This window comes from Brassica napus, chromosome A6 (genome assembly GCF_020379485.1).
Source record: "Brassica napus cultivar Da-Ae chromosome A6, Da-Ae, whole genome shotgun sequence".
Lineage (NCBI taxonomy): Eukaryota > Viridiplantae > Streptophyta > Magnoliopsida > Brassicales > Brassicaceae > Brassica > Brassica napus.
Genome location: NC_063439.1, coordinates 6,233,575 through 6,352,536, shown reverse-complemented (window position 1 = coordinate 6,352,536; position 118,962 = coordinate 6,233,575). Strand labels below are relative to the sequence as shown.

At 34.4% G+C, this 118,962-nt stretch overlaps 12 protein-coding genes, 1 long non-coding RNA gene, 1 other non-coding gene and 5 pseudogenes across 20 annotated transcripts; 8 read left to right on the top strand and 11 right to left on the bottom strand.

Annotated features, from left to right (window-relative positions):
* Positions 1 to 4,457: 4,457 nt before the first annotated feature.
* On the top strand, positions 4,458 to 8,985 carry LOC106346637 (mediator of RNA polymerase II transcription subunit 15a). 2 transcript variants are annotated; one of them, XM_022687195.2, is made up of 11 exons: positions 4,458 to 4,711; positions 5,225 to 5,349; positions 5,457 to 5,568; positions 5,700 to 5,817; positions 5,919 to 7,082; positions 7,186 to 7,256; positions 7,340 to 7,414; positions 7,670 to 7,925; positions 8,096 to 8,171; positions 8,337 to 8,448; positions 8,542 to 8,985. In XM_022687195.2, the coding sequence occupies exons 2-11, from the start codon at positions 5,234 to 5,236 to the stop codon at positions 8,596 to 8,598; spliced, it is 2,157 nt and encodes a 718-aa protein (XP_022542916.2). In that variant the 5' UTR covers positions 4,458 to 4,711; positions 5,225 to 5,233; the 3' UTR covers positions 8,599 to 8,985. The 2 variants fall into 2 exon arrangements, with proteins under 2 accessions (XP_022542916.2, XP_048638309.1); XM_048782352.1 differs by having other exon boundaries at positions 4,464 to 4,822.
* Positions 8,986 to 19,170: 10,185 nt separating this feature from the next.
* On the top strand, positions 19,171 to 26,264 carry LOC106346636 (mediator of RNA polymerase II transcription subunit 15a). Of its 2 annotated transcripts, XM_013786012.3 has the most exons (12): positions 20,333 to 20,672; positions 20,962 to 21,086; positions 21,193 to 21,304; positions 21,425 to 21,542; positions 21,638 to 22,915; positions 23,017 to 23,087; positions 23,171 to 23,245; positions 23,496 to 24,770; positions 24,853 to 25,197; positions 25,289 to 25,495; positions 25,590 to 25,678; positions 25,864 to 26,264. In XM_013786012.3, exons 2-12 carry the CDS (start codon positions 20,971 to 20,973, stop codon positions 26,069 to 26,071), a joined length of 3,894 nt encoding a protein of 1,297 aa, XP_013641466.2. In that variant the 5' UTR covers positions 20,333 to 20,672; positions 20,962 to 20,970; the 3' UTR covers positions 26,072 to 26,264. The 2 variants fall into 2 exon arrangements, with proteins under 2 accessions (XP_022542915.2, XP_013641466.2); XM_022687194.2 differs by lacking the exons at positions 20,333 to 20,672; positions 20,962 to 21,086; positions 21,193 to 21,304 and adding an exon at positions 19,171 to 19,204.
* BNAA06G10410D lies at positions 19,233 to 20,017 on the top strand. Its single transcript, XM_048782359.1, has 2 exons — positions 19,233 to 19,347; positions 19,457 to 20,017. Exon 2 carries the CDS (start codon positions 19,508 to 19,510, stop codon positions 19,796 to 19,798), a length of 291 nt encoding a protein of 96 aa, XP_048638316.1. The 5' UTR covers positions 19,233 to 19,347; positions 19,457 to 19,507; the 3' UTR covers positions 19,799 to 20,017.
* A 2,035-nt stretch (positions 26,265 to 28,299) lies between the features above and the next one.
* LOC106364103 lies at positions 28,300 to 31,069 on the top strand (annotated as a pseudogene).
* Positions 31,070 to 36,123: 5,054 nt separating this feature from the next.
* LOC125575846 lies at positions 36,124 to 37,330 on the bottom strand (annotated as a pseudogene).
* A 13-nt stretch (positions 37,331 to 37,343) lies between these two features.
* LOC125575845 lies at positions 37,344 to 39,283 on the top strand (annotated as a pseudogene).
* A 7,597-nt stretch (positions 39,284 to 46,880) lies between these two features.
* LOC125610221 lies at positions 46,881 to 48,286 on the bottom strand (annotated as a pseudogene).
* LOC106349832 lies at positions 48,101 to 49,881 on the top strand (annotated as a pseudogene).
* Positions 49,882 to 50,078: 197 nt separating this feature from the next.
* On the bottom strand, positions 50,079 to 51,163 carry BNAA06G10390D. The gene has a single exon (XM_013791129.3). The coding sequence runs from the start codon at positions 50,958 to 50,960 to the stop codon at positions 50,352 to 50,354; it is 609 nt and encodes a 202-aa protein (XP_013646583.1). The 5' UTR covers positions 50,961 to 51,163; the 3' UTR covers positions 50,079 to 50,351.
* Positions 51,164 to 55,841: 4,678 nt separating this feature from the next.
* LOC125610220 lies at positions 55,842 to 58,536 on the bottom strand. The gene is made up of 2 exons (XR_007340243.1): positions 56,125 to 58,536; positions 55,842 to 56,009 (listed from the first exon to the last, which is right to left on the bottom strand). It is a non-coding gene; the product is annotated as an uncharacterized LOC125610220 (long non-coding RNA).
* Positions 58,537 to 63,282: 4,746 nt separating this feature from the next.
* Positions 63,283 to 69,259, top strand: LOC106349833 (protein TOPLESS). 2 transcript variants are annotated; one of them, XM_048782350.1, is made up of 21 exons: positions 63,283 to 63,517; positions 63,871 to 64,008; positions 64,128 to 64,307; positions 64,391 to 64,504; positions 64,597 to 64,755; positions 64,824 to 65,001; positions 65,081 to 65,204; positions 65,291 to 65,566; positions 65,644 to 65,823; positions 65,902 to 65,975; positions 66,057 to 66,248; positions 66,334 to 66,837; positions 66,923 to 67,024; positions 67,252 to 67,398; positions 67,470 to 67,580; positions 67,660 to 67,839; positions 67,923 to 68,051; positions 68,160 to 68,255; positions 68,351 to 68,539; positions 68,630 to 68,796; positions 68,887 to 69,259. In XM_048782350.1, the coding sequence occupies exons 2-21, from the start codon at positions 63,929 to 63,931 to the stop codon at positions 69,098 to 69,100; spliced, it is 3,396 nt and encodes a 1,131-aa protein (XP_048638307.1). In that variant the 5' UTR covers positions 63,283 to 63,517; positions 63,871 to 63,928; the 3' UTR covers positions 69,101 to 69,259. The 2 variants fall into 2 exon arrangements, with proteins under 2 accessions (XP_048638307.1, XP_048638308.1); XM_048782351.1 differs by lacking the exon at positions 63,283 to 63,517 and adding an exon at positions 63,631 to 63,758.
* A 50-nt stretch (positions 69,260 to 69,309) lies between these two features.
* On the bottom strand, positions 69,310 to 73,156 carry LOC106346642 (F-box/LRR-repeat protein 14). Its single transcript, XM_013786025.3, has 16 exons — positions 72,957 to 73,156; positions 72,460 to 72,682; positions 72,239 to 72,367; positions 71,956 to 72,163; positions 71,693 to 71,839; positions 71,447 to 71,521; positions 71,302 to 71,373; positions 71,105 to 71,179; positions 70,946 to 71,017; positions 70,787 to 70,858; positions 70,609 to 70,680; positions 70,464 to 70,535; positions 70,242 to 70,385; positions 70,059 to 70,130; positions 69,833 to 69,979; positions 69,310 to 69,744 (listed from the first exon to the last, which is right to left on the bottom strand). The coding sequence occupies exons 2-16, from the start codon at positions 72,652 to 72,654 to the stop codon at positions 69,560 to 69,562; spliced, it is 1,737 nt and encodes a 578-aa protein (XP_013641479.2). The 5' UTR covers positions 72,655 to 72,682; positions 72,957 to 73,156; the 3' UTR covers positions 69,310 to 69,559.
* A 1,009-nt stretch (positions 73,157 to 74,165) lies between these two features.
* Positions 74,166 to 76,616, top strand: LOC106346645 (COBW domain-containing protein 1). Its single transcript, XM_013786027.3, has 10 exons — positions 74,166 to 74,549; positions 74,621 to 74,686; positions 74,786 to 74,966; positions 75,055 to 75,251; positions 75,433 to 75,483; positions 75,583 to 75,674; positions 75,798 to 75,904; positions 75,986 to 76,071; positions 76,155 to 76,259; positions 76,349 to 76,616. The coding sequence occupies exons 1-10, from the start codon at positions 74,232 to 74,234 to the stop codon at positions 76,484 to 76,486; spliced, it is 1,341 nt and encodes a 446-aa protein (XP_013641481.2). The 5' UTR covers positions 74,166 to 74,231; the 3' UTR covers positions 76,487 to 76,616.
* A 349-nt stretch (positions 76,617 to 76,965) lies between these two features.
* Positions 76,966 to 80,238, bottom strand: LOC106346644 (pyrophosphate-energized vacuolar membrane proton pump 1). The gene is made up of 8 exons (XM_013786026.3): positions 79,832 to 80,238; positions 79,079 to 79,653; positions 78,628 to 79,007; positions 78,460 to 78,546; positions 78,055 to 78,385; positions 77,575 to 77,985; positions 77,435 to 77,494; positions 76,966 to 77,359 (listed from the first exon to the last, which is right to left on the bottom strand). The coding sequence occupies exons 1-8, from the start codon at positions 80,094 to 80,096 to the stop codon at positions 77,153 to 77,155; spliced, it is 2,316 nt and encodes a 771-aa protein (XP_013641480.1). The 5' UTR covers positions 80,097 to 80,238; the 3' UTR covers positions 76,966 to 77,152.
* Positions 80,239 to 84,392: 4,154 nt separating this feature from the next.
* On the bottom strand, positions 84,393 to 85,695 carry LOC125610219 (F-box/kelch-repeat protein At1g15670-like). The gene has a single exon (XM_048782349.1). The coding sequence runs from the start codon at positions 85,640 to 85,642 to the stop codon at positions 84,566 to 84,568; it is 1,077 nt and encodes a 358-aa protein (XP_048638306.1). The 5' UTR covers positions 85,643 to 85,695; the 3' UTR covers positions 84,393 to 84,565.
* A 5,720-nt stretch (positions 85,696 to 91,415) lies between these two features.
* BNAA06G10310D (centromere protein C) lies at positions 91,416 to 95,364 on the bottom strand. Of its 4 annotated transcripts, none has more exons than XM_048782347.1 (11): positions 95,093 to 95,364; positions 94,535 to 94,743; positions 94,372 to 94,457; positions 94,172 to 94,262; positions 93,938 to 94,086; positions 93,106 to 93,827; positions 92,940 to 93,015; positions 92,631 to 92,776; positions 92,091 to 92,343; positions 91,866 to 91,973; positions 91,416 to 91,774 (listed from the first exon to the last, which is right to left on the bottom strand). In XM_048782347.1, the coding sequence occupies exons 1-11, from the start codon at positions 95,249 to 95,251 to the stop codon at positions 91,641 to 91,643; spliced, it is 2,133 nt and encodes a 710-aa protein (XP_048638304.1). In that variant the 5' UTR covers positions 95,252 to 95,364; the 3' UTR covers positions 91,416 to 91,640. The 4 variants fall into 4 exon arrangements, with proteins under 4 accessions (XP_048638304.1, XP_048638305.1, XP_048638302.1 ...); XM_048782348.1 differs by having other exon boundaries at positions 92,091 to 92,340; XM_048782345.1 differs by having other exon boundaries at positions 92,631 to 92,779; positions 95,093 to 95,363.
* Positions 95,365 to 95,450: 86 nt separating this feature from the next.
* Positions 95,451 to 95,532, bottom strand: TRNAS-AGA. The gene has a single exon. It is a non-coding gene; the product is annotated as a tRNA-Ser (tRNA).
* Positions 95,533 to 101,365: 5,833 nt separating this feature from the next.
* Positions 101,366 to 102,181, bottom strand: LOC106349834. Its single transcript, XM_013789803.3, has 3 exons — positions 101,823 to 102,181; positions 101,623 to 101,751; positions 101,366 to 101,537 (listed from the first exon to the last, which is right to left on the bottom strand). The coding sequence occupies exons 1-3, from the start codon at positions 102,179 to 102,181 to the stop codon at positions 101,366 to 101,368; spliced, it is 660 nt and encodes a 219-aa protein (XP_013645257.2).
* Positions 102,182 to 103,674: 1,493 nt separating this feature from the next.
* LOC106346648 (cyclin-A2-3) lies at positions 103,675 to 107,182 on the bottom strand. Its single transcript, XM_013786036.3, has 11 exons — positions 106,962 to 107,182; positions 105,932 to 106,226; positions 105,639 to 105,840; positions 105,398 to 105,534; positions 105,209 to 105,301; positions 105,001 to 105,134; positions 104,839 to 104,914; positions 104,654 to 104,764; positions 104,408 to 104,557; positions 104,173 to 104,307; positions 103,675 to 104,081 (listed from the first exon to the last, which is right to left on the bottom strand). Exons 2-11 carry the CDS (start codon positions 106,148 to 106,150, stop codon positions 104,028 to 104,030), a joined length of 1,311 nt encoding a protein of 436 aa, XP_013641490.2. The 5' UTR covers positions 106,151 to 106,226; positions 106,962 to 107,182; the 3' UTR covers positions 103,675 to 104,027.
* Positions 107,183 to 118,962: the final 11,780 nt, after the last annotated feature.

Here is a 118,962-nt window from a genome sequence, read left to right as displayed (position 1 = left end):
ATAAAATATAGACATTAACTAAATATAAAGTATAAGAAAGAGAAATACTCAATCTATATAAAAATAAATAATAAGTAAATATTATAAATATACGAATTATATATACAATAATAAGTAAATGCACAATTTTAAAAAAATGGAAAGAGTACATTAAATATTAAACATCTATCTTAAATGTAAAATATAGATATTAAGTAAATAGAAAGTATAAGAAAAAGAAATACACAACTTAAAAACAATGGAAAAAGTATATTAAGATTTAAACTTCTCATAAAAATGGAAAAACTACATTAAACATATGTAAGATTACCATTTTTCACTAAAAAAAAAAGACGGCTTATCTCCATAATGTAACATTACTATTTTGTAAAAAACAAATTATATATAATTTCGAAAATAATAAATAATATGTAAACCTACAACATAAAAATGGAAATACTACATTAAACATATGTAAAATTACCATTTTACATCTAAAAATAACAATAATATGTAAACATACAATATAAAAAAATGGAAAAACTACATTAAATATATGTAAGATTACCATTGTTCACTAAAAAATGGTTTATCTTCATAATGTAACATTACCATTTTATAAAAAAAAAAAGACAAAAAACATAAATATAACTATTTGACTATTTGTCCAAGTTCTTCTATTAAACATTGCCATTTTACATTAAAAATAGAAAAATACGTAAAGATTTAAACATCTATCTTAAAATATAAAATATAGACATTAACTAAATATAAAGTATAAGAAAGAGAAATACTCAATATAAAAAAAAATAAATAATAAGTAAATATTATAAATATATAAATATACGAATTATATATACAATAATAAGTAAATGCACAATTTTTAAAAAATGGAAAGAGTACATTAAATATTAAACATCTATCTTAAAATGTAAAATATAGATATTAAGTAAATAGAAAATATAAGAAAAAAAAATACACAACTTAAAAACAATGGAAAAAGTATATTAAGATTTAAACATCTATATTAAAATGTAAAATATAGATATTATGCAAATAGAAAGTATAAAAAAGGGAAATACACAATTTAAAAAAATGGAAAAAGTACATTAGTATTTAAACATGTATCTTAAAATGTAAATCAATATTAAAATATAAAATTATTAGTAAATAGAAAGTATAAGAAATAGAAATACACAATATATAGAAAAATAAATAATAAGTAAATATATAATATAATCTCGAAAAATGACACGTGGCATAAAATATAGTTTTACATTTAATATTATTATTTTCGAAAATTATAAAAAAATATGTAAACATACAGCATAAAAAAATAGAAAAACTACATTAAACATATGTAAGATTACTATTTTTAACTTAAAAAAAAAAGACAGCTTATCTCCATAATGTAACATTACCGTTTTATAAAAAAACAAAAACATTATATATAATTTCGAAAATAATAAATATATGTAAAACATACAACATAAAAATGGAAATACTACATTAAACATATGTAAGATTACAATTTTACATTTTTATTTTAAGAAAATAATATGTAAACATACAACATAAAAATGGAAAAACTACATTAAACATATGTAAGATTACTATTTTTCACTAAAAAAACGGCTTATCTCCATAATGTAACATTACTATTTTGTAAAAAAAAAATTATATATAATTTCGAAAATAATAAATAATATGTAAACGTACAACATAAAAAATGGAAATATTACATTAAACATATGCAAAATTACCATTTTACATTTAAAAATAACAATAATATGTAAACATACAACATAAAAAATGGAAAAACTACATTAAACATATGTAAGATTACCATTGTTCACTAAAAAACGGGTTATCTTCATAATGTAACATTACCATTTTATAAAAAAAAGAAAAAAAAATAAATATAACTATTTGACTATTTTTCCAAGTTCTTCTATTAAACATTGCCGTTTTACATTAAAAATGGAAAAATACGTAAAAATTTAAACATTTATCTTAAAATATAAAATGTAGACATTAACTAAATATAAAGTATAAGAAAGAGAAATACTCAATATATAGAAAAATAAATAATAAGTAAATATTATAAATATATATATATACGAATTATATATACAATAATAAGTAAATGCACAATTTTTAAAAAATGGAAATAATACATTAAATATTAAACATCTATCTTAAAATGAAAAATATAGATATTAAGTAAATAGAAAGTATAAGAAAAGGAAATACACAATTTAAAAAAATGGAAAAAGTACATTAGTATTTAAACATCTATCTTAAAATGTAAATCAATCTTAAAATATAAAATTATTAGTAAATAGAAAGTATAAGAAATAGAAATACACAATATAAAGAAAAGTAAATAATAAGTAAATATATAATATAAGTAAATACCAAATTTTAAAAATGGGAAATTACATTAAGATTTAAAAATATATTTAAAATTTTAAAATATAGATATTATGTAAATAGAAAGTATAACAAATGGAAATATACAATTTAAAAAAAATGGAAAACGTACATTAAGATTTAAACATCTATCTTAAAATGTAAAATATAGATATTAAGTAAATGAAAAGTACAAGAAATGGAAATACATATACACGAAAATAAATAATAAGTAAATAATGTAAATATATAATATATGAATTATATATGTAATAATAAGTAAATACACAATTTTTTTAAAAATGGAAAAATATCATCAAGCATTAAACATCTATCTTAAAATGTAAAATATATAATATAAGTAAATACACAATTTAAAAATAGAAAAAGTACATTAATATTTAAATATCTATTTTAAAATATAAAATATTGATATTACGTAAATAAAAATATATGAAATGGAAATAAACATTTTAAAAAATGAAAAAAGTACATTAAGATTTAAGCATATATCTTAAAATGTACTTCTATCTTAAAATGGTAGTAAATCATATAAAAATGGAAATACCACATTAAACAAAAAAAAAATGTATAGTTTTTCATCAAGAAAGTCGCTATAAATCTCATTATTCTATCCACATCAACCTCACACAATTAAGGAAAATTTCAAAGCACTCGAGCAAAAAATGGTTAATAACTCTTTCATGATCAAACCATTTCAGTTAATAACCATTCAAGCGTTTATCCCTAAACACTTCTTTCCATGCCGAATCAGGTATTGGTTCATGTTGGTTTAGTATTGTTTTTGGTTTACTAACCGGTTTAGGATGGTCCTATTGTAAATATAATTTAAGTTGGTTTAGCATATATTATGTTTAAAATAACTTAAATTAAATAATAATAATATTATGCTTAAAATATAATTTTAGAGAGCTTTCAAATATAGTTTACAGAACATTATAGGTGATGAATTTAATTTATTAAATTCGTTTATTACTTAAAACTAAGTTTTTTTAAAAACATATTGAGTTATAAATATCAATGATGGATTGGTGAGTATAACATTAAGACAAAAATATAAATATCTGATTTTCAAGATAAGAAATTCAACTTTTATTCAGATACTCAATATATAATATTTTAAATTATTTTTTTAAAAATATACATAATTTATATATATAGATTAATCTTCCAAACTTAAACTATTATATTATATATGAATAATTGTTTTAAATAAAAATAATTTCTGATTTAAAATAAAAATAAAAACAACAAATTGTTATTTTCAAATAATGAATGTAATTTACATTATACTATCATTTAACAAGTATTAGATACGTTTTGATATATCATTATTTTCTATTTCCAGAACACAATAAATTGTTAAACATCAATATCATCTACGTTAAGTATACGAACAACACAAATTCAAACATCACAAAAAATATTTACATAACCATTATAATACAATAATTTAATCAAAAAATACAATTAAAAAATTAAAAAGAATAGTTATATACTTAATATTTGAAAATAAAAGATATTTTTGCTAAAATTGTACTTACCTGGCCAAGGAGATCGACCATCTTTTTACGGATCGATCGAATGTTGAGCATGTGGTTGATCCGAAAATACACTGCAGTTTAATAAAATCTCTAAAACATTTATTCCAACACTCAAAAGATAGTTTTGCTAAATATGATAATTAGATAGCCAATAAAATTATAAAAAAATATTTAAATAGTAAAAAATATGTTAATTTAACGTGTTAAAATTTAAAAATAAATTTTAATTATGACATTCATTTAACATTTATATAAATATATATCATAGCCTAAATATAAATAATTTAACAACTTAAATTAGAAAAAAATAAAAATCCCGGGCGTAGCCCGTGTTAATCCCTAGTATTTATACAAAGTGAACTAGTTATGCGGTTTAATTGGAGGGGCTTCTAGTAATTTAAAAAGCAGCTCAACACATTGAAAACTTTGGTCATAGAATATAAAAACCCATCTATTAATATTTTAACTAAAAATAGGTATTTAAAAGCTAAGAAATGAATTCTTATAGCTGAAAACCCCACAAGAACCCTGTCAAACATGCTCTCGTAAGCAAAGTTGAGGGGACACAGTTGTCAGCTTAAGACGCATGAAGTTTCCTTCCTCTGCGTTTGCCCAGAAACATTCTTTTATATATTCTTCAATTTCATTTCGCGATTAACCTAAACCTTAATTTAACTTCTATTTTTTTCCTAAAGTCAGACTCTAATCGTTTGTAGCAACCGCGAAATCGCCTCGACACGCTTTGAAAAGTTTAGGTGAAATTTTCGAATCTCGTTTTTGTTTTGGTGTCATTCTGTTGCTTTTGGAGTTTTATCTTGTAGTCGGAGTCTCGGGAAGCTATACTATATAGCCATCGCCCTCTAGAGGTTGTGATTCTCGGTTCTTACTAATTAGGAGAATTGATTAACTTTGTTTGTGTCATGTCATAAAGTATGTTTATTCGTTTCGTATGTGGCTTTCTGCTACGGACAGGAGACAAAGCTGGTAATAAAAAAAAAAAGAACAATTTGTCTGATCAGTGAACACAACTTGTTTTGATTTTCTTCAGGGTTGGTGATTCCTTATTTAATTTCTGATGTCTCAAACTTGCTATTATTATTATCCTGGCTGGTCTGATTATTTGGCATAAATGGAAAAAAAGGAAAGCAACATATATTGAGAAATTATGAGTGTGAATAATAATAATCCATCTTCTGTCTGCTTCTTGTAGTTTTTTTTTCCTTGCGATATGCGCATCATGTTTTGGTTATCATGGTTTGCAAACTTAGGGACACTTGATGGATAACAACAACTGGAGACTTTCCATTCCAAATGGAGAATCTGCAGCCATTAACAATGGTGAGTGGAGAAAACAGTTGCCACCTGATTCACGCCAGAAGATCGTTAACAAGATGTAAGTTTATTTAATATTTAATATTAACTGGTTTTGTTGTAATGTTATGTCTCCAAAATGTTACACTTTTTTGACCTTTACTTCTGTTTTTCTTACTCTATGCGCAGAATGGAAATACTAAGCAGGCACCTTCCTCAATCTGGACCAGAAGGAATTAATGAGCTCATGAGAATTGCTGCCAGGTTCGAGGAGAAAATTTTCAGCGGTGCTGTTAACCAGGTACTTAATCAGCTGCTGAACATTCATGTTTTTCTTAACAGCCTGATGAAGAACGAGTTTTGGTACTAGTAAAGCTATGGGGTATCAAATCCATTTACACCTCCCTGATTTTCTTTTATTTCGGCTTTCAGACTGATTACCTTCGGAAGATATCCATGAAGATGCTGGCTATGGAGACTAAATCTCAAAATGCAGCTGGCCCTTCAGCAACTACCCCTGCTGCTAATAATACCACATCAATGGATTCAAGTAATCATGATTCTCAACCATGTGTTACTTAACTCTTCTTATCTGGCTCTTTTGGATGACTGTTTCTTTAATTTGGTGCGGTTTAACTTTTCCTTGAATAGTACCCGCCAATCGAGGGCAACTTCTTCCAGGAACGTTACCGAACAATCAATCTCAAGCACCTCAGCCGTTGATGTCCCAAACCATTCAGAGTAATACAGCCTTTGGAATGGCGGGCTCTACTGGTTTACCATCTTCCATACCGCCTGTTTCTTCCATAGGCAATGATAATGTTACAAGCGTTGTAAATCAGAATTCCAATATGCAAAATGTAGCTGGAGTGTTGCAAGATTCATCTGGGCAGCATGGCCTTTCATCCAACATGCTTTCAGGATCCCATAGGCAGATGTTGCGCAGGCCGCATACTATGTCTTCTCAGCAGCAGCAACTTCTCAGGCAGAATTTTCGGTCAGGGAACTTTTCCAATCCCAATTCGCTTTTGCCGTCGCAGATACAGCCTGGTAGTACGACATCTGCGACGCAGCCCTCAGCTGTGAGCTCAGCTCCCCTCCAAGGTCTCCACACAAATCAACAATCAAGTCCTCAAGTGTCTGCTCAATCATCGCTGCTAAGGCAGCATCCGCAATCACAACAAGCCTCTGTGATCCATCAGCAACAAACTTCATTGCCGCAGCAGTCTATTTCTCCCCAGCGGCAACAAGCTTCAAATAGCTCTGTCATCCAACAGAGGCAGATGATGGGGCAGCATGTTGTTGGGGCTATGCAGCAGCAACATCAGCAAAGGTTACTGAACCAACAAAATAATACTATGAACATGCAACAGCAGCAGAATCAACACCCACCGGCCCAGCAGCAATTCATATCTCAACAAAACAGCCTTCATCAGCAGCAACCACTGGGCATTCAAAGCAATGTTGCAGGACTGCAGCAACCACAACAACAGTTGCTCAGTTCCCAGACTAACCAGCAGTCGGTGCACATGTTATCACAGCCAACCGCTGCGCTGCAACGAACACACCAGGCTGGCCATGGCTTATTTCCTTCTCAGGGACAACAGTCACAAAATCAGCCATCCCAGCAGCAGATGATGCCCCTTCAGTCGCATCATCAGCAGTTACAACAACCTAATCTGTTACAACAGGATGTGCAACAAAGGCTACAATCTTCAGGCCAAGTGACAGGTTCCCTGCTTCCACCTCAAAATGTAGTGGACCAACAGAGACAACTGTATCAATCCCAAAGAACCCTTCCGGAGATGCCATCATGTATGCTTTTTCTACATCCTTGTGAATACTTTAGTTTCTGATACTTTACATAATCCCTCGGCAAGATCTGATGCTGAGCAAACCCACTTTTTATAAATGTTAGCATCGGTAGACTCAACGGCACAGACGGAAAATGCAAATGGTGTTGATTGGCAAGAGGAGGTTTACCAAAAGGTAGTTTTTTCTTTCTATTTTGAGTAATGCTTCCGGCCTCCCGTAATGAGTAATCGTGTTCCCTCGGTGCTTTGTCTTTGCAGATCAAAATTATGAAAGATGCGTACTTACCAGATGTTACCGAAATCTACCAGAGAGTTATAGCCAAGTTGCAGCAAGTAAGTTGCGATATTTTTTTCTAGGAGAGTTGGAGTGTATGTTCTCTGAAACAGTAGAATATCTGAGTGAGAATCTCTATGAATTCAATGCAAAACTGGTTCGACATTGCAAAAGAAAGGCGTACAACTTTGGTGTCTTGAAAACCATTTCACCAAAAGATGCTCTTGAGGCTCGTGTAATTACTGTCCAGTAGAAAGTAAACATCGGATGTGGTTGTCTCTTTTCTTATTGAGCACAATTCTTTTTCTCCCCAGATGGATTCTCTTTCGCAGCAACAAAGATCAGAGCAGTTTAATAAATTGAAACAATTCAAGATAATGGTGGAGCGAATGATACAATTCCTGTCGGTTTCAAAGAGAAATATCGTGCCTGCATTAAGGGATAGGGTGGCTTATTATGAGAAGCAGATTGTAGATTTCTTAAATATGCACAGGCCGAGGAAGCTAGTACAGCAAGGGAAGCTTCCGCAACCTCAGATGCAGCCTGTGAAGCAACAGTCATCTCAGAACGGTAATCATTCTCATGATGGTCAAGCAAATCCGCAGATGCAATCCATTTTCTTGGTTTTATAAATGGATGTTGGAGATCAGTTGTATCCATTTTCCCACTTGATTCGTTTCTCTTGAAGGTTTTAAATGGAGCTAGAATCCTGATGTTAATGCTTTGCTTTGTCCACATAGGTAATCTTGCCATAAACACAGTTGACTGGAGAACTCTACATCCACCAGCTTCACGCCAAAAGAATGCCAACACGCTGTGAGTTTGTTCCTCCTCCAAATTTGTCATATTTATCAACTCTTGCTCCTTTTTTGCTTCCCCAAAGCCAATTTGATGATAAAACTCTGTTGAAGTAGAATGTTTTACAACGTTTTGCCATGCATATGTTTATAAATAGAGAAGTGAGTTTTGTCATTTGAGCAGATTGGAAACACTGAAGAAACATGTTCCATATTCTGGGGAAGAAGGAATCGAAGAGCTCAAGAGAATTGCTGTCAGCTTCGAGGAGTTGATTTTCAACACCGCGAAAAATCAGGTTTCACTATTTTTGATTAAGCTCAATGTGTAGTTCCTTTGATATCATCCCCTCCTTTGTTTCTTGATGTTGTGTGTTGATTTCGAGTTTCAGATGGACTACTTTTGCAAAATATCCTTGAAGATGCAGAGTATGGAAGAGGGAAGCTAAAGCCAAATAAGGGGGAAGGCAACTGCATGTACATATTTGTATATAAAGAAGTGGTTTCTCGTTTTTCTAGTATCTGTAGCAATGCAAGATTCTGTTTGTTATGTGTATTTTTGTCGGATTTCTTAAATGTCGGAACGGTTCATTGGTGAGGAGAAAGCGGAGACTATGTTCTCCCCTCCCGATTAACCGGGACAAGCCGGTGATCATAGAAATCGGATTCAGGATTATGATGAGCCGTCTGGCTGTGTCATTTGTTAGAATTGAGTCCGAGCTTGCGAAGTAACTCGACTGTGTGTTTCGGAGAAAGACTGTCTTAAGAGCATCTCCAATGTATATCGTTCCTCTATTTTAGAGGAAAATATAGAGAAATCCTACTTTTTACCTCTATACTAGGGATTAACCCGGGCTACGCCCGGGATTTTTATTTTTTTCTAATTTAAGTTGTTAAATTATTTATATTTAGGTTATGATATATATTTATATAAATGTTAAGATGCATGTCATAATTAAAATTTATTTTTAAATTTTAACACGTTAAATTAACATATTTTTTACTATTTAAATATTTTTTGTAATTTTGTTGGCTATCTAGTTATCATATTTAGCAAAACTATCTGTTGAGTGTTAACATAAATGTTTTAGATATTAAATTAAACTGTAGAGTATTTTCGGATCGACCACATGCTCAACAATCAATCGATCCGTAAAAAGATGGTCGATCTCCGTGGCCAGGTAAGTACAATTTTAGCAAAAATATCTTTGATTTTCAGATATTAAGTATATAACTATTCTTTTAAATATTATTTTTTAATTGTATTTTTTGATTAAATTATTGTATTATAATGTTTATGTAAATATTTTTTGTGATGTTTGAATTTGTGTTGTTCGTATACTTAACCTAGATGATATTGATGTTTAACAATTTATTGTTTTCTGGAAATAGAAAATAATGATATATCAAAACGTATCTAATACTTGTTAAATGATAGTATAATGTAAATTATATCCATTATTTGAAAATAACCATTTGTTGTTTTTTATTTTTTTTTTTTAAATCAGAAATTATTTTTATTTAAAAACATTATTCATATGTAATATAATAGTTTAAGTTTGGAAGATTAATCTATATATATAAATTATGTATATTTTAAAAAAAATAATTTAAGATATTATATATTGAGTAACTGAATAAAAGCTGAATTTCTTATCTTGAAAATAAAATATTTATATTTTTGTCTTCATGTTATACTCACCAATCCATCATTGATATTTATAACTCAGTATGTTCTTAAAATAACTTAGTTTTAAGCAATAAACGAATTTAATAATTAAATTCATCACCTATAATGTTATATAAACTATATTTGAAAACTCTTTAAAATTATATTTTAAGCATAATATTACTATTATTTAATTTAAGTTATTTTAAGCATAATATATGCTAAACCAACTTAAATTATATTTACAATAGGACCATCCTAAACCTGTTAATAAACCAAAAACAATACTAAACCAACATGAACCAATACCTGATTCGGCGTGGAAGGAAGTGTTTCGGGATAAATGCTTGAATGGTTATTAACTGTAATAGTTTGATCATGAAATAGTTAGTATGAATATTAACAATAAAATGATGGATTAGATTAATTTAAATTTGTAAGAATACCTTTGAGTCTATGAAAAGTAATTCAATTCCCATGAATAAGTTTGTCTTTTGGAAGTTGCGGGTTTCCCAACAATGAATCCACCTAACAAAAAGTTCGTTGTTATAAAAAATCTCCTTCAAAGTCATTAAAGGTTTTTGGGACGGCAATAGTTGATGGTGGAACCATTTTTTTGCTCGAGTGCTTTGAAGTTTTCCTTGATAGTGTGAGGTTGATGTTGATGGAATAATGAGTTTTATATGGACTTTTTTGACTCCCTCTCTTTCAAAATACATGAAGTTTTAGGTTGGAACACAAATATTAAAACACTTGTTTTTTATCTAAAAGGTATCACTAAAATATAAATTAAAAATTATTCAACCAATCACAAAACATACTACAAAATATAATTGGTTACACAGTTTTTGATAAAGTTAAAAAATACCTTGAAATATGAAAACATCATCTATTTTGAAACATCAAAAACTCTCTAAAACATCATCTATTTTAAAACGGAGGGAGTACATTTTTTTTTTGTTTAATGTGGTATTTTCATTTTTATATAATTTACTACCATTTTAAGATATATGTACCTTTAAGATAGATGTTTAAATCTTAATGTACTTTTTCCATTTTTTAATGTTTATTTCCATTTTTTATATTTTTTATTTACGTAATATCTATATTTGATATTTTAAAATAGATATTTAAACTTTTTCCTTTTTTTTTTAAATTGTGTATTTACTTATATTATATATTTTACATTTTAAGATAGATGTTTAATGCTTAATGAACTTTTTCCATTTTTTTAAAAAAATTGTGTATTTACTTATTATTATATATATAATTCATATATTATAGATTTACATATTTACTTATTATTTATTTTCCTGTATATTTATTTCCATTTCTTGTACTTTTATTTACTTAATATCTCTATTTTACTTTTTAAGATAGATGTTTAAATCTTAATGTATGTTTTCCATTTTTTTTAAATTGTATATTTTTATTTGTTATACTTTCTATTTACGTAATATCTATATTTTAAATTTTAAGATATATTTTAAAATCTTAATGTAATTTTCCATTTTTTAAATTGGGTATTTACTTATATTATATATTTACTTATTATTTATTTTTATTTATATTGTGTATTTCAATTTCTTATACTTTCTATTTACTAATAATTTTATATTTTAAGATAGATTTACATTTTAAGATAGATTTTTAAATACTAATGTACTTTTTCTATATTTTTTAAATTGTGTATTTCCTTTTCTTATACTTTCTATTTGCGTAATATCTATATTTTATATTTTAAGATAGATGTTTAAATCTTAATATAATTTTTTCCATTGTTTTTAAGTTGTGTATTTCTTTTTCTTATACTTTCTATTTACTTAATATCTATATTTTACATTTTAAGATAGATGTTTAATATTTAATGTACTCTTTCCATTTTTTTTAAAATTGTGCATTTACTTATTATTGTATATATAATTCGTATATTTACATATTTATAATATTTACTTATTATTTATTTTTCTATATATTGTGTATTTCTCTTTCTTACACTTTATATTTTATTAATATCTATTTTTTATATTTTAAGATAGATGTTTAAATCTTAATGTATTTTTTCATTTTTAATGTAAAACGGCAATGTTTTATAGAAGAACTTGGACAAATAGTCAAATAGTTATATTTATGTTTTTTTTTTCTTTTTTTATAAAATGGTAATGTTATATTATGGAGATAAACTGTTTTTTTTTAGTGAAAAATAGTAATTTTACATATGTTTAATGTAGTTTTTCCATTTTTTTCATGTTGTATGTTTACATATTATTGTTATTTTTAAATGTAAAATGGTAATCTTACATATGTTTAATGTAGTATTTCCATTTTTTATGTTGTATGTTTACATATTATTTATTATTTTCAAAATTATATATAATATTTTTTTTTACAAAATAGTAATGTTACATTATGGAGATAAGATGTCTTTTTTTTAGTGAAAAATGGTAGTCTTACATATGTTTAATGTAGTTTTTCTATTTCTTATGTTGTATGTTTACATATTATTTATTTAAAATAAAAATGTAAAATGGTAATCGTACATATGTTTAATGTAGTATTTCCATTTTTTATGTTGTATGTTTACATATATTTATTATTTTCCAAATTATATATAATGTTTTTTGTTTTTTTTATAAAATGGTAATGTTACATTATGGAGATAAGCCGTATCTTACATATGTTTGATGTAGTATTTTCATTTGTTATGTTGTATGTTTACATATTATTTATTATTTTCAAAATTATATATAATGTTTTTTTACAAAATAGTAATGTTACATTATGGAGATAAGATGTCTTTTTTTTAGTGAAAAATGGTAGTCTTACATATGTTTAATGTAGTTTTTCCATTTTTATGTTGTATGTTTACATATTATTTATTTAAAATAAAAATGTAAAATGGTAATCGTACATATGTTTAATGTAGTATTTCCATTTTTTATGTTGTATGTTTACATATATTTATTATTTTCCAAATTATATATAATGTTTTTTGTTTTTTTTATAAAACGGTAATGTTACATTATGCAGATAAGCCGTCTTTTTTTCAAGTGAAAAATGATAATCTTACATATGTTTAATGTAGTTTTTCCATTTTTTTATGCTGTATGTTTACATATTATTTATAATTTTCGAAAATTAGTAATATTAAAATGTAAAACTATATTTTATGCCACGTATCATCTTTCAGGAGAAGTTTTTTTTTGCTGATGTGGACGCTCTATGTAGCCTCAAAAGGTCCCTTTTATTAGTAAGGACTAGGGATTAACCCGGGCTACGCCCGGGATTTTTTATTTTTTTTCTAATTTAAGTTGTTAAATTATTTATATTTAGGTTATGATATATATTTATATAAATGTTAAGATGCATGTCATAATTAAAATTTATTTTTAAATTTTAGCACGTTAAATTAACATATTTTTACTATTTAAATATTTTTTTATAATTGTGTTGGCTATCTAGTTATCATATTTAGCAAAACTATATGTTGAGTGTTGGAATAAATGTTTTAGATATTTAATTAAATTGCAGAGTATTTTCGGATCGACCACATGCTCAACAATCGATCCATCCGTAAAAAGATGGTCGATCTCCTTGGCCATGTAAGTACAATTTTAGCAAAAATATCTTTGATTTTCAAATATTAAGTATATAACTATTCTTTTGAATATTGTTTTTTTGAATTGTATTATTTGATTAAATTATTGTATTATAATGTTTATGTAAATATTTTTTGTGATGTTTGAATTTGTGTTGTTCGTATACTTAACCTAGATGATATTGATGTTTAACAATTTATTGTTTTCTGGAAATAGAAAATAATTATATATCAAAATGTATTTAATACTTGTTAAATGATAGTATAATGTAAATTACATCCATTATTTGAAAATAACCATTTGTTGTTTTTATTTGTTTTTAAATCAGAAATTATTTTTATTTAAAAAACATTATTCATATATAATATAATAGTTTAAGTTTGGAAGATTAATCTATATATATAAATTATGTATATTTAAAAAATAATAATTTAAGATATTATATATTGAGTAACTGAATAAAAGCTGAATTTCTTATCTTGAAAATCAAATATTTATATTTTTGTCTTCATGTTATACTCACCAATCCATCATTGATATTTATAACTCAGTATGTTTTTAAAAAAACTTAGTTTTAAGTAATAAACGAATTTAATAAATTAAATTCATCACCTATAATGTTCTGTAAACTATATTTGAAAACTCTCTTAAATTATATTTTAAGCATAATATTACTATTATTTAATTTAAGTTATTTTAAGCATAATATATGCTAAACCAACTTAAATTATATTTACAATAGGACTATTCTAAACCGATTAATAAACCAAAAGCAATACTAAACTAATATGAACCAATACCTGATTCGGCGAGAAAGGAAGTGTTTCAGGATAAACGCTTGAATGGTGATTAACTGTAATGGTTTGATCATGAAAGAGTTAGTATGAATATTAACAATAAAATTATGGATTAGATTAATTTAAATTTGTAAGAATACCTTTGAGTCTATGAAAAGCAATTCAATTCCCATGAATAAGTTTGGCTTTTGGAAGTTGCAGGTTTCTCAACAATGAATCCACCTAACAAAAAGTTCGTTGTTATAAAAAATCTCCTTCAAGGTCATTAAAGGTTTCTGGGACAGCAAGAGTTGATGGTGGAACCATTTTTTTGCTCGAGTGCTTTGAAGTTTTCCTTGATAGTGTGAGGTTGATGTTGATGGAATAATGAGTTTTATAGGGATTTTCTTGATGCAAAACTATACATTTTTTTTGTTTAATGTGGTATTTCTATTTTTATATAATTTATTACCATTTTAAGATATATGTACATTTTAAGATAGATGTTTAAATCTTAATGTACTTTTTCCATTTTTTAAAATGTTTATTTCCATTTATTATATTTTTTAACGTAATATCTATATTTTATATTTTAAAATAGATATTTAAATCTTAATGTATTTTTCCATTTTTTTATTGTGTATTTACTTATATTATATATTTTACAATTTAAGATAACTTTTTTATAAAAAAAATTTAGAATTTTTTTTTTCAAATTTCTTTTTGAAAAAAGAAAATTATGCTTGAAACTATTTTTTAAAAATTTTTATATATTTTTTAAGTATTTATATATTTATAAGAAATATAAATTTCACATTCCAAAAACCCTACCCCACCCCTCAACTCTAAACCCTAAGTCTAGATTAGTTACCCTAAGGGTATAATTGTATTTTACTCTTCATTAAAAGTGAGGGTAAAAGTGGTTAGTATAAACATGAAAAGTGGTACTATGAATGTGGTATTTGTGGCAATTTCCCAATGAACTTTTTCCATTTTTTTAAAAAATTGTGTATTTACTTATTATTATATATATAATTCATATATTATATATTTACATTATTTACTTATTATTTATTTTCCTGTATATGTATTTCCATTTCTTGTACTTTTTATTTACTTAATATCTCTATTTTACATTTTAAGATAGATGTTTAAATCTTAATGTATATTTTCTATTTTTTTAAATTGTATATTTCCATTTGTTATACTTTTTATTTACGTAATATCTATATTTTAAATTTTAAGATATATTTTTAAATCTTATTGTAATTTTTCATTTTTTAAATTGGGTATTTACTTATATTATATATTTACTTATTATTTATTTTTATTTATATTGTGTATTTGCATTTCTTATACTTTCTATTTACTAATAATTTTATATTTTAAGATAGATTTATATTTTAAGATAGATATTTAAATACTAATGTACTTTTTCATTTTTTTTTAAATTGTGTATTTCCTTTTCTTATACTTTCTATTTTCGTAATATCTATATTTTACATTTTAAGATTGATGTTTAAATCTTAATTTACTTTTTCCATTGTTTTTAAGTTGTTTATTTATTTTTCTTATACTTTCTATTTACTTAATATCTATATTTTACATTTTAAGATAGATGTTTAATATTTAATGTACTCTTTCCATTTTTTTTTTTAAATTGTGCATTTACTTATTATTGTATATATAATTCATATATTTATAATATTTACTTATTATTTATTTTTTCTATATATTGAGTATTTTTCTTTCTTATACTTTATATTTAGTTAATATCTATATTTATATTTTAAGATAGATGTTTAAATCTTAATGTATTTTTCTATTTTTAGTGTAAAACGACAATGTTTAATAGAAAAACTTGGACAAATAGTTAAATAGTTATATTTATGTTTCTTTTTTCTTTTTTTATAAAATGGTAATGTTACATTATGGATATAAGCCGTTTTCTTTAGTGAAAAATGGTAATCTTACATATGTTTAATATAGTTTTTCCATTTTTTTTTTATGTTGTATGTTTACATATTATTGTTATTTTTAAATGTAAAATGGTAATCTTATATATGTTTAATGTAGTATTTCCATTTTTTTGTTGTATGTTTACATATTATTTATTATTTTCGAAATTATATATAATGTTTTTTTTTTACAAAATAGTAATGTTACATTATGGAGATAAGCCGTCTTTTTTTTAGTGAAAATTAATAATCTTACATATGTTTAATGTAGTTTTTCCATTTTTTATGTTGTATGTTTACATATATTTTTTAAAATAAAAATGTAAAATGGTAATCTTACATATGTTTAATGTAGTATTTCAATTTTTAGGTTGTATGTTTACATATATTTGTTATTTTCGAAATTATATATAATTTTTTTGGTTTTTTTTATAAAACGGTAATGTTACATTATGGAGATAAACCGTTTTTTATTAAGTTAAAAATAGTAATCTTACATATGTTTAATATAGTTTTTCTATTTTTTATATTGTATGTTTACATATTATTTATAATTTTCGAAAATTAGTAATATTAAAATGTAAAACTATATTTTATGCCACGTGTCATCTTTCGGAATTTTCGAAAATTAGTAATATTAAAATGTAAAACTATATTTTACGCCACGTGTCATCTTTCGGAATAAAAGTTTTTTGCTGATGTGGACGCTCTATGGAGCCTCAAAAGCTCCCTTTTATTAGTTTTTTTCTATTTTTTATATTGTATGTTTACATATTATTTATAATTTTCGAAAATTAGTAATATTAAAATATAAAACTATATTTTATGCCACGTGTCATCTTTCGGAATTTTCGAAAATTAGTAATATTAAAATGTAAAACTATATTTTATGCCACGTGTCATCTTTCGGAATAAAAGTTTTTTGCTGATGTGGACGCTCTATGGAGCCTCAAAAGCTCCCTTTTATTAGTATAGAAGTATGTTTACATATTATTTATAATTTTCGAAAATTAGTAATATTAAAATGTAAAACTATATTTTATGCCACGTGTCATCTTTCGGAATTTTCGAAAATTAGTAATATTAAAATGTAAAACTATATTTTATGCCACGTGTCATCTTTCGGAATAAAAGTTTTTTGCTGATGTGGACGCTCTATGGAGCCTCAAAAGCTCCCTTTTATTAGTATAGATTTAGAGATGAAAATATCAAATTTCTATATTTTTCCTTATAAATAGAGGACCTCTATTATAGAGGCATACATTGGAGCAAATCCACCTCTATAATAGAGTTTCTCTATTTTAGAAAAAAATATAGAGATAAAAATAGAGGTGGGTAGGAGATGGTCTAAGTCGTTGGGGTTTTATCACTGTTGTAACTATTGTTTCTGTTCCTTAGGTGGAATTTCAAATTGGAAAAAAAAAAAACATATGTTGTTTTTGGTGAAAGGAAAAACTATTAGAGTTATCACTTATTAAAATAGGTTTATGTTGACTCTAATATTCAATTATTTCGTTCTTACTAATTCTAATTGGTCGTTCGGGGCGGGTATTTCAGATTTTTAGAACCCGTTTGGGTATTTTTGTATTTCGGATCGGCTTTGAATATTTTTAATTCAGATTCGGTTATTTTGGGTTGGGTTCGGATATTTAGATTTTAAAATAAAAAATTATTTTTTTCATTGTTTTAAGTTTCTTGTATTTAAAAATATAATTTTCACTCAACTGATTTTTTTTTAATAGATTGAGTGATTAATAGATTTGGAGATAACATTGCAAAAATAAATAATTTGGTCATTAAAAAAAAAAAAAAGGATGTAACTTTTGTTAATACATAAAATAAAAAGTTTGACATGCATTTAAAGTGACTATCAAACCATTTTTTTATGAAATGTGAAATTTATTGATCAATGTAGAAAGAATATGGCTTTACACAAGAAACCTATAGAGTATCATATCATTTTATATGTACTTATATTATATGATTTTAAAGTAGTGTAACATCAATATAAATATTTTAAATAAAATAAATGATTTATATTAAAAATATAAGGTTATATATATACTTATGTTTGGTTATTTTCAGATATTCATTCGGGTTTGAATATTATCTGTTTGGGTTCGGATATCCAATCTCTCTTAATTCAATACATGCAGTGCCGACCCTGGGATAAAGCACAAGAAGCAGGTGCTTCAGGCGCCACAATCTATTATATTTTTATGGGCGCCAAAACCATGTAAGTTCCTTTGGTAAGGTGGTTGTGTGTTTGAAAATTTTAACTGCAGATGGCAGGTTCGATTGTCAGCTTCTCTAATCTTACTTTCATTTATGCCCTTTGAATAATTTAAAAGATTTTAAACATTTACATTTACGATTAAATAATATATCACAAATACCTAATTAAATAAATTTTTGTTTTAAATAAAATCAATTACATTTACGAATGAGACATTGATAACTTGATAACTCGTTTTAGGGAAAACCATATTATTTTCTTTTCAATTTGCTACGGCCATTAAATTATCTTTTGTTATTAATCTTTAAAGTTTTGAATTTTCTTATACATGTTTTCTCTTGCTTTTTTTTCGCTATATCTTTTGTAAAACCTTATAGTTTTTTTTTTTAATTTCTAAAACCATATAAAATTTTATTATAAATTTGATTTTAATGGGTGATAAGAATTTTATTATTATGATTAATGGGACAGTATTTTTCAATTCGCTTTAGGCGCCAAATGCACCCGGACCGGCACCGAATACATGTTTGGGTATCTTGCTACTTCCGGTTCAGGATCAACCTGCAATGTAGCTACTCTGATGAGTGAATATACTCATATACCCTAGAATTCAGCTGCATAACATCTTCACCTAGGAACGAGAGATTGTGATTCTCAAGCTTCTTTGACCTTTACTTCTATTTTTCTTACTCTATGCGCAAAATGGAAACACTAAGCAGGCACCTTCCTCACTCTGGACCAGAAGGAATTAACGAGCTCAGGAGAATTGCTGCCAGGTTCGAGGAGAAAATTTAATTTCAGCGGTGCTGTTAACCAGGAACTTAATCATCTGCTGATCATCCATGTATTCTATTAGATGTTGGCCAAACCAAAAAAGACAAAAAAAAAAAAAAAATCGGAAACCAAGACTTTGTTTCTTACAAGGGCTGGAAACACCTAGAACATCTCAAAATCAAAAACGTATGTTCTTATCTTACCTCTGCTAGAAACAACTAGAAGATATACTAAATTATATCTTCCCCTTAATCTGAAATCTTAACAAGTTTTTCTTGTGAACCCTGCACAAGAGTCTGAAGAGCTAAAAAAAAAAGGAGATCTCAGGTAATTCTGAAGAAAGAGGATGTTCTTTTTCTTCGCTGGTGGATTAGGGCAACAGGTGAGGCAGGTGCTCAAATCCGGCGCCGGAAAGTGCATAAGATGTGGCTCTGAGGCCGATTTGGTGGATTACGACAAAGTCTTGAAGCTGTTCTTTGTTCCTGTCTGGAGATGGCCCGGGAAAGATCAAGTACTCCATTGTAGAGACTGCGATCTGTTTTTCCCTCCGCCGATATCTCTAGCTACGTGCCGTTTCTGCGATCGAGTCGTGGAGCCTGAGTTCCGTTTCTGCCCCTTTTGTGGCTCTTCTCTGTGAATTTTGGTCTGTCTAGAAAGTTGTTCTTTTAAGTCTACAAAGTTGATTTCATCTCCCTCTAAAAGTTGTCTGTATTTTACTGAAACTTTGAGTTGTGGTCTTTCTTGCAAAATCTTTAAGACTTCCTGTGTGTGTTGCTTGCTCATTGACTTTTTATAGTCGCATGTTTTTCTAGTCGATCGAATGAAAAAGATGAGAAGTCCATTACTTTGTTTATTATGTACATAAGTACATTAAGCTCTGCTAATGATCACCAAAATCAGTATTTACTCAGAGAATTAGATTCTAAAAACTTGCAAAGCTAAAGGAAACGGTTTATGTTAACTCTAATATTCAAATGGTTTCGTTCTTAGTAATTGGTTGATACGCGGCAACGCGCTAACAGCTTTAACCGATATTGAAACGCCGTCGTAAGGAACTTTCTTAACATATTTATTATACACAGTGGACCATGTAATTTATGTTTAATTGGAGGGGGTTAGTGGTAATTTAAAAAGCAGCGCGACGACATTGAAAACTTTGGTCATAACTTATAAGCGAAGTTGAGGGGACACAGTTGTCAGCTTAAGACGCATGAAGTTTCCTTCCTCTGCGTTTGCCCAGAAACATTCTTCTATATATTCTTCAATTTCATTTCGCGATTAACCTAAATCCCTAATTTAACTCCTTTTTTTCCCTAAATCCAGAGTCTAATCGTTTGTAGCAACCGCGAAATCGCCTCGACACACTTTGAAAATTGTAGGGGAAATTTTCGAATCTCGTTTTTCTTTTTTTTTTTGGTTTCCATCTGTTGCTTTCGAGTTTTATCTTGTGGTCGGAGTCTCGGGAAGCTGTACTGTATGTGACTTTCTGCTACGGACAGGAGACAAAGCTGGTAATTAAAAAAAAATGAAAATTTTGGCTGATCAGTGAACACAACTTGTTTTGATTTTCTTCAGGGTTGGTGATTCCTTATTTAATTTCTGATGTCTCAAACTTGCTATTATTATTATTATCCTGTCTGGTCTGATTATTTGGCATAAATGGAAAAAGGAAAGAGACATATATTGAGAAATTATGAGTGTTAATAATAATAATCCATCTTCTGTCTGCTTCTTGTAGTTTTTTTTTGGGATATGCGCATCATGTTTTGTTTATCTTCTTATCATGGTTTGCAAACGTAGGAACACTTGATGGATAGCAACAATTGGAGACTTTCCATTCCAAATGGAGAATCTGCAGCCATAAACAATGGTGAGTGGAGAAAGCAGTTGCCACCTGATTCACGCCAGAAGATCGTTAACAAGATGTAAGTTTATTTAATATTAATATTAACTGGTTTTGTTGTAATGTTATGTCTCCAAAATGTTACACTTTTTTGACCTTTACTTCTGTTTTTCTTACTCTATGCGCAGAATGGAAACACTAAGCAGGCACCTTCCGAGTTCTGGACCAGAAGGAATTAACGATCTCAGGAGAATTGCTGCCAGATTTGAGGAGAAAACTTTCAGCGGTGCTGTTAACCAGGTACTGAACATCCACTTTTTTTAACAAGCTGGAAAATAACAGACTTTGGTAGCCGTAAAGCTATATAGGGGTATCAAATCCATGTATACCTCCCTGATTTTTTTTTTATTGAATTTTCAGACTGATTACCTTCGGAAGATATCCATGAAGATGCTGACTATGGAGACTAAATCTCAAAATGCTGCTGGCTCTTCCTCAACTACCACTGATGCTAATAATACCACATCAATGGATTCAAGTAATCATGATTCTCAACCATGTATTGCTTAACTCTGCTTATCTGGCTCTTTTGGATGACTGTTTCTTTAATTTGGTGCTGTTTAACTTTGCTAGTACCCAACAATCAAGGGCAACTTCTTCCAAACAATCAATCTCAAGCACCTCAGCCGTTGATGTCCCAAACCATGCAGAGTAATACAGCCTCTGGAATGGCGGGTTCTACTGGTTTACCATCTTCCATGCAGCCTGTTTCTTCCATAGCCAATAATAACGTCACAAGCGTTGTAAACCAGAATTCCAGTATGCAAAATGTTGCCGGAGTGTTGCAAGATTCATCTGGGCAGCATGGCCTTTCATCCAACATGATATCAGGATCCCAATGGCAGATGTTGGGCAGGCCGCATATTATGTCTTCTCAGCAGCAGCAGCAGCCACAGGGTGGACAATATCTTTATCAGCAGCAACTTCTCAGGCAGAATTTTCAGTCAGGGAATGTTCCCAATCCCATACAACAACAGCAACAAAATGTATTGCAGCCCAATCAAATGCATTCGTCTCAACAGCCTGGTAGTACGACATCTGCAACGCAGCCTTCAGCTGTGAACTCAGCTCCCATCCAGGGTCTCCACACAAATCAGCAGTCAAGTCCTCAATTCTCTTCTCAGCAGACTACGTCACAGACTATTCTTCGTCAGCAGCAATCATCGCTGCTAAGGCAACATCCGCAATCACAACAAGCCTCTGGGATCCATCAGCAACAAACTTCATTGCCGCAGCAGTCTATTTCTCCCCAGCAGCAAGCACAAATGATGCGGCAACAAGCTGCAAGTGGCTCCGGCATCCAACAGAAGCAGATGATGGGGCAGCATGTTGTTGGGGATATGCAGCATCAACATCAGCAAAGTTTACTGAACCAACAAAATAATATTATGAACATGCAACAGCAGCAGAAGCAACACCCACCGGCCCAACAGCAATTGATGTCTCAACAAAACAGCCTTCAGGCTACGACTCAGCAACCACTGGGCACTCAAAGCAATGTTGCAGGACTCCAGCAACCACAACAACAGTTTCTCAGTTCCCAGACTAACCAGCAGTCGGTGCACATGTTATCACAGCCAACCGCTGCGCTGCAACGAACACACCAGGCTGGCCATGGCTTGTTTCCTTCTCAGGGCCAACAGTCACAAAATCAGCCATCCCAGCAGCAGATGATGCCCCTTCAGTCTCACCATCAGCAGTTACAACAACCTAATCTGCTACAACAGGATGTGCAACAAAGGCTACAATCTTCAGGCCAAGTGACAGGTTCCCTGCTTCCACCTCAAAATGTAGTGGACCAACAGAGACAACTGTATCAGTCCCAAAGAACCCTTCCGGAGATTCCATCATGTATGCTTTTACATCCTTGTGAATACTTTAGGTTCTGATACCTTACATAATCCCTCAGCAGGATCTGTTCCTGAACAAAACCTTTTGTTTATTAATTGTAGCATCGCTAGACTCCACGGCACAGAAGGAAAGTGTAAATGCGGTTGATTGGCAAGAGGAGGTTTTCCAAAAGGTAGTTTTCTCTTTTTAATTTGGGTAATGCTTCCGGCCTCCCGTAATGAGTAATCGTGTTCCCACGGTGCTTTGTCTTTGCAGATCAAAATTATGAAAGATGCGTACTTACCAGATGTTACCGAAATCTACCAGAGAGTTATAGCCAAGTTGCAGCAAGTAAGTTGCCATATTTTTTTCTAGGAGAGTTAGAGTGTATGTTCTCTGAAACAGTAGTACCTGAGTGAAAATTTGTATGAATTCAATGCAAAACCATTTCACTAAAAGATCCTCTTGAGGCTGTATTTTTACTGTCCTCTGGAAAGTAAACATTGGATATTTATGTTCCTTCCCAAACACACAAAAGTTGTAGCTTGCATCTATGTGCTTTGTCTCTTTTCCTACTGAACACAATTCTTTTTCTCCCCAGATGGATTCTCTTCCGCAGCAACAAAGATCAGAGCAGTTTGAGAAATTGAAACAATTCAAGACAATGTTGGAGCGGATGATGCAATTCCTATCGGTTTCAAAGAGCAGTATCATGCCTCCTTTAAAGAATAAGGTGGCTATTTATGAGAAGCAGATTATAGATTTCGTAACTGCGCACAGGCCGAGGAAGCCAGTACAGCAAGGGCAGCTTCCGCAATCTCAAATGCAGCCTATGCAGCAACAGTCATCTCAGAACGGTAATCATTCTCATGATAGTCAAGCAAATCCGCAGATGCAATCAATGAGCATGCCTAGGGCACAACAGAGTAGTCTGGAAAATGCGCAGTACAATGTTTTATCATCTCGTCCCCTAGCTTCAGCACCGCAGCAGAATATTCCCTGTTCTGTACCGGGTTCTAGTTTAGAGTTAGGCCAAGGAAATGCACTGAATAATAGCCAGCAGGTTGCCATGAGATCCATGCAACAAAATAATTATCAAGAAGTAAATAACAGTTCTGCCTCTGCTCAAAGTGGGTTAAGTACACTGCAGTCTAATGTTAACCAAACCCAGTTAAGTTCCAGTCTGCTTCAGCAACAGCACCTCAAGCAACAGAAAGACCAACAAATGACTCAGCAGCAGCAGCTCAAACCGCAATTTCAACAGCGCCAGATGCAGCAGCAGCAGCAGCAACTGCTTCAGAAGCAGCAATTAATTCAGCAGCACCAGCAACAGTTGCAAGCAAGACAGCAAGTGGCACAAAATGATGTCAGTCGTGGGATGTTTCAGCAACATTCTCTGCAGAGTCAGCGTACTAGTTCCCCCCTTCAACATTTAAAACCAGGATCCCAGCTTCCTGTTACGTCGCCTCAGCTTCTGCCAGGTGGATCTCCTCAGATGACACAACAACATTTGTCTCCCCAGGTCGACCAGAAAAATGTGATCTCATCTGTCAACAAGAATGGAACTCCAGTGCAACCTGCAAACTCCCCTTTCGTTGTCCCATCCCCTTCAACCCCCTTGGCACCGTCCCCTATGCAAGTTGCCTCTGAGAAACCATCTGGAGCTTCTTCGTTGTCAATGGGGAATACTGCACGCCAACAAGCAACTGGAACGCAAGGTGTAGTTCAATCCATTGCATTTGGCACTCCGGGGATCTCTGCCTCTCCTCTCCTTCAGGAGTTTATTAGTCCTGAAGGAAATAATTTAAATCCTTTGACAAGTACATTTGGGAAACCAAATGCTACTGAGCTGCCTATTGAACGCCTAATCAGAGCCGTAAGTAACATTACATCTTTTGTAGTTGAAATATATTGTTCTAAATATTCTGATCTTGATGTATGCTTTTTCTTGCTTTCAGGTGAAGTCCATCTCACCACAATCACTCTCTTCTGCACTAAGTGACATCGGATCTGTTGTAAGCATGGTTGATAGGATAGCTGGTTCAGCCCCAGGAAACGGTTCAAGAGCTTCAGTTGGAGAGGACTTCGTTGCAAAGACTAAGTGTCGTCTCCAAGCAAGAAACTTCATGGCGCAAGAGGGGATGACGCCGACCAAGAAGATGAAGCGTGGCACAACTGCGATGCCGTTAAGCGTTTATTCATTAGAAGGAAGCGTTGGTGATAACTGCAAGCAGTTTGCATGTTCGGAAACATCAGATCTGGAATCTACTGCGACTTCTGTTGGCAAGAAGGCAAGAACTGAGGTATGTTGTTCAGTTAGACTCCCTTTAGGATCTCACACAACAAAGAAGGTTTCAGTTTTTGTAATATTGAGGACTCAATCTTGGACTGCAGACCGAGCATGCTCTTTTGGAGGAAATCAAGGAAATAAACCAGCGGCTGGTAGATACGGTTGTTGAGATTAGTGATGATGAAGATGCCGCTGATTCTAGTGAGGGAGCAACAGCAAGCAAAGGCTGTGAAGGAACAACAGTGAGACTTTCGTTTATAGCTGTTTCTCTCAGCCCAGCCTTGAAGGCTCATCTCTCATCAACCCAAATGGTAAGCATGGTCATATCGGTAATATTTTGTGGAAATGAAACCGTATCATTTCATTTTATCCCCCCTTAAGATATGTTTTGTACTTTTGTTACAGTCTCCTATTCAATCATTGCGTCTACTGGTACCTTGTAGCTACCCCAACGTCTCTCCATCTCTCCTGTATAAACTGCCGGTGGAAACCAGGTACAAGACAGGACTTCAACCTCAAGAAAATTGAAACATAGATCTTTCATACTTGGTCAAGCAAAACTTCTGCTATATAGTTTTAATCTTCTCTGAAATCATCTGGCTCATGTCTTCTAGAAACCTTCCATAAGAAACTGGATCATTTTCCTACCTTAATTAACATGGTCTGGTGTCTTGAACAGCAAAGAGAACGGGGACCTCTCGTCCAAAGCTATGGCAAGGTTCAATAAATTGCTAAGAAGCTTGTCACAGCCGATGTCGCTCAAAGACATTGCCAATACATGGGACGCTTGCGCTCGGACTGTGATATGTGAATACGCACAGCAATTTGGTGGTGGAACTTTTAGCTCAAAATACGGTACTTGGGAGAAATTTGTAGCTGCTTCCTGAATCTGATATGTATCTCTCATCATGTCGTGATTGTAACTCTATGGTTCACAGTTCGTCATGAGACATGATTCAAGAGTTGTTCTCGACAGCCATGAGAACCAATCCATTACTTGTTGTTCTGTTGGGAGTTGTTGTGTGTCGGAGGGCGAGGAGGGTGTAGTATATTAAAGAATGAATAAACTGTTGCCAACCACTGTATATATAAAGGAAAGTGAGTAAGTGAGGGCTTCGTCGTTAAGTTAGTCGAGGCGTAAAGAAGAGTGGAGTAGAAATAGTAGGGTCAAAAGTGAAACTCAAGTTAAAGAATGAATAAACTGTTGCCAACAAAAAACAGCTTTTTAGAAAGTGAAATAAAAAAGATGCGAGTGGTTTTGTAGAATATCGACAGCTTGTGGTGGTGAGAGTGTGGACAATGGAGTGTGACCATCAATCACGGTGTGGGTAAAGGAGCAAACCCAATGGGAATGGGATTTTTTTTTTTTTGGACAACAATATGGGATCTTTCTTTCTTTTTGGTTTTGTGAGTATCACTGTCTAGTGTTTTGGTTTGAATCTACTTTGCTTTGCTTTTACAGAATAAAATATAGAGAAATTAGGCCTACTAACTTAGAGAACCATAAATTTACTAACTAACCAAAATTTTTCTCTTTTTCCTACTTTTTCTTCCTATCTCTCTTTCTTTTTCTTACAAATCTAATTTCTATTTTTTTTAGTTATTTGGCAAGTAAGCCCTAAAGTATATTAAAAAGTAGAACTAAATCGGAGAACTTTTTTTGTTTTGAGCAACTCGAGGGACTATAACACTTTTTATACCAGATATGCAAAGGGAAATGCTGCAAGAAATCTAGGAATGTACCAGGTGATTCTAATTAAGTCATTTACAAGAGACTTATAACATACTCCCTCTGTTTTTTTAAAGAATGTTTAGATTTTTTTCTGTTACAAAAGAAATGTCGTCTAAGATTTCTAATGCAATTTTTTTTTTTTGAAAAAATTTGCCCAAAAAAAAAAAAGATTTCTAATGCAATTTTTACTTTTACTTTTAGTTGAATATTAATTGTAAGATGCATTGATCTAATAAATAAATTTATTTATCTCAAATATTATTGGCCAATTAGATATAATTAAAGGCAATTTTCCTAAATATATTATTTTCAAGTTTTGATCACAAAAATAGACCAATAGGAGGAAAATGATCAAAATATTTTATTTAATAGGTAAAAAGACTCTAATACCCTATATATATAAACTATATAAAAAATAAAAAATAAACTACAAAATAATTATTTTTATAGTTTTAGATTATATGTTTTCAAATTCGAACTTTTTATAATGTTTATATGACCTAAATGTTTCATTTAAATTTTGTTTTTTCAAAAAAAATATTCAAATTTTCTGTTTGTAGTTCGAAAATACTTTTTGAAACTATTTTTAAAATTTTATTTTAAAATTTTTAATATTTATTTTTTATTTTATAAAATTTTAAATCTCAATCCTAAATCATTGCTCCTTAACTCTAAACCCTAAGGTTTGGATTAGTTAACCCTAGAAGTATCAATGTATATTTATCTATTTAATGAAACATTTTTATCCTTAGAATCTATATTTGTAACATAAACTTTTTTATTGCTATCCTAGAGTATTTTTCTATAATTAATGAAAACATAAATACATTTCAATCATTTTTGAATGTGTGAAAAGTGTCTAGGGGGTGTATTGAACTTGGACTTTTAGGAGATTTTGATTTTTTTATTAAAATCCTCTCTTATTCAACTAATGATTTCTAAATACTTTTCCAAATCATGTGTTATTGAACATGAGATTTATGTAAAATTATTAAAATCATTTGAAATGTCATGTTATTCAATCAACAATTTACACAACCCATATCAAATCCAGTGTTATTGGACTCAAAACAGTTTTTTGAAAAAAAAGGTTATGAAAAGGATTTTGGAGAGAGTTGACATCAATTTGTAGTTAAAAGTAGTGAAGAGGAAATTCCACCTCTAGCGTAGATATTCAGAGAGAGTTCAGAGAACTGAAGAAAAAAAACTATCTTTAAGAACTTGACAAATATTTCAGAAAATCAATTAAAGAACTTGACAAATATTTCAGAAAATCAATTTTGCTATTCTTATTCTTTGAATTTTTTGATCTCTGCATTTATCTTCTTCGTCTTGTTCAAGAAATACACATTGGAATCCATCGAGAAGACATTGTTCAAATATATGAGTTTGTTGTCTCTACCTTTTACAAAAATCCTTGATTTCTTATCCCCCCATATTCTCAAGCTCTTTAAACCCTGTGCGCCTGCTTCTGGAGAGGATTCGTCTGAGCATGTTCATTTCGTTTTCACTCAATCCATGGCTGTATTAGCCGCTGTCGTTGTTCTGGCAATCACTGTGGTTAGCAATGTGGTCTCGGTAAGGAGCAGCGTTATGTATGCACTGGTGGGTTTAGTGGTGGTTCTTCTTGTGTCTCCTCTTGCCATTCCTGTGAAGATGACGTTTTTTTCCGCAAGAAGAAACCAAACCCTCTTACACCCTCCTCGTCTCTTGGGAGTTTCATTGAGATGGAGGAGGATGATGATGCGTCAGATGTGCAAACCCTTTTAGCTGAGGGAGGAGGGGCGTTTGAGAGGAAGAGACCACCGAGGAGAGGAGAAGATTTTAGACTGAGAGAAGCTTTCATCAAAGCTGACTTTTGGCTTCTGTGGCTTCTCTACTTCCTCGGTGTTGGCTCTGGAGTGACGGTTTTAAACAACTTGGCTCAGGTTGGGATTGCTGTCGGCATTGAGAACACAACAGTCCTCTTATGCCTCTTCAGTTTCTTTAACTTTATCGGCCAGCTTATCTCAGGAGCCATCTCAGAGCACTTTGTCAAGTCAAGAGCAATGCCAAGAACCGTGTGGATGACGTTAGCGCAGATTCTCATGGTGCTTGCTTTCATCCTCTACGCGCTCTCTGCATCCGCCACTCTCTATCCCGCAACCGCGCTTCTAGGCACTTGCTACGGGTTTCAGTACTCCCTCATGGTTCCGACAGCGTCTGAGCTCTTTGGACTAGAACATTTCGGCATTATCTACACTTTCATGATCCTAGGAAACCCAATTGGTGCAGTTTTCTTCTCCGGTTTGGTAGCTGGTCGTTTGTATGATGCCGAGGCTACTAGGCAGGGAAGCTCGACTTGTTATGACAGCAAGCATAGGATGTTTTCATGTTTAGTGTAATATATTGAACTTGCTGGGCTTGTAGAATCACTGTGTTATAGACTCAAACCCAGTGAACTATAGGGTTTTTTTCATCTTCTCACTTTCGACTTTCTTTCGCATCTCACAGTCAAGTTTTCTAGAAAACAAAACGCCTACCAACTCACAGTAACGCCTTCACCTTGCATTAATATGTTCTTTAATCAGAGCTTTAACGTGATTAACCCATTGCTTCCATTCTGAAGCATTGAATCAATCTCACCAGCTTCTTCCAAGGTAACCGAAGGACGCTCCGCTTATAAATGTGTATGCTCGCAGCGATGAACAGAGTATCTTTTCCGAAATCAAAAAGAATGATCTCTGTTAGTAACCATCTCCAACAATGGCGAGTTCCTCCATCTTGCTTGCTGATTTAAAAGTTGACCTCTGCTTGAACACCGTAAGATTAGAAACATTTTAGCTTCTTTATCACCTTGATTGCATGTTTTAGAGTTATCCGATGAGATTCTTGTCTGGAATCTGCAAGTTTTCGATGATCAATACTTAATGATAGATTTACTTTATTATTATGGATTTTTGTTAATTTCAGATTCCGCGATTGACAGTGATGAATGGCGGGAGCCAACATTGAAAGCATTTACAAACCTTGTGTGCTCATGTTTGTCAGGAATCTCCAGATGAGAAAGTTTATGTCCAACAAATAGTAAGTTTTGCTTTTAAAAAATAGTTAATTGCGCCTATGTCTAAAGACTAAATCGTATAGTTAGCATGGTAAATACTTTAATGGTTGGTGCAGATCTTGAAGCCTGCTTTGGAGAATGATTGTGGCATACTCAGGATGATCTGCACGTTGAACTCTAAACGTACAAGACTTTCTTTGTAACAACAAGTGAATTCTTACCAGGATATTTAATCGATATGGTAAATGTGAGCACTTACTTCCCTTTTGCTTGTGGTGTCCTATAATGTTTTATGTTTTAATCTTTTGGGATTTGACACATCTTTCTTCTTCCCAGATATAACAGAAGACAAGGACAAGCCTTTTTACCATTACATGCAAACATGTTTCTACTATTTAGTTCTTTGCTTTTCCTGTTTGACCGGAGCTCCAAACTCACAGAAGAGGTTCAGAAAAATACTGTGATTGGTGGTTAGTGAAAATACTAAAGCGATGCTGGAACAATCGGTCCAGCAAGACTGGGAGAGCAGTCAAACTCATTGAATTTGGTACAATGCATTGTCTCTGTACAACGTTATCACGTTGCAGGTGATCATTTGTCTTTTTCCTACTCTCTTGTCGTTATATATTGCAAATCCATGTTGCTGATTGTGTTTTTACCTCCTTAATTTTCTTTGCAGTCCTCCGATCTTGACTGTAGAAGGAAAACATATGATGAAAACCACAGAAGAGAAAATTAGGATTGCATCTAATAGCTTAGTAAGCTGTGCAACTTTGACCGTATAAGATTTGTGCTCCGGTTGTAAAGATACGACTTTTTCTTTGCTTACTTGGGAAAGTACCAACTTAAGTACACAACTTTGATACACAATACAAAAGCTTTGATTCATGCCTCGAACATGTTCCATCACTTTAGCAAGTCCACACTATGTGTGCTTCCAAATGGCCATGAGTTCAGACATTATTTTTGCTGTTGCCACACAAGATTCTAATTCATATACATGAAAAAAAAGAGGCATCTGTTGGAAAATCAAAAACTAATTAGAAACAACAAAAATTTGACCAAAATAAAATAGATATAACAAAATAAAATAATAAATATTTAGTGAAAATACTTAACTAGCTTCAACTTGGTAAAAACTATTTAGCAAATAGTAAATTAGTTAATTGTATAGATAATCTAAAATACATAAATTTCAAAGATGAATAGAAAATATCACAAAAAATATTTATAATATAGTTCTTCAAATTTCATCAAACCTAGAACCATGAAAAATAATAAAAGGGAATCTCACATATATTTCTTTTGTTACCAATTTCAAGCATAGACAAATTAACCAGAAAATGATAGAAGCACAATAAATTATTAATATGTAATCAAAATAAATATTTTACAAAAAATCAGTTTAAAAATAATAATATAACAAATAAAATCATAAAGTTAACAAAATTACTTAATAGAACTTGTGCTTGGTAAAACAATTCGTCAACAAATATTAATTTAGTGAAAATATATAATATAATTTAAAAATATTACTTCAAAATAAATAGAAAAAAAACTATACGACTTAATAATATTACGAAGGGAAGAGTTCAAGATCGGTAAAGCTTACATGGACAAATTTGAGAACTAAGCAAAATAAAAGCGAACAAATAATGAAAGCTCATCAAGAGATCTTTCCACAAATTAAAATAATCAAACTATCATGTTATTTAACAACATATAAGAATACAAAACAACAATTACATTTCACAACATGAACATCAAAATAGGTGTGACACCTACTATTGCAGTAAACACATGAAAAACATTTGTTTTTAAGCTAAAGATGTAAGTTTACGACACTCTTTTTTATCCTCGACGCACCGTCTGTAGCTCCTCCACAAACCTCTAAGTATTTCAGGAACACTTCAAGAAGCTCATCCATCAAGCCACTGTTTAGAATAGTTTGTTGAGTTTCAGGAGAAAACTTGAAGAGATCTTCGCTTACACATGTATAAAGATCAGTGAGACCAGAGAGACCGTCACGGACCATGGTCTCCGACTCTAGCGAAGACGACCCCAGAGCTCTAACCTTGGAGACCACTTCTTGAATTCTCCTAACACTCGAGTGAGACCGAACTGGTAAGTTAACACATCTCGGTTTGTATGCTCTGTGGAGTCTTGGAGATAATGAAGAACATATACACTCAAGTAATGATGATAAAAATTGAGGTTTTCGAGTTATGCTTTGTTTGGTCTTTTAGCTCTAGGGTTAATATAAACATACATAATGATAACAAATGTCAATGAGTAGGGCCTATAGCTAGCACTAGACGTGAAGACCATGTGAAGTGAGTGTGGGTGCTTCACGAAGCAGAAGCAGAAGCACAAGACTTAAGCTTGTGGGAAAGTAAAAATAAATAAACAAATAAATAAATTCATATTAAAAATTAACATAATCTAATTACAACTATGTACATTAATGTAAAAAGTTGCAAAGTCCGGACAAGTACATGTACATTAATGTAAAAAGTTGCAACTGGACAAGCATGACAATACATAACATAGGTCTGAAATTATTGTCCGGGATCCGGATCTGATCCGAGATCCACTCCAAATCCGCTCCATAAATAGGATATCTGGAGTGCCCGAATATGAATCTGGATAGTAAAATCACGGTCCGTCAAAATCGAATCCAGATTCGGATATCTTAATTTTTTAGATATGGATATCCGGATCTGTATTTTAAAAATATATTAAATTTTTAAATATCATTAATATTAATATTTGATATATTAATATTTATACATAAATTAATATTATAATATTTTATTTAAATATTATACACACATATATATAAATCAGTTTAAAAATAATAATATAACAAATAAAATCATAAAGTTAACAAAATTACTTAATAGAACTTGTGCTTGGTAAAACAATTCGTCAACAAATATTAATTTAGTGAAAATATATAATATAATTTAAAAATATTACTTCAAAATAAATAGAAAAAAAACTATACGACTTAATAATATTACGAAGGGAAGAGTTCAAGATCGGTAAAGCTTACATGGACAAATTTGAGAACTAAGCAAAATAAAAGCGAACAAATAATGAAAGCTCATCAAGAGATCTTTCCACAAATTAAAATAATTAAACTATCATGTTATTTAACAACATATAAGAATACAAAACAACAATTACATTTCACAACATGAACATCAAAATAGGTGTGACACCTACTATTGCAGTAAACACATGAAAAACATTTGTTTTTAAGCTAAAGATGTAAGTTGACGACACTCTTTTTTATCCTCGACGCACCGTCTGTAGCTCCTCCACAAACCTCTAAGTATTTCAGGAACACTTCAAGAAGCTCATCCATCAAGCCACTGTTTAGAATAGTTTGTTGAGTTTCAGGAGAAAACTTGAAGAGATCTTCGCTTACACATGTATAAAGATCAGTGAGACCAGAGAGACCGTCACGGACCATGGTCTCCGACTCTAGCGAAGACGACCCCAGAGCTCTAACCTTGGAGACCACTTCTTGAATTCTCCTAACACTCGAGTGAGACCGAACTGGTAAGTTAACACATCTCGGTTTGTATGCTCTGTGGAGTCTTGGAGATAATGAAGAACATATACACTCAAGTAATGATGATAAAAATTGAGGTTTTCGAGTTATGCTTTGTTTGGTCTTTTAGCTCTAGGGTTAATATAAACATACATAATGATAACAAATGTCAATGAGTAGGGCCTATAGCTAGCACTAGACGTGAAGACCATGTGAAGTGAGTGTGGGTGCTTCACGAAGCAGAAGCAGAAGCACAAGACTTAAGCTTGTGGGAAAGTAAAAATAAATAAACAAATAAATAAATTCATATTAAAAATTAACATAATCTAATTACAACTATGTACATTAATGTAAAAAGTTGCAAAGTCCGGACAAGTACATGTACATTAATGTAAAAAGTTGCAACTGGACAAGCATGACAATACATAACATAGGTCTGAAATTATTGTCCGGGATCCGGATCTGATCCGAGATCCACTCCAAATCCGCTCCATAAATAGGATATCTGGAGTGCCCGAATATGAATCTGGATAGTAAAATCACGGTCCGTCAAAATCGAATCCAGATTCGGATATCTTAATTTTTTAGATATGGATATCCGGATCTGTATTTTAAAAATATATTAAATTTTTAAATATCATTAATATTAATATTTGATATATTAATATTTATACATAAATTAATATTATAATATTTTATTTAAATATTATACACACATATATATATATGTATAAATCTAAAATTAATAATTGATTTAAGTATTATTTAAAATTTTAGTAATTAAAAAAAAATTTTTTAATTATTTTTACAGATCCGAATCGAGCAGCGGCTGCATCAAACACTCCTTAACAAAACGCAAAGAAAAAAGATGATGATTCATGAGGTGACCCTAGACGAAGACTTTCTCACTGCCCGGGAATATGGAATGCCTCCTCCTGCTTCTGGAATGGTACTATATCTTATTTTCTTTCTTGTATACGAGTAGATTAATAGTATTGACGTTGCTTAATTTTCATAGTCAAAAACATTACCAAGCTTTGTATGCTCAAGTACTTATATAAGTTCTCTTATTGTTTTTCCGTCTTTCCTAGAGGCCTGGTATTGACAGGCAGGTGATGCTGTTGACAAACTCTGCGCGTATAAGAGACGTCATTACCTTTCCTGTTCTGAAGGTTCAACAGTAATAATTGCGCCTAACGTGGTAATACATGTTGTAGCTTTAGCATTCCTTGTGTATCTTCTTTTTGGCTATTTCTCGAGCTGAGGAAGTTGGAAGAAGCTTGTGTAACATACGCAACTGGATAGTAAAAAACAAATCCAATGATCTTTTGCTTGATACGTGCTTGAGAATGAAATAGACGTACAATAATACATACGAAAATAGTTCCATCATGTTTCAGAGCTTTGGGATCAAATCCAATATCAGAACATTCAACATCCTCCTTGATTCATATGGGGAAAGAGGAAACTACAAGAAGATGAGTGCCGTGATGGAATTCATGAACATAGTCACCTACAATATGGTCATTGACGCCTTCGAGAGAGGAGACTTGAAACAAATGGATTTTGCTCTACTTTGTCATTTTATAGGATTTTGAAAGGTAGTTTTCAAAACTTATAGAATAGTATGAATCTCGGATTAGTTGATAAATGATTTATAAGCATTGTAAAATTTTATATGTTCTTATCAAACTTTTTGAACTCTTCTAATTTCTTAATATGCGACTACTACTATTACTGTACGCAAATGAAAAAATTTAAAATTGTCTATTTCATTTGAAATGCGTCCTATAACTTTACATCATCAAATAATGCTTAACGTAGGGATAAACAACCCCGTTTATTTTCTCAACCAATAAAATATTGTATCTGAGTATTTGTTTTCTTTGTCAAACAAGTAGCATTTTGTAATATGCTCATAAACACCGGACATTATTAACATTATGTGAACTATAAAATCGACACCTACCCAGAATAAGATCATCTCTATGACTTCCTTGATGCAATAACATGTCACATTTTTAAAAGGAAACTGCCTCGACACAAATAGCAACTACAAAAGTAGATTTTCAAATTAGACAACGATAGCCACAAACAAATTTTTATCGTTACATAACACGAACAGTGATTGTTGATTGTTGATCGTATATGTAGATTCGTATATATAAATTTAAGTAGATTCAAAAATATCATTTTTTTCAACATATTTTCATTTTCATATTTTAGAACATATTTTCTTTACGAAATCTACAAAATGAATTTACAAATTCATGTAATGATAAAACATACAAACCCGGCGCGTAGCGCCGGAATACCACTAGTTAATAATATTGAAATTTAACATAATTAACCATCTAACCTAAACAATTAAAAATATGACTTCTATATTATCATCAAAATCGTAAAACTACACATGATACTTATACTATGTTAGAAGATAATGCTTTTAAAAAATTGGGTTACTTATTCTACAATATTTATTATGATGGTTTTGATACTGAAACTAAAAATTTAATGATTAAATTATTAATTGATTTATGTACAATAAATTATATTTTATTAAACGGACTTAAACAAAATTAAAAATCAATTGATCGAACTAATCCACAACAAACAAAAACAATAAACTGAACCGAACACAAACCAAACCAAGTAATTTCAGATGGTTTTGATTGAAGTTTTATTAGAACCAAACCGGATCAAACTCAAACAAAACCCGAATTTAAACCAAAATGCACACTTATACCCACATCACTCGCGTACTTAGAGACACAATATTAATTCTATGTCCATACAGACAAAACGACGTGAAGAGAACATAAACTAAAGAACTAACACTAGAAGATTACTTATATCATTCACCTCCTGAATCTTTTTCTGGTCTGTGTTCTTCTACAAAGCTCGAAATCTAACTATACTTGTGTTCAGGACGATGAGTGAACTCAAAGTCTATGTGAACAAAAGCGCGTTACACCTCAACAAGTTGCTCGAGCATCTCTTGAGTCTCTCCGATGTTGTGAGCCTCTTGCAGTCTCATGTCCTCTGTCAAAACAATGTCCACCTCCACAAAGTAGTGCGACCCAAAAGTGTAGGCTCTTAATGTGTCAATATTATAGCACCAAGGAGATCAATCCACCAGTAGAATTTGACTGCCAAGACAGTTGTTGCTAAGCCGATTGAATTGGTGACAACGCAAAGAGGTGATCCTGAGCGTAGGCCCTAACGATCACGTTCTGAAAACCTCTGCAGTAAAGCATGAGTAGGAACTTCACTCTGGTGACAGAGGCCATGATCCCTATCTTTAACAAAAGAAAGAATTGGGTTATAACTTGGAGACTAGTTGCCTTCCTGACTCTAGCAAAAACTTGTAGTCCAAGAGTAGCCATCACGGAAGCAAACACAATGATTCCCTGTTGATATTGGGTTATATCTTCAGTTCCACAAGGCATGCAAAGGCAGAAACACAAGGTTTTGTGATCATCTGGTTTGGGGCAAAACTATGTATGTTCTCTTGTGAGAGACACGTAAAACTATCATTACTTGATAGACAGAAACCAAATAAAGAGCTACCGGACAGACCAACATACCACAGGTTGCATACGTCGTTTGCCAATAGGATAATGAAAAATGGTTTGGTTTTCTCATGGCATTAGCTGTGAACCAGAGATAAAATCAGACAAGAGATCCAAGAGAGAGTCCAGAGTTGATGCTTTCGACCTATACCCCCGCGGATAAACCGACCCACGGTGGTCTTCTTGGATTATCTCTAATTGATGCTTTCAACTACTTCAAAACAAACAAAACTTAGACATTCAGAATCAAAAAATGATAGTATATTGATGTGTTTTAATGATTTAAATAAAAGTTGTATATACAAAAATGATCTTTTTTGTTCACTGTGAATTGTAGCTGTGGGTAGCGCTTATAGTGGCTACTAACAGCAATGCGTGGTTTGGGACAGCTGTTTTAGTGACCAACATGAAGAACTTCCCTCTCAGTAGAGGTACTGTCGCTGGAATACTCAAAGGGTATGCTGCTATTGGTGGAGCGGTTTACACTGTGATATACAACGTTTTTCTTGATCAGTCCTCTACGAATTTGCTGCTGTTTCTTGCTCTCGGAATCCCTGTTGTCTGCTTTGCTATGATGTCCTTCATTAGACCCTGTGCGCCTGCTTCTGGAGAGGATTCGTCTGAGCATGTTCATTTCGTTTTCACTCAATCCATGGCTGTATTAGCCGCTGTCGTTGTTCTGGCAATCACTGTGGTTAGCAATGTGGTCTCGGTAAGGAGCAGCGTTATGTATGCACTGGTGGGTTTAGTGGTGGTTCTTCTTGTGTCTCCTCTTGCCATTCCTGTGAAGATGACGTTTTTTTCCGCAAGAAGAAACCAAACCCTCTTACACCCTCCTCGTCTCTTGGGAGTTTCATTGAGATGGAGGAGGATGATGATGCGTCAGATGTGCAAACCCTTTTAGCTGAGGGAGGAGGGGCGTTTGAGAGGAAGAGACCACCGAGGAGAGGAGAAGATTTTAGACTGAGAGAAGCTTTCATCAAAGCTGACTTTTGGCTTCTGTGGCTTCTCTACTTCCTCGGTGTTGGCTCTGGAGTGACGGTTTTAAACAACTTGGCTCAGGTTGGGATTGCTGTCGGCATTGAGAACACAACAGTCCTCTTATGCCTCTTCAGTTTCTTTAACTTTATCGGCCAGCTTATCTCAGGAGCCATCTCAGAGCACTTTGTCAAGTCAAGAGCAATGCCAAGAACCGTGTGGATGACGTTAGCGCAGATTCTCATGGTGCTTGCTTTCATCCTCTACGCGCTCTCTGCATCCGCCACTCTCTATCCCGCAACCGCGCTTCTAGGCACTTGCTACGGGTTTCAGTACTCCCTCATGGTTCCGACAGCGTCTGAGCTCTTTGGACTAGAACATTTCGGCATTATCTACACTTTCATGATCCTAGGAAACCCAATTGGTGCAGTTTTCTTCTCCGGTTTGGTAGCTGGTCGTTTGTATGATGCCGAGGCTACTAGGCAGGGAAGCTCGACTTGTTATGACAGCAAGCATAGGATGTTTTCATGTTTAGTGTAATATATTGAACTTGCTGGGCTTGTAGAATCACTGTGTTATAGACTCAAACCCAGTGAACTATAGGGTTTTTTTCATCTTCTCACTTTCGACTTTCTTTCGCATCTCACAGTCAAGTTTTCTAGAAAACAAAACGCCTACCAACTCACAGTAACGCCTTCACCTTGCATTAATATGTTCTTTAATCAGAGCTTTAACGTGATTAACCCATTGCTTCCATTCTGAAGCATTGAATCAATCTCACCAGCTTCTTCCAAGGTAACCGAAGGACGCTCCGCTTATAAATGTGTATGCTCGCAGCGATGAACAGAGTATCTTTTCCGAAATCAAAAAGAATGATCTCTGTTAGTAACCATCTCCAACAATGGCGAGTTCCTCCATCTTGCTTGCTGATTTAAAAGTTGACCTCTGCTTGAACACCGTAAGATTAGAAACATTTTAGCTTCTTTATCACCTTGATTGCATGTTTTAGAGTTATCCGATGAGATTCTTGTCTGGAATCTGCAAGTTTTCGATGATCAATACTTAATGATAGATTTACTTTATTATTATGGATTTTTGTTAATTTCAGATTCCGCGATTGACAGTGATGAATGGCGGGAGCCAACATTGAAAGCATTTACAAACCTTGTGTGCTCATGTTTGTCAGGAATCTCCAGATGAGAAAGTTTATGTCCAACAAATAGTAATTTTTGCTTTTAAAAAATAGTTAATTGCGCCTATGTCTAAAGACTAAATCGTATAGTTAGCATGGTAAATACTTTAATGGTTGGTGCAGATCTTGAAGCCTGCTTTGGAGAATGATTGTGGCATACTCAGGATGATCTGCACGTTGAACTCTAAACGTACAAGACTTTCTTTGTAACAACAAGTGAATTCTTACCAGGATATTTAATCGATATGGTAAATGTGAGCACTTACTTCCCTTTTGCTTGTGGTGTCCTATAATGTTTTATGTTTTAATCTTTTGGGATTTGACACATCTTTCTTCTTCCCAGATATAACAGAAGACAAGGACAAGCCTTTTTACCATTACATGCAAACATGTTTCTACTATTTAGTTCTTTGCTTTTCCTGTTTGACCGGAGCTCCAAACTCACAGAAGAGGTTCAGAAAAATACTGTGATTGGTGGTTAGTGAAAATACTAAAGCGATGCTGGAACAATCGGTCCAGCAAGACTGGGAGAGCAGTCAAACTCATTGAATTTGGTACAATGCATTGTCTCTGTACAACGTTATCACGTTGCAGGTGATCATTTGTCTTTTTCCTACTCTCTTGTCGTTATATATTGCAAATCCATGTTGCTGATTGTGTTTTTACCTCCTTAATTTTCTTTGCAGTCCTCCGATCTTGACTGTAGAAGGAAAACATATGATGAAAACCACAGAAGAGAAAATTAGGATTGCATCTAATAGCTTAGTAAGCTGTGCAACTTTGACCGTATAAGATTTGTGCTCCGGTTGTAAAGATACGACTTTTTCTTTGCTTACTTGGGAAAGTACCAACTTAAGTACACAACTTTGATACACAATACAAAAGCTTTGATTCATGCCTCGAACATGTTCCATCACTTTAGCAAGTCCACACTATGTGTGCTTCCAAATGGCCATGAGTTCAGACATTATTTTTGCTGTTGCCACACAAGATTCTAATTCATATACATGAAAAAAAAGAGGCATCTGTTGGAAAATCAAAAACTAATTAGAAACAACAAAAATTTGACCAAAATAAAATAGATATAACAAAATAAAATAATAAATATTTAGTGAAAATACTTAACTAGCTTCAACTTGGTAAAAACTATTTAGCAAATAGTAAATTAGTTAATTGTATAGATAATCTAAAATACATAAATTTCAAAGATGAATAGAAAATATCACAAAAAAATATTTATAATATAGTTCTTCAAATTTCATCAAACCTAGAACCATGAAAAATAATAAAAGGGAATCTCACATATATTTCTTTTGTTACCAATTTCAAGCATAGACAAATTAACCAGAAAATGATAGAAGCACAATAAATTATTAATATGTAATCAAAATAAATATTTTACAAAAAATCAGTTTAAAAATAATAATATAACAAATAAAATCATAAAGTTAACAAAATTACTTAATAGAACTTGTGCTTGGTAAAACAATTCGTCAACAAATATTAATTTAGTGAAAATATATAATATAATTTAAAAATATTACTTCAAAATAAATAGAAAAAAAAACTATACGACTTAATAATATTACGAAGGGAAGAGTTCAAGATCGGTAAAGCTTACATGGACAAATTTGAGAACTAAGCAAAATAAAAGCGAACAAATAATGAAAGCTCATCAAGAGATCTTTCCACAAATTAAAATAATCAAACTATCATGTTATTTAACAACATATAAGAATACAAAACAACAATTACATTTCACAACATGAACATCAAAATAGGTGTGACACCTACTATTGCAGTAAACACATGAAAAACATTTGTTTTTAAGCTAAAGATGTAAGTTTACGACACTCTTTTTTATCCTCGACGCACCGTCTGTAGCTCCTCCACAAACCTCTAAGTATTTCAGGAACACTTCAAGAAGCTCATCCATCAAGCCACTGTTTAGAATAGTTTGTTGAGTTTCAGGAGAAAACTTGAAGAGATCTTCGCTTACACATGTATAAAGATCAGTGAGACCAGAGAGACCGTCACGGACCATGGTCTCCGACTCTAGCGAAGACGACCCCAGAGCTCTAACCTTGGAGACCACTTCTTGAATTCTCCTAACACTCGAGTGAGACCGAACTGGTAAGTTAACACATCTCGGTTTGTATGCTCTGTGGAGTCTTGGAGATAATGAAGAACATATACACTCAAGTAATGATGATAAAAATTGAGGTTTTCGAGTTATGCTTTGTTTGGTCTTTTAGCTCTAGGGTTAATATAAACATACATAATGATAACAAATGTCAATGAGTAGGGCCTATAGCTAGCACTAGACGTGAAGACCATGTGAAGTGAGTGTGGGTGCTTCACGAAGCAGAAGCAGAAGCACAAGACTTAAGCTTGTGGGAAAGTAAAAATAAATAAACAAATAAATAAATTCATATTAAAAATTAACATAATCTAATTACAACTATGTACATTAATGTAAAAAGTTGCAAAGTCCGGACAAGTACATGTACATTAATGTAAAAAGTTGCAACTGGACAAGCATGACAATACATAACATAGGTCTGAAATTATTGTCCGGGATCCGGATCTGATCCGAGATCCACTCCAAATCCGCTCCATAAATAGGATATCTGGAGTGCCCGAATATGAATCTGGATAGTAAAATCACGGTCCGTCAAAATCGAATCCAGATTCGGATATCTTAATTTTTTAGATATGGATATCCGGATCTGTATTTTAAAAATATATTAAATTTTTAAATATCATTAATATTAATATTTGATATATTAATATTTATACATAAATTAATATTATAATATTTTATTTAAATATTATACACACATATATATAAATCAGTTTAAAAATAATAATATAACAAATAAAATCATAAAGTTAACAAAATTACTTAATAGAACTTGTGCTTGGTAAAACAATTCGTCAACAAATATTAATTTAGTGAAAATATATAATATAATTTAAAAATATTACTTCAAAATAAATAGAAAAAAAACTATACGACTTAATAATATTACGAAGGGAAGAGTTCAAGATCGGTAAAGCTTACATGGACAAATTTGAGAACTAAGCAAAATAAAAGCGAACAAATAATGAAAGCTCATCAAGAGATCTTTCCACAAATTAAAATAATTAAACTATCATGTTATTTAACAACATATAAGAATACAAAACAACAATTACATTTCACAACATGAACATCAAAATAGGTGTGACACCTACTATTGCAGTAAACACATGAAAAACATTTGTTTTTAAGCTAAAGATGTAAGTTGACGACACTCTTTTTTATCCTCGACGCACCGTCTGTAGCTCCTCCACAAACCTCTAAGTATTTCAGGAACACTTCAAGAAGCTCATCCATCAAGCCACTGTTTAGAATAGTTTGTTGAGTTTCAGGAGAAAACTTGAAGAGATCTTCGCTTACACATGTATAAAGATCAGTGAGACCAGAGAGACCGTCACGGACCATGGTCTCCGACTCTAGCGAAGACGACCCCAGAGCTCTAACCTTGGAGACCACTTCTTGAATTCTCCTAACACTCGAGTGAGACCGAACTGGTAAGTTAACACATCTCGGTTTGTATGCTCTGTGGAGTCTTGGAGATAATGAAGAACATATACACTCAAGTAATGATGATAAAAATTGAGGTTTTCGAGTTATGCTTTGTTTGGTCTTTTAGCTCTAGGGTTAATATAAACATACATAATGATAACAAATGTCAATGAGTAGGGCCTATAGCTAGCACTAGACGTGAAGACCATGTGAAGTGAGTGTGGGTGCTTCACGAAGCAGAAGCAGAAGCACAAGACTTAAGCTTGTGGGAAAGTAAAAATAAATAAACAAATAAATAAATTCATATTAAAAATTAACATAATCTAATTACAACTATGTACATTAATGTAAAAAGTTGCAAAGTCCGGACAAGTACATGTACATTAATGTAAAAAGTTGCAACTGGACAAGCATGACAATACATAACATAGGTCTGAAATTATTGTCCGGGATCCGGATCTGATCCGAGATCCACTCCAAATCCGCTCCATAAATAGGATATCTGGAGTGCCCGAATATGAATCTGGATAGTAAAATCACGGTCCGTCAAAATCGAATCCAGATTCGGATATCTTAATTTTTTAGATATGGATATCCGGATCTGTATTTTAAAAATATATTAAATTTTTAAATATCATTAATATTAATATTTGATATATTAATATTTATACATAAATTAATATTATAATATTTTATTTAAATATTATACACACATATATATAAATCAGTTTAAAAATAATAATATAACAAATAAAATCATAAAGTTAACAAAATTACTTAATAGAACTTGTGCTTGGTAAAACAATTCGTCAACAAATATTAATTTAGTGAAAATATATAATATAATTTAAAAATATTACTTCAAAATAAATAGAAAAAAAACTATACGACTTAATAATATTACGAAGGGAAGAGTTCAAGATCGGTAAAGCTTACATGGACAAATTTGAGAACTAAGCAAAATAAAAGCGAACAAATAATGAAAGCTCATCAAGAGATCTTTCCACAAATTAAAATAATTAAACTATCATGTTATTTAACAACATATAAGAATACAAAACAACAATTACATTTCACAACATGAACATCAAAATAGGTGTGACACCTACTATTGCAGTAAACACATGAAAAACATTTGTTTTTAAGCTAAAGATGTAAGTTGACGACACTCTTTTTTATCCTCGACGCACCGTCTGTAGCTCCTCCACAAACCTCTAAGTATTTCAGGAACACTTCAAGAAGCTCATCCATCAAGCCACTGTTTAGAATAGTTTGTTGAGTTTCAGGAGAAAACTTGAAGAGATCTTCGCTTACACATGTATAAAGATCAGTGAGACCAGAGAGACCGTCACGGACCATGGTCTCCGACTCTAGCGAAGACGACCCCAGAGCTCTAACCTTGGAGACCACTTCTTGAATTCTCCTAACACTCGAGTGAGACCGAACTGGTAAGTTAACACATCTCGGTTTGTATGCTCTGTGGAGTCTTGGAGATAATGAAGAACATATACACTCAAGTAATGATGATAAAAATTGAGGTTTTCGAGTTATGCTTTGTTTGGTCTTTTAGCTCTAGGGTTAATATAAACATACATAATGATAACAAATGTCAATGAGTAGGGCCTATAGCTAGCACTAGACGTGAAGACCATGTGAAGTGAGTGTGGGTGCTTCACGAAGCAGAAGCAGAAGCACAAGACTTAAGCTTGTGGGAAAGTAAAAATAAATAAACAAATAAATAAATTCATATTAAAAATTAACATAATCTAATTACAACTATGTACATTAATGTAAAAAGTTGCAAAGTCCGGACAAGTACATGTACATTAATGTAAAAAGTTGCAACTGGACAAGCATGACAATACATAACATAGGTCTGAAATTATTGTCCGGGATCCGGATCTGATCCGAGATCCACTCCAAATCCGCTCCATAAATAGGATATCTGGAGTGCCCGAATATGAATCTGGATAGTAAAATCACGGTCCGTCAAAATCGAATCCAGATTCGGATATCTTAATTTTTTAGATATGGATATCCGGATCTGTATTTTAAAAATATATTAAATTTTTAAATATCATTAATATTAATATTTGATATATTAATATTTATACATAAATTAATATTATAATATTTTATTTAAATATTATACACACATATATATATATATGTATAAATCTAAAATTAATAATTGATTTAAGTATTATTTAAAATTTTAGTAATTAAAAAAAAATATTTTTTAATTATTTTTACAGATCCGAATCGAGCAGCGGCTGCATCAAACACTCCTTAACAAAACGCAAAGAAAAAAGATGATGATTCATGAGGTGACCCTAGACGAAGACTTTCTCACTGCCCGGGAATATGGAATGCCTCCTCCTGCTTCTGGAATGGTACTATATCTTATTTTCTTTCTTGTATACGAGTAGATTAATAGTATTGACGTTGCTTAATTTTCATAGTCAAAAACATTACCAAGCTTTGTATGCTCAAGTACTTATATAAGTTCTCTTATTGTTTTTCCGTCTTTCCTAGAGGCCTGGTATTGACAGGCAGGTGATGCTGTTGACAAACTCTGCGCGTATAAGAGACGTCATTACCTTTCCTGTTCTGAAGGTTCAACAGTAATAATTGCGCCTAACGTGGTAATACATGTTGTAGCTTTAGCATTCCTTGTGTATCTTCTTTTTGGCTATTTCTCGAGCTGAGGAAGTTGGAAGAAGCTTGTGTAACATACGCAACTGGATAGTAAAAAACAAATCCAATGATCTTTTGCTTGATACGTGCTTGAGAATGAAATAGACGTACAATAATACATACGAAAATAGTTCCATCATGTTTCAGAGCTTTGGGATCAAATCCAATATCAGAACATTCAACATCCTCCTTGATTCATATGGGGAAAGAGGAAACTACAAGAAGATGAGTGCCGTGATGGAATTCATGAACATAGTCACCTACAATATGGTCATTGACGCCTTCGAGAGAGGAGACTTGAAACAAATGGATTTTGCTCTACTTTGTCATTTTATAGGATTTTGAAAGGTAGTTTTCAAAACTTATAGAATAGTATGAATCTCGGATTAGTTGATAAATGATTTATAAGCATTGTAAAATTTTATATGTTCTTATCAAACTTTTTGAACTCTTCTAATTTCTTAATATGCGACTACTACTATTACTGTACGCAAATGAAAAAATTTAAAATTGTCTATTTCATTTGAAATGCGTCCTATAACTTTACATCATCAAATAATGCTTAACGTAGGGATAAACAACCCCGTTTATTTTCTCAACCAATAAAATATTGTATCTGAGTATTTGTTTTCTTTGTCAAACAAGTAGCATTTTGTAATATGCTCATAAACACCGGACATTATTAACATTATGTGAACTATAAAATCGACACCTACCCAGAATAAGATCATCTCTATGACTTCCTTGATGCAATAACATGTCACATTTTTAAAAGGAAACTGCCTCGACACAAATAGCAACTACAAAAGTAGATTTTCAAATTAGACAACGATAGCCACAAACAAATTTTTATCGTTACATAACACGAACAGTGATTGTTGATTGTTGATCGTATATGTAGATTCGTATATATAAATTTAAGTAGATTCAAAAATATCATTTTTTTCAACATATTTTCATTTTCATATTTTAGAACATATTTTCTTTACGAAATCTACAAAATGAATTTACAAATTCATGTAATGATAAAACATACAAACCCGGCGCGTAGCGCCGGAATACCACTAGTTAATAATATTGAAATTTAACATAATTAACCATCTAACCTAAACAATTAAAAATATGACTTCTATATTATCATCAAAATCGTAAAACTACACATGATACTTATACTATGTTAGAAGATAATGCTTTTAAAAAATTGGGTTACTTATTCTACAATATTTATTATGATGGTTTTGATACTGAAACTAAAAATTTAATGATTAAATTATTAATTGATTTATGTACAATAAATTATATTTTATTAAACGGACTTAAACAAAATTAAAAATCAATTGATCGAACTAATCCACAACAAACAAAAACAATAAACTGAACCGAACACAAACCAAACCAAGTAATTTCAGATGGTTTTGATTGAAGTTTTATTAGAACCAAACCGGATCAAACTCAAACAAAACCCGAATTTAAACCAAAATGCACACTTATACCCACATCACTCGCGTACTTAGAGACACAATATTAATTCTATGTCCATACAGACAAAACGACGTGAAGAGAACATAAACTAAAGAACTAACACTAGAAGATTACTTATATCATTCACCTCCTGAATCTTTTTCTGGTCTGTGTTCTTCTACAAAGCTCGAAATCTAACTATACTTGTGTTCAGGACGATGAGTGAACTCAAAGTCTATGTGAACAAAAGCGCGTTACACCTCAACAAGTTGCTCGAGCATCTCTTGAGTCTCTCCGATGTTGTGAGCCTCTTGCAGTCTCATGTCCTCTGTCAAAACAATGTCCACCTCCACAAAGTAGTGCGACCCAAAAGTGTAGGCTCTTAATGTGTCAATATTATAGCACCAAGGAGATCAATCCACCAGTAGAATTTGACTGCCAAGACAGTTGTTGCTAAGCCGATTGAATTGGTGACAACGCAAAGAGGTGATCCTGAGCGTAGGCCCTAACGATCACGTTCTGAAAACCTCTGCAGTAAAGCATGAGTAGGAACTTCACTCTGGTGACAGAGGCCATGATCCCTATCTTTAACAAAAGAAAGAATTGGGTTATAACTTGGAGACTAGTTGCCTTCCTGACTCTAGCAAAAACTTGTAGTCCAAGAGTAGCCATCACGGAAGCAAACACAATGATTCCCTGTTGATATTGGGTTATATCTTCAGTTCCACAAGGCATGCAAAGGCAGAAACACAAGGTTTTGTGATCATCTGGTTTGGGTAAAAACTATGTATGTTCTCTTGCGCGAGACACGTAAAACTATCATTACTTGATAGACAGAAACCAAATAAAGAGCTACCGGACAGACCAACATACCACAGGTTGCATACCTCGTTTGCCAATAGGATAATGAAAAATGGTTTGGTTTTCTCATGGCATTAGCTGTGAACCAGAGATAAAACCAGACAAGAGATCCAAGAGAGAGTCCAGAGTTGATGCTTTCGACCTATACCCCCGCGGATAAACCGACCCACGGTGGTCTTCTTGGATTATCTCTAATTGATGCTTTCAACTACTTCAAAACAAACAAAACTTAGACATTCAGAATCAAAAAATGATAGTATATTGATGTGTTTTAATGATTTAAATAAAAGTTGTATATACAAAAATGATCTTTTTTGTTCACTGTGAATTGTAGCTGTGGGTAGCGCTTATAGTGGCTACTAACAGCAATGCGTGGTTTGGGACAGCTGTTTTAGTGACCAACATGAAGAACTTCCCTCTCAGTAGAGGTACTGTCGCTGGAATACTCAAAGGGTATGCTGCTATTGGTGGAGCGGTTTACACTGTGATATACAACGTTTTTCTTGATCAGTCCTCTACGAATTTGCTGCTGTTTCTTGCTCTCGGAATCCCTGTTGTCTGTTTTGCTATGATGTCCTTCATTAGACCGTGTGCGCCTGCTTCTGGAGAGGATTCGTCTGAGCATGTCCATTTCGTTTTCACTCAATCCATGGCTGTTTTAGCCGCTCTCATTGTTCTAGCCATAACTGTGGTTGGCAATGTGGTCTCGGTAAGGAGCAGCGTTATGTATGCACTGGTGGGTTTAGTGGTGGTTCTTCTTGTGTCTCCTCTTGCCATTCCTGTGAAGATGACGTTTTTTTCCGCAAGAAGAAACCAAACCCAAACCCTCTTACACCCTCCTCGTCTCTTGGGAGTTTCATTGAGATGGAGGAGGATGATGATGCGTCAGATGTGCAAACCCTTTTAGCTGAGGGAGGAGGGGCGTTTGAGAGGAAGAGACCACCGAGGAGAGGAGAAGATTTTAGACTGAGAGAAGCTTTCATCAAAGCTGACTTTTGGCTTCTGTGGCTTCTCTACTTCCTCGGTGTTGGCTCTGGAGTGACGGTTTTAAACAACTTGGCTCAGGTTGGGATTGCTGTCGGCATTGAGAACACAACAGTCCTCTTATGCCTCTTCAGTTTCTTTAACTTTATCGGCCAGCTTATCTCAGGAGCCATCTCAGAGCACTTTGTCAAGTCAAGAGCAATGCCAAGAACCGTGTGGATGACGTTAGCGCAGATTCTCATGGTGCTTGCTTTCATCCTCTACGCGCTCTCTGCATCCGCCACTCTCTATCCCGCAACCGCGCTTCTAGGCACTTGCTACGGGTTTCAGTACTCCCTCATGGTTCCGACAGCGTCTGAGCTCTTTGGACTAGAACATTTCGGCATTATCTACACTTTCATGATCCTAGGAAACCCAATTGGTGCAGTTTTCTTCTCCGGTTTGGTAGCTGGTCGTTTGTATGATGCCGAGGCTACTAGGCAGGGAAGCTCGACTTGTTATGGACCTGAGTGTTTCAGGCTGACTTTTGTGATTCTAGCTACCGTCTGTGGGGTTGCAGCGATCCTTGGGGTGATATTGACTGTTAGGAAAAGACCAGTTTATCGGGCACTGTACACTCAAGATCTTTCAGGGTACCTTAAGAGTAAAGATCACTTAGGCTTAATGTCATGGTAATGTACTTATGTGTGTAACAACAGCTTTGTTATAGGAATAAATGAGAGTAAATGAGAGTAAAATAAAAATTGTGAAAAAGAAAGATAAAAAATGTAGAGTAAAATCATATAACTTTGGTAAAACTCGAGAGTAATATTACTGGTCCATCACTTTTTATAGTCCATCAGTTTGTTACTAAATTATTGCTCTATACAAGTATTTATAAACATACAATATCCCTAATTAAACATAGAACTTAAACATAACATATTTTATAATTTATATATAACGTCCGATGGAAATTATGAACAAAAAATATAATAAATTGAGTTGTTTTTTTCTTACAATTTCATTTGCGCAGGTCTCTTATCTAGTATATTTATATTTAGTGTATGTTATTCTGTTTGTAATCAGTACCATAGAGTAATAATGAAAAGTTATATTCTATTTGACTGGTATTTTTTTAGTTCAACCTAGAGTAAATAATTTTTTTTTAACACAAGAGTAAATAATTGTTTAGAGTAAAATTTTATTCTACTAATACTTTCTAGTCACATTCTTGATCTGTAAAAGTGGTAAAAAGTAAAAGCTGTAAAGAAAGTTTTTTGACTGGAACAAAGACTTAGGCAAACAGCAAAGAATGAAGAGACAAGACTCATTACACAACATGATTACCCACACTCACCTGACCTGACACACTCAGCACTCAATCCTATTTTAAAAAAAATTAACAAAACTAATTAGCCTAACAACAGCACTAATCACACACACTCAAAGCACAAGAACAGATGCAAAACTTCTGATGGAAGAACGAACACTAAAACCTCATCTCTCACCATCAAGAAACAAAAAGAAACAGAACTTCAAGTAGGTTTGAGATTCTGAAACATGGAGTCCCACTTGATCTCTTCAAGATAAGTATCTTGGCTGTTCTCCTTATAAATCATCTCCTCCCTGAAACTGTAATCAAAAACCATGGGACTCGAGAAGCTATCGATCCTACAAGGAGTCCCGTTGGTCAACAGCAACACCTCTTGCTGCTTATGAACTCCTCCACCATTTGCGTTACTCGGCGTCACAGATCTCTTGTTCCTCTTCATAAACCCTCCTCTCCACTTACCAACCCCACTGCTTCGCTTAGGGACAAGCACGAGAGCTCGAGAAGACTCCTCTTCGCAGCGGATCCATGCGCGTACGTGGTCAGAGACACACCTGCTTGTTTTCTTGATGGCAACCACGACTCTGGAGATGGAGCGAGAGGTGAGAAGAGGTGATCTCTTGCGCTCTCGACGCGCGAGTTTGAGGATCTCGAGACGGTGCTTGGCGATGGAGACGCCAATGCTCTGGAGAAACTCGTGGTTGAAGTAGGCAATGTCTTCGTGTTCGAGCTCGTTCTTGGAGAAGGAAAGGCTGTATTCGTGGATGAGACAAGGTTCGAGATTTGTTCTCGACAGCCATGAGAACCAATCCATTTCTTGTTCGGTTGGGAGTTGTTGTGTCGTTGGGCGTGGAGGTGTAGTGTATATAAAGGAAAATGAGTGAGTGAGGGCTTCGTCGTTAAGTTAGTTGAGGCGTAAAGAAGAGGAGAGTGAATTTGATAAAAGTGGAAAATAGTAGGGTCAAAAGTGAAACTCGAGTTAAAAGAATGAATAAACTGCTGCCAGCCAAAAACAGCTTTTTAGAAAGTGAAATTAAAAAAGATGCCGAGTGGTTTTGTAGAATATCGAGAGCTTGTGGTGGTGAGAGTGTGGACAATGGAGTGTGACCATCAATCACGGTGTGGGTAAAGTAGCAAACCCAATGGGATCTTTCTTTTTATTTTGTTTTATGGGTCTCTCACTCACTGACTCTCTTGTATTCTATCCTTTGTGCTATTTACTATTGTCGTTTTTAACTTAAAACATGTATGTATGATACTTGTGTTTTGTTTGAATCTACTTTGCTTTGCTTTTATCAGAATAAAATATATATAAAAAAGAATCAAATAGAGAGACTAGAATCACTTTTTATACCAGATATGCAAAGGAAAGTGCTGCCAGAAATCTTGGAATTTATTAGGTGATTCTAATTATGTCATTTACAAGAGACTTATAAAAAATATAACCCAAACGAGGTAGCCTAGTGATAGTTAAACCATTAATCACAAAATTTTAGTGTGAAACATTTAACGTTTTTAGTAATTTATAGTCATTTTAAAAATTCAAAATATAACATATACAAAAAAATTATTTTTTTATTATATGATTAACGTAGTTGTTTAATATCTTTTAATAATATAAAATTAAACAAAAAGAGCTAAGATACAAAAGTTATTATCAAATATTTATTATTCATAATCATTAATTGTCATATATACGTTAATCATATTAGGCAATTCCGTAGCTTTTATTTAAGGAAAGTGCGAGAATATTCTTGTGTACACTATTTATCAATTTAATAGCTAGTTTAATAAAAAGTATAATATAAGTTAAGATGGACTAACCAATTTCTCTAAAAATTCTGAATTTCATTCTCACGGTGACACATGGCTACAAAACAATGTTGTAATGTTTCTCAATTAATATATAAGAGATTCTCTAGCAATTTAATTTTGGATTAACAAAATTCTCAATTGATTCTAAAACCGTCACGTAAGCACAATTAGCATTCTAATTACATGATGATTCAGCAGAATATTTTTTTAATTAGTACAAACTACATGTTACAAAATTTTAAATATTTATCTATTATTATATTGGGGATATGTAATTTATAGATATTAGCCCAATTATGTCTTCCCTTATTGGTTATCGAAAAATAATTATGGGATGTCTTTCCTTGTTGACAGTGCCGTGCGAGGGTTTCTAGAAACCCAAGGCGAGTTTTAAAACTGAGGCCCTTTAATATAACTATTAATAAGTACAAAATATAGTTTTGAAACGATATAAAAAACTGAAACAAAAGCATAAAATATAACATTATATACTATTACCAACTAGAAAAGAGAATAAAGAAATATCACTGCGTAAGAAAACAGGATGGTGACATTGAAAGTAAACGAAACAACGAACACCATAAGTAAAAAACATTTATTTTTCGTTTGTGGTTTAGTTTTGGTTTAGATTATCGATTGACTTTCCATAAGAATTTTCATCAAAACAAAAATAAAATAAAGACATAAGTAAAAAAAAAAAAGGACTCGAACATGGGACACTAAAAATCGGTTGTGTAACAACAAAACCACTAGGACACCCGCACACTTTCGTGAAATTGGAGGCCTTTAAAATCATAATATATTCTGGGGCCTAAGGCAAATGCGCTTTTAAATATATATCAGGCACGCCTTTGCTTGTTGACAACATTATGCACATACTTTATTTTACATAACCAATCTTTTAGGGTTAGAGGTGAAAGTTTACATGTTATAAATTATATTACATATACAATAGTGGATGTATATGTGACAACATGCATCGTCATTATGTTATGGGAGGAGGAACCTGGATTGCAAGAGAATAATCACATGGGCTTGACCTCTTTTCACGCGACAGATGCTCTCACCGGCCTATGCGAAAAACTGTTTCGATCATGGCTGAACTAAGAAGAATTACTTTGGGCAGTCCAAAGTTTGAAAGAAGCACACTGCACATTATGAAAGTATAAACGGCCCCTCAGATTGCAAATCTCGTATTGGATGTTGATGCCATGCAAAATTCATCTGGAGTGGCCGAAGCATCCCACATTTTTTGACAAATATCTGCATTTAATCGATTTTCTCCAATCTATGTTCATTCGAGCTTGTATCGTGCAAAACAAACTTAACTTCGAAAGGCTATTTCCAAAAGCGTGAGTAGAGATGATCGTTTTTCTCTATATCTTGGTCTAGGTTCACCAGCTTAGCTACATAATAGACTTCTTAAAGGAACGAGATGTTGATGATGTATATATATTCTGATATCAGGTTTGATGCTCTGTTGTTTTGCTCAAATGAAAAGCACTGTAGTTAGTTGAACCTCAGTCTTTGTGACATTTTGAAGCTTTAATTAACAGCAAGACCAGCAGACAAAAAATAAAATTTAACAGACCAGACCAGTGTATATACTTTCGGAAATTTTAAAATAGTATTTTACTAGGTGTTTTGCCCGCATAATCATATTACAAATATTTATTATTATATATATTATTAGTATAAAAACTATTATGGTAAATTATTGTTTATGTTTTCGAAAATTTAAATCAAAGAATCAAGTTATGAAAAACATTTACATCAATATATATATATATGTTGATTAGTATTTAATTATGCATTATTTATTTTCTAATTTTTATTTATTAAAATAGGATTTTCAGAGGGAGTGTAATGCTCGGAGGCATGGAGAACAGTCGATGGATGAAGAACTCTTTCAAAACTAGTAGATAAATTGATCCCTCTGAAGCTGCTTCTAATGCAAGTAAAACGTACAAGATACCTAGAAAAAGGGCCGAGTAAATGGTTGGCCACGAGAATATGAAGATAAGAAGCTGTTTCTTGGTTTCTTAGTTAAGTTTGTAAATACAAAAACAGTAGCATTTGATGTAACAAGTTTTTAATTGAATAAAATTTATTCAAGAAAAATGTATATGATTTTCGAATAACAGCACACTATATATAGAATTATCTTATTTGTTTTAAATAGTTATTACAAAAATTAAACTGCATTTTATTCTATTAATTTATAATTAATTATTATTTTTGAGCAACAACTATAATTAATTATCTAATGTAATAAATAATATAAAAAATTTAATTTGAAATTTGTTATTAAAAATATACATACTACCACAAATATGTCTTATAATATTCATACCAAAAAACATTAAACATGATTCTACCAGAAACATAATAATAACTTGTAAAGAAAGATTAATAATAACGTTTATACACATGTTGAAATACTAACAATAATGTTTTATATCTACACATGTTTATAACCAAATTGAGTTTATTAGTTTACATGGTAAAAAAATTAAGTTATGTTTATCTATTGGCATCGCTGTATATATAGTGATATATAAGGGATATACATTGTTAAATAGAATACGTTGTTAGTTTTATTATAAATTTTATATAATTATTTACTAAGGATAACAACGACATTAACCGCACTAACTTTTAACATGAGAGTTTCTTTGTGAAAAATCACTTCGTAAATAATAGTATAGATATTCGGTTAATTCAAGAGAGTTATACCAAAAACACTATGAACAAAACTAGAGGAGTATGTAAATTGTTTATTACATCTGCTCGATTTAAAACATACATAAGGTATTTGATTATAAAATACTAATTGGATTCATACAATGGTACCACTTCTAGATCACTGACACGATAATTTAACAGTTGTTTCAAATTTTCTCTATAATTTATGGGATGGTCCCTGAGGCATCTTGCCCATGGACAGGGAATGTAGACAAAGAGCTGGTATGCACTCACAAACATGTAGATGAAGAATTTGTGTATAAGGTTAATGACCTGGTTTACATTGACAACATTGTTGAAAAAGATCTCATCTTGCTTCTCCAGAATCAGTCTATTCTTGCGGTGATGCAATACTGCCCTGAACTAGAAGATCACCGAGAGGTAAACCTCTTGTATATTTTTTATTTGATTATGTTTTTCATTTTCAAAACAATAATTTGGTGATTGTGGTTTTCTTTTATTTGATTATGCAGAGTATATACGATTGCCTTGGACGAAGTACATCAAACAAGAAGTCAGCCAAAAAGATGCGGAGGTCTGGACTCCATGTCGTGGAAGTATTGGGTTACAATACCTATACTGCTGGAGACACAGAAGGCAAGCACTATTGGCTTGTGCAAATGGCCCGGGGAACAGAATGGGGTGTTAATGGTGTAGGCAAAGTAATGATGCAAATCAGCAGAAAGGAAGACAAGTCCCTATTCGTTAGTACCTTGTACCCGAAGGTTGGTTTGAGAGAGGCTTGATTGGTGAGGATGGATTGACACATTTAAAGATCTCAGAAGATTTCTCTTTCTTTCTTTTTTTTGTAACAAAATTTCATTGACATTAACTCTTTTGTAAGTGATAGAAGGGTGTCTAATTCAGAAGTAATCAACTATTTATTCACTAATACGAATTTGATAAAGTCAATGAGTTTAAGTGCATTTAATTGTAACCTTTGAGAAAGTAGAAAATAAATAAAAAAGCATGTACGATGTTTTAGAAAATATTTTTGTTTCAATTTGTATGATGTTTTGAAGCTTTTTACGTAAAAAAATATTAAATCAATTGATTAAAATATTAAAAGTCAATGTGTATCTTTTGTCTTATTTGTTCAGAATAGTAATGATTAACTATTTTTTATTATTTTTTGTTGTAATCAAGTATTTTTAATAAAAATATATATATTTTTTAAATTTGTGTGTTTATACTAAAATATCAAAAAAAAAAGAGGGAGTAATAATCATGGAGTTCATAAAACACCAGCAGCAGCCACCAGTGTAGAGATGACTCCGGGTTGCATATAGGGCGCCTACATAGCCTGAAACCATGAAGAAGACAATAAATTCATGTTTGGTAAAAAAGGCTAGACATAGTCTTTTTATACTAGGAAAAGATCAATGGTTGCAACAAAACAAGAAGTGAGTTTGGATTACCTTGGGTGGTTTAGGCCTGTAGAAGACAACTTGAGTTGTTTTGATGGAATGATATTGGATCATTGCCTGGTACAGCTGCAGCTGATTATCTTCACGGCCTTCGAATGTGATGTAAAATTTCCGCCCGGCTTGAAAGTGACAAACGGCCTTATGAGCCTCCACAAACTCAACCTTCTTCCCTACAAGGACAGAGACAAAAGTTAGGTTCTGTTTTTTATTCTGTTATAAACGGACAAGGCATTAATTAAGTAACAATTTCTTAAATAAAATTTGTTAAACTCATCGACAGCCATGTTGCAGAACATGTTGATGAGGTAACCATCTTTTTATATATAAGCTTCGGAGCTAAACCAAAGTCTCCCTTTTTTTCCTTTTTTCTTTATTTTACTTTGCCGACCTTTATCCAATATGTTTTTCTTTTCTTTTAATCGTAGCCCTTGGATTGTAATGAGTTCAGATCAAATTCTCCAATATCCTTTTATTACTAAAACTAGGTTGTTATTACTAATAAGTTTTTGTCAAATGATATTGTTTTTGCCAGTCTTTAAAATTTAAGAAGTTTATGTTCCTAATTTTATTTTTGATATAAAGCTAATTGTAAAACTTCTCCTAGTTATGATTTTCTTAAGTAGTGGTTTCTTTAGTGGGACATTGTGTTTTGTAAAAATAAATTTATTGTTTTATATAGTTTTGGATAAAATTAAATACTAATGAAATTTTTTTGCTTATTTGTTTTAGCTGAAATCCACTTAGCACTGATGTGGGTTGATGTCATATTAATTGTTGATGTCTTTTCTTTTACTAGCAGTAGGGAATGCAAGTATGTCTTCAAGGCAGGCACGAGAAGCTGAAGATTGGCTTCCTCGAGCATCAAAGGTTCTCGACCATGTCTTTTGATAGAAGCAGCACAGTTTCTTTTGGGGGTGGATCAGAAATAGACCGCATGAGTTTTGAGTTTTGTTTTAAAGGTTCTCGACCATTGTGATGTTTCTAAGAAAATGTGTATTTTCCTTTAGTTTTCACTTATCAAACGGTCTCATATTCATGTTTTCATCCGTCTTTGACCGTGTTTACTAACAAAAACAGTTCTGAAAGATAAAATAAACTTCATTAAAAAAAGAGATAGAATAAGCAAAATATATCGGAAAATTGTAAATAATCTTGTATATTCGGGTTAATTCGAGAGAGCTAATCCAAAAAACACTACGAACGAAACTAGAGTATGAAAATTGTTGATTACATTTGTACGATTTAAAACATTTATAAGGTATGTCATTCTAAAATATTAATTAGATTCACACAATGGTACCACCTTTAGTTCACTGACACAATTATTTAACAGTTGTTTCATATTAACACTATAATATTAAGGACTGTTTCTCATGTGTGTTGTCAAAGTCAAAGGGGCTTTGCGATTTTGTAGATCATTGGCTAATAAGTCCCCGGCCGTTTATATAACGGCGAATTTATTATATAGCTTTATTTTGGATCTGAAATCTCTCTTTAGTGGGAAATGTTGTCACTGAAATAATTTATACTAGTAAGAAGTGTTGCATTATTGTTTAATTAATTTATTGATTCCTTTAGATTTTGGGAACAGAGACGCACACAGCCTCGTTACTCTCGTCAAAAGCCCTTTCTCTGGTTTTTAGTACTAGTTTTTACATTTGATAATTGTTATGACGCTCAACGTCTTGTTTACTACGATTATTTTTTTTAATCATTTTTTAGCATCACAGAATTCAAATTTCCAGACTTCCAGTCCTACCTGATCACGCGTAACGTTCATTTGTTTGTCTTGGACAAATTAAACTTCCATTTGTCGCGTTCAAAATTAACCATGAGATTTTGAAAACCATAAACAATTTTAACAAAATTTTAATGATTTTTAATTAAAAACATATATTTATATTTATTAACTTGAACCTAAAACTAATATTTTATTTCACTTTACCATGACCGACTCTGACTCTAGTCTCTAGTTAAGCTTTTTTAAAAAGTGAATATGTATCTTTCTATCACATTGAATAATAATATTCTTTAATATAAATATGCACTTTCAAAAACTTTTAAAAACTTGCGAGAAATATTTAAAATTTATCATGTAACATTATATACATCTGACTTTTTTTGTTGAAAAAGGGCATATATAAGTAACAAAATGAGAAAATACATTGAAATTTTGCTAACAAAAAGGTGATGCCCAATCGATAAGATATATAGACAAATAAACCATGGGTTGTGGAAATGAAGACTTGAAGAGTATGGAAAATAGCAAAGCAATTAAACTTTTCATATGAATGTGAACGTGTAAGAGAAGGGGACACATACATAAGTGGAAAGTGACCAATCTCCCACCCCCGACACCTCATCTTTGATCTATTTGTTGTTATTATATATTCAATTAATCAGTATTAATACCTTTTGAACAAAATAAAACTTTCTTTACGGTATTATTAACATAACAATGCTTTTGACAGTATCTGTGGATAATTTAATTAGCTACAAAACAGTGTAGTTGCCGAGCAAAGGAAATCATAAAAAAAAAAAAACTATTTGTCAGATGCAAACCAAAATTTAAAGCTGAATTCGGTAAGTATATGGAGAAACGTATTCGCGTGGGTAGGACGCGTTTGACATCGTGAATGGGTTGTAACAAAATGAGAACAATAATTAGTAAAAAATAAATATTGTGAAGTTAGGGGCGAGCTTCATCAAAACGTCACTTCTCTCTTGAGAGTGAGATTTATGGACGGACACGCCCTGCAGGACCCGCTTGCATTGCTTTTGGCCGGAGCCTTTTTCATAGTATTATATACTAGTGTTATTGTAGTAGTTTATGTTAAAGCAAAGATGCAACCACCATCCTTCATATCTCCCTATTTTATTAATATCCTTTACTATTCATCCTTTTCTTCTAATTTAAATTTGTTTATGCTAGGTTTTGCAATGTACTGTATTATTAGCATTTGTATCATTTCTTCCTTTTTGTCGGCTTTTTTTCCTTTTTTTTGAAAAAAAAAATTGGATCATTTCTCGATTTGTGCTTTGTTAATTATGCTTTCAAATATATTTTCTTGCTTTCTATATGGCTGAATAATATGAAAGATTTACAATGATAATTTTAAAGTGATTTGAATATTTGTTTAAGTAGATTTGTAAAAATAAGAAATGAGTATTGACGAATAAATGGAGTATATTTTCCCCTGCTATCTGACAATTTGATTTTCTGTTAACTATAGATATGGTATGTGTATTTATGATGCTTCGCTTTCTTCAAGTAAATTAATCTGATCTGAACTGAAATGTACTGCTTATTGTATTTACCACGCTCTCGTGATCCGTGAATTGTTTAGTCGTAGAAGTAGGCAAATACAACTCTGGTAAAAGAACTATAAATAAATATACCCGTAATACAATATACACAGACTCAATTGAACTGCTGTAAAACGGAAAAGAATACATACCACAACGATAGCAAATTATCATATTTACGTCACAATAGTAACATCATGTACATCGATTTCTAATGAGTAAACATGTAATTTTATCCCGAGTAGTTACAAAATGGATACGTCACGGATCCTGATCAAAAGTAACTTTTTCATATATAAAATCTTTCTATCAAATATTTTGACTCAATTAGAGTTTTGGTTTGGTAAGCAACGTAAATTCGAACGTATCCCACTATATTTTAACGAGTGGGCAACGAGCATAGAGGGTTTGCCCGTAAACTATCCATCCGCTTTAGAATTAGTCTAGCCATTTTATAATTTGAAATATCCTCAGATTAATAAAAAAAATTTGACTCTCATTAATTTGTTTTCATAATAAAGTGATAGAATTATTGATGGATATTTGTTTATACAGTGTTTATTTTTACATTTTTTCACATGAATATTAATTTAAGTATATATTTTAAAAAACCAAATTGATTTACATCAATCAAAATATTTTTTTTCTTCAAATAATAAATATAGTGGATAGTTCAAAATTATTATCAGATTTGAGCCCGATTTCTGCATAAAATTGTTTTAAACATAACTGTTTTTAAATAAAATACAACTGACAATATTATTTAAAAAATACAATTACTTAATTTTTCAATATATTATTCCTAATAAAAATAATACTTTAAAATATTTTAACAAAAAAGGATTGTCAGTCACACGAATCACAGACGTCCACATTACTACATATAAAAGTAATGTATTGGAAATTATATGATATTTTAAACTAAAAACTATATAATTTATATAATATTTCTGAACTACTATGTATTACGTTGCTAACACTATATATATATATATATTAAAAAATGTATGGTTTTTACTCCAAAAACCTGAAATTCATCTTGAAGCATCCTCACCTACGATCCATATATAGTCTCGTTTGTGAAATTCTTTAAGGGTAACTAAGAGATTAGTTTCTTATTTGCTTGCGTTCATGTTGAATTTTTAAAATATCTAAAAGTGCTAAGAATATTATTTTAATGCTTTAGAAAAAGACAATTCTCTCAAAATAGACATTTTTAAGTTTTTGTCAAAAAAAGATTTCAAAAAACAAATGACCAAAATAGACTTTTTTATTTTGAAAATTTTAATATTTTTTTTAGTTTTTAAATTTTGAAATCATACCCCTAAAATCTCACATCTTAACTCTAAATCCTAAACCTTAAATTATAAATTCTAAACCCAAAAATACACTATTTAATAAAATATTTTGGTCATTTTGATCTTTAAAAGCTATATTTGTGACAAAATAGACATTTTTAAGTTTTTGTCAAAAAAAGATTTCAAAAAATAAATGATCAAAATAGACTTTTTTATTTTGAAAATTTTAATATTTTTTTTAGTTTTTAAAATTTGAAATCATACCCCTAAAATCTCACCTCTTAACTCTAAATCCTAAACCTTAAATTATAAATTCTAAACCCAAAAATACATTATTTAATAAAATATTTTGGTCATTTTGATCTTTAAAAGCTATATTTGTGACAAAAAGTATTTTAAGGCTATCCCAAATAATTTCTCTTTAGGAGAATGACTTTTTATCGAGTTTAGTAATATAATTAAAAATTCTGGATTCGTCACTACATGTATACGTTTGAATATTAACAATTATTTAGGCTTCTCTCTCAGCTCTGTTCCCTCTCTAAAAACTTTACACAGAGGAGAGAGAAAGCTTGGTTTCTTTGGTCTGTCGGAGCTTTTCCGATCTAGTTTCCCGGTCATCGGGCTTTGCTTCTGGGAAGAAGAAGCTTCTCTAGTTCTTCTTCGCCGGCTTTGTGATGGTTGGAGTTTGATGTTGTGATGTGAAGTTCTTGGGGTATGGGTTTGATTTCGATTTCGGGGCCTCTGGACGGTGTGATTTTACCACCGAATCTTCTGAACCTTCAATAGAGTTGTTGGAGGTGATTTTCGGTGGTTGTGGTTGAGGAATCGGTGGATTCCGGTGGCGAGTACTCTGTTTGGTCTGGTGGTGACCTTTAGGTCGGAGAATATGTCGGAGGATGGTGTTACTGGTGTGATGCCTTTGTGGTTTGGTGATTTCCGGTGCACCGTCGATTTGCTTTCCGGCGTAGAATCTCGAGATGGCTGAAGCGGTGGAGGTGAAACGACGCGTGGGTCACGGCGTTGTGATCGGGTGACACGTGGGCGTCCTTACGCTCTTGCGGGACGCGTGGCGTTTGGTGAAGCGGTTTGCTTTAGATGCGATCGGTGGATCGGTCGGTTTAATGGGTTGGGCTCATGATCCATTTCGTTTTTTGTCCCTTTGTATTGGGCTTTTTGACTAATGTATGTGGACTTTTCCTTTTGGGTTTAGTCTTTTAATAAAAATAATAGATGGAAAAAAAAAAACGTTTGAATATTATATGTAGTTATACTTTACGTGTGGTGATGGTGAGGCGACAGTGTTTGTGTTTGGACGGGATAGATGTCAAATACTCAAACGTGCGACTCTAGATACACCAGTCACATACATGAATGCCACTACACCAGTCACATTAACTGCCCATCCTGCATCGAAATCTTGTCCCTAATTTTAAACTCTCTTAAGTACATTCAGTTTTTTTTTCTTCTAAAAAAATAAAAAGCTGAGATTAATCTTTATGTTTTACATTTTTATTAATTTCTAAGGTCCCTCTTGTACTTCCTCTGCCATTTTGTAAAGTTGAAAACCGTGGTGGTCCACCTCATTTCCATCTACCGGCTCCTAAAAGCAAAATTTTAATTAAATAATATATTATAAAGTAGTATAAAGTTTGTATTTATATACGGTGTGGTCAAGAGGTAAAGCGTTAAAATTTGTGTAATTCTTTCTCGAACAATAATAGTCAACAAAAATTTCTCGAACAATAATAGTCAATGCAAGTAATTTGTCTTTGTATACAAAAATAAGAACTACAGTCCATATCTTCTAGTTGGGTTTATGGAAATGTACACAACCAATCATACACTAAGTTTACCCGTATTGAAAACGTTAAAAAGAATACTTTGATAGAAAAAATCATAATAACGTTCATATTTATCAAACATGTTGCTCGACAAAAAAAATGATCAGCAACACTAAATTATTTAAAGAACAAAAAATCAGTCTCGTGTTTATATGAATCTCACTGAATTATTAAACTATCGTGGGTAAATCGCCATAAACTGAGATGTATATCATTTTTAGGAAGTTAAAAAAGCGTATATCATTTTTAGGTTTTTTTTATATTCGTATTATAGCATCTTCTTTGCGAGTTGAACATTTCTCCATCACGTGATGTTCGATGTAGTACCGCATCTCAAGAGCAATTTGGTTCAATGTCATATCCGTAAATATCAGTCAAACTCGAGGGTTAGCAAGTCAAAGACATAAAGCTTTGTCGTGCCACGAGGGATCTGAGACAAGCCTGACACATTGAATAAAACTCTAGCCGTTAGATCGCGGTCCTCCGCGCTTTCGTACGAGATCGACGTAAGTGTAAAACCATCGTGATGTAGAGGATCACCCCTCTTTAAAGGTACAGCTGGCAACTAATATTCCGAGCTGATAGCGTCGAGAAATGTAGCCGGTTAACTCCTAGGGATAAGCTGTTCTACTTATCACTCCTGCTTATCGCAGTTAGCTTTTCTTCGAGTGATAGCTTGGATTACTTATTAGCATCCAATTATCTGTCACCTTCTCTTATTAAAATCTCCACTTCTGCAAGTTTTAATGTCCGTATATAAATATTGAAGAGAGAGAAAATCCCATCTCTAGATAGATAGAAAAAGAAGCTTTGTTCGGTGAGAGAAAAAAAAAAAAGAGTCCAAAAAAACCAATCCATCATCTGTTTCGTCTGTGGAGAGAGAGAAACGTTGGTCTTCTTCTTCTTCATCAACATCGATCTCTTTCTACTTTTATGGTAAGTAAGCTTCACGCTTCTACCTTTGCCTCTGTTAATGGAATCTAGCTGTTTTGATTTTCAGAATAATTTTTTTTTATTAAATCCTTTTGCCATAGCTTTTCTGGGTTTTGGCTTTTCTTTTTTTCTCTCTTTCCTTTTTGATAATTATTTTGCTTTTTTTCATGCAGTAAAAAAATTCTCTTTTTAAGCTATTGAAGACCTGATTTTTCGTTATGTATGGATAATTTTTCAGATATAGGTTCGATTTCTAGTTAAAAGTATTGATTTTTTAAATAAAAATAATCTCGAAAACCCAGGTTATAGCTCATTTCCGCCGTTTATGTTTATAGTCAACATTATAAAATTTGCAGATCTGGTGATAGTCTAGGCGGTTCTTGTACATCTGAGTTGAAAAAGTCCGAGAGAAACATGTCTTCTCTTAGTAGAGAGCTCGTGTTCCTGATCTTACAGTTTCTAGATGAGGAGAAGTTTAAAGAGACTGTTCACAAGTAAGTACTTGTTTGTCTCCGTAGATTTCATCACACGCGCCCACTTCGATCTATTAATGCTTTTTTCTTTTCTTTTTTTTTGTAATTTTTGTTGTTGTTGTTGTTGTCATCATGTTAAGGCTTGAACAAGAATCTGGATTTTTCTTCAACATGAAGTATTTTGAGGATGAGGTGCATAATGGGAACTGGGATGAGGTTGAGAAGTATCTCTCTGGTTTCACAAAAGTTGATGATAATAGATACTCTATGAAGATATTCTTCGAGATTAGAAAGCAGAAGTATCTCGAGGCTTTGGATAAGTAAGTAGCGATGGATGGAGCTTTGTTATAACAAAAGATGAAAGGTTTTGATTTGTGATTTTTTTTGTTTTTGTGGTTCCTAGGCATGATCGTCCCAAGGCGGTGGAAATATTAGTGAAGGATTTGAAAGTGTTTTCAACTTTTAACGAGGAGCTTTTCAAAGAAATAACTCAGCTCTTGACGTTAGAGAACTTCAGGTAATTAAAGTGATATTTGATTAATACAGTCCAAAGGTAGTGAGATAGTGCAAAAGACAGAGGATTAAAGTGTTTTGATAAACTTTTTTTAGGGAGAATGAACAGTTATCCAAGTATGGAGACACAAAGTCCGCAAGATCAATCATGTTGGTGGAACTCAAGAAGTTGATTGAGGCTAATCCCTTGTTCCGTGATAAGTTGCAGTTTCCTACTCTTAGAAACTCAAGGCTCAGGACTCTGATCAACCAGAGGTTAGCTTCTGCTTTGTCTTATTCACTTCTTAGTTATTGGCATTTAACTCATTCCTCCTAACTTGCAGCTTGAATTGGCAACATCAGCTTTGTAAAAACCCAAGGCCAAATCCGGATATAAAGACACTTTTTGTGGATCATTCGTGTGGCCCTCCAAATGGTGCACGAGCTCCATCTCCTGTGAACAATCCATTGCTTGGAGGGATACCAAAAGCTGGAGGGTTTCCTCCTTTAGGTGCACATGGGGTAAAAATTACTCTCTATCTTTTTTCTTTTTGAAGTTTTACATGAGTCCAAGTGTTTGAATCTCTCTCTATGTCTCCAGCCATTTCAACCAACGGCCTCACCCGTTCCAACTCCTCTTGCTGGTTGGATGTCTAGTCCATCTTCTGTCCCACATCCAGCTGTCTCTGCTGGTCCCATTGCTCTTGGTGGTCCATCTATCTCAGGTACTATGTGTTTCTTTCATTTAAACTATCTGTGTGTGATCTATGCAACGTGCTTACATTGTAGCTCCTTTCTTTTTTTGGTACAGCGGCATTGAAGCATCCGAGAACTCCTCCAACTGCTTTAGACTACCCATCAGCAGACTCTGAGCACGTCTCAAAAAGAACAAGGCCTATGGGAATCTCTGACGAGGTGAGTCTAGGTGTGAACATGTTGCCAATGTCTTTTCCAGGGCAGGCTCATGGTCACAGTCCGGCTTTCAAAGCACCTGATGACTTGCCCAAGACAGTTGCACGAACTTTGACTCAGGGCTCATCTCCCATGAGCATGGACTTCCACCCAATTAAACAGACACTGCTTCTAGGTTCTGTTTCTTGCTCTATCCATGTACTAATAATCATAATCAGACATGTTCTAAATTCGATTACATCCTTGTACCAGTTGGTACAAATGTAGGAGATATAGGACTGTGGGAAGTTGGTTCTCGAGAAAGATTAGTGCAGAAGACCTTCAAAGTCTGGGATATAAGCAAATGTTCAATGCCCTTACAGGCTGCTCTGGTGAAAGAGCCTGTCGTATCTGTCAACCGTGTGATATGGAGTCCTGACGGTTCCTTGTTCGGTAAAGAAATTCACCTTTTAAACTCATATGTGCGCAAGAATGCAACTATATAACTCTGAGATACGTTCTCTAATGCAGGAGTTGCTTACTCGAGACATATTGTACAACTATACTCTTATCATGGAGGTGAAGACATGAGGCAACACCTTGAGGTCTCATAACATTTACAAGCCTCTCTTTTTATGACATTCTTTCTGTGGAGATTTGTCTTGTAATATTGTGATTGTTTTCAGATTGATGCTCATGTTGGTGGTGTGAATGATATTTCCTTCTCAACTCCAAACAAGCAACTGTGTGTGATAACTTGTGGTGATGACAAAACCATCAAGGTCTGGGACGCGGCAACTGGTGTCAAAAGACATACTTTTGAAGGCCATGAAGCTCCTGTTTACTCCATCTGTCCTCACTACAAAGAAAACATTCAGGTAACCTTAGCTATCTATCCATTGATCTCCTTCATCCCCTTACATATTTTCTGATGTTTTTTTTGTTTTCTTTCCTGTCTTCAAGTTCATATTCTCGACAGCTCTAGATGGGAAAATCAAGGCATGGTTGTATGATAACATGGGTTCTAGAGTTGACTATGACGCACCTGGTCGCTGGTGTACTACAATGGCCTATAGTGCAGATGGAACTAGGCTGTTCTCTTGTGGGACGAGTAAAGATGGAGAGTCTTACATAGTTGAGTGGAATGAGAGTGAAGGAGCTGTTAAAAGAACTTACCAAGGCTTCCACAAGCGTTCCCTCGGCGTTGTGCAGTTTGATACAACTAAAAACCGTTACCTAGCTGCGGGCGATGACTTCTCCATCAAGTTCTGGGATATGGACAATGTGCAGCTTTTGACTGCCATTGATGGCGATGGAGGTCTTCAGGCAAGCCCGCGTATCCGGTTTAACAAGGAAGGCTCTCTCTTGGCCGTGTCTGGAAACGAGAATGTGATCAAGGTTATGGCGAACTCAGATGGTCTAAGACTGTTGCACACTTTTGAGAATGTTTCATCTGAATCCTCCAAGGTAACTTAAACTCTTAGCTAACCTTTATATCACTTATTATGCGCTATTGAAAGTTTCTTCAACATTTCAATTTCTACATTTGAAGCCTGCAATAAGTAGCCTTGCAGCAGCAGCAGCAGCCGCAGCTGCTGCTACGAGTGCTGGACTCACAGATCGACCAGCCAATGTAGTTTCCATCCAAGGAATGGTAATAAATACTATAAACTCTAAGATAGTAGTTTTGTGTTTTCAATGTAACTTTATTAGCTTCTTATTTATTTTGCTAATATTAGTTACTACATATAATAATTTTTGTTTTATAAATTATGTATTATAGTAAGGTTATTTTTCGTATTGTAACTTTATTTTTCTTTGTTCTTTCACTCATTTATATATTACCTTACCCATCACTCATCATCACTTTGCACTTTGTAGAATGGAGATTCGAGGAACATGGTGGATGTGAAACCAGTGATCACAGAAGAACCAAATGATAAGTCTAAGATATGGAAGCTTACTGAAGTCAGCGAGCCTTCTCAGTGCAGGTCACTGAGACTCCCTGAGAATCTGAGAGTCGCTAAGGTACATAAATATATACATTTTCTGATCATGTATATATACAGGTTCTGATGATAAATGTTAACCTTTTGCAGATATCAAGATTGATTTTCACTAATTCAGGAAACGCTATACTGGCCTTGGCATCAAACGCTATTCATCTTCTATGGAAATGGCAGAGGAATGACCGCAACGCAACCGGAAAGGTGCAAAACTGAGTCCTTCACTTGCTTGGTCAAAATAATGATATAACTTAATGTCTCTACATCTCTCGGTTTCTTGTAGGCGACAGCTTCTTTACCGCCACAGCAATGGCAACCAGCAAGTGGGATCCTCATGACTAACGACGCTGCTGAAAACAATCCTGAAGAAGCTGTACCTTGTTTTGCTTTATCCAAGAATGATTCATATGTGATGTCAGCCTCCGGAGGAAAGATCTCCTTGTTTAACATGATGACCTTTAAGGTAATGGTGACACACATATGGTTAAGGTTTGATGTTTTGATACATGCATTTTTGACTGAATGTTCTTGGTTTATAATTTGCAGACGATGGCTACTTTCATGCCACCACCACCTGCTGCAACTTTTCTTGCTTTCCACCCTCAAGACAACAACATCATTGCTATTGGAATGGATGATAGTACTATTCAGATTTATAACGTCCGTGTTGATGAGGTAATGAATGGAGGGAGAGCCCTTGATAACAGTTTTAATAAGAAGAAGCAGTGTTTTGTTTTGTTTGTTGGTATGATGGTCAATATGTTACCTTGATTGCTTGTGCAGGTGAAGAGTAAGCTTAAAGGTCATTCAAAGAGAATAACTGGTCTTGCCTTCTCCAATGTGTTAAATGTGCTGGTTTCTTCTGGAGCAGATGCTCAGGTTCTCACCTTAAAACCATCCTATTTTTGTCGACAACCAATGAAATTAAGATTAAACGTTTTGTTTAAACGATCTTTTTGTTGTTGTTGTTGCAGCTTTGTGTATGGAACACAGATGGATGGGAGAAGCAAAGAAGCAAGGTTCTGCCACTTCCACAGGGAAGACCAAACACTGCACCTTCAGATACGCGTGTTCAGTTCCACCAAGATCAAGCTCACTTCCTCGTCGTGCACGAGACACAGCTTGCTATTTACGAAACAACCAAGCTCGAATGCATGAAACAGGTACACTTTAGTTACAGTTCCCCCTCTTTCTTTCTCTCAAAGATATTCACTGTATTGCATATGATTAACGACTGTATTGACTTGTTTCAGTGGCCAGTGAGAGAATCATCAGCTCCGATCACTCATGCCACGTTCTCATGTGATAGCCAACTGGTCTATGCGAGTTTTATGGATGCAACGATCTGTGTGTTTAGCTCTGCAAATCTAAGGTTGCGTTGCCGAGTCAACCCTTCTGCTTATCTACCAGCTAGTCTCAGGTAAAACAACAGAGTGAATTTTCTTTCAAAAAGGATCTTGCAAGAGAATAGAGCAATCTTGATAAAGCTTTTGCTTGTTCATGTGTGCAGCAACTCGAACGTACATCCACTGGTGATTGCGGCACATCCGCAAGAACCAAACATGTTTGCCGTTGGACTCTCAGACGGAGGAGTTCATATATTCGAACCTGTTGAGTCTGAAGGTAAATGGGGAGTGGCTCCACCTGCCGAGAACGGGTCAGCAAGCGGCGCAGCGGCTGCACCATCTGTTGGAGCCTCTGCCTCTGATCAGCCACAGAGATGATCTGATCCAGAGTCACCTACCTCCCAGACTCTTTCCTTTCTAAAAGTCTTTCTTTATTTGTTTTTGGTAGAAAGACTTGTGACCCAAGGATTCTGACATGTTTTAGATGTAACATATTGTTTCACAGTAATTCAGTAGCGAAGTTGTTTCTCTCCTTTCCTTATCTGAGCTTAAACCTTTCCAAGATTCTCTTTCTTGCCAGGGAAAAATAAATTTAAAATTATATAAGAATACAAACGATGTTTCAGTAAATAAGCTGACAACATAGAAGAGCAACGAAGACTCTTTTGTCCAAACCATAGCTTGTAAAAGCTTTATTTACAGTTTCTTCTGCAATTAAATCGAAGAAGAGCATCTGTTTTGGACGCCATATATATACAAGGAAGACACTGACTTTGTCTGAGACCATAAGAGATCGATCTATTTACAGAGATAGTGAATTTGCCACTTGAAAATATTTCATTCAGGGCGGAAGGTGACCAGGTTTGGCAGATCGGTCGCCTGAAGCTTCCTGATGTCGTTAGCAGAGACCTTGCAGGACTCCAAGGTCAGAGATCTCAGGTTCTTCAATGGCTTCAGGTGACGTAGTCCTGAGTTTGATACTCGAGAGTTTGAGACGTTAAGAGACACCAATGCCGTCAACCCTGCGGTTATAACGAGATCATGGTTCAGGTTTCAAGCACATATGACTAGTCTGATGAATTCAAGAAACAGCCAGTTTTGAATACTTACCAGAAATCAACTCCAGAGTTTTGTCTGTGAGGTTCGAGTTTTGAGATAGGTTGAGGAGTGTGAGGGATGAAAGATCTTTTATGTTCTTGACACCAGCATCAGTTAGTCCACCACCACATATCTCAAGTGACTGTAGTTTCTTCAGGTCTGTTATCAAAACAAAACCAACCAACCAGTTTAGGAAGCAGGAGAAGAAGAGTGTATCTAGTAAGCAATGAAGACTTACTTCGTAGATGATTTGTACCAGAGTCTGTGATACGAGCACCGAAGAGATCAAGGTGAGTCAATCCAGTCAAACCTATAACAAAAAAAACAGACAAGACAGCTTAACTTTTAATCTTTGAGGAACATGTAAAATGTTGATAGTCACAGTTTATGGACTGAAGCGAGAAGCATTGGAATGACTTACTCGTGAGCGCGGAAAGTCCAGCATCAGTGACATGACGAGCATCCAGATTCAGCGTTCGAAGAGATGTCAAACCAGATAACTTCCTTAAACCACTATCGGTTACAACAGTGAATGATAGGTTTATGCTCTCCAGGTTCGAGAGACCTATAACGTAACATAAATGCGCAAAATCAAAGAACACAAAAGATGCAAAAGGGAAAGGTCAAAGGAATAATGTTTTACCAGAGAGATGGCGAAGCCCATGGCTTCCTACTTCGGTATCAGACAACTCCAGAGATTTCAACCCAAGCATACCTAAAACCACATGAGTATATTTTGAATATGGAAGAATCCGTGATAAGAGCAAGAAAAGTAAGCAAGCAATCACCTGATAAATGCACCAGTCCTTCGTCACCAATTCTACAAGAATCCAAGTTCAAGCTCTCCAACTTTGTCAATCCTGAGAAGTATTTATTTAATCAAGTCATTTCTCAGCCACCATGAAGTGGTGAATAGAGATGAAACAAACAAATAAAAATATAATGGAAATAGGAAAGTGAGACAACCTCTGAGGTGAACCAAGCATGAGTTTGTAATGTTGTTCATTCCCAAGTTCAAGATCTTCAAATTAATTAAATCTGCAAGGTGCGTGGAACAAAATCATGAACTACCCGCAGAGAACTGCAGATTTTCCGCAAAGCAAAACAAGTATGAGGAAGACTAACCAGAAAACTTTTCACACCCACTGTCTGAGAAGTTGCATCTGTTGAGGTTCAAGAACATCAACTCCGTAAGAGCTATAGAAAACATAAGAGGACTCGTATTAGTTATACGTTAAATTGACAGGACAATCACAGAGATAATACAAGGATGGTTATACAAACCTGTGAGTGTGTCCAGGCATGCAGCGGTAACATGACGGCACCCTTCCAAGTTCAATAAGTTAAGCTTGTTTAGCCCTGAACCAAGAGTGTGTGAATAAACGATTGCTTAGACGATCCAACTAAGGGTACGCCGAGAAGATGTGAGACAAATGTTGAAAACAGGAGTAAAGATAATCAAAACCGACCAATTCAAGTACCTTTAAGGTAGCTGATACCAAAATCGGTAATCCTACTACAACAAATCTGTAAGCTCCTCAGATTTGTAAGCTCTGTAAGCAAGAAATAAATAAGCACACAGTACAAAAAAAAAATATGTGAAGGAGAGGCGCATGTTCTTGTTACTTGAGATAGGCTCCATGTCTGCATCCGTTATGCAGTTACACCACTTTATGTTCAAGGACTCTAATTTGGTTAAATCTGGAAAAGATAAGAAAATTTCAGAAAAGCTAAAGAAGATTGAAGAAAAGACATTGCTTAGTCAAGTGGAATCATAAACCAACTGGCTTTTGGATTAGTCCATCAGTGTGCACATAAAATGTAGAGCGCTCAATAACAAGAAATGAAAAATACAACATGTAACTATTTTACCTCGCAGGTGAACGAGCCCACCGTGAATCCCAGGACACTTCTCAAGATCTAGTTTCTTCATGTTAACCAAGTTGGAAAAGGCACGCATGCCTTGTGCAGTGATTGCAGCGTTTCTTCTGAAGCTAAGACTTGTCAAGTTTGAGAGTCCTGAAATTGTGTACCCATAGTTATCATTCAACTTTAAGGAAGCATCCAAATATAGAGTACAAGGATAATATAACACACTGCTGCGTAGATATCAGCTGAAAATGAGTAAAGATTACCGCTAAGATGATCCAGACCACGGTTTGATATCTGGTCACAGAAGTTAAAGTTCAAGGACTCCAGGCTCTTGCAACCTTTTAAAGAAACCAGACCAGAGTCCGTGATATCAGACCCCGAGAAATCCACAGAAAGCAGTGATGTACTTTGCGAGGAGATGACATCCATCCAGTCATCATTAACTCCAGGGTACTCTCCCAAGTTCAGATCCTGTTTTCCCAAAGACACTAATATGAGATGAGCATGAAGAGGAATCGTAACAAGAGAAAAGGCTAATGACTTAACCTGGATGGCACAGTCTCGAAATGCCTCGAGAGACTTTAAACTCAACCGTTGGGAACACACCAGCTCATCAAATATCTGCTGACTTATATCTCTAGGCAGGTCTGAGAATGTGGTGTATTTATCTATGTCCTGTGATTACAACAAAGTTGAAACATTCCGTTATTGAATAAAAAAAAAAATCACAGCCTGAATAGTATTAGAATAAACAAAACAATATAAACCTCCTGTATCTTGCGGACACAGAGCTCCAAAAGCGAAGGGCATTCTCCATTAGTCCGTTTAACACCAGAGCCTGACCTAGAGAGCGAAGTAGCCAACCATTTCGAACTCGAACTCTTGCTATACTTTCCACAGGCGCCTCTGTTTAAAATATCCTCAACGTGTTGATCTCTCTTCCTTGAGCAAGCTCCTCCCATGATGAAGTAACCCAACCTTCTTTATAAACTGAAACAGAGTATGCAAAAAATTAGCTTATAACAGATCGTTACAGAAACAATGATCTAACAGATAAGATAAGTGTGAATCACACATACACTACAAGGAAAGGGTCTAAAATTAAAACCCAGAAACATAAAAGTATACATAGTTCAGACACGGTCACATCAAAGTAGAAGACTTTTAGTAAAGCATAATAACCAAAGAAAGTAAAGGGGAAGCAGTATAAAGAAACTGTTCACAATAAAAAACAGTTTGCTCTGGTAAGGTTGATCGGTTTTACCTAATCATGGCGGAGGTCGATCGCAGATTGTTTTGTGTGTTCGGATGAAGCTTTGTGAGGGTTTAACAGTGCCTTTCTCTTTTGATCAAACGTTTTGTTTTTGTTGTGGTGATGATATTGACGAGACGGTGAGGGGAGGAAGAAAGAGAGAGGAGTGTAGAAATGTGCAAAGTGGCCGTGAGCCGAACCTGGTTTAGAACCTTCCATCGCATGACACGTGTAAGGTGAATCACCTTTGAGGTGGTACGGAGTTAGGTTTGGGACAATCAATTGCGTTTTGAGATAAGATGGAAGAATAAAGAAGGCTGAGGGTCCCACTAGACTTGGAAATTTCAGCTTATTTATTTATTTTGTTTTCTGTTGACGAGGAGAGGTTGCTTGTTTTCAGCAAACAAAAACTATTAAAATAAAATCGATTAATAATTAACAAAAACAATAAACTCTAACTACAAATTCGTACTAGTATTTCTAGCTTTTGAATTTTTAAATTAAATTTGGATCAGCGGTAAATAATTCAGTCAGCTTATCTTCCACAGTTCTACTTGATATCAATACAATATACATTTTGCCAACAAAGACTAATTCTCAAAGCTGAAATCAGAAATTATTGTCATGGAGCTGTTTTTCATTTGTTAGTATATAACTAGATTAAGGACTATGCTTCTTCTTTACGCCTTGTATCAGGTTTTTAATGCACGCAAGGAACTATTCTGATCAAATATATTTTGTTAACACAATTGAGATTTAGTTACTTTATGGGGTTAATAGGAATCTCATTTGAGTAGGTTTCTTTTCTATAACAAGAGCACTAATCAATGATCACGGACGTTCTAAGCTACAACACTTGCAGGCTAGGCTGACTAGCATTTATCTAGAAGACTAGTGTGTGTAAGTATGTGGACTATATACTTCGTGGATTTTGTTAGTGATACACTGATACTGCATACTTACCATTCAGTTGGTTATTAAACGCTTAGATATTGTAAAAGCTTAGATATTGTAAAAGCTTATTAAACGAGGAAAGTACCATTCAGTTGTCTGGGAAACTATAAACTCGAAAGGGATTAAATACTTACAATTTCCTGTGAATTTAAACATTTTTATCTGATTACTGTACTTTAATCTCAAGAATAACTTTTTATCAACTTGGGAAAACAATCTGGACCGTTGGATCCAACCAAAACAAAAAAACGTATCCAGTGTTGGAAGAGCATTTACAAAGCAAAATATCTAATCTTATAACCTTCAGGCGCGATACCTTAAACCCTAACAACAATGGCGACGCTGCTTAGACTCGACACATCCACCACTTATCTCGCTTTCACCTCTCCCCGTGCGTTGAACAATCGTTTCGTTTCTGCTACTCGCAGTAGAGCCTCAGTCTCCGTCAGAACGAAAACGTCGCCGTTCTATTCCTCTTCCTCCACGGTTTACTCTGACAGCCGTCGGAGCTTCATCTCCGTCTCTGCCTCCGCCTCTGCTTCCTCGCTGGCTGTTGTGGAGACCGAAGACCCCTTCGACGTTCCCACTGAGCTTACCCCTGACAATCGGATTCCCGCCACTATTATCACTGGCTTCCTCGGCTCCGGTAAGGTGAGAGACTTCTTTGTTTTTGATTTTCTAAATCTGTAATCGGTTTTCATGGGAGTTTTGTTTCTGAGCAGACGACATTGCTAAACCATATATTGACTGGAGATCATGGGAAGCGTATAGCTGTGATCGAGAACGAGGTATTGTTGTTAGTCTCTGTGCCTGAGGAGTTTAATAGATATGTCTTTTTTTTTTTGGTTTCTAATTCGTGCTACTAACATTTTGGTGAATTTTCACAGTTTGGTGAAGTCGACATTGATGGATCGCTAGTTGCAGCTAAAACTGCTGGAGCTGAGGATATAATACTGCTTAACAATGGATGTCTCTGTTGCACAGTCAGGGGCGATCTTGTCAGGATGATTTCTGAATTGGTCAGCAAGAAGAAAGGAAGGTTTGACCATATAGTTATTGAGACAACAGGTCCGGGGTTTTTTTGTGTGTCACTTTGAAAGTACAGGTTCTGCAAGTGAGTAATGGTTATATTGATTATGTGTTTTCTTCTTTTAAGGATTGGCGAATCCAGCCCCGATTATTCAAACATTCTATGCTGAGGATGAAATCTTCAACGATGTGAAACTTGATGGGGTTGTTACTCTGGTTGATGCTAAACATGCTCGTTTGCATCTAGATGAGGTCAAACCTGAAGGCTTTGTCAATGAGGCGGTTGAACAAATTGCTTACGCTGATCGTATCATAGTTAACAAGGTATGGCGAGGTTCTTTTTTTTTTCGGCCAAATTTTCATGATTAACCATCACTATAGAAAGATTATATTTTGAAACGTGCGGTGGATGGTTGTAGTAGAAACTTCTTCATGGTCTCATATGTATTTTTCTTCCTTGGCATATCATACAAGCTGAAAAATGTTTGTGTTTTTTCTTTTGTAGACTGATCTTGTTGGTGAGGAAGAACTAGATTCAGTGATGCAGCGGATAAAGGTAGGTTCTACTTCTTCTGGAATTTTTTTCTTTCTCTGAACATCTGTTTATTATATTTGTTCTGCGTTAACGTTATTTATGATGTGTGTTATTTTTCAGACCATAAACAGCATGGCTCACATGAAGCGAACAAAGTATGGGAAGGTTGACTTGGATTATGTTCTTGGAATTGGAGGTTTTGATCTTGAAAGGTATGCCTTTTTTCTCTACGTCATCTTATTACGAGTCATCCGGACAGTTTCCACCGAAGTGGTTCGTAGCTCTATGCATTTGTAACGGTTTATTGCTGGTGGCTAATTGTTTTGTCTTTTCAGAATTGAGAACTCTGTGAATGAAGAAGAGAAGGAAGATCACGATGATCATCACCATGACCATGGTCATGACTGCCATGATCACCACAAGGAGCATGATCATGAACACGGTATGCTTATATTGTTACCAAAAAGGCCATATTTATACTGATCGCCTACACGCACTAATTAGCTTGCTTCTGAATCCGCAGGGCATCACGATTCTCATGATCATACGCATGACCCTGGTGTTTCTTCAGTCAGTTTAGTTTGCGAAGGAGACTTAGACCTCGAGAAGGTATATAACCCAATAGTGCGTAACACTGTATGCGCCATTTAATTACCTGCATCACCTAACCTCAGTTTTTGACAATGGATCAGGCTAACATGTGGCTTGGGGCGCTGTTGTTCCAACGTAGTGAGGATATCTACAGAATGAAAGGTATCCTCTCCGTCCAAGACATGGAGGAGAGATTCGTGTTTCAGGTGACTTCTCTTTCTCATTATTTAGACTGTTGGATACTTTTGATGTAGAATTCTGTGTGACGTCTGTGGGTTTTTGATGGTCGGGACAGGGAGTTCATGAAATATTTGAAGGATCACCGGACCGGTTATGGCAAAAAGATGAGACAAGAACGAGCAAGATCGTTTTCATCGGCAAGAATTTGAACCGGGAGGAGTTAGAGATGGGTTTCAGAGCTTGCTTGGTTTGATTATTAAGAAGACGAATATGAAAAACACATAACTCTTTTATTATTTTCACACTTCAGTATTTCCAAAAGGAAACAACAGTTTATTTCGATTCTAACGTAATCAACCAAAACCTACAATTTTTTTCTTAAAGATGGTGATGCTCTGTATTTTTCCTCACCAAGTGGACCTCCCCACCACCAAACATTTGCTTCCTGTAAACCTGATGCAACCTCCCAAACAAATCCTTCTTGATAGACTCAAAAGCCATGTCCAATCTCTCCAACTGTTCAAGAGCATTCTGATTATACATAAGAGACCATAGTAACAGATGCCTTTATATCTCAGTTTGAAACCAAAGTTGTGTTGTTGCTTGCGTCGTGATGGTATGCCAGAATTAACAGATCGTGGAATATGTTTCACTCACTTAAAGCAGGGAGAGAAATAAGGCTAAGAACAAGTCTCAAATACTTGGTGGTTTTCTAAATTCTAGACAGCACAAAAAGAAAGAGAGAGAGAGAGTCATCATTTCGTTTGGTTCTTTAAATGAGCTCCCCATTAACAAAAACATGTTTTAACTTTTAACCACCTACTCAAAACGAAAACAAGAATGCTAAAAAAAGAGAGTTTTGAATCGATAGCCAATATCTTCTTCTTCATCATCTTTCTTTCTTCACTCAGGGTTGAGTTTAGAGGTACTTGAAAAGGATACCACCATGAGTGGCAAAGAAGGGAGCAAAGACAAGAGACTCCACAGCCATGAGCTTGATCAGAATGTTCAAAGAAGGTCCTGAAGTATCCTTCAATGGGTCTCCAATGGTGTCACCAATCACAGCTGCCTTGTGTGGCTCTGAACCCTTTGGTCCTAGACTCTTTGCATGCTCTGATACACCCGCCTGAAAAATAACAACTCGCAACGCTTAAGGACTTGCTTTCATCTCTTAAAGTGGTGATAACAATCAGTTCTGTACCTCAATGTATTTCTTGGCGTTGTCCCAGGCGCCACCAGTGTTGGAAGCAGAAATAGCAATCTATTTCATATGAAACAAGAACGTTAATGAGCATATATATGTGTAGTTATTCACAAGAGAACTGAGAGAAGATTATATACCTGAACACCGGAAACAAGGGAGCCAGCGAGAACACCAGAGAGGGTCTCAACACCAAAGAAGAAACCAACAATGAGAGGTGTGAGCATAACAAGGCAACCAGGAGGAATCATTTCCTTGATGGAAGCATCGGTGGAGATCTTGACGCATGTGGCGTAATCTGGTTTCGCGGTACCTTCCATGAGTCCAGGGATGGTGTTGAACTGCCTGCGAACTTCTTCAACCATCTTAAGCGCTGCACTTCCCACACTCTTCATCGTCATGGCTGAGAACCAGTAAGGAAGCATGGCACCAACAAGAAGCCCAATGATAACCTTGGGAGTCAAAACATCTACGGTGTGGACACCTGCACGGCTCACAAAGGCACCGAACAAAGCCAAGGAGACTAGAGCAGCTGAGCCAATAGCAAATCCCTGTAACACACCAACCAGAACTACATGTCAATACCAAAAGCAAAGGCAACATGAGATGATGCTGCGTACCTTTCCAATAGCAGCGGTGGTGTTACCAGCTGCATCAAGAGCATCGGTTCTTTCACGGATACGGTGGCTCATTCCAGCCATTTCAGCAATACCACCAGCATTGTCACTGATGGGACCGTAAGCATCAATCGCCAAACCAGTGGCGATGGTGCTGAGCATGCCTAGAGCAGCAACGGCAACACCATACATGGCAGCAAAGCTGAAGCTAACGAATATACTGATAGCAATAGCAAAGATTGGAATAATGACTGATTTGTAACCAAGAGCTAATCCGAAAATAACATTGGTGGCTGCACCAGTTCTGCATGAGTCTGCAACGTCTTGCACAGGGCTGCAAAAACAACACAAGGACATTATATTGTGTCACTAAAATAGCAATCAAATATAGTGAAAGTAGGTTCATACCTGTAGGCGTTGCTAGTGTAGTACTCAGTGACAAAACCAATAATGAGTCCAGCCCATAGACCAACACAGACACATAAGAATAGCTGCCTGTAATTCAAAAATGTGACAACACACTTTAATAGAGAACGTTCAAACAAAAGCAACTATTTGCAAAAGAAAGTATCTTACCAGTTCTTGACGACCTTTTGTGCTCCAAAGTTGAAGATGGTGAAGGAAGAAGGCAAGCCAACATATGAAACAATAGCGATTCCAACGGTCATGATGACAGTTGAGATGATGAGCTGATTCTTCAACGCTGGCTCAATCTCCTTAACAGCTTTGATCTCAAAGAAGTCGGTGGCGAAGAGAGTAGTGATCAAACAAACCAAGATACCCATTGAACTGATGAGCAAAGGGTAGCACATTGCAGTGAAGTCATGGTTGATTCCAAAGGAAGAGATGGAAGCAACAACAAGTGCAGCACATGATGCTTCAGCGTATGAACCAAAGAGATCAGATCCCATACCAGCAATGTCACCAACATTGTCACCCACATTATCAGCAATGACCTGTACCACAAGCAAGTCAAGAAACTTTATAAAAGAAAAACAAAAGAGTAAAAGATAATAGATGAACTTACAGCTGGGTTTCTTGGATCATCTTCTGGAATGTTCCTCTCGATTTTACCGACAAGATCAGCACCGACATCAGCAGCTTTGGTGTAGATCCCACCACCAACACGACCAAAGAGAGCCATGGAAGAACCACCAAGACCGTAACCAGTGATAGCCTCAAAGAGACCTTCCCAGTCCTCACCGTAATAGATCTTAAACACGTTAATGGTAATGTAAAGCACCAAGAGACCACTCGCAGCAAGAAGGAACCCCATCACGGCCCCGGACCTGAAGGCGACGATGAAGGCCTTTCCGACACCTTTCCTCGCCTCCAAGGTGGTTCTAGCGTTGGCGTACGTGGCGATCTTCATCCCGAGGAAGCCAGAGAGAACAGAGGTGACCGCGCCGAGGATGAAAGCAATGGTGCTGAAAGCCGCGGTGGCTAACGCAGGCTTGCAGGTCTTGGTGTCGTCGTAAGTGCAAGGCTTGTTCTCTGTGCTGAATCCTTCGACCGAGCCGAGGAAAACGAAGATGATCGCGGCGAAGATGACCATGAAGACACCGACGTATCTGTACTCCGTGAACAGGAACGAAGTTGCACCTGTTCCCAAACACACACCAAATCAGATCTCAACAAATATTTACTTTTCAGACAAGACACAGATACTAACTTAGTAGTTTTCATGTTCTAAAACAAACAACAATCATAACAGAATGAAACATAGGCTAGATCTAAGAGCATCAACGTGAGATCTGAACCGTGTTAGAGAAGATCTTACCTTCGGATATAGCGGTCTGAATCTCAGCGCACTTGGCGACGACGCTCTGGTCGTTAACGCCTTCCTCTTCCTCGATGAGGTAATCTCCGTAGCCGTTCTTACCATTGTTGGCACCACCGGAAGACGACGAAGCGCCTTGGTCAGCGCTGACTCTCACTCGAGAGACGATGAACCATTGGAAGAGAGAGAAAACGATGCCGACCACCGCACAGACAGGGATTAGGATCTCCGTCCAGAGCTCCGGGAGAAAAGCTAACGCCACCATCTCGCGCGAGACAACACACAAAAACACAACACACAGAGAAAGAGAGATGGAGTGAGAGGAAATGAGGCGTAACTAGGTGAGGATATCGTGTCGTTTTATAACACTGACTCTCCTCTCCTCTCCTCTCCCTCTTCTACAATGAAAGTTGGAATCCGGTACGGTTAGTTACACCGTTCTTTACGCTACACCTCTAGAGATTTTTTTTAAAATATTTTTTTCTGATAAGAAGGCGCGTGAATTTTACGCTCTGTATTGTCGGAATCTAGATCTTGGTTCAGGTCAGTTATCAGACACGAAAGCGAAGTACAGTCTTCAGTCAATCTTCGCCGTTGATTTTAGGGCTTAAGACAATGAGTACGTGTGCATCGACGCGCTAACATCCGTCCGATCGTTAACTAGAGGATTTAGTTTTCTTTCTTTTTTTACACTGACTGAAATTAATTAGGTAGGTGAAAGATTATTCTTATGGTAAGAAACTAATTAACTTTGACATGAGGAACTAATTAATATTTAGTCAAACCTTATCCATGTTAATTCGAGTATATACATGGATAGAAACTAATGATCTTTTTACCTTAGCGGGTGTATTTGGACTAACTAATTCTCATCGTAATTATCTTTTTACGGGATTCAGTGTACATATTACCAGATATGGATATGATTAAACTATTTTATAATTAGGATAAAATGGAAATAAATAACTAATTTTTTTTTGTAACGCACAGTGTGTATAATCGGAAGCAATACAAGTATCATTTTGGGGATATGTTTATTTATGTGTAAGATAAACTATGTTCGTGTCGATTAATATCTAGCTGTCAATTAAACATCAAAATATATAGGAGGCATCTTTCGTTCAATTTTAAAATGGAATAAAAACTCGTATCTGTCTTATGAGAATCGATTCTGCAGAACTTTTTGCACGCACACATGAAACAGTACTTTGCCGACCTGATTCAACGTATGTTATTAAATTATTTTGGCATTGGTTCGATTAGGTTAGATTCCAAAACCTTTACAAAAGAGTTTATCTTATCTTCACAGAAGGGAGACGTATAGAAAGATACGGTCCATCCTACCGTATGCTGATAGTTCCTCTTGAGGAAAAACAAGAAGTGCTGTGAGAGGATACAGCCGATGCCTTTTCTAGCGTCTATGACGTATTTGCATGTTTTTTTTTTTTTTGTATTTACGTGTATTGAATGGTGTGCAGCCCTCCAATCGGATAAATCCATTTTAAAAATATCTTAATTAAAAAATTGATTCTGTAGATTATTGTTAGCAACTCAGCATTAGATATTTTTTTCTGGTACGAGTGAGTAGTAGTGACCACTCATGCTTTATCTTCCTCCCTCTTGCAGGTTGCTAATAATATAGAAATTTACCACGTAATAAAATCTTGCATAGTTATGTGGCTGACATTACGGCCTATCAATCATGATTTATTAGTTTCCATTATTGGTAGATTACATAATCACACATGGTATATATATTTAGAGCATCTTTAATCTTACTCTATTTTCTTAATCTAAAATAGAGTTTAGAGTTAAAATACTCCGATAACACTCTATTTTTCATTTTATAACAGTGTAAAAATGAGTTTACTCTATATATATATATAGTAATTTTTTTTTTATTACTCTATTTTTTAATATTATTGGAGTATATCACAATTCTATTTTTTTTTTATCGAAAAAACATATATTAAAGAACAAAAGTGGATTTTTAAACTTAAGTTCAGCCTGTGAAAGATCTACTTACAGAAGATCTGAAGGAGTTTTTGGCTAGCCCATCAGCTTCCCCGTTTTCAGAACGAAGGGTAAACACAAAAGAGATAGAAGCAAACCAAAAAGAAAGACGGTTGATATCAGCTAAGACGCCGTAGATCTCTTTGATCGGTTGTTTGCATTTATTACAATTCTATTAAAGAATTATTTTATTTTATAATGAAAAATATGATGAACCATTAGAAATAGTTTTAGTTGTGACTTGTGAAATGTCGTTGAATTCAAACCAATCCCAACTAATTAAAGTAACAATAGTTGAATAAAAAAGAAGTAGATGATTTTACACGGTAACATAACTTTTCATGATATGATTAGAGATTATCGTCGCTGTCGTAATTATAATGTTTTCAAATCAAGGCTAACAGAGCTCACCAAATTTAGGTGACATCTCTATGTTTACATTGACAATACCATGGAATGGTGATGCGTATCATCAGTCTATCTTATTATAAATCGTGGAAAACTCCATCAGCCTATCTTATTAAAATAAATTGATACAGATGAAGTGCTTTTCCATAGAAATGTATTTTATTATTGCATTAAAATGAGTGACGGATGCCGGATGGGTCATTTGTTTAGACTTTAGAGGTAAAGTGTTGAGTTGTTTTTATTTATTGCCGTGAATTATATTTTTAAGAACCTGTGGTCCTTTAATTTATTCTTTTATCCATTGAATCGTGTCAGATACTTATTGGTATCTAGATTTAAAAAAAAATATTGTTTAATTCGTAATGGGAGATAGCAAATCTTGGGGAAATCATGTATTAAAATAATAATTTGTATGTTATCGCCTTATACAGAAGAGGGAAGGGAGGGATTGTACACCAAACCAAGTGACCTTGCAAGAGTTAAGGAGCGGTCCCCATAATATTCCTGCGGGTAAGTTGGGGTCCATGACCACCTCAAATAGATCGCGACTCTTGGATTGGTGGGGGGTGTATGGGTCCCTCTGATCCAACGTTCCATAACTCTCTTTAAACACTTCCTCTGATTCAGTCTCACCGACACAAGTCCCGGTAACTTGTTTTCTCACTCGTCTTGACAGAATCACAATTATTTAACAAATAACTCTGATTTGGGTTCATTAAAAAAATTAAAGTAACGCTTAAACACAGTTGTCTATTAAGAATTGGATCAGTAACAGCTTGTTTTCTGACGTAACCTCTCCAATCTGTGTCCCTCTTTTCTTTTGTTTCGTTGTTTATCAAAGAAAGGGAAGTGACAGATAATATTTGGAATATTCGAGATTCGTTAGCATTTTGCAGAAATGCCCGCCAACCATTTTAATTGTTTTGTTTCACACTTTCACTTAGATACCGTTTTATGTGGGCCTCTATCTGACTACTTTTAGGCTTCAACCCAAATGGTTGGGCTTTGGTGACATTCTCTTAGATATTATAATTTCTTCTGGTTCATGAAAATACAGTACAACACAACACATAAACAAGTAAACAACCAAGTTTGGAGATCGGTCGTCCCAGACAGACTCTTACTAATTTATCAGTTTGAAGTCTAGAAATTGTAAAAACGAGTGGTGTTTGGGACCATTTAACATATATAGTCCCTTGTTTAGCAGACATACACAGCCTTCTACTCATAAAAAGCTAAACTTAAAGATAAAGACGAAGAGTTCAACCTCTTTTAGATATTATTATTAGGTCCACTTTTGTGTGTGTTTGAAGTTTGAACCCATGATTTTTTGATAATCAGTTCTTTATATAAAACTATTTATAATTATAAAAATATTAAATTATGTTGTTTTATTGTATACGATATCCAGAAAAGTACAATTGTAACTGCCATCGGCCTTAAAAATGGCCTAAGTACAAGTGTGATATTCATCAACGGAGACATTGGATGCCATAACTCTCTACACGAGATTTCATATGTTGGCTTGCTCTTGAAAATTCTCTAAATCATCTACACCAGAGCTACCAGTCTTTCCTTTTCTTTCGCGTTTGTCTAGCCCTACACTTTCTTTATCAGAGCTACCTTGTGATATTCAACAATCAAGTTTATTTTCTTTCGTGTTTGTCTTTGCTCTTGTGCTTTTGTGTGCTTTATACCTAGTACAGTGGATACATGCTTCAGTAAGTACAGCAGACTCATTAACAAAAAGATCATTCGGAAAAAGTTTGAACACAGGCGAGTGAGCTTCAGCGTTATTGTCTGAAAGGTCACATGATAGTGAGAAGGTTTTATGTCCATCTTACGCTTGTGTGGCTTCTGTACCTTCGGAGTGTAGCTATCACTCTATCAGTCTTTTCTCGATCTGCATTGAAAAAGGTCGTAGTAGGATATAATTCATCTACCGCTAATTTCGGTAACATCACACAACAATGATTAACGGTAGATTTATAAACTTGCATAATAACTTAATGTGGCCCAAATAAGCCCAAATGCCCAACTTTATTCTTTTGATCCACAAAAGATGAAGCTTCAAAGGACAAAAGTATCAACGATTCAACGTTGTCGTGTTACTCTGTGTTATGTCTCATTTTTTGTTGGATTTGAAAATTGAACACTCGTCTGTGTTATTAACAAAACGAAGCACAAAAATATATAATGAATCAACAACAAATTAACACTCAAGCTTATGAACCTTTTTGGATATCTATAGAATATTTGTACAGTCACACCATGAACTGAAAGAAACCAACCGACCAATCTTGCATCCTCTTGTTATATCTCCAAGAAACAACCAGCTTGCACGTGACCTTCATATTTTTCACACGTTTCCAGTTTCTCCCATCGAGAATCACTCGTATCCCAAATGTACACTACGCTTGGTTCACCGTACCGAGCCGAACCGATCACGACCAGCTTCCCGGACCTCCTTACCGCCACGTATGATACATTACACACGTCAGCAGGTAAATCCCCAACTTTCTGCCACGTGTCACCATTCATCACCATCAGATCACGGCGGCAGCAAGCGTAAAGCACTCCGTTTCCGCCGGCTGCACAAACCGGAGGCCAAGTAGTCATCCCCGGAGCGAGAAAATCTTTAGTCTCTGCTCCCCACCGCCGTGTCGCGACGTCGAGTGACTCCGCGGTTTTACTAAACTGCCCTTGCTCCACCGTGGTGTAACCACCTATGACGTGAACTTTGCCAGCGTGGAAAATAGCCTTGCATTCGTCTCGCTCACGGCCCATATCTGGCAGTAAGGCCCATCTGTCTTCTGCCACGTCGTACACGAGAGCTGACGTCAGCGCGTTCTTGTCTTCGTCGTGTCCACCGGCGACGAACACGTTCCGTTCAGAATCAGAAGCGCAGGCGAAGAAGGAGCGTGGTCCACCCGGCATGCTCATCCCGTTACGCCACGTGGAAGTCAAGAAGCTGAAGATGAAGACGGAATCCGACGTCCGCCACGTGGCCGGGTCAAGCCCGCCGATCACGACAAGATCAGTCCCGACAGAGGCTAATCTACAAAACAGAGGCAAGCCGTTGGATTTACCGGGAACCGGAGGAAGCTCGGTCCATAAACCGGACTCTGGTTCAAGAACAGTGATCCGGTACACGGGAGTGGGGATGGTTTTTCCCGAACCGAGTTCTGAAACCGGTTTGATCCTAGCCTGGGACAAGACAACAAGCTCCTGGCTATGTCCTGAAGCTTTACGGTGTCGGAGAAAATCAGGGAGACTGATCTCTCGCCGCCAGAGTTTGGAAACAGAGGCTATCAGAGGAAACTGCTGGTAGGAGGAGCGTAGGAGACACTCGCGGGCTACGGGTTCGGGAAGATCAGGGATCAGCTCCATTGTCGTATAAATTTCAAGGTTGAAGAGAAATATGATATTGTGATTCAGACAAATTATTTAGGGTTGAGAAGTAGATGATGATGTGAGAGAGAAGAGTGTTGCCACTTTATAGAGATATAGGTCTTCTAGAAGCTATAAACTGAAAGTGAAATTTAAAATTCGTTAATAGAAACTTTAATTTTTTTTTTGTGTTAATTGAATACATTCGCTAGACTGCCAAAAAATATTTTTAATTTGTATAAATTATATAATATTTTTAAGATTTCGAGGAGAACTTATTGATGTGAATATTTATTATAGAAACGTAAGTGTTACGTTCTTTATTAAAAAGGAAAAGTTATATGTTGTGTTTGAATTCTTTTGATCTTAGGTTAACATCGTTCTATAGACGTATGTGAATTACGTTGAACAAGAAAACGGATAGGTGCGATAAGAGAACGTAACGAAATTCGGGAGAGAGTACCTATCGGTTAGTAGAAACGATGTGCGGTTTTGGTTTTTCATGATGAAGATATTGTACCAATTGGGGACATCTTGGATTTGAATGATGTGATGGCCGTTGGATTTGCGATCAATCTAATTAGCTAGGTATAACTGTCGTTAATTAATCTAGTACTCGTTGTCGATGGTCTGTTTTACTAGTTCATTAATCAAAACCCACATGCCTTCTTATTTGGTATAAATGGTCCTTCTTCTGTTTGATAATGTGTCATTTTTTTTTTGTTTCAGAAAACATATTATTCTATATTTTTGATGTAACTTTGTGCATTAAATCTATGTTTTATCATTTCGAATAACTAATATTTTTTAAAAAATTTTTTATTTAATTAATCATATAATAAATAATGATATAGTAGTCTATTATATTGTTTTTTTTTTTAAGTTTCGTGAAATATGTCATAGTGACATTTTCTAAGAAACAAAAGGAATAGATTAATGGTGTTTGAATTGAAAACCACATCTAACGGAGATGATATGTTAATTAACTGATTAATCCAAGTTTAGCCTCTTGAAATTATTAATTGGATTAGCGAAGAATGGGAAAGTTAATTATATAAGATGATCGACGTGGACCAACGTTACCGTGTGCCAAAATTAATAAAGTGTGTATATATAGGTAATAAAGAACCTTCAAGACTTCAAGTAACGTGTTAATGACAATCTTTTATGTACATGAGTACATTCGCTTGAAAGGTGATACAAATTAAATTATAGATAAAATATAAATTAGCGGAGTAGTAGGTATAAGTATATATGATGTCTTGATCTACTGACATATTGATCAAATGAAAAAGTCAGACTACTCTAGTTAACATATTCGAAATAATTTAACTAAGGTCCATGTAACTTAATAATAATAATAATATTATTATTATTATTATTATTATTATTATTATTATTTTAATTCATTTTATTTTATTTGACATCGTTCATGTAACTTAATTATTTACTAAGACATGCGCTAACCAAATAACCAATAGCCAAATCCAAATTGTTAGTATGTGTTAATAGCCGTACATGATATGATATCATATCAATAAACGTTGATGGTTATTGAACTGGAGCATACAACTATGCAAGTTACTCATTGTTTGCACTTCATTTTGATCGGTTCGAATTGACAACGAGTCACATAGCTTAAAAGGCGATAACAGAAACTCTAGAAGATAACTGAGACGACTGGAATGAAATGAAATGCGTATCTAGTTAAAAGCTTATTGTCGCTGTCATTGATATACATTTTTAAACAGTTTAGTAAATGCCACTGGAATGAAATGAAATGCGTATCTTAGTTAAAAGCTTCTCATTTGTTCTTAAAGTAAGCATAATTAGAACGTGTTTTGTATATATAGGATCATCTCAAATGATTTATTCTATTTTCATTTTAAATAGAATTGAGTTTTATTCTAACCATACTATATTTTAGAATAAAAATAAAATAAATTAGTTATTATACTTTAAAATAATTTATTTTATTTTAATATATAATAAAAATAGGATAGTATCTCAAAAAGTTATTATTCCAAATCATTTTTTTTTAAATATCATAAGTGGATTATTCGAGGTTTAGGTAAGGCCTAAACATTAACAAATTATTGATATATTCATATATATTTTAAATTTATATAATATATTTAAGTTTTTGGCTTTGATTATAAAATTATTTTAATTATCAAAATTAGATATATAAAACAAAATAAGTTATACAAATTTGTTGATTTTAATAAAATTAATGCTTAATTTAATAGATTTAGACTAATTTATATCGAATTAAACTAATATAAACCAATTAAAAACAGTTTGAACAAATTTGAATCGTATAAACGGATTAAGAAAATGTTATGATTAAGATCAATTTAATGTTTAGGCAATGACTGACCAATTTTTAGAACTATGTTCCAAATTATATTTTTGAATAAAGTGAAGTGCAATTAGAAATGCTTTTAGGCAAAAATTATTCAAAGAAACTAATAATCCAAAGAATCAAAGATTTCTCTAATTAAATACAATTCCTTCCGTTCTTTAATATAAATCGTTTTAGAGAAACTTTTATGTTCCAAATTATATAATATTTTTGGTTTTTATGTAAAAATTTATTAACACATAATGTTATATGACCAATGATAATATATTTTCTATTTTATTATTGGTTGATTTGTGGTTAGGTAATTAAAGATGTTCTTGTTTAGAAAATATAAAAATTAATGATTTTTTAATCTATGTGCATAATTTTAAAACGATTTATATTAAAAACATAGATAATAATATTTAATCTTCTATTTAACAGTATCCATTAGGAATTTTTTTATAAGCATACTTGGGAAAACGTGTAACAGTGGTATTTAGAAAGTGAACGATGATGAAAACAACACACATTGAAACCTTTATAAATTAATAATGTTGGGACTACACAAAACTATAATTTTTATTAAAGATATTAATTTATCGATATACTAATTGAACCAAAAATTCAATTTAAAATATAAAATTATATTATTTTATAGAGATTTTTATTGTATATTAATTTATAGAGTATTAATTTAAAAATGTTATACTGTATTTAGGTTTTATAATTATCATCTTTGGACCCTTCAAAGAACATTAATCAAGTTTATTTGTATAAATAACAATAGACTATTTAATATTTTACCAAAAAAGAATAACAATAGACGTGGAATGTTTCAAAAAATAAAATAAATAACACTAGATTTGGAGAAATGGCATGTCCCATGCAACTTTGGACACGTTGCAGGGTCCACCATATCCAAGTCCATGAACATAACTTATACTGTAAGTTGAATAATTCCATACATTTATTTCCATGTAAATGCAATGAAGAAAAAGAAAATAACAAATTTGATCGTCCGTATTTTGGAAAAATATAGTTCACCTCCTGCCTAAACAAGACATGGAGATTCACAACATACAAATCTGGCTGATGAAGGTAAGAATAAACTCAGACGACACGACACCTGGCTGGGTAGCATTGGGAAAACTACACGGCGTCAAACTTGCAATAATTGGAAAATAACAAACGCACGTCAACATCTGAAAGCAAAGTCGTCCAGAACTTTGTGATAGAATGATAAGATTATGAATTTGAGAAGCTAATAAGTTTCAGATTCGATTCAGTATGAAACTAAATTATATTCTTTCCGTTTTATAATATACCTTCTCCATTTCACTAAAATAGAAGTTTTAGAAAATTTTTTTGTTTCACTAAGATATATTCTTTTATGGTTTTTATACAAAAATTGTAAATTTCAATAAAATTAATTAGATTTATTAAAATTCTATTGGTTAAAAAATATTGGAACTTGATAATTTCCGAAAATGTTACATGATTTACATATATTTTAATGTGTGAAAATACCAAAATATTCATCTTTAAGAAACAAAGGGAGTATGATATTTTAGCTAATTGCACAAAAATTAAGAAATTTAAACTCACCTAAAAAATACTTTTTAAAATATAATTTTAAAATCATTCAACAAATTGTAAAACAGAACGTAAAATTTTATTGGTTGAACAATTTATAATAAAATTAAAATTGATAAAAAACCTCAAAACATATTATATTTTGAAACAACGTAAAATCTTCTAAAACATTGTATAATTCGAAACGCAGAGAGTATTATTTATAGAACCCAATATATATAGATTTTTACTCTTAGCTCATCGAAAATAAAATTTATCCATGAGTTACATTTTCTTTTATAAATTAGATAGGCCAGATACCCTTAATAAATAATATCCAATGGGAAGCATCGTCAGCTGGTTCGTCAGGTCAACGCATTAAACAAAATTAATACAATGAATTGAATAATGTAGATAAGAAAACAAACAAGTAAAACAAACAAACTTTATTGTACAAATGAATAAGAACAATGTTTTAAGGAAAATACTCTAAGATATCATTAAAAAATATATATGTCACAAATATATATTCTAAGGATTAAAATGACCAAAATACTTTATTAAAGAGATAAATATATACTTATATTCTCAGGATTAACTAATTCAAACCTTAAGATTTTTAGAGTTAAGGAGTGAAAATTTGTGATTGGGACTTAAATTTTTATAAAATAAAAAATAAATGTTAAAAATTTGAAAATAAAAATTTTAAAAATAATTTTAAAAAGTACTAAAAGAAAATTTGAAAAAAATAAAATAAAATTTGAATTTTTTTTAATAAAAAATTCGAATTTGAAAATATATAATCTAAACTATAAAAAATTATTTTTTTAATTTTTTATATATCTAGGATATTAGGGTCATTTTACCTATTAAATAAAACATTTTGGTTATTTTTTTTTTTGTAATCTATTTTTGTGATCAGAACTTGAAAATAATCTATTTAGGAGAATTGCCCATGTTTTATTAATAAAAAGAACGGTATAAGTGTTTGACTGATAATTACAAAATCTAAAATACGTCATGGTCTATATATCAATACATCGTTTTGTTTTTACTTTTCCAAGTTGGGTAACCCAGATATATCTCTGGTCAGTCAAAATACATGGTACTTCAATTATGTACATATTTATACTACTCGGCAACAGGAGAATACATTGTTTGTAGTTTGTACTGTCGGCAATCAAATAAAAATTAAGTTCAAAAGGTTGAAGATACCAGTGAATAATCAACTTGGATTTTGTTTATACGTTTTTCTAGAACCTATTGCATCGTAGATTCGTAGTTATCTAATATACCAGTGAAAAATAGTACTAGTAATGCTTTGATTTTTAAAACTTGGAGCGTCTTTTTCATGTCATTCATCGTTATTGTCCCGAAGTCAAGCGTAAAAGGCGGACGGCGAAATTCGAGAAAAGTTGCTCCCAAGACAGCCGTATTTAATCAGTCAAAATTTCAAAATATTTTTATTGTTATAGAATATTCAAGCTCATTAAAAAAGTCGAATCGTCAAATTCTAATCATGTCCTTCCAAATTTGTGACTTCTTGTCCATATTGGCAATTTGGCATATGACATAAAAGTAAACTGTTGGTACAAAAATCACGATGCTTCTATCAAAAGATTAAAACCATACTCAGAAGATTCTAACTCGGATTGAATCTGTACAAGAAGCCCTTTACCACTAAAGCTAGAAGCCCCGGATTGAATTTGAACATTGAAGATAGATGATAGTCAATTAGTCATAAGACACCCAAAGTTATTAACTGATACAATACATATTTGATTGAAAGATTATAATAATAGTCAAGGCGGTTTTTAAGCGATAGAGATGGGGACAAAAAGTGCACATGAAAAGAATACCAAAGACTTTGAGACTAATCAACATGGAGGAATCTAACTGAAAGTTGAAACTCTCGGTTCCGTTTTTGAAATTCCAAAACAGTTGCGGTTTGAATAAAGAAGAAAGTGACAGGTTATGGGACCCAAAGTGATAATAGTAGGCACGAAACACCATATCAATAGCGAGTTATGATCAAAATATTATTTGCTCTGAACACTCTCCTAGGATTATTATAATTCTTCAATGCAAGGCGGCTGATTCAACGAGCCCTTTGTAATCATCAGAGACGAATGATTTCACCTTCAATGCGCGCGTTTCGCCTTTGCCATTCTTTCCCGGAGATTCATACTTTATCCCGATCACAGTAGTTAAACCTTCCGAAACAAAGATAGAAAGTTATGAACTTGAGAAACAGCAGAGTCAATTCGACATGGTTATAAAAAAAAACAAGAATATGCGACTTACTCTCGTGAACACGTCCGTACAAGAATCTTTCACCTCTCCAGTATTCAAGTGGTCTCGACTTAATCCTTGTACTTCGTCTAACACCAGCTTCCCAATTAGTACCAGCAGCTTCGATAGAGGCAAAGCAAAAACAAAAACAAGAAAGTCAGTTTAGTATATTTTCAATCTGACATAGCTTCGAAGCATGAGTAATGGACATCAGTTTCTTTGGCAAGTCTACGTTACCTGCAAGGCTTTTCCTACGGGAGAACATTTTACTCTCACGTGTTACTGTTTTCTTTAGCGTCTTCTCCTTTCTCTCGTTCGCTTTTCCTTTGGGTTGCTTCTTTGCTCCACTTTCACGTGATAATGTTTTCGTTTGCTTGTCCTTTTCAGTTTCATCATGCACGGTTTTGCTCCGCTTTTTCATATTGCTATCAGAAGCTCCGCTCTTGCTTCGTTTATTTGTCTGTTTGGGTGAAGAGCTGGGAGCTTCCTGCTGAAAAAGTCAATAAAAAACTCTCATATCCGTTTCGTTAAGTAAGCTCATACTTGAACTAGCCTAAAACGAAACAAAATTCATTGACTCTGTTCAGTGTGTTATTGTTATCATGGATTTTAAAATACGGATCAAGTACAATACTACAATTAAAAACCCCCTCTGGTGGTTTGCAAAGGCTAAACGTTGAAAGAGAAGATGAAATCTAGTATAACAAATGGGACCACGTGAAGATGAATTGGCCACGAGGTCAGATAGAGGTGAATAGACAATGATGGGAAACTAACCTGAGCATTTTCTACTTGAACTCCACAAGCGGTGTCTGTGTTGTTATTTTCCTCTCCATGTTGTCCTTGAGTATGCTCCTCATGTTCAATGAATCCATCCATTCTGTTGTATTGTTCTCGAGTTGCGTTTTGAGATTTCGAGGATTCTTCTGTAGGAAAAAATAACGTCATAACGAAATACTTTTGAGCCACAAAGTGAGCTGAGATTGTTAATGGGGAAGTATGTACAAGTTACGTTAGGAGATGTGTTAATTTGCTTGTTTAGTTTTTGAGATATCACTACAGTTTGAATGTAGAAAAGGTTCATACCTTGCTGATATGGAATGGTTTCATCTTCTAGAGTAAAAGGATCCATTCTTGCATCCTCTCCAGGTGCATCTTCCGCCTATTTCGCAAACAAATTCACATGAGATGTGACCAACAAGAGGTCCAAATATGGTGATTAAAAGTCGTGTACAATCAAGGAGAAACTAACCAGGTTGTCTACATAACTTTCTCTTCTTCTAGTGTTTATGTTTGCTTCACTTTCACCCATGGGAACATCTCCCTCATTTTCTTTTGTTTGCATATCTACATTCACCTCTAGTGTGGCTGGATTAATGTTTGTGATGCTGTCGTCCAACTCACAATTGTCAGCGTTCCTATATGGACTTGAGTTAGTATCAGGAACACCTTCATAAGAACTCTTCTGCACTGAGATGTTGAATTCGCTAGCCACGTGAGAGCCCACATTAGACGGAGATGCATTAGGTATAACTTTATCAGCATCGTTGGCCACTGAAGATCCCAAACAGGCATTCAAATCCTTTGCTATATCGACCTCTCCAGGCTGTTGATCTCCTGGAAGCAAATTAAGCCTGTCGGGAAATGAAAACTGATCCTCTGGTGAATATGATGGTGATGCCTGGCTTTTTTTCCGACTCCCATCACTGTTAATCCCTTTTAGCAAATTCTGTATGTTTGACAGCGCGGTTCTTGGCTTTGATAGTTTCCTTCCAGACGCCTTCAAGTCCATTCTTCTGACATCTGGGAAGTCAGGAATATCAGGGAAAGAAAGCATTTCCTCATTAACGGGCTTGATATTCAAGCGTTCCTGCAAAAGCTTGACACCAGCATCCCCGTCAAGCTCATCCGGTGAGCAAGCAAGCAACTCAGTCAAAATATTTTCTAAGTTCTTGTCTGTGTATGCGGTTGAATCTGCAGAACAAAGTGGGTTAACGCTATCAGACTTAAAAACATTGGTAGCGAACACGACCGAACAAAATAGTATCTCATGACATTCTTTTCTACTACAAGTGCTCACTCACCATCTACTTCTCTATCCACAGTCTTAACATGTGCAGCAGTGTTTTCCTCTACGATTTGTTCAGAAGGAGTGGGGGTTTCCTTTTCAGAAGTTTTCAAGTCAATGGGATAACTACTTGTATAAGTATGCTTGTATGCACCCCGTTTTCTCCTGCAATTGAAAATGTAAGTATCAAGGGAAACAGATAACAAAATCCTCTGAAAGATGCAGTAACAGAATAGCTCATAGTACATACCCTGGAAGTTCTGGTCTGCGAGGGCGGGGCTGATACTGGTGTGTCTCTTTCACAAAGGTGCCAGTCTGCTTCTGCCATTCTCGTTGAGCAACTATTTCAAAACCAGCAAAGAAAAAAAAAAAGAAATCATATTAGAGTGGTAGTCATGTCATCATATATATAAAATAAACAAGACAGGGATATGAACATGAGAAACTCACGCAGGAATCTGTCATAGGCAGCAAAGTAATCTCCAGGTTTAGGATATTTACTAGGATCAAAGGTTGGTTCTTTTTGAGGTGATTCACTGCAACAAGAAACATTTATAGGCAGGCTTTAGATGAAGTAATAAAGAAAGAAAAGAGCCCCCAATAAATCGTTTACCTAGTCGTCGTCGTAGGCTTGAAAGTAAAATGTCCTCTCTTACGTTCATACGCCGGTCTTCTTTCCCGCTTATTAGCGATAGGGTTCACACCAACATCCGTATCTTCTGACGCTACACTGCTCCCAACGCCTTTCTTTAAAAGTTCAGAGCTTTCATCTTCTAAGATAGACTTTGCCTGCTCCTCATGCTCTTTTGAAACTTCAAAAGGCTGTGAAATAGAAGATATAGATTTTGTCAGCAGTTTGTTGTATTAAAACTCGTTATGCAGTTCTTAGCACGTATCGTATACAGTTTATTAGCAGCCACACAGAGCTTATTTACTTAGCAACCAAAGAGGTCATCTTAAAATATCAGATTACATCAGATTCTGAAGAGAACCTGAAAATCAAAAGCTAACGCTCAAAACATCCAAACCAGCTCTCTAATTAAGCAATTTAAAAAAAATAAAAATTGAATTCGCAGCCCTAAAATTAACGAATCGCTATCCGCATTTGAGCAACAACAAAAAGAAAATAATTAATCGAAGCAGATTAAGAGGGGGGGGGGAGAGAGTTTACGATAGATTGAAGGAGGGTATGCGTCTGCTGAAGAGCGTCGGAATGGTGAGGAGGAGGGATGGACATTGATTTCAGCGTGCGAGGAAACAAGGAGAGACCTGAGTAAGCATGCAGGGGATCTGACTCTAGAGTTGAGCTCCCGCTTCCCAGATCGGACATCTGATTCACCGGTTAATTCTCCGCCGATTGGGTTACAGCTGAGAGGGAGAGAGGTTGTGCGGTTTACAATTTGAAAGTATTTGGGAAAGTTGGGATTCAGTAGAAATGAAAAACTAGGGATTTAGTGTATAGGCGGGATAATAACCTGGAAAACGACAAAATTAAAAATTAAAAAGAAAAAGGAGAAATTTAAAAAAAACGTGAACGGCAGGATTCGAACCTGCGCGGGCAAAGCCCACATGATTTCTAGTCATGCCCGATAACCACTCCGGCACGTCCACCTTTGCGTCTAAAAGCTGAACCCTTTCTATATACTGTTTACATAGATTTACTTTAAATAATCCAGAAATCAAAAACCAAACCAAAGAAAAACCATAGTTTCTTTGTAAATTAGTGATGTATTTTCATCTTTACACAATTGATTCCAGTCTGTACCAGGATATGAACCATTGCCAAACCGGAGATGTGACTCAATTTGGTCTGAACTTCATTTTTATTATTAGTTTTTTTATATTCTCGTGCACATAAAAGAGATGCTCAAGTCAAGGCTGTTCTTTCAGTTTTGCTTTGCTCAGCGTCAGCCATCACAACAAGAGAGTAAATAAGACTTGGTCTTGGCATATATTTAACATAGAAAATATTACAACAATGATTGAGGGAAAGAAAGTAGAAAACAAAACATGATCCACACATTCTTTTATTATCCACCGATCAATAAAGCGTGCCAATGAGTTTAATAACTTTCCAAACGGCGCTAATACATAACGTTAAACGCAAGCAGAAACACATCGCTGCACAAGACGAATTCAACTAAAAGCAAGAAAAGCCCAACATAACCTGCAAACAAAGGACAACCTGGTGAATAATAAAGTATGGTTTTGGGACACAATACTATAATAGTAGTAAATTTCGTTCGGTGCATACCAGAAAAGTGGAATACTATGATCTAGCGATGATTCGGCAATAATGACCCAGTGAACATCATAAACCAACACGAGAAGAAAAATTCAAGCAGTAAATGCGAAAAGCCCACTGCCGAGTTTGTCCTGCAAACCAAATATTAACATGATTGATCCTTTTTCGTTTCTAATGTGTATAATTACTAAATCTGGGGGAAAGAAATGGAGTTTATACCTTATATCTGAGTTGACATAAAAAATACGCTAATACAAAACAGGGAGAGAGAGAATACAACCACATGTTATGGCTTGCAATAATCAGGACCAAACCCATAACAAACTCGATCAAGTCCCAAACACCTTCGTATGTGGCTGCATGGATCGTACGGTTGAACATGCACAAATCTTCTTCGTTCATCATTTGTGATGAAAGATTGTCAGTCACTGTAATGTTGATGGTGCGTTCAGCATTTGATGAGGAACCTCCATCGACTGAAGTGTCTACAATTTGCTCACCCTTGGTCAACAAAGGGCCCTCCATTGATCACTGTTTTGATTTCTTTCAATTTATAGTCCAATCCAACAAAAAGTTCATCTAAATTCTCTCTGACTAACAAAACATAAATAGACCTTTCCAATTCTTTGGTCTAGATTATTGAATTGTATTTTAAAACTAATTACAATAGTCTTTTATAAGTCACAGTTCTTGAATTATTTAGCGCTAAATTATTGTCTTTTCAAAGTACAGCCTACATAGACTTGACTATTCCTTGTTGTCTCGAATTTATCTCACTCAACTTACAACTAAACTGGACGTAATATATGTAAAGATAAACCATTAATCTAGATTATAGTATTTTACAATGAAACACAAATCATTGACCTTGAAATTCCTTGGTGCTGAAAGATTATTTTAAGACCAACGTCAGTCATTTAGACATTTACAATGTAATAATTAATGGGGTTTTTGCCAAAACTAACCCACAACTTGATTTTAATCCCAAACCTATACCCAAACTTGAATCAAATGCAAAACTAACCTAAAAGCCTAGTGAAATTACAGCTCAGCCCCTTGTGACCAAACAAAAAAACAGAAGCCATTTTTACGAATATAGCCCCAGTAAATCGTCTGAGTCGTCTGAATTGTTGGAAATCGTCCAGACGACTGAAGTTTCAGTCGTCTGGTACCAGCTTATTTTAAAAATAATTTATAAATCTTGTAAAAAATATTTTGATGCGTGAAAAATAAAAATCAAGTAATTATAAACAGTTTTAAGTGATATAAATTAAGATATGATAAAATTGATTTGTTTTGAAGATAGATGAGTGGAAGTAGTGTATCATTATATTCTTTGGTTTAGGAGTTTGGCAAACATATGTTGTAGTATTGTATGTATTGTTAGGGTTAGATCTTGGAAAACTAAAATGTTTTTTTCAAAAATTAGTTTTCACCAATATGTGTTTATTTCTGTGTATAGTAAACACTTTTCAAGTTTGATTTGATTTTATGAAGTGTTTAATTAGATAAATAAGTTTAGGGGTTATGTTTAGGGTGTGGACGACTTATATTTCAGTCGTCTGTTGAATAATTTACACGGACGACGTATATTTCAGTCGTCCAGACGACGTATATTTCAGTCGTCCAGACGACTTACAAGTAAGTCGTCTGGAAAGTCTTCTATTTTAGTTTCCCGCTAAAAATATTTAATTTTCCGCTAAAAATATTAAACTCTTCTGGACGACTTACATGTAAGTCGTCTGTTTTAATTTCTTCACCAGACGACTGAAATGTAAGTCGTCCAGGAAGTCGTCTGAGTCAAAAATATTTAACCTAATTGGATTTTTTGTCTCCCTATATAAAGAAAAATTTACACATTCTCTCTCCTCCTCTCAAATGGCTGCAACAAAAATGTAATGTTCATCATTCTAAAACTCTCCAACCTCTCTCTAATCTCTTTGACTTGAAAACACCAAACTTTATATGAATTTTTTCAGTTTTGTCTCATGTATTTCTTACTAATCTATCTCTTTTGCAGGTTTTTAATCAAATGGTACTCATCTTCCACTAATTTAGAGGTAGATCTATTAATTTTAGATATGTATTTTTGTGTGTTCTATAAATGTAGATTTATCTAATCTTCCACTCATTTTCTCTATTTTTAAGTCATTTGAACGTTTTTGGATATGCAGGTTTTTCAGATCTGGATTTGATGTGCAGGTTTTTCAGATCTGGAAGACTTCTGGGACGACTTACATGTTAGTCGTCTGGAAGTCGTCTGGAAGTCGTCTGGACTTCTTGGAAGTCTTCTGACAAAGTCGTCTGGACTTTCAGGAAGTCGTCTGGACTTCCAGGAAGTCGTCTGGACTTCCAGGAAGTCGTCTGGACTTCCAGGAAGTCGTCTGGACTTCCAGGAAGTCGTCTGGACTTCCAGGAAGTCGTCTGGACTTCCAGGAAGTCGTCTGGACTTCCAGGAAGTCGTCTGGATTTTTCTGAGCGTTTTGGTAAGTTCTTATGTCTGATTTTTCTTCATTTGGTAAGTTCTTGTTGTATAAAGTTCTTACTTTTTTCCCAAACTAAAACTCTCCAAACCCACTCTAATCTCTTTGACTTGAAAACACCAAACTTTATATGAATTTTTCAATTTTGTCTCATGTCTTTCTTACTAATCTATTTTTTTTTGCAGGTTTTTAATTAGATGGTACTCATCTTCCACTAATTTGAAGGTAGATCTATTATTTTTAGATATATATTTTTGTGTGTTATGTAAAGGTAGATTTATCTAATCTTCCACTCATTTTTTTCTGTTTTTAAGCCATTTGAACGTTTTTGAATATGCAGGTTTTTCAGATCTGGATTTAATATGCAGGTTTTTCAGATCTGGAAGACTTCTGGGACGACTTACTTGTTAGTCGTCTGGAAGTCGTCTGGAAGTCGTCTGGAAGTCGTCTGGACTTCCTGTAAAGTCGTCTGGAAGTCGTCTGAACTTCCTAAAAGTCTTCTGGCAAAGTCGTCTGAACTTCCTGGAAGTCGTCTGGACTTTTTAGAAGTCGTCTGGACTTCTTAAAAGTTGTCTGGTCTTGTCTACTCAAGTGGAATCCAAGCTTGTCTTTGTAGATGAATGATCTATAATAGTTTTGTTTGTGGTCTGTTTTGTGAATTGCATGTATACTCTTTTAGTTGTGAATTTTTTGTAAAATCAGTAATAATGTTTTCCAAGATGTATTAAATGTGCTAACAATGTGTTTACACATTTACAAATCAATGAAATAATAGACTTCAGTAGCCTTTTTCTTATCTTTGGATCTCTCATATCCAATAATAAACTCCAATGGCCTTTTTCTCATCATAATAAACAAGAATGTTGGTAAGAGATGGAAACAAACAATAGTAACTAGTCAAAGCATATCATATTTTTTATAAGTTTGCATTGAAAAACTTAGTCAAATTTAGTAAAACTAAGGGAGAGAACATATTTTGTAAATATGAGTTTTACATATCTTGAAGTTACTTATCACTCTTAAAAATACAAGTTATTCAAAAACTAAGGTAGAAGACTTAAAAACTAGTGGAGAAGACGCGGACGACTTCAATCTAAGTTGTCTAGACGACTAAACTATATGTCGTCTGGTCAACGCAGAGGTTATTTTTGCAATTGACTTTGAAATCTGTAACCTGAGACGACTGAAAGTTAAGTCGTCTACTATTGTTTGGTTTCAAAAAAAATTCCAAAGAACCTAGACGACTTACATTTCAGTCGTCATAGGTTAGTTTTGCATTTGACTGGATAATTTCAGAAGTTTGACTTCCCCAGACGACTTACATTTCAGTCGTCTGGCGAAAATTAAAATAATAATATTTTTTTAAAAGTAGACGACTTAAAGTTAAGTCGTCATAGGTTAGTTTTGCAATTGAAAAAAAAAACTTCAAGATTTAATTATACACAGACGACTTATAATTCAGTCGTCCACCAGACGACTGAAATGTAAGTCGTCCAGGATTTACGAGGTTTGACCAGAATCTCGGAAAAAAGTCCTGGACGACTTACAATTAAGTCGTCTGGTGGACGACTGAATTATAAGTCGTCTGTGTATAATTAAATCTTGAAGTTTTTTTTTTCAATTGCAAAACTAACCTATGACGACTTAACTTTAAGTCGTCTACTTTTAAAAAAATATTATTATTTTAATTTTCGCCAGACGACTGAAATGTAAGTCGTCTGGGGAAGTCAAACTTCTGAAATTATCCAGTCAAATGCAAAACTAACCTATGACGACTGAAATGTAAGTCGTCTAGGTTCTTTGGAATTTTTTTTGAAACCAAACAATAGTAGACGACTTAACTTTCAGTCGTCTCAGGTTACAGATTTCAAAGTCAATTGCAAAAATAACCTCTGCGTTGACCAGACGACTTCCAGGTAAGTCGTCTACAGCCAGACGACTGAAAGGTAAGTCGTCTACAGCCAGACGACTTCCCAAGTAAGTCGTCTGACGAACAGATCTGGAAAAAAACTCGATGTCATAGCTTAAATTGGTGAGATAAGTTCCTTAGCATACATAAGGCTTCTCCAAGCACACAAAATCACAAACGAAAGTCACCCACCCATAATCGTTGGCTTCTATGACTCTATGAACCATAAAAATTTTAGAATCAAAATCTTGGGTTTTTTTGGCTCATTGTGGAGAGAAAGTGAGAGATATGTTGTGTTTAGTTCACAAGAATGGAAAAAGAAGAAGGGTAAATCGATTTTGGGAGCATTAAGAGCTTCAAATTGGTTGTTCATGGTGGTTGTGGTATTGATGACAATGGCAATCTTGTAATTACTTGAAGATGATGAGGGTGAGAGAGTAAAAATGTCATTTTCGAAAAAAAAAAAAAAAAAATTGATGGCATTTTCGTAAATTATATGAACTTGTGGGGTGAATAAGGCAAAACCAATTTTCAAAAAAAAGAGAGGTTAGTTTTGTGTTTGACTTTAAGTTGTAGGTCAATTTTGCAAAAATCCCATAATTAATATTGTTGGTGCTAATAATAATAGTCTTTTTAGAGGAACACAAAGCATTGACCTTGCTAAATTATTTTTTTGAAAACCAAAAGTCCGCTGACCAACAAAGAAACAGTAAGAAGGCACAGAAGAAGATGGTTACTGAAAATACAAATCAAAGTTACAATAATAATTGAACAAAAGAAAGAAGAAAACAATATGATCCACCATTTCTAACGGCAGATGCACGCAAGGAACGCACCTATAAGCCTCATAATGATTTCCAGGACTTCCCTAGCGGCGAGAACACATAAGGTCCCAGGCAACAAGTAACAGACCACTGCACATGCTAGATTCACAAGTACATATCTGATGAAACTGAATGTAAGGAGAGCCGTAATTAACCTGCAAATGGAGACAATAAGAAGACAAAAATGTAACCGTTATTATTATTAGAGAGACATAACAGTAAATTTCATTTGATGCGCACCAGAAGAATTGCGTTGTAGTATCATCTAGAGATGATGGGTTGACCATATAATTCCATACAAACACCACAAACCAACTCACGAAGAAATATTCAAGCACCATCTTGAATGTGTCCATCACCTCATTGATTCTGCAGACCAATAGAACCATTATATATCAAAATAAATTGAAAAATAAAATAGAGAAGAAACACAGTAGTACCTTGTCCTTCCTGAGGATTCTTCTGCAGATTCTGAGCTAACACTTTGCTTATAATACCAAAAACGCCAACATAGGACAGGGAGAGTGGCAATACAGCCACAAGTATAACCGATGATCCATATAAACAATATTGTTTGTGGATGTTCTTGGTCTTTTGGCTGAATCAGAAGTACTAATGCTGCAGCAATCTGGACAATAGTTACAACAAACTCGATTGGGTTCCAAAAACGTTCAGCTTCATATGGATCACTCAGTTCAATAACCTCGTGTGATGTTTGATCATCGACTGTTGAAGAGTTTCCGATGATTATTGTAGTGTCAACGATGTACTCACTCTTGGTCAACAAAGGGCTCTCCATTGATCTCTTTTGGTTTTATTTCTTGTCATACACTTGAGACCCAGAACATATATCAAAACATTCTACTTCTTCTCTAATCAATTTAATTTAAGACCAACACTCCATCAAGACCAACTCTAAGTCAATTATTTAAATTCTTTGATGCTAAGTTATATATAATCTTTTAAAATAAAACACAAAAATACCAGTAATAATTACTAGGCTGCTACATTTCTCGGTATTGACATCTCTGAATTATTCCTGATACAGAGTTAACAACTGGTGAGAAAACGAAAAAGGAAACTATCAGCCTCGTACATTTTCATTCGTAGACAAGTATGTTGGAAACACGTCGAACTGTGTTTGACAGAGAGGACATGTGGGTTTAACTTTTAGCCACTTCCTTATACACTTAAAATGAAATACGTGCGAGCATGGTAATTTCCCCTCTTTTTCATCTCCGCAATTTCCCAAGCAGATGCAACAAATCTGCAGACAAACGTAGCAGCCAAGTCAAACCAAAACACTAATTGGTGATATGATTTTGAATTGAGCATTTTATATGATGATATGATAATTACTACTCACAATATCTTCATCTTCCTTTTCAAAGTCTACATCCTTTGATCTCGAAAAGCATGCACATTTGATAATCATGATAACAAGTCTAATGACTCCTACTACCGTGTGAAGACATGTATAAACAGGCAATGATACCCCAAAAAACCATCCAATAAAGAAAAATTCAAGCGCCACCTTGAAAAAATCCATCACTTTATGGATTCTACAACCAATAAAAACAGCATTACATCTAAATTACAATTTCTGTTTGTTTTTAGCTAGCTAAACTCAAAAGAAAAAAAAAAAAGAGTTTTATACCTTGTGCTTGAGTATTCATCCCCAACAGCTTGTATGTTAACTTCTTCATCTACAGCACCGAGGGATGTAGTTTCCGGTGGATCTTGGTCAAAAGTGTGAATACGCCAATAGAGGACAGGAGATTTACAGTATAGCCACAAGTATAACCGATGAACCATATCAACAATGGCATTTGTCGATATTCATCTCTTGCCGCATTCAGACTCAGAACAAAAATAATCTGGACCAAAGTGGCATCTAACTCAACTTTGATAAAATTAGTCTTTTTGGTGAGACCAAATTTATATGAAGACCCATTGTAAGGTAAATGACTCACAAAAAAATATCATAGTTTGAGTCAATTCACCAACATATTTGAAGCGTTGACTTCGCTTAATCATTTAAACTCTGATCTTGATCATGAGGTGATTAATAGTAAAATACCAACATTATTCCAATACAAAGATGAACCCTTTATAAGGTTATGTAAACAAGAATTGGCAACAAAACAGTGCGGTGGGGGGGTTTATCTGTAGAATATTGTTTATCTTTTATACTGGCTTTTATATAATTAAATACCTTAATTTTTGGTCAATGGCTATATGTTAAGGTGGTTTCAATATGACATAAAAAGTAACATATATAAAAGCAAGAAGTAATAAAATGATGTAAATAATTAAACTACCTCATCGGAAAATACATAAATAGTATGAAATTCCCGAAACTGTTTTTACATTGCGCCTCAAGATGGGAGAAAATGTACATTCTCGATACAACTAAAATAACCTCTTGCTACCGATTAGATTAAACCAGGTCTGGTGTTTGGAAGAACCAAACCTCAGATCAAACTAAACCAAGCTAAACCAAATTCTAATCAGGTATTAGATGAGTGGGACTGTGGGAGCTGTTTTATGAACAAAAAGAGTAACAGATGAATGAAGTCGAACCGGACCATCAATGTCACAGAGATCTTTTATCGGTTAGGAGCTGAACCGTTCGGTTTAGCCCTTCAGAATAGCGTGTCAAGTAGTTTTGGAGACATAAGAACCGCCACAGATGTGAACTGCAAATCCAAAAAGGTCTCATGAGTATCGAGAAAACCGAATTCAAACCAAACCAAACCGGTTTAGTATGTGGTTTAGGTGTAAATATACCTTCTCTTGCCTATACTTCATGCGTATAGCGCTCAAAGGGCAACCTTTGGTGTTAAGCTGCAGATCTTGTAAGGCATAAACAGATGCTTTGAGATCTGACGCTTTGTACGTTGTGTAGTGCTCAAGTGTTGGATTCTGTGAGGGAAAAGGGAAACAAAAAGAAGTTAAAGATCCAAGATTTGTGGAACTAAACTGTGTCTGGAAATAGAGAAAGAGAGAAGCAACATTAACAGACCCATGGGTGGTTTGATTGGTCCAATGTCCACTTGGCAAGAAAAACCGCTGAAGCAGCAATGACTGAAGGAAGAAACTTCAAAAAATGATAGTCTATCAACGTCAACTCCGTTAAGTAGCTGGCTAGACACTCGAGTTCAAGGCGCGGTCTCTGCAGAGAGCAATCAAAACAATGATAAATTCTCAGTCTTTCTAATACAGTTTGTAGTAAGAACAGATAGATGAGTGAATTGCAAAAATGCATTACCAGGTAAGAGGCTTGAGCTGCTCTGAGAAATCTCCTAAGGAACGTTTTTGGAGTGGGAGTGTATATTTGAAAGCTAAAATGCGCAAGTACTTGGTTCTCCATCTCCAGGACCTGCACATCACAACTATTAGTACATTGCACAGTTTCATTCTTTTTGAGGTGTTAAGAGAGCAGTCTCGGTGTACCTGATCTCTTGTGTAGGTGTTATCTGTGATGAAGCAGAACTCTTCAATGCGCGGCGCAGAGATTTCCTCATACTTCCTGTAAAGTTTGAAGAAAAATAAGTTTAAAGTTTAGTTTGCATCTAAGACGAGATTTAAAATAGAAATTGGAGAGGAGGAACCTACGAGGCAATAAGCATGCAAGTGATGCCGAGGAGTTGAAGTCTCTGTCTTTCCAGGTAGTTTCCATGGAGGAACCAGTCTATGAGATACACTGTGAGGTAAAGAGAGTCAGGTACAAGTGTGTATTCCTCAGAGACCTGTGAGTGAGATGAGACTTTTGTCAGAATCTGCAAAGAAGATGCAAAACTTAGCATCAGAACTAAAGACTAACCTCCACGAGCCAATCAACCAGAATCCCACGCATTGACTGTGTGACGTCCTTCTGTATCCTCTCCATAAAGTCAGGAACAGGTCTGCGTTTAAGCTGCTAGGAGAAAGTGACAGAGAAGCCACAAAGAATCAAACTTTGAATGCTTAGGCTTACCAAGTTTCTTAAAAGACTATAAGATCTGATTATTACCTCTGAAACACGCAAATTGTGGTAGATTTCAGGGGCGTAGAGGCAGCACAATAAAGGATCCTTGTCATCAGAATCAATGTCTGTGAATTTTGGGAGATCCAGTGCAGTTGAACTACCAATAACACCACTTTTCTCAACTGTAACCATTTGCAAAAAAGAAAAAAAAAGTTTATTTAATCATCAAAGACCATTCAACAAGGGGGAGCTAAAATCACATGAAGATTTGTGTTTCTTGGATCACCTATAGAAGCTGATGATCTCCCAAGAGGTCTAGGAGGCAATTTGTGTTTCTCGATACAGTTATCAGCTGTGTCATTTGTGTTTCCTGCTGTCACTGATACAACTTCAGCTTTTGCATTGGTCCCGGACTGAAGATCTGTGACTTCTGAAGTAACACAAGATGCCAACCCCTGACTCTTCTTTACCTGCTTGATGTCTCTAGCCTGAAATGGTAAACACGCATGTTCAGGAGATGCATGTTTCACTTCAAAAGATCTTTCACAAACATTATTAACATGATGCAGTTTTAACAACCTCAAGTTGAGCTGCATTGAAGCTAACGTTTGAGATATCCCCAAGAACAGCTCGCTTCTTCCTCTTATTGGGTGGCGCAGTGACGTTCAAATCCTCCGAGGCTGGTCTTTTTGTGTTTGCTCTCTGTTGATTATGTGTAGTAGAAGCCGCTTCAGAAGCGCGCAAAGCAGACGCAAAGGCACGAGTGAGAGGACGAGAGACAACATTTTCCTTCCCCATGTTTAAAATCCCACAAGAAGAAGACACAGAGCCTTGAAAGTCTTGCTGTTTCAGGACTGCATCATCTTCCTCCGATCTGTGAAAATGAAGTCAAAAGAACATAAAGATCAATGGCTAAGGCAATAGAGAGAGATCACTATACAGGGGATATAGATTGCTCATCTGCAACAATGCATATATATATGCATCACCATATGATTATCATGGAGGTTATTTTATTTGGAAACTTTCCAATGGAATTGGTCCGTTGAAACAAGAATATCACAGAGAGATACATTTTTCAAGTTGAAAGCTTAAAACTTTATTAAACTCTAGTAAGATCCAGTGGGTAGTAGAATCAAATTATTTGATTTCCTTACCCAACAATGCAAAACAGTAATATAGAGATAATACAAACTTTATAGCTAAATCTACGGAAAATATCTCCCCCAATTTGGAAAAAAACATATATTAGGAAAAACCAATCTTGGTGAATCTAAATGCTGTTTCTTTCTTTGTTGGGTTTTAATAAAATATCATCCATAAGAAGATGCAATCACACTTTCTCATGAAAACGAATAGATCGCTAGAAACCTTTGCAAAACCATGAGTCAGACCTCAAACATCTACAAAAACTCTTATCGACAGAACTCAAATTCTCTTCCTTTTTTTTGTGTCTTCACGTGTTAATTAAGAAACCCACAAGACAAAACTCGTCGGAAAAGCAGCGGCTCAAACACAAACACAATGCAGGTACGCGGATGAACAAGCATGAGCACAAAGTTCAAATCTTTCTATGAAAAAGTTAAGTGAAAAGGATTGAGATTTGGACCTGCGAAGCTCCGGGAAGAAAACCCTTCAGGAAAAGAAGGAGCTTGGAGGGTGGGGGGCAGATCGAGATGGTGAATCCGCTCCGCCCTTGGGGAAAGAGTGTCTTTGGTTAGTGAACGAGACGTAGCACTACTGGTGTGGGTTTAAACGATAAAGAAGTCACATTTTTAGAAATTATTTAAAAAAAAAAGAAATAAAACTTTACTGACGACATTAAACGATAATGTTTTAATGTATTTGACCTGTTGACCCTAACATATGGGTATGGGGGAAATAGAAAAAGGAATATATTTTAATTAGTGGTTAATTAATTGTAATTTAGTGGGGGATTTAAACATAGATTTGGTTTGATTTCTCCGTGAGATGTGGGTAATTAAAAGTTTCTATTTAGTAGTACTTGTCTATACTAACTATGATTATAATGCCCACATTAATCATCTTCACACGTACAGTGGGCATATGTGCCATTAATTCACCGTTTGCTAATTAATGAGAAGCATCCGAGCTAGAAGAATCCTTCCCCTAGCCATTAATTAATACAGCTTTTTGTTTTTACTTTTTCTTTTTTTTTTTGGTTAAAGTGTTTTTCTTTTCTTTTTCACCTTTGAAGTAAAACTCTTAATTAGGAAAATTTAATTTAATAAGAGTCCAAATGAGAAGGCCCCAACAAGGAGAAAACTTTATTGCGATTGGTTGGATGTTAAATGCTCGCAGAGATGTTGTTTCCACCAGGCCATCCTTGATCGTCTTCTTCCTCTTTATAATTTTCTTGATGTTGCCTTGTCAATCGATACTTTGTTGCTAGTGATGTACTGATATGTAATAGGAGTTTTTTTTTTTTTTGAAACACATATAATAGGAGTTTAAATTAAAGAAAGCAAGGAAAAACTGTAGGAAGAAAACAGTAGCAATTAAAATGTTAGAAGAATACATCTAACACTAATGAACCAATCTTTAACCTAAAGTTTGTTTTTCTTATATTCAAAATTTTGTTGATAATTTTGAAAAAAAATATATTAATATGAAATGTTTGCTGTCATCGATTACCGATTCAAACTATAGACATATTGACTTATGTATAACTCTCAACTTATTAAAATAAAAGGATGTATTTTGAATTTGAAAGTTCAAAGCAAAAGTATTGGACAAACCAAAAAATGTAAGTAGGGTGTATGATGAGTCAACGATATTTTTTTCGATACCTCTTTTTATCGAATGATGAGACAATGATAATTTATTTTGAAATTGGTTACAACATGTGACTATAGATAAGCAGAGAGCCTTGCGAATTTTGAATTCAAAACTTGGTTAGTTACTTGTCGATCAATAAAAGTCTTACAGTATTATTTTATTTGACTTATACTCTAAAGTTTCATAATGGCTTTAAGAAAAATCTCGTGAGAGAGAGAGATGGACATAACTAGAAGTCATGACCCTACTAATAATGTCTACCCACAAACCAAAAAGTTAGTTCTAAATGTCCAAAACACTCAGCCACACTCAAGACAAGAAAACAAAAAGTAAAAGACAGATACTTCAATTTTATTATCATACAAATTTTACTGGATGGTGGTGGTGGTCCATCTTTGTTTTTTGAACTCCAGCTTTCCCTCCCTTCATTTCACCTACCGCATTTACCACAAAACTAAGATGCGTAATTCTTAGACAATGAAATGTTAGATTCAAATGTATTTTTGCATAGTGGATACATATGTTTGGTGGTCCAAATCTACTATGATTTTTAAAATATATTGCTATCACGTGAGTATAATAGTATTCAAACGTATGTGACTTGGACAAATTTAAACAGAAAAAACAAAGATATTAAAACTGTTATTTTTTCATTTAAGTTATCTTCTTAGATAGATGGTCCCTTTTGTTTACTTATGGTGGACGTTTAGAAAAAATATTGAAATTAGGTTTCATTTAAAAAAAGAAGAAGAAAAGAAATTAGGTTTTATTGTAAAGAAAATATAGGAGATAAATGATTATCCGAAAAGCTTTTGTTTCTACCTTCGCTTTCTTATACATTAGGCCCAATAAACCGGGCCCTAATATATATACGTGGAATCTTATGTGGATTCTCGTAATCCAGCTATTCCCTTGCAATGCACTATATGCATGTTAGCTGTTTCGTTATGTTTCATTGATTATGTTTTAATTAGTCCCTTTAAACTAAATGTACGTAATTCTACCAAGTCCTTCCCCCCCTTGGTTTCGTTTTAATCTATAGAAGAGTTTATGGTTTTCACACGGTGGTCAATATATATATGTTACACAATGAGCTGATTAGGGAGAATAAAGATCACAAAAATATAAGAAAGAAAAAATATGAGTTTCAGTCCATGTGTCCTTTTTGGCTTCAAGGTGTTATGGAAAGGAGTTTAATGTTTGTATCCTCATGGGCCAGGTAAAATGTCTGTTGGCCAAAGCTGGTGCCACTGAGTGTGGTACTACATTCTTCAATGTTCCTTTTCAAAATGAAATTAAAATTGACACGGAGGAGAGTGAGTGGCATGGTCAGATGCCGATTCAATATGGTTAGGACATATGCATGATGAGACTGATTCTATTGCAACTCTCAAGGGTAACTAACTACTCCCTCTAGCCTTGTTTTACTTGGATGTGCATATATACGCTATCCTCTTCTGTTTTTTATTCACCAAAATATCTGACGACATTGTGTTATGACTAAAAGAAAGTGAATTTGAAAGAAAAAAATAATATACCAGTGGAGACGCTCTGACAAATATGTGCAGATAAGCGTCAGGGAACTGAGTCTGAGGGATGGGATCAAGAACATGTGTGATTTTGAAAGATCTCGAAGATCCAGTGGCCATGTTTAGTTTATTTATATGTTTTCTTCCACCATTCTCATTTTCTTTCTTTTTATTTCTACCGTTCTTCTCTGGATGCTTCTCTGGCTTCTCTCTATTGCTGCACTGAACTGAGCTGAGAACAGTATTCCCTACTTGATAACTGTATAATAGATAGAGAAAAGTGATTATTATATACTTTCATATTATACATAGAAGTATAGAATACACTATTTTCATTGGTTAGTTTTCGAAATAAAATGATAATGTGGTACTGAAATATAAAGCAAAATCTTGGAATCAATAGCATTATAATAATTGGGGTTGGCTCTTGGGGAACTTTAGTGTATGAGACAAGAAAACACCTAAAATATGAATAGAACGTGTACTTTATTCATCATCCCACAAAGGGTTTATATACAAAGAGAATATCATACGCTAACTAGGAATTGGAAATATGTGATTAACCCAAATCCTACAATATAGGAAATATAACATTATCATTATCCCTTTACCCCCCCTCAAGTTGGTAATGACATATCTCGAATTCCCAACTTGGACAATAAGAACTGAAATGCCGGGACTGGTAATGCTTTAGTAAGCAAATCTGCAGGTTGGTTCTTCGTAGTGATATGTTCAGTGGTTAGAAGTTTAGCTTGAACTGCATCTCGTACCGTATGACAATCATTCTCCACATGTTTTGTACGTTCATGAAACACCGGGTTCTTAGCTATATGTATCGCAGCTTGACTATCACAGAACATTCGCATTGGTTGAGAATGGGAGAACCCAAGCTGGAGGAGGAGGCGTTTGAGCCATTTCAATTCACACGTTGTGTCTGCCATTGATCTGTATTCGGCCTCTGCTGAAGACCTGGAAACCGTACGTTGCTTCTTGGTCTTCCAAGAGACAATGGAATCACCAAGCATAACCACATAAGCACTCAAGGAACGCCTCGTAATTGGGCAAGCCGACCAATCAGAATCAGAGTACGCTGTCAACCTTAGATCACTGTTGGACGTGAGCATAATTCCTTGATCCGGGCAACCTTTTAAATAGCGGACGACACGCAAAGCTGCTATCCAATGATCCTCTTGTGGTTTCTGCATAAATTGGGAAAGTATGTGGACAATGTAGCTTAGTTCAGGGCGAGTAAAGGTTAGATAAATGAGACGACCCACAAGCCGCCGGTACTTGCTTGGATCCAGGAGGGGACGGCCCTTGACAAGAGCCAGCTTATGATTAAGTTCTGTAGGCACCGCTGCCGGTTTAGCTCCCAACAGACCGCATTCAGTAATTATATCTAGTGCATATTTCCTCTGAGAGACGAAGATGCCGTCAGGTCCCCTTGCAATTTCCAAACCAAGGAAATATTTGAGTTTACCTAAGTCTTTCATCTTAAAACAGGTGCTGAGATAGTTCTTGAAGCGTTGGATTGTAGAAATATCGTTCCCAACGATTATAAAATCATCTACATAGACCAATATGTGAAGACATATGCTGCCTTTCACAAACGAGAAGAGAGAGTAATCTTCATAGCTCTGCTTGAACCCAAATGAGAGAAGAGCTTTGCTGAGCTTTGCAAACCAACAGCGAGGAGATTGTTTGAGGCCATACAAGGATTTTCGAAGTCTGCAAACCTTTGTCTCGTCATCTGTTTGAAAACCAGGGGGTAGTTGCATATATATTTCTTCCTCAAGATCTCCATGCAAAAATGCATTATGGACGTCCATCTGATGAACTTCCCATCTCTTGGCTGCTGCCACTTTGAGAATAAATCGAACAGTGTTCATCTTAGCCACCGGTGCAAACGTATCTTTGTAATCGAGACCTTCTCTCTGTCGATTTCCACAGGCCACTAGACGTGCTTTAGGTCTCTCAAGTGTACCATCCGCTCGATATTTATTCGAGTAAATCCAGCGACAACTTATAGCTCTTTTTCCAGGTGGTAATGGAGTTACGTCCCATGTATGATTATCCTCCAAAGCAGTGACCTCAGATTTCATTGCGCCATTAAACCTTGGATCTTTGACTGCTTCTTTGTAAGTTTTGGGGACATAGTCTGTTGTGATTTTCGCCAAGAATGCCTGATGTTTCGGAGTAAACATAGTCGTAGACGAATAATCAGATATGGGATAAAGAGTCTTACCTGGACCCGTAGTTGGAGAACTCTGATCGTGTACAGGTGAAGTATGAGAGCCGTGAGGGGGTGTCAAAGTTGTAGCAGAGTTAATAAGATAGTTCTTCAGAAGAACAGACGGTTTCTTTGCGCGTTGACCTCTACCAAGAACTTCCAGAAGTCCAGGCGATGGTATCTGTTCAGTTTGTTCACGCGACTGAGATGGCGATGATGTAGGAGACACTGAACGCGTAGGTGATGGTGTAGAAGGTGACGTAGGGACAACTGGTTCCAAACTAACAGGTGTTCCACTAGGAGAAGCCGCTGGCAATATTACAGACGTAGGTGCAATGTTTATTGTCTCACTAGATTCATTGGTGCCGGCAGGTGGGATCGTTGGTGGTTCCGGCGTAAGAAGCCAATCATCAGCTGGAAGGTCAGTCTGTATTACCGGTGGTTTAACATATACTGCATCCTCAATCCCCGGAAACTGGTCCTCCAAGAAAGCCACATCCCGGCTTGTGAAAAATTCATTAGACTCGAGATCATATAGGCGCCATGCTTTCTTGCCGAAGGGGTAACCCACAAAAAGACATTTTCGACTTCGTGGACTGAACTTATCTCTGTCTCTTGGTCGTGTGTGTGCGTAACACAGGCACCCAAACACGCGTAGTTGATCGTATATAGGGGGAGTTCCATGAAGAACTTCATACGGAGTTTTTCCATCAAGAACTTGCGTTGGAGTTCGATTGATCATATGTGCCGCGGCAAGTATGCTTTCTCCCCAGAATTCAACAGGTAATCTAGACTGGAATAAGCAGGCTCGAGCCACATTTAAAATATGGCGATGTTTTCGTTCGACTCTGCCGTTTTGTTGGGGCGTATAAGTGCAGGAGGTCTGGTGGCGTATACCATTGTCACGGAAGTAGGGCGCCAGAGTCATAAACTCAGTGCCATTGTCTGTCCGAATTGTTTGGACCTTTTTCCCAAACTGTCTATCCGCCATTGCACAGAAATTTCGTAGAAGAGAAGCGACTTCGGACTTTTCAAGCATTAGATAAGTCCAAACCGCTCTTGAGTGATCATCAACAATAGTTAAGAAATAAACTGCCCCACAAGAAGCTGGTGTGCGATACGGTCCCCACACGTCACAATGAATCAAAGCAAAAGGAATAAGAGCTTTATTAAGACTGTCTGGAAACACCTTTCGTGTCTGTTTCGCTCTAAAACAAATATCGCATTGACTAGAATCTGAAAAATCTATCTTAAAATCTTTAAAAGTAGGTAGAGTAGATAAAGCTTTATAGGATGGATGTCCAAGTCTTCGATGCCATAGAGTAGAAGTAGACTTTTTCGACTTTGAAACCCCATAAGCTCTTGCGACTTTGACACCCGTAAAGTAGTAGACCCCCTCACGTTCTTCACCTGCTCCAATCAGAGTCCTCGAAAAACGGTCCTGTAAAACACAAAGTGTATCAGTAAAGATTGCAATGCATCCAGTCTGTTTCAATAATTTTGAAACGGAGATAAGCGTGCAATTGAAGTCTGGAACAAATAGGACTTCATGTAGAACGTAATCCTTGCTGATGCGCAAGGACCCTCGTTTTGTGGCATGAGAGTCACGCCCATCAGGGAAGGTTACTGATGAGGAAGCAATATCATAGACGTCATGGAGTAATGCGAGATCTCCCGTCATATGATGAGACGCTCCTGTGTCAATAATAACATCAGTAAGTGTAGTTTTACCCGACAAACGTTCCGATGAGAGGTTGCTTTGTTGATTTTGGAGAAGTGAGATCAGTGAAGCTATCTGGTCGGAGTTGATTGTTTGCGAGATTTGAGTAGCGTTGGCACGGCCTCGTCCACGGCCGCGATTATTGCTAGAGCGACCCCCACGTCCTCCTCGATACCCTGACGATGGATTGTTTTGTCGTTGCTGCTCCACAAACCACTCTGGATATCCATGGACCTGAAAACATTCTGTGATATCATGTCCTGTCCTTCCACAATGCGTGCACATACGTGCCGGATCCCGAGAGCGCGGAGGCATAACTTCAACCGTAGTAGTATCTTTGAGAGGTTCTGTTTTGACTGAGAAACCCAACGCATCTGTTCGTTGTTCCTTGGAGCGTGACGATACCATGTTTTGCTCCTCACGGACAACTCTAGAGTAAACAATATTGAGGTCCGGTAATGGTTCCTCATCGGTAATGCGCGATCGGATAGAAGCAAAGCGCGAGTCATCAAGCCCGAAAAGAAATTTATGGACCTTTGCATCCTCTCTTTCTTTTTCGATATCGGCGGCGGCATCACATGTGCAGGAGCGAGCTGTTTTCATGTTTTGCAACTCTTCCCACAGCTTCGTGAGGCGCCCATAATACTCAAGAACTGATTTCCCGTCTTGCTTACAGTGCGTAATCTCATCCTGTAGTTGATGCAAACGAGTACCATTCTTGACCGAGAAGCGGAAGCGTAACGTCTCCCAAAGCTTTTTCGCCTCAGGTACATGAGTAACAGTTGATCGTACTTTCGAGTCAATCGATGTACGAATCCATCCAACAATCATGGAGTTGGATGCAAGCCATCTAGATAGATCAGGTTCTGTCTCTGGTTTAACAATCGTCCCGTCTATGAACCCTGTCTTTCTTTTTGCTTGTAGTGAATTCCAGAGTTCCGTAGACCATTCGCTGTAGTTTTCATGAGTGAGTAGAACCGATGTTATCAATGCTCCAGGGTTATCCGACGGAGCAAGGTAGTAAGGAGATGCGTCCATGACGTTAGCATGTGTCGTAGGAGTAGTAGTAGTAGATGGTGATGTAGTAGAATGTGTATCATCCATCGTATGGATGGTTAAGGTAGTATGGGTAGAAAAATTAGGTTAAAAAAATTAGGTCTTAGAGATCTTGGCTCTGATACCATAAAATATGAATAGAACGTGTACTTTATTCATCATCCCACAAAGGGTTTATATACAAAGAGAATATCATACGCTAACTAGGAATTGGAAATATGTGATTAACCCAAATCCTACAATATAGGAAATATAACATTATCATTATCCCTTTAACACCGTTGCTCATCCGATAAAAAAAAGTTCTAACGAGCCAACTTGTAGGAGTCCAATAATTGTTTTTCTTTGTTCAATCAGCTTTAGTCGAATAGACATATTGTTGGAGACAATTTGTTGGTTGGTTTTCTCAAGACAAAGAACCAACTAATTCACAACACGTTGATGCTTTCCACCGAGAAAACATTGAAATTTCCAGAAAGAAAGTTTACATGACCGAACGGCTGGCCATTTAATATATTCTTACGAATGTGTATTCGGATTCCAGAGTAATAGCCATTGTTTGGGCCATCCAAAGTAACTGAACGATATGATTTGGTCGGTTTGCTTCAGCTAGAGACGACTGACCATAATATATTTCGGTCGATGGAATCATGGAATGTGATTGCTCTGGTGCGACTGAATAGCCCATGCTGTGAGTCACATATGTCACTGGAGTTATATATTTTATTGAAATCTGCATGTGTATCTTTGTGAATACGATACCAAACTAATTTCTTTTCTTTGATGAGATCATAAACTAATTAGTTTTGTTATCCTTTAAACATGTGCTTTGTGTACCTTTTAAATAATTATTTATATGTTATTACCACATTTTATTTCAAAAACCAATTATGACATGACCTCGAGTAAACTATAACATGTACAATTTTATTAAAATAGATTAAATTTTTGGTAAGTTTTAGTAAAATAGATGATCAAGAGATCACATTACTCCTTGAGTATTTAACAATGTCAAAAGTAAAATTGAATATATTGTATGTACAATCATTTTGATCAGTTTATTGAGTAGCTAGAGATTGTGGTGTACTTCATATTACTCCTTGACATTTGACAACAACAAGTTTAGATTACTCCTTAACATTTGTCAACGATGAAAATTAAGTTCTCCTCTCAAATTTTTATCGAGTTATTGCGAATTGTTTAGATAACTATAAAATAAACAACTTAATGTTTAAATATCATTTAAAAATCTAGTTGGATTTACGTAAAACACTGATATTCTATCGAGTTGTCTTAAAAACCAAAAAATGGTCAGCAACAAAGATATTTCTCTTCTTCATGTTTCCTCATCTCTTCTAACATTGGAAATTGACATTTTGACCTTTTCTGATCAATAATATAAAAACATTAACAAAACTGAAGGAGTGCGATTTTATTGGCACTAAGAAATAACTTACGATAGATTGATTAATATCCAATAGAATAAAAAATGAAACATTCTAGATATCTTTATAGTATATTTTTTTATATCTGCATGTGTTTTTGGACTTATGGACTGGCACATAACTTATCATACTAGCGGCCTTCAATTTTCGTCACTACTAACTGGTGTAAGAGACTTATTATGAAAAAGTGAACCAACACTTCAATACAAATAACTAATAATATAAGTAAAAAGTGTAATAATTGAGCGAAAAGTGACAATAATTGGAAATATATAAATTTGTAACTTTGGTATAATTTTTAAATATACGACTTCACATATATGTTCAGTTTCACCCTTGCAAAAGAGAAAAGTTTTTAAAATTGCTTCATTTTTAATGAATATTTGCAGAGTTTTCTTGGGTTCACCCATTAATCAATAGTATTTTGTTATTTTATATTCTTTATTAAAAAAAAACAAAATAATAAAAAATTTCTAAGTTATATTATTTTTAAAAATAAATAAAAAAATAGTAATAGTTGCAAAACGATAGTACTTTTTATTTGATATTGCATATCTTTTTAACGTCGTCAGTAAAATATTAAATCATAAATCTTTGGGTAAACTATAAACTTTAGGATTTAAGATTTATCCAAGGGTTTAGGAATAAGAGTTTAGTGTTTAATGTTTATGATTTAGAGTTTAAGATTTATTTAAGGGTTTAGGGTTTACCCAAAGATTTAAGGTTTAGTATTTAGGATTTAGGATTTAGTGTTTTACTGATAACGTTAAAAATATTTTAAAAAATTCTTTTTTTTTGTAACTATTACTATTTTTATTTATTTTTACATTTTTATTTAAAAAACATAGTATAAGTTGTTCTTATTCGTTTTTTTTAAGATATAAAATATAAAATAATAAAATACTATTGGTGGTGAAAATACAAGTTCACTTTAGAGTGAACCAAGAAAAGTTCATATTTGCGTGTCTTCTTTGAAAAAAAAAAGACTGTTGTGTGTGCGTTTTTTTCCTAAACAAGTTTTTGTGGAAACTAAGTTATAAATCACGGCTGTAAATTTGTCTGCATGGGTGTCACACATACACATTAGTCCAAGTTGTTTTATACATGTATATATTAATACTCATATTCCAATATGATTGTTTTTTTGTTAATTTTTTCTTAAGGACTCTGCACTCATCACTCTACTTAAATGCTTTATTTTATATACCTCACAATCCTGAAGAAATTAATTAAAGCCTTAAAAATGAATGATTATTTACAAAGTACACTATTTGATTTACACTATTAAGTTTTGAACTCATGATCCCTTGAAAATATAGTTTTATCTACAATTTTGTAAGTAGACTAGATGTTTTGAAATTTAAGAATTAATTTTTGTTTATGAAAATGAGGATCACAAGCACACAATTGCTTAACTTGGATGCAGGCTAGGTTAACGTAGAGTAATTATATGATGGACGATGATATGAAGTGACTTTTAGTATTATGTTATTGATGAAGAAGACGCAAAAAGTTTTAGTGGTGATCATCTACAAAGTTAGCTGATATAATTTGAGCTTTTCTTTGAAATAGCGCATAAACCATGGGATCAGGAAGAGGTAAATAATTCTTATCTAAAGGTAAATGTGTTAAGCTCGACTCCGAAAATCAGTCGCAGAAAGAGATATATAGCGACCGATTCTCGTCGCCCAAATAAATTGTTGCCTTCAACCTAACCTGAAGTTTTTTTAATTCAAAACAAAAAACCTACGACGAAAGAATGAGCATGGAAACATTGACAAAAAAAAATGAACATGAAAACAAACACCATGATGACCAGAGCGTAAACTTCATATCTTGGAAATAGTTGTAGTACCCCTGGTTTGTGGTAGTAGATTAGATGGAAAAAGTTGATAAGAAATGATTTGGTTATCTATGATACATTTATCTTTTCAGTTATTATTCGGAGAGAACTCCAAAATTAAATGTGTTTGATATGAAGCAATTAAAGGATGAATGACCTATCGGAAAATTGGTGAAAACTGGTCAATTTCGAATACTGTGTGAATAAGGACAAATCACGTAGAACGATCACGTTGTATTGACAGGGCAAATATATCATATCTATCAAACTTTTCTAATAATGGACCGGACGTCAAATAAAAGTGAAACTCACGGATCGAGAATGGACATGAGGACTTAAGGCATCTCTCTGCCCACTTTATATATTACTCGAAAATAGAGTGAAAAATGAAGTAATGAACAAAAAAATAAAAGCATTACTCCATTTATAGAGTAATGTTTTTTCTTTGTTTATTATTCTATTTTTTACTCTATTTTTGAGTAAAATATGGAGTGAGATTGGAGATGCTATTAGCATTGGCAGGTAGGACGTTACAATAATAGCTTTTAGGTAGCAATAAAGATGATGTATTCTGTAGTGGAGGCATTTGTAGAACCTTGTTTTCCTAAATACATTAACCTACATGTGAACATGTTTCAAAAAATGGGTTTGTCATCTATTTCATCGAATGCATTTTAATTTTCATCATATGAAGATGTATTTAGCGATTTAATCTTACTCCAGATGACATGCTAAAGGTTGTTTTAGGCATTGTGTCAATGATGCTAAAATACGGGGGAGAATATGTGGTAATATACAAAACTAGCCGACAAACATTTTGATTTTTAATTAATAGAATCCTCATTGGAGAAGGCGAATTATGCAGAAAATTAGAGAAAATGCTTACCAGAGATCTTCAGTATATGGCGCAAGGAGTACCGTCAGGAATGGATCTCATATGGCTATTTAAGGTGATGCAGTCAGATGTGAATCCTCATAAGACAGGTAA

What these genes read in the sequence shown, in the direction of transcription:
- LOC125610219 (XM_048782349.1), bottom strand. Translation starts at nt 85,642, where the DNA reads ATGGAGCTGATCCCTGATCTTCCCGAACCCGTAGCCCGCGAGTGTCTC.
- BNAA06G10390D (XM_013791129.3), bottom strand. Translation starts at nt 50,960, where the DNA reads ATGGATTGGTTCTCATGGCTGTCGAGAACAAATCTCGAACCTTGTCTC.
- LOC106349834 (XM_013789803.3), bottom strand. Translation starts at nt 102,181, where the DNA reads ATGGAGAGCCCTTTGTTGACCAAGAGTGAGTACATCGTTGACACTACA. An exon ending in GAATCCTCAGGAAGGACAAG is followed by an intron (nt 101,752 to 101,822) that starts GTACTACTGTGT and finishes ATTGGTCTGCAG; the next exon opens with AATCAATGAGGTGATGGACA. An exon ending in ACTACAACGCAATTCTTCTG is followed by an intron (nt 101,538 to 101,622) that starts GTGCGCATCAAA and finishes CTCCATTTGCAG; the next exon opens with GTTAATTACGGCTCTCCTTA.
- LOC106346645 (XM_013786027.3), top strand. Translation starts at nt 74,232, where the DNA reads ATGGCGACGCTGCTTAGACTCGACACATCCACCACTTATCTCGCTTTC. An exon ending in TATAGTTATTGAGACAACAG is followed by an intron (nt 74,967 to 75,054) that starts GTCCGGGGTTTT and finishes TCTTCTTTTAAG; the next exon opens with GATTGGCGAATCCAGCCCCG. An exon ending in AGGAGAGATTCGTGTTTCAG is followed by an intron (nt 76,260 to 76,348) that starts GTGACTTCTCTT and finishes TGGTCGGGACAG; the next exon opens with GGAGTTCATGAAATATTTGA.
- LOC106346644 (XM_013786026.3), bottom strand. Translation starts at nt 80,096, where the DNA reads ATGGTGGCGTTAGCTTTTCTCCCGGAGCTCTGGACGGAGATCCTAATC. An exon ending in CAAAAGGTCGTCAAGAACTG is followed by an intron (nt 78,547 to 78,627) that starts GTAAGATACTTT and finishes TTTGAATTACAG; the next exon opens with GCAGCTATTCTTATGTGTCT. An exon ending in ACGCCAAGAAATACATTGAG is followed by an intron (nt 77,360 to 77,434) that starts GTACAGAACTGA and finishes GTTATTTTTCAG; the next exon opens with GCGGGTGTATCAGAGCATGC.
- LOC106346648 (XM_013786036.3), bottom strand. Translation starts at nt 106,150, where the DNA reads ATGGGGAAGGAAAATGTTGTCTCTCGTCCTCTCACTCGTGCCTTTGCG. An exon ending in TGGTTGATTGGCTCGTGGAG is followed by an intron (nt 105,135 to 105,208) that starts GTTAGTCTTTAG and finishes TCTCACTCACAG; the next exon opens with GTCTCTGAGGAATACACACT. An exon ending in TGAAGTATAGGCAAGAGAAG is followed by an intron (nt 104,082 to 104,172) that starts GTATATTTACAC and finishes TTGGATTTGCAG; the next exon opens with TTCACATCTGTGGCGGTTCT.
- LOC106346636 (XM_013786012.3), top strand. Translation starts at nt 20,971, where the DNA reads ATGGATAGCAACAATTGGAGACTTTCCATTCCAAATGGAGAATCTGCA. An exon ending in TTGAACGCCTAATCAGAGCC is followed by an intron (nt 24,771 to 24,852) that starts GTAAGTAACATT and finishes TCTTGCTTTCAG; the next exon opens with GTGAAGTCCATCTCACCACA. An exon ending in AAACTGCCGGTGGAAACCAG is followed by an intron (nt 25,679 to 25,863) that starts GTACAAGACAGG and finishes TGTCTTGAACAG; the next exon opens with CAAAGAGAACGGGGACCTCT.
- BNAA06G10410D (XM_048782359.1), top strand. Translation starts at nt 19,508, where the DNA reads ATGTTCTTTTTCTTCGCTGGTGGATTAGGGCAACAGGTGAGGCAGGTG.
- BNAA06G10310D (XM_048782345.1), bottom strand. Translation starts at nt 95,251, where the DNA reads ATGTCCGATCTGGGAAGCGGGAGCTCAACTCTAGAGTCAGATCCCCTG. An exon ending in TGCCTATGACAGATTCCTGC is followed by an intron (nt 94,263 to 94,371) that starts GTGAGTTTCTCA and finishes GTTTTGAAATAG; the next exon opens with TTGCTCAACGAGAATGGCAG. An exon ending in AAAGTTATGTAGACAACCTG is followed by an intron (nt 93,016 to 93,105) that starts GTTAGTTTCTCC and finishes TTTGCGAAATAG; the next exon opens with GCGGAAGATGCACCTGGAGA.
- LOC106346642 (XM_013786025.3), bottom strand. Translation starts at nt 72,654, where the DNA reads ATGGGAGGAGCTTGCTCAAGGAAGAGAGATCAACACGTTGAGGATATT. An exon ending in TGGGTGTGAAAAGTTTTCTG is followed by an intron (nt 70,859 to 70,945) that starts GTTAGTCTTCCT and finishes CGCACCTTGCAG; the next exon opens with ATTTAATTAATTTGAAGATC. An exon ending in ATGCTTGGTTCACCTCAGAG is followed by an intron (nt 70,681 to 70,786) that starts GTTGTCTCACTT and finishes AATACTTCTCAG; the next exon opens with GATTGACAAAGTTGGAGAGC.
- LOC106346637 (XM_022687195.2), top strand. Translation starts at nt 5,234, where the DNA reads ATGGATAACAACAACTGGAGACTTTCCATTCCAAATGGAGAATCTGCA. An exon ending in CCTTCCGGAGATGCCATCAT is followed by an intron (nt 7,083 to 7,185) that starts GTATGCTTTTTC and finishes TATAAATGTTAG; the next exon opens with CATCGGTAGACTCAACGGCA. An exon ending in AAGAGGAGGTTTACCAAAAG is followed by an intron (nt 7,257 to 7,339) that starts GTAGTTTTTTCT and finishes TTGTCTTTGCAG; the next exon opens with ATCAAAATTATGAAAGATGC.
- LOC106349833 (XM_048782350.1), top strand. Translation starts at nt 63,929, where the DNA reads ATGTCTTCTCTTAGTAGAGAGCTCGTGTTCCTGATCTTACAGTTTCTA. An exon ending in TAGTTTCCATCCAAGGAATG is followed by an intron (nt 67,025 to 67,251) that starts GTAATAAATACT and finishes TGCACTTTGTAG; the next exon opens with AATGGAGATTCGAGGAACAT. An exon ending in TATCTACCAGCTAGTCTCAG is followed by an intron (nt 68,797 to 68,886) that starts GTAAAACAACAG and finishes TCATGTGTGCAG; the next exon opens with CAACTCGAACGTACATCCAC.